Source organism: Eretmochelys imbricata, chromosome 4, assembly GCF_965152235.1.
Source record: "Eretmochelys imbricata isolate rEreImb1 chromosome 4, rEreImb1.hap1, whole genome shotgun sequence".
NCBI lineage: Eukaryota > Metazoa > Chordata > Testudines > Cheloniidae > Eretmochelys > Eretmochelys imbricata.
Window position 1 is genome coordinate 144,427,886 of NC_135575.1, and position 139,165 is coordinate 144,567,050.

At 57.2% G+C, this 139,165-nt stretch overlaps 4 protein-coding genes across 11 annotated transcripts in view; 3 read left to right on the forward strand and 1 right to left on the reverse strand.

The window, feature by feature from the left end:
- The first annotated feature begins 28,372 nt into the window (after positions 1-28,372).
- Positions 28,373-80,274, forward strand: CPXM1 (carboxypeptidase X, M14 family member 1). The gene is made up of 14 exons (XM_077814733.1): positions 28,373-28,595; positions 30,795-30,902; positions 35,894-36,003; positions 36,611-36,750; positions 36,957-37,041; positions 59,725-59,875; positions 61,089-61,177; positions 61,312-61,435; positions 61,982-62,178; positions 63,058-63,237; positions 64,025-64,322; positions 74,897-75,036; positions 77,557-77,659; positions 80,012-80,274. Exons 1-14 carry the CDS (start codon positions 28,373-28,375, stop codon positions 80,272-80,274), a joined length of 2,211 nt encoding a protein of 736 aa, XP_077670859.1.
- Positions 80,275-87,650: 7,376 nt separating this feature from the next.
- LOC144264360 (putative N-acetyltransferase camello) lies at positions 87,651-98,230 on the forward strand. Its single transcript, XM_077816087.1, has 3 exons — positions 87,651-87,695; positions 96,559-97,205; positions 98,083-98,230. Exons 2-3 carry the CDS (start codon positions 96,565-96,567, stop codon positions 98,204-98,206), a joined length of 765 nt encoding a protein of 254 aa, XP_077672213.1. The 5' UTR covers positions 87,651-87,695; positions 96,559-96,564; the 3' UTR covers positions 98,207-98,230.
- A 21,061-nt stretch (positions 98,231-119,291) lies between these two features.
- LOC144264361 (N-acetyltransferase 8B-like) lies at positions 119,292-127,952 on the forward strand. 6 transcript variants are annotated; one of them, XM_077816088.1, is made up of 3 exons: positions 119,292-119,606; positions 124,129-124,329; positions 124,952-127,952. In XM_077816088.1, the coding sequence occupies exon 3, from the start codon at positions 124,974-124,976 to the stop codon at positions 125,643-125,645; it is 672 nt and encodes a 223-aa protein (XP_077672214.1). In that variant the 5' UTR covers positions 119,292-119,606; positions 124,129-124,329; positions 124,952-124,973; the 3' UTR covers positions 125,646-127,952. The 6 variants fall into 6 exon arrangements, with proteins under 6 accessions (XP_077672214.1, XP_077672218.1, XP_077672215.1 ...); XM_077816092.1 differs by having other exon boundaries at positions 124,129-124,257; XM_077816089.1 differs by having other exon boundaries at positions 124,132-124,329.
- A 9,998-nt stretch (positions 127,953-137,950) lies between these two features.
- PCED1A (PC-esterase domain containing 1A) overlaps positions 137,951-139,165 on the reverse strand; it is a 17,694-nt gene continuing 16,479 nt past the window's right edge. For all 3 annotated transcript variants that reach the window (XM_077816097.1, XM_077816096.1, XM_077816095.1), the window contains one exon: positions 137,951-138,376. In XM_077816097.1, coding sequence (XP_077672223.1) covers positions 138,150-138,376 — 227 coding nt within the window. In that variant the 3' untranslated portion in view covers positions 137,951-138,149. The remainder of the gene's footprint in view (positions 138,377-139,165) is intronic.

The window sequence follows — 139,165 nt, forward strand, 5'->3', positions numbered from 1 at the left end:
ACCACGAATCCCTGGGTGTCCCCATCCCCGCTGTCCAGCCCGTGCACAAGAGCGAACGTAAAGCCCCCGAGCCACGTCTCTCTCTGCAGCTGTATTGATCCAGGGCTTCGCCGGGCGTTCACCGGCCAGGCGGGGGGGAGTGGGGGAGCAGGACCCGCAGCCTCGGGAAGCCGGCGTCGAGGAGCGAGGCTGCTAACACGGACATGGAGAAGACCAGCAAGGCTGGGACCACGTGGCTGAAGGTGACGAGCGCGTCCGACAGCACCGGGACCATGGGGCCGAAGAAGAGGAGCGCAGCCCGGGACTGGATGGTGGCTTCAAGGATCCCGGCGCATGACAGGCACTGCCCGAGCGCCAGGAAGAGCGTGATCTGCACGAGCCGGTGGAGAGTGGAGCTGGCGTCCACCCCAGCGCCCCACCTCCTAGACGTGGAGCGGGCTGCAGCATCTCCTGCGACGTCGGGGCGCTCGCCCTGCCAGGGGACAGGAGACACCGTGTGTGGGGGAGAAGGGGATGTGCTGCTCCCCTCTTCACCGGGCCAGGAGACGGTGCCCCTTCCTCTAGCCAGAGGGACCCCTGCTGCCCTGCCTCCTGCTGCAGCTCACTCCGCCTGGGGCCCAATGCATCCACCGCGAGCAGGTGATGGGGCAGCTTGCGGCAATGCACCCACGAGCAGCAATGCGCCCGTGCAAGGCCATCCCTGCAGCTGGCAAGATGCAGCCTGGACCGAGCCCCTCAGCAGTGTCCTTTATGGCACCTCCCAGCCCCCACGGTGCCTCTGGCTCCACAGAGCCTGGTCTGGAGCAGCCCGGGATGAGAGGACAGAGGTCTGTGGGGAAGGGGAGAGGCTAAAGTTCCCAGGGAGGGGGGAGTGGGTGCAGGATCCCTGGGGAGGAGCAGTGCAGGGGCGGGATGGGTGCAGGATTCCTGGGGGCTGGGGTGAGAGAGTGCAGAGGGGACACATGCAGGATCCCATAGAGATGGGGGTAGGATCCTGGTAGGGGGGCAGTGCAGAGGGGGATGGGGGGGCAGAGGGGATGGGTGCAGGATCCCGGGGTGGGGGGCAGAGGGGATGGTGCAGGATCGGAGGGGGGCGGTGCAGGGGGGGTGGGTGCAGGATCCCCAAGGGGGTGATGCAGGATCAGAGGCGGGCGGTGCAGGGGGGGATGGGTGCAGGATCCCGGGGTGGGGATGGGGGGATGGTGCAGGATCGGAGGGGGGCGGTGCAGGGGGGGATGGGTGCAGGATCCCAGGGGAGGCAGAGGGGATGGTGCAGGAGTCTCCCCAGGAGGAGAGAGGAGGTGTGAGGACAGGTGTCCCAGGAAACAGTTCCCAACTCACCGCTGGAGAGTAATGTCTGAGCTCCCCGCTCCCCCTGGGCACCGGGCCCCCCAGGCACGTGCTGGGACTGGCCTCCACTAACTCCAGGCCTGCCTCCCTTCGCTGGCCTCCCCGAGCCTGCCTGGGCCACCAAACGGCCCTCGGACGGGACCCAGCCTCGCTCTGCGGCTGGCCTGCCCGGGCCCCACGCAGGAGCTTCCCCCGGGGAAGCCCCCGCCCTGCCCTGGGGCTCTGACCCAGCAGACCCCCATTGTGACGCAGCCGAGGTCATAAAGCCGGCTGGCCGGGTAACCACCCTGCGGAGAAGCCAGCGCCCCGGGGCAGGCTTGGTGCCGCCAGGTCAGCCTGTGTGACGGGCAGCTGGGGAAGAGGGTCTCTCTGGGGGCGCTCCTGTCTCCCCAGCACAGCCCCGAGGCGAGCACCAGGGCAGGGTGGGCAGCGTCGGGGGGGCCTGCTCCAAAGCCGAGAGCAGGGATGGGGTGCCGGGCTCGGGCTGGTGATCCCTGCGCCCAAAGGGAACAACCCTCCTGGAACGATTTCTCCAGCGGGGGCTGGTCCGCGGGCCGCAGCTCGGAGGAGATGCTTCACTGGGTGACGTGGAGCTGGGTGCGTGGCTGGGGGCACAAAAGGGGCTGGATGGGGGTCGAGGCAGCTGAGCTATGGGGAAAGCGCCTGTTGCTGACTGGTGGGTGCTTTGGAAGAGGGGGGTGTGTGTCGGGGGGGCTCTGCCAGTTTGGGGGGGCTATTGTCAGCATATTTGTACACTTCTTTCATATTCTAGTGTCCCCCATTGGTATCTCAGCGGGCGGGGGGAGCCTCAGAGGAGGGGGCAGAGAGCGGGGGGCAGAGAGGAGCGGGCAGGGGGCACCTCCGGGGAAGAGGCCGAGTGGGGCTCAGAGGGGAGGAGGGCAAGCGGGGGTAGGGCCACAGGGCAGAGTGGGGGGGAGCCATGGTCTGGGCCCCGGTGCCCCCCCCCCGCTCTTCTAGGGAACTGACAGTGCTCCCCCCTCCCCAAACGCAAGCGTCATGCACCCCCTACGACTGTGGCTCGTGGGTGCTGAGCAACCCCGATTTTTTCTCAGTGGGTGCGGGAGCCCTGGGGAGTCGGCGCCTAGGCCTGGACACGGGGGACAGCAAGCGGGGGGCTGCCTGCCCTGAACAGAGCTGGCCCGTCTCCTGTATTCCCTAGTAACAGGGGTCCCCCTGCCCTGCCCTGCCCTGCCCTGCCCAGGGAACTCTTCGGAGATGGGGTGAGAAGGGCCCCATGTGCCCCTCCCTCTCCCACAGCCTCCGGCCCGGGCACCCAGGAGAGAAATAAAGAAGCCAAGCCGCACAAACGGGGAGACTCTGTATTCGGCCCATCCCCTCCGCAGCTGCGGGCGGGGTCAGCCAGGACCCAGACCAGGGGCAGGATGAAGACGAGGGGACAGACGACGAGGCCAGTGCGAATCAGGAAGTAAACGGCCACCAGCGAACCCAGCACGTCCGGGATGCCCCGCAGACACTGGAGGACGTCCCCCGGGAGAAGCCCCTTGTCTCGGGGCCGCTCGCCCGCCCTGCGCCCCGCGCTTGCGTCTGGCTGGTGCTTCTCCTCAGACGCTGGGCTCCCCCTGCCAGGAACAGAGCAGAGAAGCCGGGGTGAGGTGCCCAGCGTGGGAGGGGACAGGAGCCCTGTCGGGGGAACACAGCCGTGCCAGTCCTAGCCCCACAGAGAGAACAGGCACAGGGGGTCAGGGACTCGCCCCAGGCCCTCCAGGGGTCAGTGGCAGAGCGGGGATTAGAACCCAGGTCTCCAGAGCCCCATGCTGTGCGCTCACCATTACACAGACCCTCCTTCCTCTCCCTAGACATCTGTGCTCATCAGCTTCTCCCTCACGAATCTGTCAGCAACCACATATGAACTGATCAAAAAGAGGAAAAGATCCCCTGGCGCACATATCCCCCAAGGTCAGGGCTGGGACAGATCCTCAGCCGGCGTAGATCAAGGTAGCTCCACTGACATCAACAGAGCAACCCCAAATGACACCAGCTAGGGGTCTGGCCCCATTGACTCCTGTGGAGTGGGGCTGATTCATACCAGCAGGGGATCTGGCTGACAGTATTCCATTTGTTGAAAATCCTGCAGCAGTGAGTTCCACTGGTCTCTGCCAGCTCTGTGTGGGTCTGTATTTCCCTCCCTTTGTGTTAAATGTACCTGCTGTGAATTTCCAGGAAGAAGAAGCTCAAGGGCAGGACCAGGAAGAGGCAGGAGAAGGTGGCTGCAGCCTGAAAGAGGACGTGGAGAGCTGCCAGGAGCAGCAGGGTGTCCAGGACCCACTCAGTGCTGGCAAGGGCGTCTGCAGGGGGGAGACTCCCCCCGTCAGAGGGACCCTTCCCTGCTCCTTGGGCCAGGCTGGGCTGGGGAGCCTTCTCCCGAAGCATCTCTCTGTCGCTGCGAGGAAGAAAGATGGAGTTGAGTGAGACCTCGGTGGACAGGACATGTGACCATCCCAAGCCAAGGGCTTCAGCCAGTGCCCGCAGGGCCGGTGAAAGCTCAGCACTGTCCGGCTCTGGCCCAGACAGAGCCGTGATGGGAAGGTGCCAGCCCTGGAAGCTGCAGTCCCCTGCTTATCCCAGCCACAGGTGTACAGGTTCCCCCTGCCAGCGTGCCTCGAGGCTGGGCCCGGAGGGACCCCTGGGTGAGAGGGGTGTTCCGGTTCTGCAGGCTCCTTGGTCTCTCTGCTGAGGCTGCCGGGGGGAGCGGGGTTCTGTGTCCAGCACCCTCCGCGCCACGCAGCATCAGGCAGGAGCAAACCGGCCTCCAGCCGGCTCCCGAGCGCTGCCCAACTCACCGGAGCCGGGACCCGCCGCCTCTCGGCCAGGCACGCGCGGCTCTGCCTTGGCTCACGTCACTCGCTGGGCGCCCGCAGCTGGGCCTGGTGGGCAGGGCTGGCACCCCTGGGTCCCGCCAGCCGGCCAGGGAGCACTCAGCCTGGCAGCGCTCTCGCTGGGTGCCAGATGCCTGCTCCTGATGTCACAAACGGGGCCGGCTGGGTAATTTGCATACAAGAAAAGCCACTGCCCTGCTGGCCGACCATGGGCCGGTCACTTGGCTGCTCTGTGCCTCAGTTTCCCCCACCCTAGAATGGGGATGATGATCCTGCCATTTGTGAAGCGCTTTGTGAGCTCTGCGGCTGATAAGTGCAAGGTCTTGGGACAAGCATTAACCGTCCTGTGAGACTCAGTCAACACACAGCTTCCCACGGGGAACTAGCTTTCCTCAGGAGAATTCATCCCTGCACCCTGTCTGGGCTCCCTCCCTCGCACCCTGGCCGCAATGACCCCGTGGGTGCAGAATCGCCTTAACTCCTCCCAGCCCTGCGGCTGTCCTGCATGGTCCCCCGGCTGCCCCCTGCACAGCCCCATGGTGAAAAGGGGGAACCGGCAGCTGTGAACCGGGCCCTGTGCTGCCTGCCTGGAGGAGCTCTAGGATGCCTTGGGTTAGACTAGCACGGCAATCGCACAGCAAGGAACAAACCTGCCGGGGTAGCTGGGCCTCTCACATACTCCCCATCGCCCTCTGCCCAAACCTGGTTCTCCCGCTTCCAAATGTCACTGTCTGGCTGCTCCCCGAGAAGGGGGTGTCACGGAGTCCCTGGGCGATGCTCTGGAACTGCTCCCTGCGAAGCCAGTCAGGACTCTGGGGCAGTCGCCTTTCTGTGAGAAGCCTGTCTGCAGGACACCCAGCTTCCACCTTCCTGGGTCTGACCTCGGAGCATTCAGCATCCTCTGCCCCTCCGTGCGCTTCCCACAGCCAGTCCGCCCGGGCAGGGTCCTGGGGAAGCCAGAGGGTCCTGCCCCCCAACTCCGCAGTCAGCCGTGACTCTCAGCCAGCCAGTAAAACAGAAGGTTTATTAGACGACAGGAACATGGTCTAATACAGAGCTTGTAGGTGCAGAGAACCGGACCCCTCAGCTGGGTCCATTTTGGGGGGCAGTGAGCCAGACAACCCCGTCTGCCCTTCACTCCATGTCCCCAGCCAGCCTCAAACTGAAACTCCCTCAGCCCCTCCTCCTCTGGGCTTTGTCCCTTTCCCGGGCCAGGAGGGCACCTGATTCCTTTGTTCTCCAACCCTTTAGCACTCACTTTGCAGGGGGGAAGGGCCCAGGCCACCAGTTGCCAGGAAACAGGGTGTAGGCCATTCTCTGTGTCCAGATCCCTGGAAACACCTGCCCTCTAGGGCTCTGCAATGATCATACACCCTTATCGCACCACCTAGATACTTAAGAACTGCCTAGGGGAAACTGAGGCACCCCCACACTATTCAGAGGAAACATTAAGAACAGTCCCGCTTCGTCACACCTGCCAGGCCCGGAGGGGCCAGGGCTCTGACCTGGCACAAATTAAGCACTGGAGCGAGAGATTTGCTCCAGGTCACACCACACTGGGATAGAGCCCAGGAGTCTCGGCCCGCATCACACAGTCGGTGCCAGGGCACAGGGAGTGTCTTGAGGCCTGTGTGGGGTGTTGCGGCCCCAGGGAATCAGCAGGGTGTCACAGAGTCCCCGGGCGATGCTCTGGAACTGCTCCCCATGAAGCCAGTCAGGACTCTGGGGCAGTCACCTTTCTGTGAGCAGCCTGTCTGCAAGACACACAGCTCACCCAGCTCACACCTTCCTGGATCTGACCTCGGAGCATTCAGCCTCCTCTGCCCCTCCGTGCGCTTCCCACAGCGAGTCCGCCCAGCCAGGGTCCTGCCCCCAAGCCAGAGGGTCCTGCCCCCAACTCTGCAGTCAGACGTGACTCTCAGCCAGCCAGTAAAACAGAAGGTTTATTAGACGACAGGAACATGGTCTAAAACAGAGCTTGCAGGTGCAGAGAACGGGACCCCTCAGCTGGGTCCATTTTGGGGGCAGTGAGCCAGACAACCACGTCTGCACTTCACTCCATGTCCCAGCCAGCCCCAAACTGAAACTCCCTCCAGCCCCCCACCTCTGGGCTTTGTTCCTTTCCTGGGCCAGGAGGTCACCTGATTCCTTTGTTCTCCAGCCCTTTAGCTCTCACCTTGCAGGGGGGAAGGGCCCAGGCCATCAGTGGCCAGGAAACAGGGTGTCGGCCATTCTCTGTGTCCAGACCCCTGCACACACCTGCCCTCTAGGGCTCTGCAACAATCATACACCCTTACCCCACCCCCTAGAGACTTAAGAACTGCCTAGGGGAAACTGAGGCACCGCCACACTGTTCAGAGGAAACATTAAGAACAGTCCCACTTTGTCACACAGGGCCCACGCGGGAGCAATCAAGGGGCCACCCTTGGAGCCAGAGATGCTGCCCGGAGACCACATGGAATGAAATGAGGGTCGCCTCTGCGGGCGCAGAGGGCATGGGAAGCTCTCTGGAGCCATGGGGGCTACACAGAGGAGGGGGAGAACAGCGCAGGGGGGCAATGGGATCTGCAAGCGGGGTGTGGGAGAGAGCTAGGCCTGGGGGAGGATGCAGCAGGGGCTGCCCAGCTTGGGGGAGAGCTGAGGGCCACCCAATGCCTGGGGATGAGCCCAGCCCCACTGTTCAGGGGGGTTTCTGGGGAATTCCTCCCACGAACCCCTATCCCACCCTTCCCGTACTCCCAGGCTGGCAATCAGACCTCCCAGACCACCAGCGGCAGGGCTCTGTATTAAGCTACTGATGCCTCCCCAGCCTCAGGCAGGCTCCTCGAAGAGGGCGATGAGGGGCAGGATGAGCAGGAGGTAGAAGAAGAAGAGGGCTCCGCGGTACAGGAAGTAGAGCACAGCCAGGCACACCACGGCGTCCAGGACTGTCTCAAATTCCCCGAAGAGGTCCATTGGCTGCCTGCCCTCGGCACAGGGACCCGCTGCTGGACTCAGCTTCTCCAGAGCCGGCCCTGCGCAGGGAGAGAGGGGAGGGGCCCGCACTGAAGAACGGGGCAGACACGGAACGGAGTCTGCGGTGAAGGCAGGCCGAGAAACGCCGATTCCTGCCTTGCCATGTGCATCGTTCTGTGCGGGGGCAGGGCAGCAGCTCTCATGCTCCAGAGGGCTGGTCACTGCCGTGGTCAGGAAGGGATTTCCCCTCCTCCCCACCTTGGGTCTTTCTTCTGCCTCTGAAGCATCCAGAAGCAGGATGTTCTCGGCCAGCCGAGGTACAGCGGGAGGAGGGATGCCAGGCTGAGGTGGAATCCAGTCGGGCAGGAGACGGGAGATGAGGCCAGGAGGCCGTTGGTCTGCCGTGGTCAGGCAGGAGATGGGATGCCAGGCTAGACACAGCAGGGCTCTGACTGGCCATTGCAAATGGCAAGTTGCTAACAGCACCTTTGGGGCTCGTAGCTGTCTGGGATCCAGGCCTGGTTCGTGGGCCCGAGGGCAGCAGGTGCTGGCTTGTGTCCGACTGGGGCTCAGAGCAGCTGGAGGAGTGTTAGCATCGAGCTCGACAGACCCCTTCCCATCCCTGGTTCGGAAAGCCGGGGCGCCGGCTGCGGGCTGGGCGGCAGCTCGAGCGGGGAGCAGGCTGGGTACCAGGCAGGCTGCGCGAGCCATGGGGTGCTGTGCCCACGGGTGCTGTGCCCACGGGCGCTGTGTCCACGGGGTGCTATGCCCATGGGTGCTGTGCCCACGGGGTGCTGTGCCCATGGGGTGCTATGCCCATGGGTGCTGTAGCCACGGGGTGCTGTTCCCACAGGGTGTTGTAGCCACGGGGTGCTGTGCCCACGGGGTGCTGTGCCCATGGGGTGCTGTGCCCACGGGGTGCTATGCCCACAGGTGCTGTGCCCATGGGGTGCTATGCCCATGGGTGCTGTGCCCACGGGTGCTGTAGCCACGGGTGCTGTGCCCACGGGCGTTGTGCCCACGGGTGCTGTAGCCACGGGGTGCTGTGCCCACAGGGTGCTGTAGCCACGGGGTGCTGTGCCCACGGGTGCTGTGCCCATGGGTGCTGTAGCCACGGGGTGCTGTGCCCACGGGTGCTGTAGCCACGGGTGCTGTGCCCACGGGCGCTGTGCCCACGGGGTGCTGTGCCCACGGGGTGCTGTAGCCACGGGGTGCTGTGCCCATGGGTGCTGTAGCCACGGGTGCTGTAGCCACGGGGTGCTGTGCCCACGGGTGCTGTGCCCACGGGTGCTTGCCCACGGGCAGCGGTGGAAGCACGCTGGAAGCCAGGCTGGAGGCACCGGGGGAGGGAGCAGCCCCACGCTGACCCAGTTGGAGCGATGAGTTGTGAGTCTTTCCTCTCTCTGATCCTGAGTCCCAGCTCCCCACCTCCACCCTCACTGCTCCCCCCACCCCTCCACGCCCTGCTGCCCCAGAAGGCACCCTGCTCCCACCCCACAGCCTCCGAACCAGCTTCTGTTGGCTACAGCCTGCAAACTGCGCTCCAGAGAACTTCTTCCCCCTTGAACCCGCTCCTGGGCCTGCCTCCACTCCCCTTCCACCAGGCCCCAGGGTTCAAACCCTGAACCTCTGAGCTTGTCTTTCTGCCTCCTCCCTCCCAGCCACCTTACCTCAGCCTGCGCCTCCCAGGCCGATATGGATAGTACAGACCGGGCTGAACCTCCCCAGACTCCTGCCCTTGCCTGGCGCGCCGGCCCTCGGTGGGTCTCTCCCAGCACTGTTCGTTATCCCATCCCGCGGGGCCGTGTCAGGACATGCCGAGCCAGGGACACCAGCCGCGCTAGCCACAAGGCTGAATTTGCAGGGAGGGGGACCCAGGCTCTGGTCTGTTCAGCCCGGGGCCTCTCTGCTGAGGCTGCCCACAGTCGGCTGGACAGTGCCAGCCGTGCGGCAGAGCTGGTGCAGATGCCCGTCCACAGGGAGCCGGGCTAAGACCCACCATCCTCATTTCACGCAGGGCCACCTGACCTCCACGAACACGGCCGCTGGCCCGGGCCACCTGGGCAACGTTACCTGCCCTGCACTTACTTTCCCCTCTCGTCAGGGCTCCCCTGGGTGCCTGGTCCGGCGGGCTGGAAACGCCCCATTCAGCTCCCCTGCCGGCTCCTGTCCCCACCTGCCCCGGAGCTTGTCTGCCCCACGAGGCAGCTGCTACCCCTGGCCACGCTGGCTGCTTCTGATGTCATAAACTGCCCTGGCTGGTTCAGGGGAAGTCCAGCCCAGTGCGGGGTTGGGTCACTTCAACTTCACACGTCCCAAGGCAAGAGGCGGCTTCCCAGGGGTGGGTGGGAGCTAGATCAGGTCCGTGAAGGAGGTGGATGTGCTGTGGGCAAGTGGGGGGGGGCAGGGGGCTGTAGGTCGGGAGTCAGAGGAAACAGCAGAGTTGCGGGGGGGGAAGGGAGGCGGGCAGGGCTGGGATAGCAGGGGGCTGTGGGTCGGGAGTGAGGGGCACCAGCAAACTGCCTGGCATGGCCCTGCCCATGCTCCACCCTCAAGCCCCCTCCTGCAGTTCTCTGCCCTGGCTCCTCTCCTGTGGGGGAGGGAAGACAAGGGGGGGGAGAGCCAGGGCCTCAGGCACAAGGGGAGGGCCGGGGGACAGGTCATCGGCCGCCTATGCACAGGAGAGAGAGCCCCGGGGGGGTTGGAGCTGCCCAAAGCTGGGCCCTGCCGAGCAGAAGGCTCGGGGGGGGGCGGGGGGGATGGAGGAAAAGGGGGTGTAACGATGCTGGTTCTGGCGGGACCCAACTGAGAGTGCCAGTTCAGGACAAATTGCTTAAACCAAGGCTGGGGTTTCTGTGCACCCCAAGTCAAACCCAACCAGCCAGACAGAGAGGACTTTGGTCTCACCCCACTGGCTAACCAGAAGTCACACAAGCAATTCCCTTAGACACCCCAGTTTCCCAGTATCCCCACCAGTGCCCCTCGTTATGGGGACAGATGGTTATGAAAACCAAATACCCCAGTAAAAGAAAAAAGGTTCCCTCAACCCCAAAGGACCAAGCCCCAGACCCAGGTCAATATACAAATCAGATCTTGCCCACAAATCATGCTGTTGCCAATCCTTTAGAATCTAAAATTTAAAGGTTTATTCATAATTCATAAAAGGAAAAAGAGAGAGATGAGAGCTAGAACTGGTTAAATGGAATCAATGACACACAGTCATGGCCAAGTTCTTGGTTCAGGCTTGCAGCCTGTGACAAAGTGGGACTGTTCTTAATGTTTCCTCTGAACAGTGTGGCGGTGCCTCAGTTTCCCCTAGGCAGTTCTTAAGTCTCTAGGTGGTGGGGTAAGGGTGTATGATCATTGCAGAGCCCTAGAGGGCAGGTGTGTGCAGGGGTCTGGACACAGAGAATGGCCGACACCCTGTTTCCTGGCAACTGATGGCCTGGGCCCTTCCCCCCTGCAAGGTGAGAGCTAAAGGGCTGGAGAACAAAGGAATCCGGTGACCTCCTGGCCCGGGAAAGGGACAAAGCCCAGAGGTGGGGGGCTGGAGAGAGTTTCAGTTTGGGGCTGGCTGGGACATGGAGTGAAGTGCAGACGTGGTTGTCTGGCTCACTGCCCCCAAAATGGACCCAGCTGAGGGGTCCCGTTCTCTGCATCTGCAAGCTCTGTTTTAGACCATGTTCCTGTCGTCTAATAAACCTCTGTTTTACTGGCTGGCTGAGAGTCACGTCTGACTACGAAGTTGGGGGGCAGGACCCTCTGGCTTCCCCAGGAGCCCCACCTGAGCAGACTCGCTGTGGGAAGCGCACGGAGGGGCAGAGAATGCTCCGAGGTCAGACCCAGGAAGGTGAAAGCCAGGTGAGCTGTGTGTCCTGCAGACAGGCTGCTCACAGGAAGGCGACTGCCCCAGAGTCCTGACTGGCTTCATGGGGAGCAGTTTCAGAGCATCACCCAGGGACTTGTCACAGAGTCCCTGGGCGATGCTCTGAAACTGCTCCCCATGAAGCCAGTCAGGACTCTGGGGCAGTCTCCTTTCTGTGAGCAGCCTGTCTTCAGGACACAAAGCTCAGACAGCTTCCACCTTCCTGGGTCTGACCTCGGAGCATTCAGCATCCTCTCCCCCTCTGTGCGCTTCCCACAGTGAGTCCGCCCAGGCGGGGTCCTGGGGAAGCCAGAGGGTCCTGTCCCCCAGCTTCGCAGTCAGACGTGACTCTCAGCCAGCCAGTAAAACAGAGGTTTATTAGACGACAGGAACATGGTCTAAAACAGAGCTTGCAGATGCAGAGAACGGGACCCCTCAGCTGGGTCCATTTTGGGGGCAGTGAGCCAGACAACCACGTCTGCACTTCACTCCATATCCCAGCCAGCCCCAAACTGAAACTCCCTCCAGCCCTGCCCTGCTCTGGGCTTTGTCCCTTTCCCGGGCCAGGAGGTCACCGGATTCCTTTGTTCTCCAGCCCTTTAGCTCTCACCTTGCAGGGGCGAAGGGCCCAGGCCATCAGTTGCCAGGAAACAGGGTGTCGGCCATTCTCTGTGTCCAGACCCCTGCACACACCTGCCCTCTAGGGCTCTGCAACGACCAGACACCCTTACCCCACCACCTAGAGACTTAAGAATTGCCTAGGGGAAACTGAGGCAACCCCACACTATTCAGGGGAAACATTAAGAACAGTCCCACTTCATCACACAGCCGTGATGGAATAAACGGCAGGTTCAAATCCCGTCTTTGGAGAACATCCCCAGCTGGGATGGGTCTTTCAGTCCTTGGGTCAAAGCTTCCATGTAGCAAAGTCCCTCCAGAGGTAAGAAGCAGGGTTGAAGACCAGATGGAGGAGCTGCCACAGCTTTTTATAGTCTCTTGCCATGTGGTGTCTCTTTCTTTGTCCCAAAGACAAGCTGCCCATCCCATGGCCTGGAAACACCTCAGATTTCTGTCCCTAGGCAGGTCCCTGCACACCTGGCTGAGTCCCCAGGCGTGTCTGCCTTCTCTCAATGGGTCAGTTGTGTCGCTGATGGTCCTTAACGGGCCACCCACCAGGCTAGGCAGAGCGGACACCCACTTGTCTGGGGTGTCCCCCAGAATCACAGCACAAGTTTGAACTACAGACATTACAGAGCCAATGTTCATAAATTCAACTACAAAAATGATACCCACATACAGACAGCATAATCCTAACCAGCAAACCATCACCTTGTCTGAGACACCTTATTTGACCCCTTTTATATAAGATTTGCTGCCACTACAGGACCTTGGTTGCAACGATGATCTATACGGTCCCAGGTTATGTCAATAACATCATGGGGGCGATTCAGCCAGGGCAGGGGAAGCCAAGGCAGGAGGGCTGGTGCTGGAGTCGCAGGGGCAGGACTCGCAGGCAGGGAGGTCTGGGAGCACAGCACTGCAGGAGGGGAGCTGTCTGAGGGTAGGAAGAGGCCAGGAACAGGGGACAGGTCCCCAGGGGAAGGCCCCAGGGCAGGGTGGGTCTTGCAGGCAGGGTCCAGGGCAGTGGAACGCTTCAGGGAGCTCTCTGGCGGGAGACCTGACACGGGGCCGTGGTAGAAGAGGCATGAGAGTGGTGACTCTCCATGGGGTGGCCTGGACAGTCGGGCCCCGGGAGAAAGGCAAAGGAACTGGGCAAAGAGTGCTGGTGGGCTCTGGGGCGGGGGATTTGGAGGAGGTGTCCTTGGAGAGAGGGATGGGGAACTGCTGCACTGGGCGTATGGAGAATGGTTTTACTGCAAGGGTTTGGGGAACTGCTGCCCAGGGGATATGAATAATCTAAGCCCAGAGGCAGGGTGTGTACTGGGCACTGAAAGAAAATTTTCCTTTCACAGGCAGACAAATAGAGAAACTGAGGCTTGGTGCACCTGCAGGGGCTGCCCCACAACACACCCTTTAGCTTCTCTTGGTTAAGCTAAACAGATGGAGCTCCGTGAGTCTATCACAACAAGGCAGGTTTCTAATCCTTTCATCTTTCTCCTCTGACCCCTCTCCAGTTTATCCACATCCTTCCTGAATTGCAGGCTCAGAACTAGACGCAGCGTTCCAGCAATGGTCGCACCAGTGCCAGATACAGAGGTAAGATCACCTCTCTGCTCCTACCCGAGAGTCCCCTGTTCATGCAGCCCAGGATCCCATTATCCCTTTGACCTCAGCATCGCACTGGGAGCTCCTGTTCCACTGATTACCCACCACAACCCCAAAACTTTTTCAGAGTTGCTGCTTCCCAGGAGAGAGTCCCCCGTCCTGTAAGTCCAGCCTGCGGTCTTTGTTCCCAGACATACACCTCTATGCTTGGCCCTATTAAAACACATACAGTTTGCGTGTGCTCAGTTTACCAAGTGATTCAGATCGCTCTGTGTTGGTGATGTGTCCTCTGCATTATTTACCACTCCCCCGATCTTTGTGTTTGCAGGTGTGATTTTTGTTTTCTTCCATAAAAATGCCAAATAGAGCCCAGAACCAATCCCTGAGGGCCCCCACTAGAAACACACTTGATGAAGAGTCCCTGTTTTGAGACCTATCAGTTAGCCAGTTTTTAATCCATTTAATTTGTACCGTGTTAATTTTGCGTCATTCTAGCTTTTTAATCAAAATGTCGTTGCGGTACCAAGTCAAACGCCATACAGATGTCTACAAATAGCACATCCACACTGTTACCTTTATCAACCAAATGTGAAATCTTGTCTAAAAGAAATACCCAGTTAGTTTGACAGGATCTATTTGCCATAAACCCATGTGGGTTGGCATTCATTGTATTACATTCCTTTAACTCTTTATTGACAGACTCCTGTACCAGCTGGTCCATCACTTTGGCCAGGGTTGATCTCAGGCTGACAGGCCTATAATTACCCGGCTCCTCCTGTTTCCCCTTTTTAAAGCTGGGCCCAACAGGAGCTATCTGCCAGTCTCTGGAACTTCCCCGGAGATTCCAGAGTTATTAAGAATTCACATCAACCATCCAGGAAGCTCCTGGCAGAGCTGGGTGTGGGGAGCTTGGGGCCAGGGTAGCAGGGCCACGTGATAGCTCCTGAAGCAAAGCCCCTTCCTCAGTTGCTCATTCTGAGCTTCCCTCCGCGAATGGCGCGGCTGCTTTAGACTAGATCCCATTAATGCTACATGTCCTAGGAAGGCCCCCCTAGGGTCCAGGAAGGGGCAGCTAGAAATGAGTGAGCACAGAACAATCCCAGCGGGCTCAGGTACACTTTGAGGGCCTGCTGATGACTACAAACATCCAGTGCCCCTGAGCTCAAGAGACAGGAATAAGCACAGCTCCTGACCCCAGAGAGGCACAGGACTGAACTCCTGGAGTAAAGACATCCCCTTGGGGAGAGAGAGACTCCATCTTTCTCCTTCACCTCAGCAGACAAGGGAAACCAGCACCTCCTACTTCTGACAGAGACAGTCAGCGGGGCTGGGCAAGTAATAATTGGTGGGAGAAACCATCTTAAACAAGGACCGCACCTGGCTAGAGTCCATTCTAGATTTTTCGATGCCTGTTTTCACTTCTCTTTGCTTGTCGCCATCTCTGTCTTCATCTCCTTCACTTGGCATTGCTTAGCCATGTCCTGTTGTTAATCAACTTGTTTTATTTTAGTCTAACGCAGCCCCATGCTGGGTTTGAACTGAAGTGATTGTTAACTCCAGTTAACATGGCAAGCTGCTGGGTATTGACTCTTTTAAAGGAGCAAACAGACCTTGTTGTGTCTCTGAGAGGTCCAGGAGACTTCAGGCCAGATGGTTTGGGGGAAATTCAGGACGGGGGGTGTGCTGAAGTCCCCGGACACAGCTCTGACTAGCTGAATCCCGTCTACATGGAGATCTGTACATGTTCTCCCAGACTCCATCAAGTTCTTCCACCTTCTCGCTGGCCCACCGTGGCTGCCACATTGCAGCTGAGAAGGCTATCGGTCTGTGGTCCTTTGATCACATACACTCCGACTGCAAAGCGTTTGTCTCTGTAAGTTGTTTCTGTGGGGAACCGGCCCATGCCATTCAGAAGCAACCCCGACAGACACGCCACTTCCGGATGTTCTAAGTTACATTGGGACGCCTGGCCCATGTATCTAAAGGACACTAAAGAAGTGACAAGAGACTACTTTGCAGTGCGTGGGCAATTGAGTCAAATGGACGCATGATTAAAGGGGATTACATTGTAATTCCAAGCGGAATGAGAGGAGAAATCCTAAACCTCATGCATGAAGGACATCAAGGATTAACGAAATGCCACGAATGGGCCAACCAGTCAGTGTGGGGGCCAGGCATCAGCAAGGATGTAAAGAATAAAATATTGAGAGTATCGCAGAACTAACAGACCAACACAACGCAAAGAACCTTTCACAACAGCACCTCTACCAGCCAGACTTTGGAAGAGACGAGCTGCAGATTTATGTGACTTCAGAGAACATCATGACCTGGTTCTTGTGGACTATTTTCCTTGAAATATTGAAATAATGTACTTGAAAGACACAACATGGTGCAGTGTTATTGAGAAACTGAAGTGCACTTTTGCACACTTTGGTATTCCAGGACAACTAGTGACGGACGATGGCTCTCAATTCACTGCAGCAGAATTTAAGTCATTCCAAATGAAATATGACTTTGATCATATTCCTAACAACCCACATTACCCAAAAGCGAATGGGGAGGCTGAGAGAGCTGTACAGACAGTCAAGAAAATCCTACAGCAGGAAGACCCATTTCTTGCTCTTCCGGGATACAGATCATCACTAAAACAGCTACTGGATACAGTCCAGCACAGCTCCTTATGAGAAGACAACTCAGAACGGCTGTTCCAACTTCTACTCTCCAAAGAGGCCAGACATCCCTAAGGGCAGGTCTACACTACAGACTTACATCAGTATAACTACGTCTCCTGGGGGGTGAAAAATCCACCCCGAGGGACTTCGCTCTACCAGCTTCACCCCCGACCCCCACCCCCCAGCAGTGCTATGTTGGCAGGAGAGCTTCGCCCTTCGGCAGGGCTGCTGTCTCTCAGGGAGTTGGGAGAGCTTCTCCCGTCAGTGCAGAGCATCTCCGTTAAAGCACTAAGTGTAGACCTGCCCTCGGAGAGAGAACGGCCCGGCCGGGAACCTTACTGCGTGATCCAGGCCACAGCGGGGAGTTCAGCAGACACCACCGACATCTGCAGCTTGTTCCTCAGAAAGAACAATCAACGGAGCAAACTCTGCAGGTGGCCGCTGCTGGACAAGAAGACGAAGGCGCAAGGATTCCAAAGCGACCACAGCAGGTAATGGGCAGCCAGGTGGCCAAGTTGTCACGCGTTTGGGTCGTGTGATTAGCAAACCAGGACGACTCCGAGACACTGAACAGACGGTCACGGGCTGAACTTCGCAGCCCGCCTGACAGTGTGAATCCGGTGAACTGGAAGGGGGAGACCTGATGGAATGTTAAACTGTATCACACAGTTCAGCCACTAGGTGGCGCCATGCAACCCACATCTTGTCTACACACATACAGCAGCCCTACCTGGCCAGGCGTTAGAGGAGCTTGTGGAAACGCGCCTGGTGTGTATGTCTCTGGGGAGGGCGCTCTGGAGCCAGCCCGTCTCTGGTACAACTCACAAGAGCCTGATGTGCTGGCAGCAGCCCTGCCACCCACCGTGTACAGAGCCATTCTCGTGCTCTTACTGCTTGGGTTGCGGCCACGCCCGGGTGCCCCCCCCCGGAGGGAGGTGCTCGGTGCTGTACCTATGTGGAGTGAGAACCAGGCCCTGCCCTGAAGAGACGACGAGGCAAAAGGTGGGGAAAGGCAGGCGTCTTCGTCCCATTTTACAGATGGGGAATTGAGGCTCATCAGAGTGTGATACAGTGACTGTACGGCACCGAGTCCGTCGGGTGTCGGACATCAGGGGACTGTATGGCACCCGGTCCATCAGGTGTCAGAGACCTGGGGACAGTACGGCACCGAGTCCGTCGGGTGTCGGAGATCAGGGGACTGTATGGCACCCGGTCCATCAGGTGTCAGAGACCTGGGGACTGTACGGCACCGAGTCCGTCGGGTGTCGGAGATCAGGGGACTGTATGGCACCCGGTCCATCAGGTGTCAGAGACCTGGGGACTGTACGGCACCGAGTCCGTCGGGTGTCGGACATCAGGGGACTGTATGGCACCCGGTCCATCAGGTGTCAGAGACCTGGGGACTGTACGGCACCGAGTCCGTCGGGTGTCGGACATCAGGGGACTGTATGGCACCCGGTCCATCAGGTGTCAGAGACCTGGGGACTGTACGGCACCGAGTCCGTCGGGTGTCGGACATCAGGGGACTGTATGGCACCCGGTCCATCAGGTGTCAGAGACCTGGGGACTGTACGGCACCGAGTCCGTCGGGTGTCGGAGATCAGGGGACTGTATGGCACCCGGTCCATCAGGTGTCAGAGACCTGGGGACTGTACGGCACTGGGTTAACTAAGAGTTATATTTACCAATGGAATACCAAGTTTCAAAGAAGGAGAATACAATAAAATAAATAAAGTATAAAATAGTTTACGGGTCATCCCCAATCCAGCAGTAGTCCTGCACTGCAGAGTGGCTGGTGTCTTGAAGCACTGAGGTGTGTGCAGGTAAAGTTTTCTACACAGTAGGTTACCTAATGACACTACATATCACGCTGGGCAGTGCACCATACACACGGCGCACACCCAGCTCCCTACACTACACCGAACAGAACCGGGTCTTTCTTTGTGATTCAGAACCCTCCAGGGCCTTGCAGGGCCTCGGGATCCACGTCAATTATCATCGCAGATGTAGCAGGTGGAGGAGATTGGGCTGAATCCGTACTGACCCGATGACACACCCTGGGAGCTGCTTTTTTCCATAAATCCCTGATAGCAGCTTCCTGACTTGTCTTCCGCCTCTTTGGCATAAAAGCGGAGTGCAGAATGTGCAATTGCACGACCTCCTGGGCAGTGGGCCGGTCCCGGTCACTAGACTGAAGATTTGTATTGGGAGAGGCCAGAAATGCCAGGTAATAGAGTTTTCGGGTTGATACCGTGCCGGATAACACAGCTTTTAGTGTACCTAGTTTAACCACCCCAGCACCCAGGGGAGCCAGGCTGCTCCCAGCATGTTGGGCAGTGGGACCTTGGCGTGATCTGGCACCCGGCCTGCCAGCGTCATGCTGCTCACCCGCACAATGTGGCCATTTGCCCTCGGGAAAGGCTGGGGGAGGGGGATCTCAGAAAGGCCCCACAGGTTCCATCAAACCCCTATTCTAATGGTGTCAGATCCCCAGGTCCCGTTGTTCCTGATGCTGTGATAGGTGTGGGTGTGTGCGGGGTGGGGGGTGACGTACATCCCCCCCTTCCCAGGAACGTGCAGATGCCAGCTGGTGCTGCCCATCCCTCCGCAAGCCAAGAGCTCTTTGCCCTGCCCGCCTGGTGCCGGTTGCACAGCGGCTCCACTCAGGGCCCCGGCGCGGGGTCAGCACTCTGGCAGCGCGGCTGCTGATCCTCTGTCGCCCCTGGACAGACACGGCCACCGATCCGAGAACCCTAGAACATCAGGGTTGGAAGGGACCTCAGGAAGTCATCTAGTCCCACCCCCTGCTCAAAGCAGGACCAATCCCCAATTAAATCATCCCAGCCAGGGCTTTCTCAAGCCTGACCTTAAAAACTTCTAAGGAAGGAGATTCCACCACCTCCCTAGGTAACGCATTCCAGTGCTTCACCACCCTCCTGGTGAAAAAGTTTTTCCTAATATCCAATCTAAACCTCCCCCACTGCAACTTGAGACCATTACTCCTCGTTCTGTCATCTGCCACCACTGAGAACAGTCTAGATCCATCCTCTTTGGAACCCCCTTTCAGGTAGTTGAAAGCAGCTATCAAATCTCCCCTCATTCTTCTCTTCCGTAGACTAAACAATCCCAGTTCCCTCAGCCTCTTCATATAAGTCATGTGTTTCAGTCCCCGAATCATTTTTGTTGCCCTCCGCTGGATGCTTTCCAATTTTTCCACATCCTTCTTGTAGTGTGGGGCCCAAAACTGGACACAGTACTCCAGATGAGGCCTCACCAATGTCGAATAGAGGGGAACGATCACGTCCCTCGATCTGCTGGCTATGCCCCTACTTATACAGCCCAAAATGCCATTGGCCTTCTTGGCAACAAGGGCATACTGCTGACTCATATCCAGCGTCTTGTCCACTGTCACCCCTAGGTCCTTTTCTGCAGAACTGCTGCCCAGCCTTTCGGTCCCTAGTCTGTAGCGGTGCATGGGATTCTTCCGTCCTAAGTGCAGGACTCTGCACTTGTCCTTGTTGAACCTCATCAGATTTCTTTTGGCCCAATCCTCCCATTTGTCTAGGTCCCTCTGTATCCTATCCCTGCCCTCCAGCGTATCTACCTCTCCTCCCAGTTTAGTGTCATCTGCAAATTTGTTGAGGGTGCAGTCCACACCATCTTCCAGATCATTTATGAAGATATTGAACAAAACCGGCCCCAGGACCAACCCCTGGGGCACTCCACTTGATACCGGCTGCCAACTGGACATGGAGCCGTTGATCACTACCCGTTGAGCCCAACAATCTAGCCAGCTTTCTATCCACCTTATAGTCCATTCATCCAGCCCATACTTCTTTAACTTGCTGGCAAGAATACTGTGGGAGAGCGTGTCAAAAGCTTTGCTAAAGTCAAGGAACACACGTCCACTGCTTTCCCTTCATCCACAGAGCCAGTTATCTCATCATAGAAGGCAATTAGATTAGTCAGGTATGACCTGCCCTTGGTGAATCCAGGCTGACTGTTCCTGATCACTTTCCTCTCCTCTAAGTGCTTCAGAATTGATTCCCTGAGGACCAATGCGGCTCCGGGCCCTGTGCAGAAGAGAGCTGAAGTGGCGGCGGGTTTGGGCAGGAGCCATGTGGCCATCGGGCTGCCACCAGTGTTTGCCTTGGAAAGGAGCCCGCAGCCTCAGCCGTGCCTTGAGGCTCCACAGCCGTGGGGAACTGGGGCCTGGCCAAAGGAACCAGCAGCCTTGCTCAGATGGGTCCTGCAGGGGTTAAGGGGGCCGGGGCCAAGCTGTGGGGCAGCCCCGACAGCCAGGCCAGTGCCAGCATGCCAGGCAGGGGGCCACAACCTGGGTGGTTTAACGTGAGGCTGGTCTCGGTTCAGTGGCAAAGCAGCCAGCAGATGGGGGTGCTGTGGATGGGAACCCCCGCGCTCCATGGGCCAGAGGGGAGCTCCACTCCTGCCCCAGAGAGCCCCAAGAAGGGCAGAGAGAGTGGCCAAGGGGGGAGGAGCTTGGGGGGCCCTGCTGCTGCTCTGCCGGTGACAGCCCTTAGATATTCCACAGCCTCCCTCCTCTGCCCTGCGCCCCACACATGGGCTGCCCCTCCTGTCCGGGATGGCACCACCTCCTGCCTTCTCCCAAACCAAGGACACTGGCCAAGCCTGATGGGATAACCCCCACCCCCGATCTGAGCGCCAGTGTCCACGGGGCAATCTCCCCATGCTGCCATTTCCCCACGGACACTGGCCTGTCTCCCTCGGGGGCTGCGAGGGCTCTCTACATGCCAAGGCCTAGAGAAGTACTTTCCAGGGGGCAGCTGCAGCCAGCAGGAAGATACAAAGCACTGGCTAGCGGGTATGTGTGTGTATCCCACACGTCTCCTGGGTTACATGTGCACCTCTGGCCAGGATATAATAAGAATTGGTCAGCTGTGTATCAAAGGCCCTATACTGTTAACAGCTGGTGGGGATTCTCCTTTAGATCAAATGCAAGGGCCCTGGGCTTTAGAAGGAAGAATTAGGTGCTGTCCCTGCTGCCGCTGAGAAGTTCATGCCCTGTGGTGCAGCCAAGTGCCGGCTGTGGCATCCGGGAGGCCAGAGATTAATGGAAGAGCCGCATGCCACAGCCTGGCTCTCCACACGTCAGGCCTCTGCGTCTTCGCCAGGTTTAATCCAGACCCAGCAAGTTCGGACACAGCAGCCCCTTGGAAGGAGCAATCCCCACGGCAGCGTCCTGGAACCCAGCGCTGCACAAACGGGGGTTGCTGCCCAGCAGCAGAAGGAACCCCGATGCTGCTCCTTTAAGGACAATTCCCTGCCCAGCTGGCTGCAGGAAGGGGCGCGGGAAGTGGCTCAAGCTGCACAGATACGTCCTGAGCTTGAATCTCTTCCCAGCGCTTTGGGGCGATGAATAAAAGCTCTGGCTGTGCTGAGTCAGGATCAGCCAAACCACCGGAGGCTCAGAGCCGCATGCGCTGGCCTTGGATGCTGCCCTAGGGAGCCAAGTCCTGAGCCAACAGCCCCCAAAAGCCCCGACTCCAGCTTGGCTCCACCAACAACCAAGAGCCCTCGAGCTCCCCCACTCCTCTGCTCCAGGGGTGAACAGTGGCTGGAGCGAGGCTAGCCAGCAAAGCCATGCCAATCCCCTGGCCTGACCTCATCCACCTTAGCCTTGTTCTCACCCGCTGGGAAACTGCCCCTGCCGTTCCTGGCACTCCAGGAGAGCCCAGGCTGAGCCGTGAGGATTAGCAAACCAGAGAGAACAAAATCTGCTATCAGCTGGGAAGTTAAAGGGACACCATCAAAGGCTCCTTTGCCAGCCCTGTCCAGTCTACAAACTCGGCCAGCCATCTCCCAAGACTGAGCGCTTGCTCAGGATTTCTAGCCTCCCTTGTGCCAACTGGAGTGGTGATAACCACTGGCCTCTGGTTGGGGGAGTTTCCCCTGGAGTCCTCTAGATGCTGCTAGAGCTGACTGGCTGGTGTTTCTGTGCCCCACTGCCCTCTACTGGGTGGAAAGGGGGCTGCCCAACTGTGTGGCCTAGCACCCATACTGTAATAGTTAGAGATTCTCCCTATCCAAGGCAGTTGGGGCAAGCAAAGCAGGATGCCCTGAATGCTGCTGCTGGTATTTTCAGTAGCCAACCTGAGTCATCTTGGGGCATGTCTGAAAGGCTCCCTCCGGGCTGGGCTGCTCCACAGACTCCTGCCCATGAGGAGACGCCCCCCAGGGACTGAGCACACGCACCCTGCACAGCTCGGGGGGAGCAGCTGCCCACGCCCGGCTCCCCCGCCTGGGCGAGCGGCTCTCCCAGGTGGGAACAGCGCCCAGGGCGAGACAGGCAGTACGCTCAGTCCTCTCTGCCTCCCGTCTCCCTGAGCAGCGCAGGACCTCCCTGCCACATTGGCACAGACCCTCCTCTGCTCTCCTGGGTTCTGGGCTCAGCCTCTCTGGAGAGGGGCAGAGACACTCGGCCCAAAAGACCCCTCCCTCCTCCCTGAGTCCAGGCGTAAGCCCCAGCTCTGGGTACCACCAGAGGGCAGCACGGCCCTGAAACAGCTCCGGGGAGAGAGAGGAGAGAACTCCTATAACTGAGAGGGCGAGGGCTAGTGTGTGTGTGTGTATGTACGTCATCGCCATCACCTGGAGGGAATCAGAACTGTTTGGCTGTGTGTCATGAACCCCATACTGCTAACCTTGGACGGAGATTCTCCTGTAGCTCAGTCTCTGGGGCCGGTGCTTTCGCAGCAGGAGCAAGTGCGCTCTGCCCCTGCCAAGCTCCCAGTGCCTGTGGGCTACAGCCAGCGCCCGGGCAGTATGTCAGTCGCGTGGCAGCCAGTGAAGGACAGGCACCTGCGCTGGCCAGCAGGATTGTGTCTGACAATGTGAGTGTGTGACACCCGCACACTCAGGGGGTGATGCTGTCCAGGGGGAGGGGGAGTGCTGCTGTGGGCCCCCCACCCATGCCGTTGATGTGTACGTGGTTGGGGCCTGCCGGGGCTCTGCAGGGTAGAACTGGAAAGTGAGGGCTCTGTGAGACCCTTTGCATAGGCTGGAAGGCCAGAAAGGGCCATCGGATCATCTGTCTGACCTCCCGCATGACTGGCCAGAGAATCCAACCAGCTACCCCAGCGTGGAGCCTAGGAACTCACGTCTGCCTAGGGCAAACTGCCTGGAGCCCGGTGGTTTCAGGGTCTCAGCCATTTGTCAGCCCCAGCTGGTTGTGACCCTTGTCCACCCTGTGGGCCCTGCTGGGAATAAAGGGAGTGCTCAGAGTGGCTCCCACTGCTCTCGTGAGGCGCAGGCGAGGCCCCGGGGCTGGCAAATGCAGCCCTGTCTCCTGCGTGTCAATTCCAGCTTGCAAGGGTCTTGCGTGGCCTGGGGCGGTGCATGGCCTGAGGGCGCCTGCTCCACTCGGGTGTCTGGAGCCTCTCAGGCTTTGGCCTGGAGCTGTTCTGCCTGCCCCAGGGCTGCTCTCATCCCCCAGAACTGAGGGCTGGAATGCAGAGCCCTGCGGGCCTCAGCCCCCCACACCCACGATTTGCCAAGCCTTTGAGCTCGGGGCTGTAACGTGCATTAAAATGCAGGCAAAGGGCTGGTTAAAAGCTGCTGTCCCTGCTGGACCCAGCTGCCCCGGCTCAGGAGCAGGGCTTGCATTTCCTGTCCCCTCTGCTTTGCTCTCTAACAGAGAGCCTCGTGGCTGGCTGGGGCTGGGTCACTTATGTGTGCAGCGCCCAGCACCAAAGGCCCCGCCCCTCCCATGTCAATCAAGACTAACAACACGGGAATGACGTTCAATCACTAACCGCTCAGGCGAGATTCAAACCCGTGACCCAGCCATGAACAGCTTCATCCCCCACCAGGGAACTTTGAACGGGTCCTACTTGCACACCCTGGGAGTCCCGCTTCCCTCTAACAGGGTGTCCGAGAGCCCTGCTTCGGCAGCTGGTGCCACGCTGCGCACGCCACAGATGCTGCTCCTTGCTTACATCAGTGCTCTCAAATCCTCTCTTTTCTGGGAAATAGAGTCACCTTGGACTTCAGGGTACGGCCGTCCTCGCTGTGCGTGCTCAGGACGTCACAGTACAAATGGGCTCAGCTAGAGCTCGGATCCTTCTCTTCCAAAAGCATAGGACCTTACTAACGGAGGGAATCTTCATTAATGATTAGCCATACAGAGCATATGACACACAGATTAGCCGTTCTGATTCTGACCAACAGAGGGACACAAAGTGTCACATATATACGCTAGCAAGTTCACATTCTGGATGGCTTTCCCCCAGCTCTTGGCCCTCATTGTCTGTGCAGGGACTAGGAAACACCTAAAAAAATGAAATCATTGAAATAAAATGAAAATTGAGCTCGCAAGGGCCTATTGCGGGGGTGGGGGTGGGCGGGGGCTGAGGTCATCCTAGGCTAGTCGGAGCTCCAGGAACAGAATTGCTAGGATATTTCTGAGGCGCTCTGCTGGGGTTCAGTATTTCAAGTGACAAAGCCAGTGTTCAAGGAGCCAAAGGCAGTCTCCATTGCCATCCCGTGGAAAGGGAAAACCAGAGTCATTCTGGAGGGGTTAAGGCACGTGCAAGAGGGGGGGAAATCTGGAGCGCAGTTACATAAGGAGTGTGTGTGTTTTTGCTGCAAAGGGGAGGAAAAAAAACAGGAAAAGCCCATGGAGAGAAATTCCTGCATTTCTTATCCAGTCACTTGGCTTGGGGAGATGGATCTGTAACACCTTCCTGCCCAAACGTATCGCGCCTGCCTTCAGACAAGGGCTCGAAGAACTTTCCCAGTGTGAATGTGGCCGCTTGGCTTCGTTGCATGAGGCACAGGCCTTGCTAGCTTCACTTGCTAGCCCTGCGAGCTCAACCGCTGCATGCTCAGAGGTGCTGAGCACCCCTGGCGCCAGCTGGAGTTCTGGGTGCTCAGCAGGTTGAAATGCAGAGGGAGAGGATGGGGTTGAGGTGAAGGCACTGGGCGGGACCTGGACATCTGCCTTCAATCCCTGCTGTACCGCCGACCCTCTGTGCCATAGCTCCCCGCCTGTACAATGGGTGCAACAATCACCCTGGGCCATCGCTTTAGACCGTGAGGTCTCTGGGGCAGGGGCTGCCCTCAGCGTGTATGCCTGCAGGGCCCTGCCCGTGAATCGTGACTCCCACCAGCCGGGAGGGGCAGGGCTGGATTCACAGCTCTTGGGTCTAGTGTCCTTAAGGCGTTCTGGTCACTGTCAAGGAGTGAGTGGGCTGAGCTCTGGGACTGCTGGGGGTTCTGGGTAGGTGGTTCCAGGCTTTTGGAGAGACCTTCCCGAACGTGCACGATCGTTTCAGGGCGGTCGGATGATCGCTCTGCACAGGACTTGGTGCTCAGTGCTGATGCAGGCTGGTTCACCACCCTGGCTAGCTCCTCGGGGCAGGACACGTCCGCTTCAGTGGAGGCTGCTAGGCAGGTTCTCTCGGCCTGTAATCCAGCCTCAGCATAGCTTGGCGGGATCCATTCGGTTTCATCCTATGTTTAGCAGTCGTCGTTTTCTGCCATCGGCGCTCGAGTTTCTAGCCCCTTTCTCCATCCGGCTCTGGGAGTTGGGAACCTCGGAGATGTGGGCGATGGGGAGGGAGGGGCTGTTGGGGCCAGCGTGCACACGGGAGAAGCTATCGTACAGTGATGGTGATTCGCCAAATTCTCAACTCCTCGTCCTGGGGGGAGGGGAGGTGCTGTCCCACGGGTCTCTCATTGCAGCTGGGAGAGCTCTGGCCATGCCTTAGTGAGGGGATGGTGAGCACAGGGCAGTGGCTGGGCAGTGATGTCCTCAACACTGACAGCTGGACCGCAGAGCAGGGCCCAGGTGTGACCGGCTGGGTGGGCTGAAGCAGAGACGACCTGCAAGAGTCCACAGGAGGGGAGCCAGGAGAGGAGTTCTGGGGCTGAGTGTTGAAATCTCCAAGGATGGCCAGTCTGGGGTGTTTCCCAGCCATCCCTTCTATCCCTTCCCCTCCAGCCTGTCCCTGCCCTGCCTATTCCCCAGCCCAGGCTCCTCGTCCCAATCCCAGTCTCCCCTCCTGGGGTGTCTTTTGGGGTCCTATGATCCTGTCTGGCCCAGGAGTGTCGTGAGGTTATTCCCATCTCCCAGCCACTGCCGCGTTGTCAGTATTATAGATACGAGCACTTTGGGGGAGACCACCACGGACGTGTCTGCACCGCTCTTCTCTGAACCCGCTCCAGGTTATCAACATCCTTCTTGATCACATCAGGGCCAAATACAGCAGGAAAATCACCTCTCGACTCCTACTCGAGATTCTTCCAGGTCATTGATAAACATGTTAAATAGCCTAGGGCCGAGAACCAATTCCTGGGGGACCCCACTGGAAATATAACCCCCCCCACCACCACCATCACAATTCCCCATTTACTGTTACATTTTGAGACCTATCATAGAATCATAGACTATCAGAGTTGGAAGGGCCCTCGGTCAGCCAGCTTTTAATCCATTTCATGTGTTCCATGGTAATTTTATATTGGTCTCGGTTTTTACTCAAAATGCCGTATGGTACCAAGTCAAACGCCTTACAGCAGTCTAAGTGTATTATGCCAGTGCTGTTACTTTTATCAGCCAAACTCGGTACCTTTTTTTGATGCGATTACAAATTAGTTTGACAGCATCTATTTTTCATAAACCCATGTTGACTGGCATTAACTCCCTTACCCTCCTTTAATTCTTTATTAATCAAGTCCCATATCAGCTGCTCCATTATTTTGCACAGAATCATTGTCAGGCTAACAGGCCTATAATTACTCTGGTCATCCCTTGTACGCTTTTTAAAAATTGGCACAACATTAGCTTTAGTCCAGTCTTCTGAAACTTCCCCAGTGCTCCAAGACTTGATGAAAAGCAACATTAATGGTCCAGCAAGGTCCTCAGCCAGCTCTTTTAAAACTCTTGGACTTGTTGGTTTAACATGTCAGAATTTAGCAGCTGCTGTTTAATGTCCTCCAGAGATACTAGTGGAATAGAAAGAGTATTAACACCATATGAGGAGACTGCCTCATCTGTTTTTTCCCCAAATACAGAATAGAAATATTTCTTGAGTACTTCTCCCTTTTCTGCATTAATATTGATAGTTCTGCCATTTCCATCTAGTAATAGACCAATACCATTGTCAGGATTCTTTTTGTTCTTAATATATTTAAAGAACTTATTGTCCTTAACTCTGCTGGTCACAGATTTGTCCTTGTGTCCCTTGGCTTCCCTTATCAATGTTCTTCAGTTCCTAACTTCTGATTTATATTCATTACTATCAACTTCCCCTTTCTTCCACTAGTTATATATATATATATATATTGCATTTCCCCTCTATACCAGGCTGGCTTTTTAACCAGTATAACCTCCAGTCTTGATTTTGGCTTTTGGGGCATCCAGTAAGGTGTTCTTAAAAGATTGCCAATTTTCATTCACATTATTCTGGAACCGAGACAGAGCCTGCCAGGCTGATTTCTGTCCTCAGTCACACTGGTGCAGGCTTCACTGAAGGTCCCATATTAATAGTGATACTTCACTGTCAGTGTTGCACAGCCTCAGAGGTGTGCATGGGGCTGTGAGGCACGTGCACCCCGTGGGGCATATTGAGAGCCAGCAGGGTCCCCTCCCGCAGGACTTTCATTCCAACACTGGTTTAGCACCTTCCATCCAAGAAGCCCAAAGCGCCTCCCAAGCACTAGCTGATTAACACCCTCTCCTAGGACTAGGAGGCAGAGGAGGAAGGTTGGCCCAGGGGCTTGGGCACAGGCCTGGGTGTCCCTGGTTCCTCTGCAACTGCCCCCTGACGCGGCCTTGGGCAAGTCACATAGACTCAGGTCCTTAGGAGTATTGAGGGGCGTAAAGCCCATTGATCCAAAGTCTGTCTGGCCTCTGTTCCTGTCTGTCCAATGCGGATAACAGCCCTGCCCTGCTGCCAGGCTCTGAGGAGGAGAAACGCGTTAATGAGTCGCTGTGGCAAGGGGGATCTTGGCGGAGGGGGAAGCCCCATTTTACAGACGAGGAAACTGAGGCTCAGAGCTGTGAAATGACTGGCCCAAAGCCATGGCGGGGGGCGGGGGCTGGCAGGGCCAGGTGGCAGGACTAGAAGGCAGGTCCCCTGGCACCTTTTCAGGGGGGGCAGCAAAGGCCCGTAGACTCCTGGCCAGAGCCGGCGCCCGATGCCAGTGGCCTAGGAATGACTGTGGGGCCGGTCTCTGGCCTGTGCCATCCAGGGGGTCAGCCGCCGCCGCCGCCCCCGCCCCTCTCCAGCCGGGAGCCAGGCGCTTTTGGCGGGCCCCGCTACTCCGCGCAATGCGGTAGCTGTGTGGCGCCCGCCCGGGGGGCCGGGGGAGGGACCAGCCGCGGGGCGGGCAGAGCGCGCGGAGCCGGAGCAGCGCGCCCCGCGCCCCCGTCCGCTGCGCCCCGCCTGGCCCCTGCGCCCCTCGCCATGCTGGCGCTGCCCCTGCTGCTGCTCCTGGCCCTCGCCCCCGCAGCCCGCCTGCCCGGCGCGCTCGGGGCCCCTGGCCGCGCCACCCTCCGCCCGGGCGGCGAGCGGGAGGTGACGGCGGCCCCCGCAGCGCCGAGCACCCCGGCGCAGCTGGAGGAGCCCGTCTCCAAGGGCGAGGGCAAGAGGCTGCGGCTGGCAGAGGAGAAGGCAGCGGGTGGTGAAGGTAGGGGCTGCAGCCCCTGGCGGCGGGGGCTGGGCGCTTGGGGGAGGGGGATCGGGGTGGGTCGGGTCCTTTCTGGTGTTTCCTCTTCTGCGCTCCAGCCTTCCGCTGTGCGTGGTTGGGTCTCCCGTGGCCGTGCGGGGTCCGTGCGCTGTGCGGCGCCCCTTCTCTGCTCGGGGGTGGTGCGGGTCCTTGGCAGAGGTGCGCTCCGCTTGGCCTGGCTTCCCCGTGGGGCTCTCGGTGGCCGTGTTGGGGCATGGGGCGTCCTGGGGGCTCTGCTCGGGCCTGGCTGGCAGCGTGTTTTCTTTTCCGGGCGGGCGGGGGGCGAGGCGTCCTGTCCTGGGGGGGCGAGGCGTCCTGTCCGGGGGGGGCGAGGCATTCCTGATTGCGGAGCTTCGGCTTGCCGCTTGCTTTCCTGTGCGCTCTGTCGGGGGTGGTGGGTGGTGCGGGCCGGTGTGTTGGGTGTGCTCTGTCGGGTGTGTTGGGTGTGCTCTGTCGGGTGTGTTGGGTGTGCTCTGTCGGGGGTGGTGGGTGGTGCGGGCCGGTGTGTTGGGTGTGCTCTGTCGGGGGTGGTGGGTGGTGCGGGCCGGTGTGTTGGGTGTGCTCTGTCGGGGGTGGTGGGTGATGCGGGCCGGTGTGTTGGGTGTGCTCTGTCGGGTGTGTTGTGTGCGCTCTGTCAGGGGTGGTGGGTGGTGCGGGCCGGTGTGTTGGGTGTGCTCTGTCGGGGGTGGTGGGTGGTGCCGGCCGGTGTGTTGGGTGTGCTCTGTCGGGGGTGGTGGGTGGTGCGGGCCGGTGTGTTGGGTGTGCTCTGTCGGGGGTGTTGGGTGCGTTCTGTCGGGTGTGTTGTGTGTGCTCTGTCGGGTGTGGTGGGTGGTGCCGGCCGGTGTGTTGGGTGCTGGTTGTGCGGCACTGAGGGCGGGAGATCTCTCCCTGCACACCATCCCCCCGGGGTGGCCAGCTTGGGGCACCGGATGCTTCCCTCGCACATCTTTGCAGTAACACACAAGCTGTGCGAAGTTGCTGAGTTGCAAACAGGCTGCTCTGAGCTGTCTCGGGGCTGGGGGCTCGCTCCGCTGCTGGGAACTGCGGGCGGGGATCCTTCCCCTGAGTCTCCCAGATCCCCTCACGGTATTTCTTCCCTTCGCTTTGCCTGCCGAGGGGACTGGTGCGCCGGGCTGCTCTCCCCTTGGCTCTCCCCCAAACTGCTCGCTGGGTGCCAGCTGGCCTGTTCCACGCTTCGCCAGCAGCTTTCTGCTGAGCAGTCGAAGCGGGAGGCCGTGACCGGCAGATCTTGGCCCTGGGTGATGGACAGGACGCCCCCGAGCCTGGTTGCTCCCAGATCCCACCACCCGCAGCAAAGCCAGGCCTCTCGACTCCAGCGGGAGCTGGGTTTGGCCCAGGGGGTGGAGGAGCGACCATGGGCTCTCTGAGCCGGGGGCCCAGGGAGAGGAGTCGGGGAATGGAGCAGGCTAGAACCCATCCACACACGCTAGCCCCAGCCCTCCCCTCCACTGCCAGGCTCCTCCGTGCCAAGCGGGGGGAACTAGCAAGCTGGCTTTGAAGTCTGGGACCAGGGGAACCCCCACGATCCAACAGCCCTGGCTGCCTCCCTGCTCTGCCACAAACTTACTGACAAACTCACTAGGGCGCCCGGGCACCAGCCGCCTTCGTGAGACGGGGCCGAGCGGCTCCAGTCAGTGTCCCAGGCCCGGCACGGGTGGCCCCTCGTGGGCTCCTCTGGCTGCAGCTGCTGGAGCCGGAAGAACCGCGTTCTGGCCCGGCTGCGGCTGTGGGCTCCCAGCAGCCAGGACGTGCAGCACAGAGACGGCAGAGGAACTGCTTGGGGCACTGTCGGAGTCCCAGTGGACGGGACCCGCAGGGAGCGACCTCGGGGCCGCTCCCGCACGGCTGGGCCCCTTGCTCTCTGGGGTGGTGCTGGGGCTGAGCTCTGGGGCAGCAGGAAACACTGGTCCCCGGTTGTTCACGGCGGAGCCTCGATCTCTCGGGTTAGAGGGAGCAGCACAATCCTCACGGCCACCCTCCTCCACGGCAGGCCTGGCGGCCGGCAGTGCCCTGAATCGCAGCCCCCGTGTCCCCCGGCCCGGCTGCTCGGTCTGGAGCTCGCTGCTGCGCTGCCCGTTCCGGGCGCCCCCTCCCCGAGGAGGAGCGGGGTGACCGTGTGTCTGGTTTGTCTTTCTCCAGCCAGGGGCACCGCGGAAAAATCTGTGCGGGTTAAAGTAGTAAAGAAAAAAGTCTTGAAGAAGAAACCCAAGGCTTCGGCCCAGGGAGCAGCCACCGAGCAGCAGCCACGTACGTACTTCCCCCGTCTCTGGTCACTGACCCGCAGCCCGGGTACCCCCTCTGAGCCCCATGCCGCGCTCCCAGGCTGCAGAAAGCAATTCCGGCCACTCCACACGGTTCCACTTGGCCAGCACCGGTCTCTTCTCCGGCTCCCGCGTGGCCACAGCACACACAGTCGAGGGCCTGCGTCCTATGCGGCACGTCAGTTCTACGCAGCAGAGACCCCGGAGTCCTGCGGCTCCGCCTGCCCCCGCCTGCCCCCGCCCCACCATAGCCGGCCTGTCCAAGGGAACCCTGGTGGGGTTGGGGCTGATGCCAAATTCATAGAATCATAGAATCATAGAATATCAGGGTTGGAAGGGACCCCTGAAGGTCATCTAGTCCAACCCCCTGCTCGAAGCAGGACCAATTCCCAGTTAAATCATCCCAGCCAGGGCTTTGTCAAGCCTGACCTTAAAAACCTCTAAGGAAGGAGATTCCACCACCTCCCTAGGTAACGCATTCCAGTGTTTCACCACCCTCTTAGTGAAAAAGTTTTTCCTAATATCCAACCTAAACCTCCCCCACTGCAACTTGTAATTCCATTTACTATATGCTGCCCCCTGACCCCGGTACATTGCCAGCGCCCTGCCCCGGAGCCCGACGCTTACCTGCCTTGCAGAGATGGGCAGGGCCAGCGGGGGCTTGGAAGTGGCGTTGTCCCCTGCTCAGGTTTTCCCGGGAGTGTCCCTTGTCCTGGGAAGTCTGTCGGGAGGCTGCGTACACATGGCCGGCTGTCTCGGGAGCTGCCCGGATGGCCTAGTGGTTTTGTACCCTAACCCTAACGTTGTCCGGCTTGGGAGGCAGATGACACTGTGATTGGTGTCGGCTCCTTCCTTCTCCCTGTGGGGCGAGGTGACTTTCCATTGTGGGGGAGTGGGGCTGGATTCTTAATCCCCCCCACACCCCAGCAAACCTTGTCAGCAGCCCTGGGCATCCCCACGGGGACTGCCACGGGCTCACATACACATGGAAACGTACCCACCCCCTGCCCCGTGCACTGACAAACATCCTCATGCACGTGCCCCCCCCCCGTATCCCCCACTCACGCACTGGCATGTGCTCACGCCCCCACGCGTCCACTCCCCCACAAGCTCCCACATGCACATACAGCTACCCCCTGGGTGCCCCCGAGGCAGAGCCTCGGAACCTTTCCACAGAAGGAGCCAGCCTTCCCAGGGCCAGCCCGGGCTCCCGCGGGTTATTCTTGGAAAGCTGGCGCTTTGTTGTTTTTCCTCTGGCTTTTGAGGTTTCAGGCAGCACCGAGGAGCGTTTCCTGCCCAGCTGCAGTGCAGCTGGGTGGAGCGTTGGCAGGAGCCCGCTGCTCACTGGGACGGCCTCGTGAGGCAGGGCGCCCGCTCTCTACAGCCCCTGAGGGGCTAGCCTGGGGAGATTTCCAGGGAACGTCTAGTGTAGGGAGCAAAGCCTGGCCAGGAGCCTTTGGCAGCATCCCAGCAGGAGACGCCGAGTCTGGGGCGCTAGTCTGGGGCCGGGCACGTCTGCGAGTGGCACAGAGCAAGAACTGCGTGGTTTCCTGCATCACCGCGGGAGCTGATCGCTAGCAGGGGGCTGGAGGACATTCCTCCGCAGGGTGCGGTGGGGAACCAGTGTCCCTGGGCTGTGGGGATTGTGCTTCCCTGGGAACCAGCCAGAGAGATGGGCAGGTTTGGGAGGAGAGTGGGACACTGGAGGAGACAAGGGGTCTGTGGGCTGTTCTGCCTGGCAGGAAGGGGGTACTGGGGGTTGCCAGGTTTTCGACTTGAATGCGCGGTCGAAAAGAGATGCTGGCAGCTCCGATCAGCACTGCTGACCAGACCATTAAAAGTCCAGTAGGTGGCACAGCGGGGCTAAGGCAGGTTCCCTGACTGCCCTGGCTCCGTGTGGCTCCCGGAAGCAGCGGCATGGCCCCTCTCTGGCTCCTAGATGTAGGGGCAGCCAGGGGGCTCCGCACACTGCTCCCACCCCAAGTGCTAGCTCTGCAGCTCCCATTGGCCAGGAAACGCAGCCAATGAGAGCTGTGGGGGTGGCACCCGCGAACGGGACAGCATGCAGAGCCTCCTGGCCATGTCTCTGCGTAGGAGCCAGACGGAGGACATGCTGCTGCTTCGGGGAGCTGCTTGAGGTAAGCACCACCCAGAGCCTGCACCCCAAACCCTCTCCTGAACCCCAACCCTCTGCCCCAGCCCTGATCCCCCTCCCGCTTCTGTACCGCTCAGTCCCAGCCCAGAGCCCGCTCCTGCACCCTAAATCCCTCATCCCCGGCCCCACCCCAGAGCCCACACCCCCAGCCGATGCTCTCACCCCCTCCCGCACCCCTGCCCCAGCCCAGTGAAAATGAGCGAGTGAGTGAGGGTGGGGGAGAGCAAGCGACAGAGGGAGGGGGGATGGAGTGAGTGGGGGCAGAGCCACGGAGAGGCACTGCCCAGAGACGTCAGGGCGCTGGTGGGTGCCCCGGGCTGGGTGCTGAGGGCAGGAGCTCCTGGCGTCCATGTGGCCTAGTGGCCGTTACTGACCTCGCTCGTATCCAAAACGATGGACTCAGCCAGATGCTGTCCCTGCCTTGGCGGCTCCAAAGCCCTGGTCCGGAGGACGCGGGGGGGCGGCTTCCAAGCAGCAGGAGTCGCACTGGGAGCGGCGTGACTGGTCCCCAGGGGGGTTTCAGCTCCACGAAAGCACTCGGGGGCCAGGCAGAGCCGAGCCACGTCCCTGGGCCCTGCCGCTCTCGAAGCTAAGGGAGGGTCCATGGGCACGAGGCGGGGAACCAGCCTGCGTCCCTGGCAGGGGAGCTGAACCGCAGGGCGGGCTCGCTCTGTAGGTGTGCGAGCGTGGCCGGGGAGCAGAGAAGATGAGATCGCGGCCCCTGCAGAGAGGGCGCCGTGGCTGGGAGGAAGAGGAAGCCGAAGGCTTGGCCACAGGCTGCTGGGACTCCAGCTCGGGCATTCCCAGGAGAAGCGGGGCTCGGGGGCTGGGGCGGGCTGCAGAGGCTGGAGGGAGGCTGCCCACCCCGCAGCGGGTCGGAGAAGCTCAGTTCCCTGGGCTGACCCCTGCGTCTCCACACGTGCCCAGGGCGGCAGGGTGCTGGGCCCAGGCAGGGCAGCCCCAGGGGGGCATTGGCCCTGCACAGCTGCGGGGGAGGGAGGGTGTATGACCCCGCTGGGCAAAGACCTCGTGAGAGCCACTCGCAGCCTGTGGTTGGCCCGGCGCGGCTCTCCCCTCGCGGGGCCCGCTGGCTCCCCTGCTTGGGCTGCAGCACTAGTGGGGAGGCGGAGGGATTTGTGTCCAAGTCACCCTGCGGGATCCCCTCTCTTCCCAGCATCTCCAAGGCACCCTCAGTGAGTCTGGGTGCCAGGGGAGTTCCCAGGACTTCCCCTTTTGCCCCCCTGCCCCCTGACCAGAGGGGGCGCCGCAGAGCAGAGCAGTTACCTGCCTTCCCCGCAGGGCCAAGCCCAGCCTGCAGCGTGAGGTTCCACAGGGGAACAGCTGCGACCGGCCTGGCCCCATCCCCCACACAGACCCCCTGGGATCGCGCCAGCTGAGGCGGGATATGATGCGTCTTTGACTCATGCTCACAGGCTGTGGTTGTGGTTTCAGCAGCCCCTGGCGTTCTCTGGTATCCGCTGGCCTGATCTCCGGCAGCACTTGTGCCTCCAGCCGCGTGTTCGGGCTCCAGGCTGGGGCTGAGTGCGCCGCGCTCTGCCTGGGGGCGGGAGCGGGGATGTGTGCAAAGCTAGACACCACCGGAGCTGGCTCTGGGCCCTCGCCGGGGGAGAACTGAAACAGGCTGGCCTGGCGGCTGTGTGCAGCCCCCCGTAGGCAGGGGATCCCCTCGGACTTTGTGCACGGTGTAACGATAAACAATCCCCGTTCCTAGCCTAACACGCTGTTCTGGGTGCTGCCAGCAGCGGTGCCCGCACTCCACCCAGCCGTGAAGTGCTGCAGCCACCTCTGGGGCGGGGGAGCACAGCCGCTGTTTAATAGGCAGAGTAGCCCTGCAGTAATGCAGGCCAGGCAGCAAGGAGGAATGCCGGATGCGGTTTAAACTGCTGGGGGAATCTCAGGAGAGCCGAACGTAACCGGCCAGGCTGGAATTGGCTGGAACGCTGGTGTTAGCCCTGAATCGTTGGCAACAGCCCGTGATCCGGGCGTTTCAGTGTGTCCCTGCACGGCCGGCTCCAGTACTGAAGCCGCTCTTCTCTGGCTCTGGGGGTAGATGCGTGAGCCCCTGGGCTGCTGCTGATGGTGGCCTGCAGCCTCTGGGACAGCCAAGACATGAGGTCTCCAAGCGAGCAGTCCAGTGCCCCGTAGCAGCAAGCTGGGCCCTGGGCTCTGTATCGGCCCAGAGGAAGAGCTCATCAAACACGCGGAAACCGAGTAAAGGGAAACAGGAGGAAATACTTCCCTCTCTCAGGCTGCAGGGTAACCCCCCTCACTTAGCACTTACCCCGAGACCCAGGACGGCACTGGAGAATAGGCCTCAGGGGATACCCTTACCACCCGGGTCTAGGGGCCAGCACAAGGACAGGGAGCTAGGAGTCCGGAGCTCTGCCCCGCAGCCACGTCTGGGGGAATTTTCAGTCAGTGCCGTGTGTGGGCTCTGGAGATTAAAGGCTCTGAGCAGCGTTCACTGGGGCCCAGGTGCTGCGAAGCGCAGAGGCGGCAGGGTCCAGCCAGATTTGGTACTGGCTGTCACCCAGACCATGGCACCCTGGACATCACATCCCACTCAGCACCAGCCAATGAGAGAAGGAGAGAGATTGTCCCCGACACCCCAGGGTGCCCAGCTTGCTGGTCTGCCCCCAGGTGGGATCTCCCCATTGTTCAGGGGGTGGGATTCCAGTGGGGAGCAGCTCCTGGCCCGGACTCCCTCTCCTCCTTGGAGTTGCACCAAGGATGCCTTTGGCCCCTCTGGCTTTTCTTTAGCCTGACTTTGTCTTTCCTTTACCCCTTCGGCTTCCCACCAGAATGTCCCCCGCTGGGGCTGGAGTCTCTGAGGGTGTCGGACTTCCAGCTACGAGCCTCCAGCATCAAGCGCTACGGACTGGGTGCCCACCGGGGACGCCTCAATATACAGGTGTGCTGTGCCGTGCGCTGGGCGGGGGGACCTTTCATTCAGAGCGAGGCCTCTCCCAGCCCACATGGCAGTTACCTGGCCACCAGCTGGGCTTCGTCTCCCTCCAGGGGCTCTGGGGTGCCATCCTGACACCTCCAAAGGGAACGGCTCCTGGCTGACAGGCTGCAGCCCCAGCCCCCTCACCTAACTCCCCCACAACAGGGTCACCCCATCCGTCCCCCGCACTAACCTCTTCACTACGCCGTCTTCCATGGGAGGGCGAGACACCTCCTGCAGCAGCTGGTTAAAGAGGGTCCTACTGAGCATTGCCCCCCCCAGTAGGGGGCGCTGCCATAAGGTACCCGAAATGTACATAACGACATGGCAGCCCACGGCGCCTTTCCATTTTGTTCAGAACCAGCGAATGGGGCCCGTTTTTGCAGGGGGGGGGGGATAGGGTTATCTGTTCGCAGCAGCACTCGCTATCTGTCCGGCGCTCTCCAAACACTTGGGAGGGACAGTCCCTGCCGCAAGGCGTCCAGCTCCCTGGGGCGCTGGCATGGGTACTCCCAGCACACACCTTCGGGTACTCCCGCCGCTCTCTCTGTCCCTCCCCTCCCTGCCACAGTCTGGGATTCACGACGGTGACTTCTACGACGGAGGCTGGTGTGCTGGCCACGAGGACCGGGACCAGTGGCTGGAGATCGATGCCCGGCGGCCGACCCGCTTCACCGGCGTCATCACGCAGGGGCTGAACTCCATCTGGACGTAAGCAGCGAATGCAGGGGCGGAGAGGGCGCAGGGTGATGGATCCGTGGCCCCAGCCGCTGGCTGGGTCATCGAGCCCGTTATCGTGGTATCTAGGCTCTGGGACGGCTCTTGTGGGGCTATCGGGGAAGGGGGCCAGGGTCCCTCTAAACCCCTCAATGCTGGTGACTCTGACCCTACTGCTCATTTTCTCTCTCCCCACGTAGGTACGACTGGGTGACCTCCTACAAAGTCCAGTTCAGTAACGACACGCACGCCTGGCAGCCAAGCCGGAACGGGACGGAGGAGGCGGTGAGTGGGAGCGCTGGTGCCGAGCCCTGCATGGGGCGGCCCAGCCCTGGGGCATCGCGGGGACGGGAGGCTGGTGGGTCAGGCGGCCAGGGCGACGGGCCAGCACCGAGGCGGATGGGCTCTTTTACAGCCGGTGGTTGTGGGTGGCAGGGCCTGCCTGGGCCTCGAGGACTTAGGGACAGAGGTGCGGGGTCAGATCCTCCGGATTTCGCTGAGCGATGCGCAGCCCCCCACGGCAGGGGCTGGGCACTGGGCGCTTTAAGGCACCTTTGCTGCCCTGGAGCCTGGGGTCAGGCTGTGCCAGCCCAGACCCCCAGCCTGAGGGCGGCTCTCGCTCACGTCAGGGGCCTTTCCCCCAGCAGCAGGAGCCATGACAGCCCCCCAGTGGGACCAGACCCCTCCCTGCTCCCCGCAGCCCTCTCCCGGTGCCAGCCAGTCCGCGGAGGGTTAATAGAGCTGTGTGGGCTGGACTGGCTTTGTAGCGCATCCTGTGCGGGGGGCTCCCCCCCCCCCGCACCCCAGCATCAGCTGGGCTCCATCCTCCGCCCAAAGAGCTTCTGTATGCGTGGGGGAATGGCCAGAGCCCCAGGCAGCTCAGCTTCCCCTGGCAGCCCCCAGCCACCGGGCACAATCCCACCCCTCCCGGGCTGGAGGGGGCGTGCGTGTGTCCACATGTGTAAATAAATCAGTGCAGTGCGTGTGTGAATACATGCTCTGTGTGTGTGTGTGTGTGAATAAGTGCAGTGTGTGTGTAAATAAATTAGTGCAGAGTGTGTGGGTGAATACATGCTGTGTGCGTGTGGAGATAAATCAGTGCGGCGTGTATAAATGCGTGCTCTGTGTGCGTGTGTAGATAAATCAGTGCGGCCTGTATAAATGCGTGCTCTGTGTGTGTGTGTAGATAAATCAGTGCGGCGTGTATAAATGCGTGCTCTGTGTGTGTGTAGATAAATCAGTGCGGCGTGTATAAATGCGTGCTCTGTGTGTGTGTAGATAAATCAGTGCAGCGTGTATAAATGCGTGCTCTGTGCGTGTGTAGATAAATCAGTGCGGCGTGTATAAATGCGTGCTCTGTGTGTGTGTGGAGATAAATCAGTGCGGCGTGTATAAATGCGTGCTCTGTGTGTGTGTGGAGATAAATCAGTGCGGCGTGTATAAATGCGTGCTCTGTGTGTGTGTGGAGATAAATCAGTGCGGCGTGTATAAATGCGTGCTCTGTGTGTGTAGATAAATCAGTGCGGCGTGTATAAATGCGTGCTCTGTGTGTGTAGATAAATCAGTGCAGCGTGTATAAATGCGTGCTCTCTGTGTGTGTGTAGATAAATCAGTGCGGCGTGTATAAATACGTGCTCTGTGTGCGTGTGTAAATCAGTGCGGCGTGTATAAATGCGTGCTCTGTGCGTGTGTAGATAAATCAGTGCGGCGTGTATAAATGCGTGCTCTGTGTGTGTGTAGATAAATCAGTGCAGCGTGTATAAATGCGTGCTCTGCGTGTGTAGATAAATCAGTGCAGCGTGTATAAATGCGTGCTCTGTGCGTGTAGATAAATCAGTGCAGCGTGTATAAATGCGTGCTCTGTGTGCGTGTGTAGATAAATCAGTGCGGCGTGTATAAATGCGTGCTCTGTGTGTGTAAATCAGTGCGGCGTGTATAAATGCGTGCTCTGTGTGTGTGTAGATAAATCAGTGCGGCGTGTATAAATGCGTGCTCTGTGTGCGTGTAGATAAATCAGTGCGGCGTGTATAAATGCGTGCTCTGTGTGTGTGGAGATAAATCAGTGCGGCGTGTATAAATGCGTGCTCTGTGTGTGTAGATAAATCAGTGCAGCGTGTATAAATGCGTGCTCTGCGTGTGTAGATAAATCAGTGCAGCGTGTATAAATGCGTGCTCTGTGCGTGTGTAGATAAATCAGTGCAGCGTGTATAAATGCGTGCTCTGTGTGCGTGTGTAGATAAATCAGTGCGGCGTGTATAAATGCGTGCTCTGTGTGTGTAAATCAGTGCGGCGTGTATAAATGCGTGCTCTGTGTGTGTGTAGATAAATCAGTGCGGCGTGTATAAATGCGTGCTCTGTGTGCGTGTAGATAAATCAGTGCGGCGTGTATAAATGCGTGCTCTGTGTGTGTGGAGATAAATCAGTGCGGCGTGTATAAATGCGTGCTCTGTGTGTGTGGAGATAAATCACTGCGGCGTGTATAAATGCGTGCTCTGTGTGTGTGGAGATAAATCAGTGCAGCGTGTATAAATGCGTGCTCTGTGTGTGTGTAGATAAATCAGTGCGGCGTGTATAAATGCGTGCTCTGTGTGTGTAGATAAATCAGTGCGGCGTGTATAAATGCGTGCTCTGTGTGTGTGTGGAGATAAATCAGTACGGCGTGTGTAAATGCGTGCTCTGTGTGTGTGGAGATAAATCAGTGCGGCGTGTATAAATGCGTGCTCTGTGTGCGTGTGTAGATAAATCAGTGCGGCGTGTATAAATGCGTGCTCTGTGTGTGTGTAGATAAATCAGTGCGGCGTGTATAAATGCGTGCTCTGTGTGCGTGTAGATAAATCAGTGCGGCGTGTATAAATGCGTGCTCTGTGTGTGTGGAGATAAATCAGTGCGGCGTGTATAAATGCGTGCTCTGTGTGTGTGGAGATAAATCAGTGCGGCGTGTATAAATGCGTGCTCTGTGTGTGTGGAGATAAATCAGTGCAGCGTGTATAAATGCGTGCTCTGTGTGTGTGGAGATAAATCAGTGCGGCGTGTATAAATGCGTGCTCTGTGTGCGTGTAGATAAATCAGTGCGGCGTGTATAAATGCGTGCTCTGTGTGTGTAGATAAATCAGTGCAGCGTGTATAAATGCGTGCTCTGTGTGTGTGTAGATAAATCAGTGCGGTGTGTATAAATGCGTGCTCTGTGTGTGTGGAGATAAATCAGTGCGGCGTGTATAAATGCGTGCTCTGTGCGTGTGTAGATAAATCAGTGCGGCGTGTATAAATGCGTGCTCTGTGTGTGTAAATCAGTGCGGCGTGTATAAATGCGTGCTCTGTGTGCGTGTAGATAAATCAGTGCGGCGTGTATAAATGCGTGCTCTGTGCGTGTAGATAAATCAGTGCAGCGTGTATAAATGCGTGCTCTGTGCGTGTGTAGATAAATCAGTGCGGCGTGTATAAATGCGTGCTCTGTGCGTGTAGATAAATCAGTGCAGCGTGTATAAATGCGTGCTCTGTGTGTGCGTGTAGATAAATCAGTGCGGCGTGTATAAATGCGTGCTCTGTGCGTGTGTAGATAAATCAGTGCAGCGTGTATAAATACGTGCTCTGTGCGTGTGTAGATAAATCAGTGCGGCGTGTATAAATGCGTGCTCTGTGTGTGTGGAGATAAATCAGTGCGGCGTGTATAAATGCGTGCTCTGTGTGTGTAGATAAATCAGTGCAGCGTGTATAAATGCGTGCTCTGTGCGTGTGTAGATAAATCAGTGCGGCGTGTATAAATGCGTGCTCTGTGTGTGTGGAGATAAATCAGTGCGGCGTGTATAAATGCGTGCTCTGTGCGTGTAGATAAATCAGTGCAGCGTGTATAAATGCGTGCTCTGTGCGTGTGTAGATAAATCAGTGCGGCGTGTATAAATGCGTGCTCTGTGTGTGTGGAGGTAAATCAGTGCGGCGTGTATAAATGCGTGCTCTGTGTGTGTAGATAAATCAGTGCAGCGTGTATAAATGCGTGCTCTGTGCGTGTGTAGATAAATCAGTGCGGCGTGTATAAATGCGTGCTCTGTGTGTGTAAATCAGTGCGGCGTGTATAAATGCGTGCTCTGTGTGCGTGTAGATAAATCAGTGCGGCGTGTATAAATGCGTGCTCTGTGTGTGTAAATCAGTGCGGCGTGTATAAATGCGTGCTCTGTGCGTGTAGATAAATCAGTGCAGCGTGTATAAATGCGTGCTCTGTGCGTGTGTAGATAAATCAGTGCGGCGTGTATAAATGCGTGCTCTGTGCGTGTGTAGATAAATCAGTGCAGCGTGTATAAATGCGTGCTCTGTGCGTGTGTAGATAAATCAGTGCGGCGTGTATAAATACGTGCTCTGTGTGTGTAGATAAATCAGTGCGGCGTGTATAAATGCGTGCTCTGTGTGTGGAGATAAATCACTGCGGCGTGTATAAATGCGTGCTCTGTGTGTGTGTAGATAAATCAGTGCAGCGTGTATAAATGCGTGCTCTGTGCGTGTGTAGATAAATCAGTGCGGCGTGTATAAATGCGTGCTCTGTGCGTGTGTAGATAAATCAGTGCGGCGTGTATAAATGCGTGCTCTGTGCGTGTGTAGATAAATCAGTGCGGCGTGTATAAATACGTGCTCTGTGTGTGTAGATAAATCAGTGCGGCGTGTATAAATGCGTGCTCTGTGTGTGGAGATAAATCAGTGCGGCGTGTATAAATGAGTGCTCTGTGTGTGTAGATAAATCAGTGCGGCGTGTATAAATGCGTGCTCTGTGTGTGTGGAGATAAATCAGTGCGGCGTGTATAAATGCGTGCTCTGTGTGTGTGGAGATAAATCAGTGCAGCGTGTATAAATGCGTGCTCTGTGTGTGTGGAGATAAATCAGTGCGGCGTGTATAAATGCGTGCTCTGTGTGCGTGTAGATAAATCAGTGCGGCGTGTATAAATGCGTGCTCTGTGTGTGTAGATAAATCAGTGCAGCGTGTATAAATGCGTGCTCTGTGCGTGTGTAGATAAATCAGTGCGGCGTGTATAAATGCGTGCTCTGTGTGTGTAAATCAGTGCGGCGTGTATAAATGCGTGCTCTGTGTGCGTGTAGATAAATCAGTGCGGCGTGTATAAATGCGTGCTCTGTGCGTGTAGATAAATCAGTGCAGCGTGTATAAATGCGTGTTCTGTGCGTGTGTAGATAAATCAGTGCGGCGTGTATAAATGCGTGCTCTGTGCGTGTAGATAAATCAGTGCAGCGTGTATAAATGCGTGCTCTGTGCGTGTGTAGATAAATCAGTGCGGCGTGTATAAATGCGTGCTCTGTGTGTGTGGAGATAAATCAGTGCGGCGTGTATAAATGCGTGCTCTGTGTGTGTAGATAAATCAGTGCAGCGTGTATAAATGCGTGCTCTGTGCGTGTGTAGATAAATCAGTGCGGCGTGTATAAATGCGTGCTCTGTGTGTGTGGAGATAAATCAGTGCGGCGTGTATAAATGCGTGCTCTGTGCGTGTAGATAAATCAGTGCAGCGTGTATAAATGCGTGCTCTGTGCGTGTGTAGATAAATCAGTGCGGCGTGTATAAATGCGTGCTCTGTGTGTGTGTAGATAAATCAGTGCGGCGTGTATAAATGCGTGCTCTGTGTGTGTAGATAAATCAGTGCAGCGTGTATAAATGCGTGCTCTGTGCGTGTGTAGATAAATCAGTGCGGCGTGTATAAATGCGTGCTCTGTGTGTGTAAATCAGTGCGGCGTGTATAAATGCGTGCTCTGTGTGCGTGTAGATAAATCAGTGCGGCGTGTATAAATGCGTGCTCTGTGTGTGTAAATCAGTGCGGCGTGTATAAATGCGTGCTCTGTGCGTGTAGATAAATCAGTGCAGCGTGTATAAATGCGTGCTCTGTGCGTGTGTAGATAAATCAGTGCGGCGTGTATAAATGCGTGCTCTGTGCGTGTGTAGATAAATCAGTGCGGCGTGTATAAATACGTGCTCTGTGTGTGTAGATAAATCAGTGCGGCGTGTATAAATGCGTGCTCTGTGTGTGGAGATAAATCACTGCGGCGTGTATAAATGCGTGCTCTGTGTGTGTGTAGATAAATCAGTGCAGCGTGTATAAATGCGTGCTCTGTGCGTGTGTAGATAAATCAGTGCGGCGTGTATAAATGCGTGCTCTGTGCGTGTGTAGATAAATCAGTGCGGCGTGTATAAATGCGTGCTCTGTGCGTGTGTAGATAAATCAGTGCGGCGTGTATAAATACGTGCTCTGTGTGTGTAGATAAATCAGTGCGGCGTGTATAAATGCGTGCTCTGTGTGTGGAGATAAATCACTGCGGCGTGTATAAATGCGTGCTCTGTGTGTGTGTAGATAAATCAGTGCAGCGTGTATAAATGCGTGCTCTGTGCGTGTGTAGATAAATCAGTGCGGCGTGTATAAATACGTGCTCTGTGTGTGTAGATAAATCAGTGCGGCGTGTATAAATGCGTGCTCTGTGTGTGGAGATAAATCACTGCGGCGTGTATAAATGCGTGCTCTGTGTGTGTGTAGATAAATCAGTGCGGCGTGTATAAATGCGTGCTCTGTGCGTGTGTAGATAAATCAGTGCGGCGTGTATAAATGCGTGCTCTGTGTGTGTGTAGATAAATCAGTGCGGCGTGTATAAATACGTGCTCTGTGTGTGTAGATAAATCAGTGCGGCGTGTATAAATGCGTGCTCTGTGTGTGGAGATAAATCACTGCGGCGTGTATAAATGCGTGCTCTGTGTGTGTGGAGATAAATCAGTGCAGCGTGTATAAATGCGTGCTCTGTGTGTGTGTAGATAAATCAGTGCGGCGTGTATAAATGCGTGCTCTGTGTGTGTGTGTATATAAATCAGTGCGGCGTGTATAAATGCGTGCTCTGTGTGTGTGTAGATAAATCAGTGCGGCGTGTATAAATGCGTGCTCTGTGTGTGTGTAGATAAATCAGTGCGGCGTGTATAAATGCGTGCTCTGTGTGTGTGTAGATAAATCAGTGCGGCGTGTATAAATACGTGCTCTGTGTGTGTAGATAAATCAGTGCGGCGTGTATAAATGCGTGCTCTGTGTGTGGAGATAAATCACTGCGGCGTGTATAAATGCGTGCTCTGTGTGCGTGTAGATAAATCAGTGCAGCGTGTATAAATGCGTGCTCTGTGTGCGTGTAGATAAATCAGTGCGGCGTGTATAAATGCGTGCTCTGTGTGTGTGTGTAGATAAATCAGTGCGGCGTGTATAAATACGTGCTCTGTGTGCGTGTGTAAATCAGTGCGGCGTGTATAAATGCGTGCTCTGTGTGTGTGTAGATAAATCAGTGCGGCGTGTATAAATGCGTGCTCTGTGTGTGTGTGTAAATCAGTGCGGCGTGTATAAATACGTGCTCTGTGTGCGTGTGTAAATCAGTGCAGCGTGTATAAATGCGTGCTCTGTGCGTGTAGATAAATCAGTGCGGCGTGTATAAATGCGTGCTCTGTGCGTGTGTAAATCAGTGTGGCGTGTATAAATGCGTGCTCTGTGTGTGTGTAGATAAATCAGTGCGGCGTGTATAAATGCGTGCTCTGTGTGCGTGTGTAAATCAGTGCGGCGTGTATAAATGCGTGCTCTGTGTGTGTAGATAAATCAGTGCGGCGTGTATAAATGCGTGCTCTGTGTGTGTGTGTAAATCACTGCGGCGTGTATAAATACGTGCTCTGTGTGCGTGTGTAAATCAGTGCGGCGTGTATAAATGCGTGCTCTGTGTGTGTGTAGATAAATCAGTGCGGCGTGTATAAATGCGTGCTCTGTGTGTGTGTAGATAAATCAGTGCGGCGTGTATAAATGCGTGCTCTGTGTGTGTGTGTGTAAATCAGTGCGGCGTGTATAAATGCGTGCTCTGTGTGTGCGTGTGTAGATAAATCAGTGCGGCGTGTATAAATGCGTGCTCTGTGTGTGTGTGTGTAGATAAATCAGTGCGGCGTGTATAAATGCGTGCTCTGTGTGTGTAAATCAGTGCGGCGTGTATAAATGCGTGCTCTGTGCGTGTGTAGATAAATCAGTGCGGCGTGTATAAATGCGTGCTCTGTGTGTGTAGATAAATCAGTGCGGCGTGTATAAATGCGTGCTCTGTGCGTGTAGATAAATCAGTGCGGCGTGTATAAATGCGTGCTCTGTGTGCGTGTGTAAATCAGTGCAGCGTGTATAAATGCGTGCTCTGTGTGTGTAGATAAATCAGTGCGGCGTGTATAAATGCGTGCTCTGTGTGTGTGTGTATATAAATCAGTGCGGCGTGTATAAATACGTGCTCTGTGTGCGTGTGTAAATCAGTGCGGCGTGTATAAATGCGTGCTCTGTGTGTGTGTAGATAAATCAGTGCGGCGTGTATAAATGCGTGCTCTGTGCGTGTGTAGATAAATCAGTGCGGCGTGTATAAATGCGTGCTCTGTGTGTGTAGATAAATCAGTGCGGCGTGTATAAATGCGTGCTCTGTGCGTGTAGATAAATCAGTGCGGCGTGTATAAATGCGTGCTCTGTGTGTGTGTGTAGATAAATCAGTGCGGCGTGTATAAATGCGTGCTCTGTGTGTGTAGATAAATCAGTGCGGCGTGTATAAATGCGTGCTCTGTGTGTGTAGATAAATCAGTGCGGCGTGTATAAATGCGTGCTCTGTGTGTGTGTGGAGATAAATCAGTGCGGCGTGTGTAAATGCGTGCTCTGTGTGTGTGTGGAGATAAATCAGTGCGGCGTGTATAAATGCGTGCTCTGTGTGTGTGGAGATAAATCAGTGCGGTGTGTATAAATGCGTGCTCTGTGTGTGTGTAGATAAATCAGTGCGGCGTGTATAAATGCGTGCTCTGTGCGTGTGTAGATAAATCAGTACGGCGTGTATAAATGCGTGCTCTGTGCGTGTAGATAAATCAGTGCGGCGTGTATAAATGCGTGCTCTGTGTGTGTGTAGATAAATCAGTGCGGCGTGTATAAATGCGTGCTCTGTGTGTGTGGAGATAAATCAGTGCGGCGTGTATAAATGCGTGCTCTGTGCGTGTAGATAAATCAGTGCGGCGTGTATAAATGCGTGCTCTGTGTGTGTAGATAAATCAGTGCGGCGTGTATAAATGCGTGCTCTGTGTGTGTAGATAAATCAGTGCGGCGTGTATAAATGTGTGCTCTGTGTGTGTGGAGATAAATCAGTGCGGCGTGTATAAATGCGTGCTCTGTGTGCGTGTAGATAAATCAGTGCGGCGTGTATAAATGCGTGCTCTGTGTGTGTAGATAAATCAGTGCGGCGTGTATAAATGTGTGCTCTGTGTGCGTGTAGATAAATCAGTGCGGCGTGTATAAATGCGTGCTCTGTGTGTGTAGATAAATCAGTGCGGCGTGTATAAATGCGTGCTCTGTGTGCGTGTAGATAAATCAGTGCAGCGTGTATAAATGCGTGCTCTGTGTGCGTGTGTAAATCAGTGCGGCGTGTATAAATGCGTGCTCTGTGTGTGTGTAGATAAATCAGTGCGGCGTGTATAAATGCGTGCTCTGTGTGTGTGTGGAGATAAATCAGTGCGGCGTGTATAAATGCGTGCTCTGTGTGTGTGTGGAGATAAATCAGTGCAGCGTGTATAAATGCGTGCTCTGTGTGCGTGTGTAAATCAGTGCGGCGTGTATAAATGTGTGCTCTGTGTGTGCGTGTGTAAATCAGTGCAGCGTGTATAAATGCGTGCTCTGTGTGTGTGTAGATAAATCAGTGCGGCGTGTATAACTGCGTGCTCTGTGTGTGTGTGTAGATAAATCAGTGCGGCGTGTATAAATGCGTGCTCTGTGTGTGTGGAGATAAATCAGTGCGGCGTGTATAAATACGTGCTCTGTGTGTGTGTAGATAAATCAGTGCGGCGTGTATAAATGCGTGCTCTGTGTGTGTGTGGAGATAAATCAGTGCAGCGTGTATAAATGCGTGCTCTGTGTGTGTGGAGATAAATCAGTGCGGCGTGTATAAATGTGTGCTCTGTGTGTGCGTGTGTAAATCAGTGCGGCGTGTATAAATGCGTGCTCTGTGTGTGTAGATAAATCAGTGCGGCGTGTATAAATGCGTGCTCTGTGTGTGTGTAGATAAATCAGTGCGGCGTGTATAAATGCGTGCTCTGCGTGTGTAGATAAATCAGTGCAGCGTGTATAAATGCGTGCTCTGTGTGTGTGTAGATAAATCAGTGCAGCGTGTATAAATGCGTGCTCTGTGTGTGTGTAGATAAATCAGTGCGGCGTGTATAAATGCGTGCTCTGTGTGTGTAGATAAATCAGTGCGGCGTGTATAAATGCATGCTCTGTGTGTGTGTAGATAAATCAGTGCGGCGTGTATAAATGCGTGCTCTGCGTGTGTAGATAAATCAGTGCGGCGTGTATAAATGCGTGCTCTGTGCGTGTGTAGATAAATCAGTGCAGCGTGTATAAATGCGTGCTCTGTGTGTGTAGATAAATCAGTGCGGCGTGTATAAATGCGTGCTCTGTGTGCGTGTGTAAATCAGTGCGGCGTGTATAAATGCGTGCTCTGTGTGTGTGTAGATAAATCAGTGCGGCGTGTATAAATGCGTGCTCTGCGTGTGTAGATAAATCAGTGCAGCGTGTATAAATGCGTGCTCTGTGTGTGTGTAGATAAATCAGTGCGGCGTGTATAAATGCGTGCTCTGTGTGTGCGTGTGTAAATCAGTGCAGCGTGTATAAATACGTGCTCTGTGTGTGTGGAGATAAATCAGTGCGGCGTGTATAAATGCGTGCTCTGTGCGTGTAGATAAATCAGTGCGGCGTGTATAAATGCGTGCTCTGTGCGTGTAGATAAATCAGTGCAGCGTGTATAAATGCGTGCTCTGTGCGTGTAGATAAATCAGTGCAGCGTGTATAAATGCGTGCTCTGTGCGTGTAGATAAATCAGTGCGGCGTGTATAAATGCGTGCTCTGTGTGTGTAGATAAATCAGTGCAGCGTGTATAAATGCGTGCTCTGTGCGTGTAGATAAATCAGTGCAGCGTGTATAAATGCGTGCTCTGTGCGTGTAGATAAATCAGTGCGGCGTGTATAAATGCGTGCTCTGTGCGTGTAGATAAATCAGTGCGGCGTGTATAAATGCGTGCTCTGTGTGTGTAGATAAATCAGTGCAGCGTGTATAAATGCGTGCTCTGTGTGTGGAGATAAATCAGTGCGGCGTGTATAAATGCGTGCTCTGTGTGTGTGTAGATAAATCAGTGCAGCGTGTATAAATGCGTGCTCTGTGTGTGTGTAGATAAATCAGTGCAGCGTGTATAAATGCGTGCTCTGTGCGTGTAGATAAATCAGTGCGGCGTGTATAAATGCGTGCTCTGTGCGTGTGTAGATAAATCAGTGCGGCGTGTATAAATGCGTGCTCTGTGCGTGTAGATAAATCAGTGCGGCGTGTATAAATGCGTGCTCTGTGCGTGTAGATAAATCAGTGCGGCGTGTATAAATGCGTGCTCTGTGCGTGTGTAGATAAATCAGTGCGGCGTGTATAAATACGTGCTCTGTGCGTGTGTAGATAAATCAGTGCGGCGTGTATAAATACGTGCTCTGTGTGTGTGTAGATAAATCAGTGCGGCGTGTATAAATACGTGCTCTGTGCGTGTGTAGATAAATCAGTGCGGCGTCTATAAATGCGTGCTCTGTGTGCGTGTGTAGATAAATCAGTGCGGCGTGTATAAATGCGTGCTCTGTGTGCGTGTGTAGATAAATCAGTGCGGCGTGTATAAATGCGTGCTCTGTGTGTGTGTGTAAATCAGTGCGGCGTGTATAAATACGTGCTCTGTGTGCGTGTGTAAATCAGTGCGGCGTGTATAAATGCGTGCTCTGTGTGTGTGTAGATAAATCAGTGCGGCGTGTATAAATGCGTGCTCTGTGTGTGTGTGTAAATCAGTGCGGCGTGTATAAATACGTGCTCTGTGTGCGTGTGTAAATCAGTGCAGCGTGTATAAATGCGTGCTCTGTGCGTGTAGATAAATCAGTGCGGCGTCTATAAATGCGTGCTCTGTGTGTGTGTAGATAAATCAGTGCGGCGTGTATAAATACGTGCTCTGTGTGCGTGTGTAAATCAGTGCAGCGTGTATAAATGCGTGCTCTGTGTGCGTGTAGATAAATCAGTGCGGCGTGTATAAATGCGTGCTCTGTGCGTGTAGATAAATCAGTGCGGCCTGTATAAATGCGTGCTCTGTGTGTGTGTAGATAAATCAGTGCGGCGTGTATAAATGCGTGCTCTGTGTGTGTGTGTAAATCAGTGCGGCGTGTATAAATACGTGCTCTGTGTGCGTGTGTAAATCAGTGCGGCGTGTATAAATGCGTGCTCTGTGTGTGTGTAGATAAATCAGTGCGGCGTGTATAAATGCGTGCTCTGTGTGTGTGTGTAAATCAGTGCGGCGTGTATAAATACGTGCTCTGTGTGCGTGTGTAAATCAGTGCAGCGTGTATAAATGCGTGCTCTGTGCGTGTAGATAAATCAGTGCGGCGTCTATAAATGCGTGCTCTGTGTGTGTGTAGATAAATCAGTGCGGCGTGTATAAATACGTGCTCTGTGTGCGTGTGTAAATCAGTGCAGCGTGTATAAATGCGTGCTCTGTGTGCGTGTAGATAAATCAGTGCGGCGTGTATAAATGCGTGCTCTGTGCGTGTAGATAAATCAGTGCGGCCTGTATAAATGCGTGCTCTGTGTGTGTGTAGATAAATCAGTGCGGCGTGTATAAATGCGTGCTCTGTGCGTGTAGATAAATCAGTGCAGCGTGTATAAATGCGTGCTCTGTGTGTGTGGAGATAAATCAGTGCGGCGTGTATAAATGCGTGCTCTGTGTGCGTGGAGATAAATCAGTACGGCGTGTATAAATGCGTGCTCTGTGTGTGTGTAGATAAATCAGTGCGGCGTGTATAAATGCGTGCTCTGTGCGTGTGTAGATAAATCAGTGCGGCGTGTATAAATGCGTGCTCTGTGTGTGGAGATAAATCAGTGCGGCGTGTATAAATGCGTGCTCTGTGTGTGTGGAGATAAATCAGTGCAGCGTGTATAAATGCGTGCTCTGTGTGCGTGTGTAAATCAGTGCGGCGTGTATAAATGCGTGCTCTGTGTGCGTGTAGATAAATCAGTGCGGCGCGTATAAATGCGTGCTCTGTGTGTGTGGAGATAAATCAGTGCGGCGTGTATAAATGCGTGCTCTGTGCGTGTGTAGATAAATCAGTGCGGCGTGTATAAATGCGTGCTCTGCGTGTGTAGATAAATCAGTGCGGCGTGTATAAATGCGTGCTCTGTGTGTGTGTGTGTAGATAAATCAGTGCGGCGTGTATAAATGCGTGCTCTGTGCGTGTGTAGATAAATCAGTGCGGCGTGTATAAATGCGTGCTCTGTGTGTGTGTGTGTAGATAAATCAGTGCGGCGTGTATAAATGCGTGCTCTGTGCGTGTGTAGATAAATCAGTGCGGCGTGTATAAATGCGTGCTCTGTGTGTGTGTGTGTAGATAAATCAGTGCGGCGTGTATAAATGCGTGCTCTGTGTGTGTGTGTGTAGATAAATCAGTGCGGCGTGTATAAATGCGTGCTCTGTGCGTGTGTAGATAAATCAGTGCGGCGTGTATAAATGCGTGCTCTGTGTGTGTGTGTGTAGATAAATCAGTGCGGCGCGTATAAATGCGTGCTCTGTGTGTGTGGAGATAAATCAGTGCGGCGTGTATAAATGCGTGCTCTGTGTGTGTGGAGATAAATCAGTGCAGCGTGTATAAATGCGTGCTCTGTGTGCGTGTGTAAATCAGTGCGGCGTGTATAAATGCGTGCTCTGTGCGTGTGTAGATAAATCAGTGCGGCGTGTATAAATGCGTGCTCTGTGTGTGTGTGTGTAGATAAATCAGTGCGGCGTGTATAAATGCGTGCTCTGTGCGTGTGTAGATAAATCAGTGCGGCGTGTATAAATGCGTGCTCTGCGTGTGTAGATAAATCAGTGCGGCGTGTATAAATGCGTGCTCTGTGTGTGTGTGTGTAGATAAATCAGTGCGGCGTGTATAAATGCGTGCTCTGTGCGTGTGTAGATAAATCAGTGCGGCGTGTATAAATGCGTGCTCTGTGTGTGTGTGTGTAGATAAATCAGTGCGGCGTGTATAAATGCGTGCTCTGTGCGTGTGTAGATAAATCAGTGCGGCGTGTATAAATGCGTGCTCTGTGTGTGTGTGTGTAGATAAATCAGTGCGGCGTGTATAAATGCGTGCTCTGTGCGTGTGTAGATAAATCAGTGCGGCGTGTATAAATGCGTGCTCTGCGTGTGTAGATAAATCAGTGCGGCGTGTATAAATGCGTGCTCTGCGTGTGTAGATAAATCAGTGCGGCGTGTATAAATGCGTGCTCTGTGTGTGTGTGTGTAGATAAATCAGTGCGGCGTGTATAAATGTGTGCTCTGTGTGTGTAGATAAATCAGTGCAGCGTGTATAAATGCGTGCTCTGTGTGCGTGTGTAAATCAGTGCAGCGTGTATAAATGCGTGCTCTGTGTGTGTAGATAAATCAGTGCGGCGTGTATAAATGCGTGCTCTGTGTGTGTGTAGATAAATCAGTGCGGCGTGTATAAATGCGTGCTCTGTGTGTGTAGATAAATCAGTGCGGCGTGTATAAATGCGTGCTCTGTGTGTGTGGAGATAAATCAGTGCGGCGTGTATAAATGCGTGCTCTGTGTGTGTAGATAAATCAGTGCGGCGTGTATAAATGCGTGCTCTGTGTGTGTGGAGATAAATCAGTGCAGCGTGTATAAATGCGTGCTCTGTGTGTGTAGATAAATCAGTGCGGCGTGTATAAATGCGTGCTCTGTGTGTGTGGAGATAAATCAGTGCAGCGTGTATAAATACGTGCTCTGTGTGTGTAGATAAATCAGTGCGGCGTGTATAAATGCGCGCTCTGTGTGCGTGTGTAAATCAGTGCAGCGTGTATAAATGCGTGCTCTGTGTGTGTGTAGATAAATCAGTGCGGCGTGTATAAATGCGTGCTCTGTGTGCGTGTGTAGATAAATCAGTGCGGCGTGTATAAATGCGTGCTCTGTGCGTGTGTAGATAAATCAGTGCGGCGTGTATAAATGCGTGCTCTGTGTGTGTAGATAAATCAATGCGGCGTGTATAAATGCGTGCTCTGTGTGTGTGTGTAAATCAGTGCAGCGTGTATAAATACGTGCTCTGTGTGTGTGTGTAAATCAGTGCAGCGTGTATAAATGCGTGCTCTGTGCGTGTGTAGATAAATCAGTGCGGCGTGTATAAATGCGTGCTCTGTGCGTGTAGATAAATCAGTGCGGCGTGTATAAATGCGTGCTCTGTGTGTGTGTAGATAAATCAGTGCGGCGTCTATAAATGCGTGCTCTGTGCGTGTGTAGATAAATCAGTGCGGCGTGTATAAATGCGTGCTCTGTGTGTGTGGAGATAAATCAGTGCGGCGTGTATAAATGCGTGCTCTGTGTGTGTGGAGATAAATCACTGCGGCGTGTATAAATGCGTGCTCTGTGTGTGTGTAGATAAATCAGTGCAGCGTGTATAAATGCGTGCTCTGTGTGTGTGTAGATAAATCAGTGCAGCGTGTATAAATGCGTGCTCTGTGTGTGTAGATAAATCAGTGCGGCGTGTATAAATGCGTGCTCTGTGTGCGTGTGTAGATAAATCAGTGCAGCGTGTATAAATGCGTGCTCTGTGTGTGTGTAGATAAATCAGTGCAGCGTGTATAAATGCGTGCTCTGTGTGTGTAGATAAATCAGTGCGGCGTGTATAAATGCGTGCTCTGTGTGCGTGTAGATAAATCAGTGCGGCGTGTATAAATGCGTGCTCTGTGTGTGTGTAGATAAATCAGTGCAGCGTGTATAAATGCGTGCTCTGTGTGTGTGTGGAGATAAATCAGTGCAGCGTGTATAAATGCGTGCTCTGTGTGTGTGTGGAGATAAATCAGTGCGGCGTGTATAAATGCGTGCTCTGTGTGTGTGTAGATAAATCAGTGCAGCGTGTATAAATGCGTGCTCTGTGTGTGTGTGTAGATAAATCAGTGCGGCGTGTATAAATACGTGCTCTGTGTGTGTGTAGATAAATCAGTGCGGCGTGTATAAATGCGTGCTCTGTGTGTGTAGATAAATCAGTGCGGCGTGTATAAATGCGTGCTCTGTGTGTGTGGAGATAAATCAGTGCGGCGTGTATAAATGCGTGCTCTGTGTGTGTAAATCAGTGCGGCGTGTATAAATGCGTGCTCTGTGTGTGTAGATAAATCAGTGCGGCGTGTATAAATGCGTGCTCTGTGTGTGTGTAGATAAATCAGTGCAGCGTGTATAAATGCGTGCTCTGTGTGCGTGTGTAAATCAGTGCGGCGTGTATAAATGCGTGCTCTGCGTGTGTAGATAAATCAGTGCGGCGTGTATAAATGCGTGCTCTGCGTCTGTGTAGATAAATCAGTGCGGCGTGTATAAATGCGTGCTCTGTGTGTGTAGATAAATCAGTGCGGCGTGTATAAATGCGTGCTCTGTGTGTGTGTGTGTAGATAAATCAGTGCGGCGTGTATAAATGCGTGCTCTGTGTGTGTGCGTGTAGATAAATCAGTGCGGCGTGTATAAACGCGTGCTCTATGTGTGTAGATAAATCAGTGCGGCGTGTATAAATGCGTGCTCTGTGTGTGTAGATAAATCAGTGCGGCGTGTATAAATGCGTGCTCTGTCCGTGTGGATATAAATCAGTGCGGCGTGTATAAATGCGTGCTCTGTGTGTGTGTGGAGATAAATCAGTGCGGCGTGTATAAATACGTGCTCTGTGTGTGTGTAGATAAATCAGTGCAGCGTGTATAAATGCGTGCTCTGTGTGTGTGTGTAGATAAATCAGTGCAGCGTGTATAAATGCGTGCTCTGTGTGTGTGTGTGTAGATAAATCAGTGCGGCGTGTATAAATGCGTGCTCTGTGTGTGTGGAGATAAATCAGTGCGGCGTGTATAAATGCGTGCTCTGTGCGTGTGTAGATAAATCAGTGCAGCGTTTATAAATGCGTGCTCTGTGTGCGTGTGTAAATCAGTGCAGCGTGTATAAGTGCGTGCTCTGTGTGTGTGTGTAAATCAGTGCAGCGTGTATAAATGCGTGCTCTGTGTGTGTGTGTAAATCAGTGCAGCGTGTATAAGTGCGTGCTCTGTGTGTGTGTGTAAATCAGTGCGGCGTGTATAAATACGTGCTCTGTGTGCGTGTGTAAATCAGTGCGGTGTGTATAAATGCGTGCTCTGTGTGTGTGCAGATAAATCAGTGCAGCGTGTATAAATGCGTGCTCTGTGTCTGTGTGTGTAAATCAGTGCGGCGTGTATAAATACGTGCTCTGTGTGCGTGTGTAAATCAGTGCGGCGTGTATAAATGCGTGCTCTGTGTGTGTGTAGATAAATCAGTGCAGCGTGTATAAATGCTTGCTCTGTGTGCGTGTAGATAAATCAGTGCGGCGTGTATAAATGCGTGCTCTGTGTGTGTGTGTGTAAATCAGTGCGGCGTGTATAAATGCGTGCTCTGTGTGTGTGTGTAGATAAATCAGTGCGGCGTGTATAAATGCGTGCTCTGTGTGTGTGTAGATAAATCAGTGCGGCGTGTATAAATGCGTGCTCTGTGTGTGTGTGTAGATAAATCAGTGCGGCGTGTATAAATGCGTGCTCTGTGTGTGTGTGTAAATCAGTGCGGCGTGTATAAATGCGTGCTCTGTGTGTGTAGATAAATCAGTGCGGCGTGTATAAATGCGTGCTCTGTGTGTGTGGAGATAAATCAGTACGGCGTGTATAAATGCGTGCTCTGTGTGTGTGGAGATAAATCAGTGCAGCGTGTATAAATGCGTGCTCTGTGTGCGTGTAGATAAATCAGTGCGGCGTGTATAAATGCGTGCTCTGTGTGTGTGTAGATAAATCAGTGCGGCGTGTATAAATGCGTGCTCTGTGTGCGTGTAGATAAATCAGTGCGGCGTGTATAAATGCGTGCTCTGTGTGTGTGTAGATAAATCAGTGCGGCGTGTATAAATGCGTGCTCTGTGTGTGTGGAGGTAAATCAGTGCGGCGTGTATAAATGCGTGCTCTGTGTGTGTAGATAAATCAGTGCAGCGTGTATAAATGCGTGCTCTGTGTGTGTGGAGATAAATCAGTGCGGCGTGTATAAATGCGTGCTCTGTGTGCGTGTAGATAAATCAGTGCGGCGTGTATAAATGCGTGCTCTGTGTGTGTGTAGATAAATCAGTGCGGCGTGTATAAATGCGTGCTCTGTGTGTGTGGAGATAAATCAGTACGGCGTGTATAAATGCGTGCTCTGTGTGTGTGGAGATAAATCAGTGCAGCGTGTATAAATGCGTGCTCTGTGCGTGTGTAGATAAATCAGTGCGGCGTGTATAAATGCGTGCTCTGTGTGTGTAGATAAATCAGTGCGGCGTGTATAAATGCGTGCTCTGTGTGTGCGTGTAGATAAATCAGTGCGGCGTGTATAAATGCGTGCTCTGTGCGTGGAGATAAATCAGTGTGGCGTGTATAAATGCGTGCTCTGTGTGTGTGTAGATAAATCAGTGCGGCGTGTATAAATGCGTGCTCTGTGTGTGCGTGTAGATAAATCAGTGCGGCGTGTATAAATGCGTGCTCTGTGCGTGTAGATAAATCAGTGCAGCGTGTATAAATGCGTGCTCTGTGTGTGTGGAGATAAATCAGTACGGCGTGTATAAATGCGTGCTCTGTGTGTGTGGAGATAAATCAGTGCAGCGTGTATAAATACGTGCTCTGTGTGTGTGTAGATAAATCAGTACGGCGTGTATAAATGCGTGCTCTGTGTGTGTGTAGATAAATCAGTGCGGCGTGTATAAATGCGTGCTCTGTGCGTGTGTAGATAAATCAGTGCAGCGTGTATAAATGCGTGCTCTGTGTGTGTGGAGATAAATCAGTACGGCGTGTATAAATGCGTGCTCTGTGTGTGTGGAGATAAATCAGTGCAGCGTGTATAAATGCGTGCTCTGTGCGTGTGTAGATAAATCAGTGCGGCGTGTATAAATGCGTGCTCTGTGTGTGTAGATAAGTCAGTGCGGCGTGTATAAATGCGTGCTCTGTGTGTGCGTGTAGATAAATCAGTGCAGCGTGTATAAATGCGTGCTCTGTGTGTGTAGATAAATCAGTGCGGCGTGTATAAATACGTGCTCTGTGTGTGTAGATAAATCAGTGCGGCCTGTATAAATGCGTGCTCTGTGTGTGTGTGTAGATAAATCAGTGCGGCGTGTATAAATGCGTGCTCTGTGTGTGTAGATAAATCAGTGCGGCGTGTATAAATGCGTGCTCTGTGTGTGTAGATAAATCAGTGCGGTGTGTATAAATGCGTGCTCTGTGTGTGTGTGGAGATAAATCAGTGCAGCGTGTATAAATGCGTGCTCTGTGTGTGTAGATAAATCAGTGCGGCGTGTATAAATACGTGCTCTGTGTGTGTGTAGATAAATCAGTGCGGCGTGTATAAATGCGTGCTCTGTGTGTGTGTGTAGATAAATCAGTGCAGCGTGTATAAATGCGTGCTCTGTGTGCGTGTAGATAAATCAGTGCGGCGTGTATAAATGCGTGCTCTGTGTGTGCGTGTAGATAAATCAGTGCAGCGTGTATAAATGCGTGCTCTGTGTGTGTAGATAAATCAGTGCGGCGTGTATAAATACGTGCTCTGTGCGTGTAGATAAATCAGTGCAGCGTGTATAAATGCGTGCTCTGTGTGCGTGTAGATAAATCAGTGCGGCGTGTATAAATGCGTGCTCTGTGTGTGTAGATAAATCAGTGCGGCGTGTATAAATGCGTGCTCTGTGTGTGTAGATAAATCAGTGCGGTGTGTATAAATGCGTGCTCTGTGTGTGTGTGGAGATAAATCAGTGCAGCGTGTATAAATGCGTGCTCTGTGTGTGTAGATAAATCAGTGCGGCGTGTATAAATACGTGCTCTGTGTGTGTGTAGATAAATCAGTGCGGCGTGTATAAATGCGTGCTCTGTGTGTGTGTGTAGATAAATCAGTGCAGCGTGTATAAATACGTGCTCTGTGTGCGTGTAGATAAATCAGTGCGGCGTGTATAAATGCGTGCTCTGTGTGTGCGTGTGTGAATCAGTGCGGCGTGTATAAATGCGTGCTCTGTGCGTGTGTAGATAAATCAGTGCGGCGTGTATAAATGCGTGCTCTGTGTGTGTAGATAAATCAGTGCGGCGTCTATAAATGCGTGCTCTGTGTGTGTAGATAAATCAGTGCGGCGTGTATAAATACGTGCTCTGTGTGTGTGGAGATAAATCAGTGCGGCGTGTATAAATGAGTGCTCTGTGTGTGTAGATAAATCAGTGCGGCGTGTATAAATACGTGCTCTGTGTGTGTGGAGATAAATCAGTGCAGCGTGTATAAATGCGTGCTCTGTGTGTGTGTGTAGATAAATCAGTGCGGCGTGTATAAATGCGTGCTCTGTGTGTGTGGAGATAAATCAGTGCGGCGTGTATAAATGCGTGCTCTGTGTGTGTGTGTAGATAAATCAGTGCAGCGTGTATAAATACGTGCTCTGTGTGTGTAGATAAATCAGTGCGGCGTGTATAAATACGTGCTCTGTGTGTGTGGAGATAAATCAGTGCGGCGTGTATAAATGAGTGCTCTGTGTGTGTGTGTGGAGATAAATCAGTGCGGTGTGTATAAATGCGTGCTCTGTGTGTGTGTGTAGATAAATCAGTGCGGCGTGTATAAATGCGTGCTCTGTGTGTGTGTGTAGATAAATCAGTGCGGCGTGTATAAATGCGTGCTCTGTGTGCGTGTGTAAATCAGTGCGGCGTGTATAAATGTGTGCTCTGTGTGTGTGTAGATAAATCAGTGCGGCGTGTATAAATGCGTGCTCTGTGTGTGTGGAGATAAATCAGTGCGGCGTGTATAAATGTGTGCTCTGTGTGTGCGTGTGTAAATCAGTGCAGCGTGTATAAATGCGTGCTCTGTGTGTGTGTAGATAAATCAGTGCGGCGTGTATAAATGCGTGCTCTGTGTGTGTAGATAAATCAGTGCGGCGTGTATAAATGCGTGCTCTGTGTGCGTGTGTAAATCAGTGCAGCGTGTATAAATGCGTGCTCTGTGTGTGTGTAGATAAATCAGTGCAGCGTGTATAAATGCGTGCTCTGTGTGTGTGTGGAGATAAATCAGTGCGGCGTGTATAAATGCGTGCTCTGTGCGTGTGTAGATAAATCAGTGCAGCGTGTATAAATGCGTGCTCTGTGTGTGTAGATAAATCAGTGCGGCGTGTATAAATGCGTGCTCTGTGTGTGTGTGGAGATAAATCAGTGCGGCGTGTATAAATGCGTGCTCTGTGTGTGTGTGGAGATAAATCAGTGCGGCGTGTATAAATGCGTGCTCTGTGCGTGTGTAGATAAATCAGTGCAGCGTGTATAAATGCGTGCTCTGTGTGTGTAGATAAATCAGTGCGGCGTGTATAAATGCGTGCTCTGTGTGTGTGTAGATAAATCAGTGCGGTGTGTATAAATGCGTGCTCTGTGTGTGTGTAGATAAATCAGTGCGGTGTGTATAAATGCGTGCTCTGTGTGTGGAGATAAATCAGTGCGGCGTGTATAAATGCGTGCTCTGTTTGCGTGTGTAAATCAGTGCGGTGTGTATAAATGCGTGCTCTGTGTGTGTGGAGGTAAATCAGTGCGGTGTGTATAAATGCGTGCTCTGTGTGTGTGTAGATAAATCAGTGCAGCGTGTATAAATGCGTGCTCTGTGTGTGTGTGTAAATCAGTGCGGCGTGTATAAATGCGTGGTCTGTGCGTGTGGAGATAAATCAGTGCGGCGTGTATAAATGCGTGCTCTGTGTGTGTAGATAAATCAGTGCGGCGTGTATAAATGCGTGCTCTGTTTGCGTGTGTAAATCAGTGCGGCGTGTATAAATGCGTGCTCTGTGTGTGTGTAGATAAATCAGTGCGGCGTGTATAAATGCGTGCTCTGTGCGTGTGTAGATAAATCAGTGCAGTGTATGTGTGTGTCCGCACTATAGAATTAGCTCTGCTCTGACCTCTCCCTGCCCCTCCTGCCTACTCTTTTGGGAAAGAAATGAGTTCATAAGCAGGCAGAAGGCGATCAGCCTGAGGGAGGGGGGGGAGGAACCGGCAGCTCCCAGCCCCCTCAGCACTGGGGGAGAGGCGGGTCCAGCCTGGCTCCTCCCGACAGGGAGCCTGGGCCCGCTGGGGAGGGCAGTGGGGGTGGGCTAGTGGCCGGGCGGTGAGCGGGTCTCTGTGGAGGGAGTCCCACGCGGCACTCTGCGTCTCTCTCCCTGGGGAGCTCTGAGCTGGCACGGGCGCCAGCGGGCGCCTAGAGTCCCGTTGTCACGGGGCAGAGCAGCTGTTGGTTTCCCTGGGGTTTGGCACGTCCCTGTGGCACAAGCCTGGGTCTGGGAGCCTTCCTCCCTGTGCCAGGTTCCAGCCTCACGCAGGCAGCTCAGGTCTGTTTCTCATCAAGGGTTGAATGGGAGCCAGGGGGAGCGGGCGGGGGCTGGGTCGGACGTAACCCTTTGGGTTCTGATCCCGGGCCCACTGAGCTGCCAACTGGGCAATGCGGACGCTGGACCCAGCCACTGCTGCTCCAGTGCCAGGAGACACGGGGCGGCTCTCGCTGCCTGGCAATCCAAAAGCCCCAGAGTCCCGGGAGCCTGGGAGAATCTCGGCTTGTGTTTGAAGGAGGACTCACCATCCCAGCCCCCGCCCCGGGAGGAGGGCTGGGCGTGTGGCCTGAAAAGCGCCCCGGGCAATGGTGGCAGTAGGCCGCAAGGCTGCCCTGCTCAGCGGTGGGACGCGGGTGGGAGGTCAGTGTCTCCAAGGGCAGGGGGCAGCATGGGGGAGCCCTGCTCCTGCTGCTGGGGGCGTGCAGGGCTGCAGGCCCCGGGCCTGGCACGCCAGCCCCTGTCACCTCCCCCAGAAGGACGAGTATTTATAGCAGGGATAAGAATGAGCCTCGCAAGCAGCCGAAGGCCGGTGCCGTGTCCGTCTGTCTGTCTCTAGGTGTTCCTGGGGAACAAGGACCCCGAGACGCCCGTGCTCAATGCACTCCCCACCCCGGTGGTGGCACGCTACATCCGCATCAACCCCCAGACCTGGTTTGAGAACGGCACCATCTGCCTGAGGGCGGAGATCCTGGGCTGCCCCTTGCCAGGTAGGACGCGCTGCTGGCATGGGCTTGTCCCTGGGCTCTCCCTCCGAGGGGCCGTCTGGCCAGGCCTGGCCGTCTTCCCCTTCGTTCTCTTGTGTGGCATCGAGCCGGGGCCCTTCGCTCTCAGTCCCTCCTGCCTGTCTCCTCCGCAACCCTCTGTCGTGCTAGCAGCCCCAGGTCCCCGGGCGGGGCTGGGACAGCGAGCACAAGCCCCGAATGGTCTGGGACGTGGCTGTCCGAGAAATGCCCCTCACGCAATAGCCCTGCCTGGTCGTGCACAGCAACACAGGAACTGCTGGGCCAGATGAGACCCGCCGTCCTTTTAACCCAGGCTCTGGTAGTGGCCTGTACCAGCTGCTTGAGAGAGTCCCTGAGTGATGGGATAACCTGCCGATGGCAACGTTCCCTCCTGACCACCCACCCACCACCTGACCACCTCGGCCAGGCCAAGCCCTGAAGCATGAACGTTTCTGTCCCTGCCAGCGTGCTCGGGTATTTTTAAGTATTCACTGGTATAATTCTGGGTCGTCTTGTTCTCCTGGAGGTGCTGGCCATGCCCTGTAGTTCAGGGTGAGCTTTGCACTCAAAGCAGGGATATAGCCTCTCTGTTATGTAGGGGAAGGACTGTGTATCCCCCATGCCGGGCAGCCCAGACCCTGAGCCCGGCACGCACGGCCTGAGGTGTTACACATGGATCCGTGAATTCAGGTATGAACAAAAATTAATTCTGCAAATGGGCCCTTTAAGAAACTCAGCCCGCGGCATCAGACAAGTTTTGTCCTGTTGACATCAGCTCAGGTATTGGCTGTTTACACACAGAGTGGCTGAGAGGTGGATCTGGAGCAAGAGATCGATTCGTACCCAACTTCTTTTTTTGCCGTTATTCGCCGTAAGGGGGAGTTTCTCCGTCGGCAGTGGCTGCAGAATCTTCGTTAGCGACGCTCGGGGAGAACTGCCCTCTTTCCCAAACGGCGGCCGCCTCCCCTCGTTCTAAACGGGCCACAAGCCGACCTCAGCGAAGGGCCTTCTCAGGCCGGAAAGAGGCCGTGGGCTGCCCTTGGCCAAGGTGGCTGCTGCGTTCATCCAGCTGCTGAGGGCAGCCTCGCCTGGCCCCAGCTGGGGAGAATGGGGGCCGGCGGCCTGCGAGCGAACCCGGGAGCGCTTGGTGCCAAGGCCTGGCGCTGGCCCCGAATTTCACGCCCATCTCTCCCTGCAGACCCCAACAACATCTACTCCTGGGAGAACGACCCGGTGCCGACCGACAAGCTGGACTTCAGGCATCACAACTACAAGGAGATGAGAAAGGTACGTTCCCTTCGCTCCCGGCCTCCCGTCCCTCGCGGTTCCCGCTGCCGGCAGGGAAGGCAGGCACGCGTCCGACAGCTGCCTCCCGCCAGCCCCTGGCAGGAGAAGCTAGCCGTGCCCCTTGCCCTTCACAGCTGATGAAGAAGGTGAACGAGGAGTGCCCCAACATCACCCGGGTCTACAGCATCGGCAAGAGCTACCAGGGCCTGAAGATGTACGTGATGGAGATCTCGGACAACCCCGGGCAGCACGAGCTGGGTGAGTCCCCACAGCACGGGGCAGAGAGGGGAGACGCCGCCAGCACCGCTTCCCGGACGCACCCCGGCGCGGCGGACGGAGAGTGGGAGCTCGGTTTGCTGCCCCTCGTGCCACGCACAGAGAGTCGGGGGGACGTCCATCTGCACCCCTGTTCTGCTGCCCCCACGAGGCTGCCTGGCTGAACTCCAACCCGAGCCGGGGCGCCCCCCCGGGTCTGCCCCCAGGCGCCACCCCCCTCCCCAGGACCAGGTCCTCCCCCTGGGTCTGCCCCCGGATGCCACCCCCCCAGAGCCAGGGCGTCCCCCTGGGTCTGCCCCCGGACGCTGTCTGCACCTGAGGCTCTGGGGGGCCCTGGTCCCCAGCTGGCCCAGCACGGGGCTGTTCCTGGGGCCAATCTCTGCTTCGCTTCCCCCGGGAGCCTGGCACGCGGGGGGATTTCCCCGGGGAGCGGGTGGGGGTTGGCCGCGCTCTCAGCCTGTTGCCCGGCGGGCGGGCGGGCGGGCGGGCAGCGGGCTCCGTGGGCAGCTGGCTGCGTGTCGCCGGCAGGGGAGCCGGAGTTCCGCTACGTGGCGGGGATGCACGGGAACGAGGTGCTGGGCCGCGAGCTCCTGCTCAACCTGATGCAGTACCTGTGCGGCGAGTTCACCCGGGGCAACCCCCGCGTCGTCCGGCTGGTGAGCGAGACCCGCATCCACCTGCTGCCCTCCATGAACCCCGACGGCTACGAGACCGCCTACAAGCTGGTAGGGCCCGCGGGGGCCCGCGCCGAGGGGAGGGTAGCTGTGGGCCCGGGGGGACCCGTGGGCATCGCCTCACCGCCACTCAGGGGCCCCTGCGGACGCAGGGCGGCCCCACTGACGGGCTCAGGGGAACCGGCACGGCGTGACAGCCGCACCGGGCACCGGCCGGCTTGGCTCCGAGAGGGGAGACCTGGGAATCCCGGCCTGGCGGAGAGGCTGGGCCCCTCTCTGCACCCCGCTGATGCAGGGCCGGGAGGGTGCTGAATGCCCGCACCCTCCGCTCCGGGGAAGCCAGCAGGAGGCGCTCTCAGCGCGCCTGGACGGCAGTGTTCAGTGCTGCTGGCAGGTGCTGGTAGGGCAGAGGCCTGGCCCAGGCGGGAACGCGGGCAGGCTGTCGGGAGGTCTCCCGGAGCGAGGCAGCTGAGCTGCGTGTGCCTGCAGGGGCCCGGCGGGGAGCAGGGAGTGGGCCTGGCGGGCTCTAGGGGGACGGCCACACGAACGGTGCTAGGGGCTGGCCGTGGAGAGCCTCGGCTGCGGGCAGGGAGGGCGATGGGGATCCCGGGGCATTGGCCTCGTCGCACGCTCTCCCAATGCAGACGCACAGGGAGGACGGGGGGAGCCAGACGGGATGGGGGCAGACGATGGGGAGTGAGGAGGCCGGAAGGGGGTGCGAGGGCCCCTCTGGCCGGTGTGGGCTGGGCTGTCCGGGAGGGAGGGAGGCAGACGGGTGGGAGGGAAGGGCCATGGCAGGCCAGAGGATGTCACGGTGGCCCAGCCATTATTGGGGGTCTCTGATCTGTGGGGGGCTCTGAGCCCCACCTGCTCTGAATGCGCTCTGGAGAGTGGGAGCCCTGCTCTCCTGCCGTCCCTCCCTCCACACAGGGCTCGGAGCTGGCGGGCTGGGCCATGGGCCGCTGGACCTACGAAGGCATCGACCTCAACCACAACTTCGCCGACCTCAACACGGCCCTGTGGGACGCCGAAGACAATGAGCTGGTTCCTCACAAGTTCCCCAACCACTATCTCCCCATCCCGGAGTACTACACCTTCGCCAACGCCACGGTGAGCCCCGCCGGCCCCACGGTGCGGGACGGGGACACGGGGGGGGGAACGGGGAACCAGCGTGGGGATGGGGGTGGTGCGGGGGACATAGGGGGCAGGGGGTGCTGTAGGGGGCAGGGGACGCTGTGAGTGCTGTGGGTTGCGGGGACAGGGTGATGTGGAAACAGGGGTGCTGTGGGGTGCAGGGGGTGCTGTGGGGTACGGGGACATGGGGGCGCTGTGGGGTGCAGGGGGCGCTGTGGGGTGCGGAGATAGGGTGGTGCGGGGACAAGGGGAGCTGTGGGACATACGGGATGCTCTGGGGTGCGGGAGGCAGGGGGTGCTCTGGGGTGCGGGGGACATAGGGGAGATGTGGGGTGCAGGGGTGGATGGGGCTGGGAGATCTGGGGATTCTCCTTGGTGTAAGGCAAAGAGTGGGGGGCGGGGGCTGGGGTGACCGATGTGAACCAGGGTCTTCTGGGCCTGCTGCCCAGCGGGTCTCACATGCAAGCAGTGGGAGTGGGACAATGCAGGCCCTGAGGGGGAGCCAGGGGTTCATGCCAGGGGCCTGCAGACACCATGGCCACCCTGCATTGCCCTTCCCCTCCTGCAGCCCTTCACCCCAGGGCGAAGCGGGTGCGAGATGCTGCCAGGGCGGAACGGCAGCACCTCGCATGGGAGCCAGTCCTAGCCGAGGGCCTGCGAGTCAGGCCGCATGCTTCACGCTCCATCCCTGACCTCAGCGCCCGGGGGCACTTGTCCCCACGCTGCCCCCAGTGCTCTGAGGCCGAGGCCTGTCCCTGCCCAGGTGGCCCCGGAGACCCGTGCCGTCATCGACTGGATGCAGAAGTACCCCTTCGTGCTGAGCGCCAACCTGCACGGGGGCGAGCTGGTGGTGACCTACCCCTACGACATGACCCGCACCTACTGGAAGGCCCAGGAGCTGACGCCCACGCCCGACGACGCCGTCTTCCGCTGGCTCGCCACCGTCTATGCCTCCACCAACCTGGCCATGGTGGACGACGATCGCCGCCCCTGCCACTACGAGGACTTCGCCAGGGAGGGCAACATCATCAACGGCGCCAACTGGCACACGGTGCCGGGAAGTAGGTGGCCCTGCTCCAGAGCCCGAGGGGGAAGGGCTGTTCGATCCCCTGGGGCAGGGAGGTCCTGGCAGCCCATGTGCCCTGCGCTGGACAGGGCGTGGGGTCTCTGTGTTGGACCCCATCATGTCCCGAGGCCCACGTGCTGGGAGTGATCCCGGCTGTGCCCGTTCCTAAACGTGGGCGCTGCCCGGGGCACCGGCGGGCACTAGGGAGCGCCTCACTGTGTTTGGGAACGGAGCTCCTTGGCTCAGGATGCAGACAAGCCTTGCCCAACAGCCCTCTGGCCAGACCCACCTGAAAGCTTCTGCCCCTGCGTCCATTGCTCAGGAGTGACCCTGCAGACGGGCCTGTCGCTGCCGCGTGACCCTACAATAACAAACCAGGCCGCGGGGCCTGTCGCTGCCCCATGACCCTACGATGATAAACCAGGGCGTGGGGCCGGTCGCTGCCCCGTGACCCTACGATAACAAACCAGGCCGCGGGGCCTGTCGCTGCCCCGTGACCCTACAGTAACAAACCAGGGCGCGGGGCCTGTCGCTGCCCCGTGACCCTACGATAACAAACCAGGGTGCGGGGCCGGTCGCTGCCCCGTGACCTTACGATAACAAACCAGGGCGCGGGGCCTGTCGCTGCCCCATGACCCTACGATAACAAACCAGGGCGCGGGGCCGGTCGCTGCCGCGTGACCCTACAGTAACAAACCAGGGCGCGGGGCCTGTCGCTGCCCCGTGACCCTACGATAACAAACCAGGGCGTGGGGCCGGTCGCTGCCCCGTGACCCTACGATAACAAACCAGGGCGCGGGGCCTGTCGCTGCCCCGTGACCCTACAATAACAAACCAGGGCGCGGGGCCTGTCGCTGCCCCGTGACCCTACGATAACAAACCAGGGCGCGGGGCCTGTCGCTGCCCCGTGACCCTACGATAACAAACCAGGGCGTGGGGCCGGTCGCTGCCCCGTGACCCTACGATAACAAACCAGGGCGCGGGGCCGGTCGCTGCCCCGTGACCCTACAATAACAAACCAGGCCGCGGGGCCTGTCGCTGCCCCGTGACCCTACGATAACAAACCAGGGTGCGGGGCCGGTCGCTGCCCCGTGACCTTACGATAACAAACCAGGGCGCGGGGCCTGTCGCTGCCCCATGACCCTACGATAACAAACCAGGGCGCGGGGCCGGTCGCTGCCGCGTGACCCTACAGTAACAAACCAGGGCGCGGGGCCTGTCGCTGCCCCGTGACCCTACGATAACAAACCAGGGCGTGGGGCCGGTCGCTGCCCCGTGACCCTACGATAACAAACCAGGGCGCGGGGCCTGTCGCTGCCCCGTGACCCTACAATAACAAACCAGGGCGCGGGGCCTGTCGCTGCCCCGTGACCCTACGATAACAAACCAGGGCGTGGGGCCGGTCGCTGCCCCGTGACCCTACGATAACAAACCAGGGCGCGGGGCCGGTCGCTGCCCCGTGACCCTACAATAACAAACCAGGCCGCGGGGCCTGTCGCTGCCCCATGACCCTACGATAACAAACCAGGGCGCGGGGCCTGTCGCTGCCCCGTGACCCTACAGTAACAAACCAGGGCGCGGGGCCTGTCGCTGACGCGTGACCCTACGATAACAAACCAGGGCGCGGGGCCTGTCGCTGCCCCGTGACCCTACGATAACAAACCAGGGCGCGGGGCCTGTCGCTGCCCCGTGACCCTACGATAACAAACCAGGGCGCAGGGCCTGTCGCTGCCCCGTGACCCTACAATAACAAACCAGGGCGCGGGGCCGGTCGCTGCCCCGTGACCCTACGATAACAAACCAGCGCGCGGGGCCTGTCGCTGCCCCGTGACCCTACGATAACAAACCAGGGCGCGGGGCCTGTCGCTGCCCCGTGACCCTACGATAACAAACCAGGGCGCGGGGCCTGTCGCTGACGCGTGACCCTACGATAACAAACCAGGGTGCGGGGCCGGTCGCTGCCCCGTGACCCTACGATAACAAACCAGGGCGCGGGGCCGGTCGCTGCCCCGTGACCCTACAGTAACAAACCAGGGCGCGGGGCCGGTCGCTGACGCGTGACCCTACGATAACAAACCAGGGCGCGGGGCCTGTCGCTGCCCCGTGACCCTACGATAACAAACCAGGGCGCGGGGCCTGTCGCTGACGCGTGACCCTACGATAACAAACCAGGGTGCGGGGCCGGTCGCTGCCCCGTGACCCTACGATAACAAACCAGGGCGCGGGGCCGGTCGCTGCCCCGTGACCCTACAGTAACAAACCAGGGCGCGGGGCCTGTCGCTGCCCCGTGACCCTACAATAACAAACCAGGGCGCGGGGCCGGTCGCTGACGCGTGACCCTACGATAACAAACCAGGGCGCGGGGCCTGTCGCTGACGCGTGACCCTACGATAACAAACCAGGGCGCGGGGCCTGTCGCTGACGCGTGACCCTACGATAACAAACCAGGGTGCGGGGCCGGTCGCTGCCCCGTGACCCTACGATAACAAACCAGGGCGCGGGGCCGGTCGCTGCCCCGTGACCCTACAATAACAAACCAGCGCGCGGGGCCTGTCGCTGCCCCGTGACCCTACGATAACAAACCAGGGCGCGGGGCCTGTCGCTGACGCGTGACCCTACGATAACAAACCAGGGCGCGGGGCCTGTCGCTGACGCGTGACCCTACGATAACAAACCAGCGCGCGGGGCCTGTCGCTGCCCCGTGACCCTACGATAACAAACCAGCGCGCGGGGCCTGTCGCTGCCCCGTGACCCTACGATAACAAACCAGCGCGCGGGGCCTGTCGCTGACGCGTGACCCTACAATAACAAACCAGCGCGCGGGGCCTGTCGCTGACGCGTGACCCTACAATAACAAACCAGCGCGCGGGGCCTGTCGCTGACGCGTGACCCTACAATAACAAACCAGCGCTTGGGGCCTGTCGCTGCCCCGTGACCCTACGATAACAAACCAGGGCGCGGGGCCGGTCGCTGCCCCGTGACCCTACAGTAACAAACCAGCGCGCGGGGCCTGTCGCTGACGCGTGACCCTACAATAACAAACCAGCGCGCGGGGCCTGTCGCTGACGCGTGACCCTACAATAACAAACCAGCGCTCGGGGCCTGTCGCTGCCCCGTGACCCTACGATAACAAACCAGGGCGCGGGGCCTGTCGCTGCCCCGTGACCCTACGATAACAAACCAGCGCGCGGGGCCTGTCGCTGACGCGTGACCCTACGATAACAAACCAGGGCGCGGGGCCTGTCGCTGACGCGTGACCCTACGATAACAAACCAGGGCGCGGGGCCTGTCGCTGCCCCGTGACCCTACGATAACAAACCAGCGCGCGGGGCCGGTCGCTGCCCCGTGACCCTACGATAACAAACCAGGGCGCGGGGCCTGTCGCTGCCCCGTGACCCTACGATAACAAACCAGGGCGCGGGGCCTGTCGCTGACGCGTGACCCTACGATAACAAACCAGGGCGCGGGGCCTGTCGCTGACGCGTGACCCTACGATAACAAACCAGGGCGCGGGGCCGGTCGCTGCCCCGTGACCCTACGATAACAAACCAGGGCGCGGGGCCGGTCGCTGCCCCGTGACCCTACGATAACAAACCAGGGCGCGGGGCCTGTCGCTGACGCGTGACCCTACGATAACAAACCAGGGCGCGGGGCCTGTCGCTGACGCGTGACCCTACGATAACAAACCAGGGTGCGGGGCCGGTCGCTGCCCCGTGACCCTACGATAACAAACCAGGGCGCGGGGCCGGTCGCTGCCCCGTGACCCTACAATAACAAACCAGCGCGCGGGGCCTGTCGCTGCCCCGTGACCCTACGATAACAAACCAGGGCGCGGGGCCTGTCGCTGACGCGTGACCCTACGATAACAAACCAGGGCGCGGGGCCTGTCGCTGACGCGTGACCCTACGATAACAAACCAGCGCGCGGGGCCTGTCGCTGCCCCGTGACCCTACGATAACAAACCAGCGCGCGGGGCCTGTCGCTGCCCCGTGACCCTACGATAACAAACCAGCGCGCGGGGCCTGTCGCTGACGCGTGACCCTACAATAACAAACCAGCGCGCGGGGCCTGTCGCTGACGCGTGACCCTACAATAACAAACCAGCGCGCGGGGCCTGTCGCTGACGCGTGACCCTACAATAACAAACCAGCGCTTGGGGCCTGTCGCTGCCCCGTGACCCTACGATAACAAACCAGGGCGCGGGGCCGGTCGCTGCCCCGTGACCCTACAGTAACAAACCAGCGCGCGGGGCCTGTCGCTGACGCGTGACCCTACAATAACAAACCAGCGCGCGGGGCCTGTCGCTGACGCGTGACCCTACAATAACAAACCAGCGCTCGGGGCCTGTCGCTGCCCCGTGACCCTACGATAACAAACCAGGGCGCGGGGCCTGTCGCTGCCCCGTGACCCTACGATAACAAACCAGCGCGCGGGGCCTGTCGCTGACGCGTGACCCTACGATAACAAACCAGGGCGCGGGGCCTGTCGCTGACGCGTGACCCTACGATAACAAACCAGGGCGCGGGGCCTGTCGCTGCCCCGTGACCCTACGATAACAAACCAGCGCGCGGGGCCGGTCGCTGCCCCGTGACCCTACGATAACAAACCAGGGCGCGGGGCCTGTCGCTGCCCCGTGACCCTACGATAACAAACCAGGGCGCGGGGCCTGTCGCTGACGCGTGACCCTACGATAACAAACCAGGGCGCGGGGCCTGTCGCTGACGCGTGACCCTACGATAACAAACCAGGGCGCGGGGCCGGTCGCTGCCCCGTGACCCTACGATAACAAACCAGGGCGCGGGGCCGGTCGCTGCCCCGTGACCCTACGATAACAAACCAGGGCGCGGGGCCTGTCGCTGCCCCGTGACCCTACGATAACAAACCAGGGCGCGGGGCCTGTCGCTGACGCGTGACCCTACGATAACAAACCAGGGCGCGGGGCCGGTCGCTGCCCCGTGACCCTACGATAACAAACCAGGGCGCGGGGCCGGTCGCTGCCCCGTGACCCTACAGTAACAAACCAGGGCGCGGGGCCGGTCGCTGCCCCGTGACCCTACAATAACAAACCAGGGCGCGGGGCCTGTCGCTGCCCCGTGACCCTACGATAACAAACCAGCGCTCGGGGCCTGTCGCTGCCCCGTGACCCTACGATAACAAACCAGGGCGCGGGGCCGGTCGCTGCCCCGTGACCCTACGATAACTAACCAGGGCGCGGGGCCGGTCGCTGCCCCGTGACCCTACAATAACAAACCAGGGCGCGGGGCCTGTCGCTGCCCCGTGACCCTACAATAACAAACCAGCGCGCGGGGCCTGTCGCTGCCCCGTGACCCTATGATAACAAACCAGGGCGCGGGGCCTGTCGCTGCCCCGTGACCCTACGATAACAAACCAGGGCGCGGGGCCTGTCGCTGCCCCGTGACCCTACGATAACAAACCAGGGCGCGGGGCCTGTCGCTGCCCGTGACCCTACGATAACAAACCAGGGCGTGGGGCCGGTCGCTGCCCCGTGACCCTACAATAACAAACCAGCGCGCGGGGCCTGTCGCTGACGCGTGACCCTACGATAACAAACCAGGGCGCGGGGCCTGTCGCTGACGCGTGACCCTACGATAACAAACCAGGGCGCGGGGCCTGTCGCTGACGCGTGACCCTACGATAACAAACCAGGGCGCGGGGCCTGTCGCTGCCCCGTGACCCTACGATAACAAACCAGGGCGCGGGGCCTGTCGCTGACGCGTGACCCTACAATAACAAACCAGGGCGCGGGGCCGGTCGCTGCCCCGTGACCCTACGATAACTAACCAGGGCGCGGGGCCGGTCGCTGCCCCGTGACCCTACGATAACAAACCAGGGCGCGGGGCCGGTCGCTGCCCCGTGACCCTACGATAACAAACCAGGGCGCGGGGCCTGTCGCTGCCCCGTGACCCTACGATAACAAACCAGGGCGCGGGGCCTGTCGCTGCCCCGTGACCCTACGATAACAAACCAGGGCGCGGGGCCTGTCGCTGCCCCGTGACCCTACGATAACAAACCAGGCCGCGGGGCCTGTCGCTGCCCCGTGACCCTACGATAACAAACCAGGCCGCGGGGCCTGTCGCTGCCCCGTGACCCTACGATAACAAACCAGGGCGCGGGGCCTGTCGCTGCCCCGTGACCCTACAATAACAAACCAGGGCGCGGGGCCGGTCGCTGCCCCGTGACCCTACGATAACAAACCAGCGCGCGGGGCCTGTCGCTGCCCCGTGACCCTACAGTAACAAACCAGGGCGCGGGGCCTGTCGCTGACGCGTGACCCTACGATAACAAACCAGGGCGCGGGGCCGGTCGCTGCCCCGTGACCCTACAATAACAAACCAGGGCGCGGGGCCTGTCGCTGCCCCGTGACCCTACGATAACAAACCAGGGCGCGGGGCCTGTCGCTGCCCCGTGACCCTACAATAACAAACCAGGGCGCGGGGCCTGTCGCTGCCCCGTGACCCTACAATAACAAACCAGGGCGCGGGGCCTGTCGCTGCCCCGTGACCCTACGATAACAAACCAGCGCGCGGGGCCGGTCGCTGCCCCGTGACCCTACAATAACAAACCAGGCCGCGGGGCCTGTCGCTGCCCCATGACCCTACGATAACAAACCAGGGCGCGGGGCCTGTCGCTGCCCCGTGACCCTACGATAACAAACCAGGGCGCGGGGCCGGTCGCTGCCCCGTGACCCTACGATAACAAACCAGGGCGCGGGGCCTGTCGCTGCCCGTGACCCTACGATAACAAACCAGCGCGCGGGGCCTGTTGCTGCCCCGTGACCCTACGATAACAAACCAGGGCGCGGGGCCGGTCGCTGCCCCGTGACCCTACGATAACAAACCAGGGCGCGGGGCCGGTCGCTGCCCCGTGACCCTACGATAACTAACCAGGGCGCGGGGCCGGTCGCTGCCCCGTGACCCTACGATAACAAACCAGGGCGCGGGGCCTGTCGCTGCCCCGTGACCCTACGATAACAAACCAGGGCGCGGGGCCGGTCGCTGCCCCGTGACCCTACGATAACAAACCAGGGCGCGGGGCCGGTCGCTGCCCCGTGACCCTACGATAACAAACCAGGGCGCGGGGCCGGTCGCTGCCCCGTGACCCTACGATAACTAACCAGGGCGCGGGGCCGGTCGCTGCCCCGTGACCCTACGATAACAAACCAGGGCGCGGGGCCGGTCGCTGCCCCGTGACCCTACGATAACTAACCAGGGCGCGGGGCCGGTCGCTGCCCCGTGACCCTACGATAACAAACCAGGGCGCGGGGCCTGTCGCTGCCCCGTGACCCTACGATAACAAACCAGGGCGCGGGGCCTGTCGCTGCCCCGTGACCCTACAATAACAAACCAGCGCTCGGGGCCTGTCGCTGCCCCGTGACCCTACAATAACAAACCAGGGCCCGGGGCCTGTCGCTGCCCGTGACCCTACAATAACAAACCAGCGCGCGGGGCCTGTCGCTGACGCGTGACCCTACAATAACAAACCAGCGCGCGGGGCCTGTCGCTGACGCGTGACCCTACGATAACAAACCAGGGCGCGGGGCCGGTCGCTGACGCGTGACCCTACGATAACAAACCAGGGCGCGGGGCCGGTCGCTGCCCCGTGACCCTACGATAACAAACCAGGGCGCGGGGCCTGTCGCTGCCCCGTGACCCTACAATAACAAACCAGCGCGCGGGGCCGGTCGCTGCCCCGTGACCCTACGATAACAAACCAGGGCGCGGGGCCGGTCGCTGCCCCGTGACCCTACGATAACAAACCAGGGCGCGGGGCCGGTCGCTGCCCCGTGACCCTACGATAACTAACCAGGGCGCGGGGCCGGTCGCTGCCCCGTGACCCTACGATAACAAATCAGGGCGCGGGGCCGGTCGCTGCCCCGTGACCCTACGATAACTAACCAGGGCGCGGGGCCGGTCGCTGCCCCGTGACCCTACGATAACAAACCAGGGCGCGGGGCCTGTCGCTGCCCCGTGACCCTACGATAACAAACCAGGGCGCGGGGCCTGTCGCTGCCCCGTGACCCTACAATAACAAACCAGCGCTCGGGGCCTGTCGCTGCCCCGTGACCCTACAATAACAAACCAGGGCCCGGGGCCTGTCGCTGCCCGTGACCCTACAATAACAAACCAGCGCGCGGGGCCTGTCGCTGACGCGTGACCCTACAATAACAAACCAGCGCGCGGGGCCTGTCGCTGACGCGTGACCCTACGATAACAAACCAGGGCGCGGGGCCGGTCGCTGACGCGTGACCCTACGATAACAAACCAGGGCGCGGGGCCGGTCGCTGCCCGTGACCCTACGATAACAAACCAGGGCGCGGGGCCTGTCGCTGCCCCGTGACCCTACAATAACAAACCAGCGCGCGGGGCCGGTCGCTGCCCCGTGACCCTACGATAACAAACCAGGGCGCGGGGCCTGTCGCTGCCCCGTGACCCTACGATAACAAACCAGCGCGCGGGGCCTGTCGCTGCCGCATGACCCTACGATAACAAACCAGGGCGCGGGGCCTGTCGCTGCCGCATGACCCTACGATAACAAACCAGGGCGCGGGGCCTGTCGCTGCCCCGTGACCCTACAATAAAAAACCAGCGCTCGGGGCCTGTCACTGCCCCGTGACCCTACGATAACAAACCAGGGCGCGGGGCCGGTCGCTGCCCGGTGACCCTACGATAACAAACCAGCGCTCGGGGCCTGTTGCTGCCCCGTGACCGTACGATAACAAACCAGGGCGCGGGGCCGGTCGCTGCCCGGTGACCCTACGATAACAAACCAGGGCGCGGGGCCGGTCGCTGCCCCGTGACCCTACGATAACAAACCAGCGCTCGGGGCCTGTTGCTGCCCCGTGACCGTACGATAACAAACCAGGGCGCGGGGCCTGTCGCTGCCCCGTGACCGTACGATAACAAACCAGGGCGCGGGGCCGGTCGCTGCCCCGTGACCCTACGATAACTAACCAGGGCGCGGGGCCTGTCGCTGCCCCGTGACCCTACAATAACAAACCAGGGCGCGGGGCCTGTCGCTGCCCCGTGACCCTACAGTAACAAACCAGGGCGTGGGGCCTGTCGCTGCCCCGTGACCCTACAGTAACAAACCAGGGCGCGGGGCCTGTCGCTGCCCCGTGACCCTACGATAACAAACTAGGGCGCGGGGCCGGTCGCTGCCCCGTGACCCTACGATAACAAACCAGGGCGCGGGGCCTGTCGCTGCCCCGTGACCCTACAGTAACAAACCAGGGCGTGGGGCCTGTCGCTGCCCCGTGACCCTACAGTAACAAACCAGGGCGCGGGGCCTGTCGCTGCCCCGTGACCCTACGCTAACAAACCAGGGCGCGGGACCCGTCGCTGCCCCGTGACCCTACAATAACAAACCAGGGCGCGGGGCCGGTCGCTGCCCCGTGACCCTACAATAACAAACCAGGGCGCGGGACCCGTCGCTGCCCCGTGACCCTACGATAACAAACCAGGGCGCGGGGCCGGTCGCTGCCCCGTGACCCTACGATAACAAACCAGGGCGCGGGGCCGGTCGCTGACGAGTGACCCTACGATAACAAACCAGGGCGCGGGGCCTGTCGCTGACGAGTGACCCTACGATAACAAACCAGCGCTCGGGGCCTGTCGCTGCCCCGTGACCCTACAATAACAAACCAGCGCTTGGGGCCTGTCGCTGCCCCGTGACCCTACGATAACAAACCAGTGCACGGGGCCTGTCGCTGACGAGTGACCCTACAATAACAAACCAGGGCGCGGGGCCTGTCGCTGCCCCGTGACCCTACAGTAACAAACCAGGGCGCAGGGCCTGTCGCTGCCCCGTGACCCTACGATAACAAACCAGGGCGCGGGGCCTGTCGCTGCCCGGTGACCCTACAATAACAAACCAGGGTGCGGGGCCGGTCGCTGCCCCGTGACCGTACGATAACAAACCAGGGCGCGGGACCCGTCGCTGCCCCGTGACCCTACGATAACAAACCAGGGCGCGGGACCCGTCGCTGCCCCGTGACCCTACGATAACAAACCAGGGCGCGGGGCCGGTCGCTGCCCCGTGACCCTACGATAACAAACCAGGGCGCGGGGCCGGTCGCTGCCCCGTGACCCTACGATAACAAACCAGCGCGCGGGGCCTGTCGCTGCCCCGTGACCCTACGATAACAAACCAGGGCGCGGGGCCGGTCGCTGCCCCGTGACCCTACGATAACAAACCAGGGCGCGGGGCCTGTCGCTGCCCCGTGACCCTACGATAACAAACCAGGGCGCGGGGCCGGTCGCTGCCCCGTGACCCTACAATAACAAACCAGGGCACGGGGCCAATCGCTGCCCCGTGACCCTACAATAACAAACCAGGGCACGGGGCCAATCGCTGCCCCGTGACCCTACAGTAACAAACCAGGGCGCGGGGCCTGTCGCTGCCCCGTGACCCTACAATAACAAACCAGGGCGCAGGGCCCAACCTCCTGTTGTTGTGTTTACCATTCCAAGTGCAGGCTGCCGTAAGGAGCTCAGCTTCCTTCTCTGGCGTGGCTCCAGATCGCCCCCCTGTGCTCGTCTCCCTGTGCAGGTATGAACGACTTCAGCTACCTGCACACGAACTGCTTTGAGGTCACTGTCGAGCTGTCCTGCGACAAATTCCCGCACGAGTCCGAGCTGCCCAGGGAGTGGGAGAACAACAAGGAGTCTCTGCTGGTCTTCATGGAGCAGGTGCGTGTCCGGGCCTAAGGCCGGTGCTCCGGGGCCAGGGCAGACCCGGAGCCTTGCCTGGCTCTTGGACGTGGGTATCTAGGGCAGCGCCTCCTGGAGCTTCTCCGCAGAGGTCACGTGGCCCTGTGGAAGCTGGGCAAGGCCCCAGGAGCGTCTGCTCCCGCCAAGGCAGGTTCTGGCTGGTGTTGGTACTGGGGCTGAACCCATCACGGCGCCAAGGCTGGAGAGAGACAGCGCAGCACTTAGCCGCCTGGGAGGGAGGGAGGGAGGGAGGGAGACACAGTGGTTAGAGTATGGAACTGGGTGTCACTCAGGACAAAACTCAACCCCCTACCCCTTGAGCTAAAGGGGAATCACCATTAGCTGATAGCAGTGTAGGGGCAATGACACACAGAGTAATTCTGAATCCAGGCAGTAGAGCACACAGTGCCCAGGGCTTGATAACAATTTTTTAAAGGCTAGTCAGAAGATCATGGAAGATAAAGATGTGAGAAACGTTAGCAATTAGCTCCCAGAGTTCCCAGACGCAGGGCACAGCAGATATTAATGACCTCACACGGCTATACACGGGGTCCATCCCTTCCAGAGGCGGGACAGCCCCAGAAGCATGGCGGTTCGGTTTGTAGCTGAAATGCACTCTGGACAGAGCTACAAAAATACCATCTTGGGGCCTGCCACCAGCAGCTCTGGGTTCCTCCGGCAGATGTGATCAGAGTACCAAGGAACGGCATAAAGCAGCTGGGACGGGCAAGCCCCCTCCCGACCACGCCAAACAGCCTTGGCAGTGCCTTCAGGGGAGCATGAAGAGACAGTGGGCAGAGCACCTGGCCATGCCAAGCACTGTGCGGCAGGGGCTGCTGGGAGGACAGAGCTAAGAAGGGAAGAATGGGGTTGGGTTAAAGGCCAAGACCCCTGGGCTGTATTCCCTGCCGTGCTGCAGCCTTGGGGCCTGCTCTCCTACCCCCTTGCACTGGTATAGCACCCGCACCTGGGCAACGCAGGAGAACAGGCATCCGTGGTACCTCCTGCTTTATTTATAACACACACAAAAATCCCAAATTCTGCAAATGGTCGTAACTGATCTACAGAGCCACTTGTCGCCATTGCATCACCCCGCCTGCCGGGCTCTGGCAAACAGCTCCTCTCTCCAGCCCAAAGTCCTGCTTTCAGGATAGAAATTCTCTAGCCACACAGTGGTGCGAAAAGGTCTTATCCGTTTGCCACCTGTCAATGACATTGAGGCCAGGGGGCTCCCAGACAATAAATAGTGATATCCGCCTTCTGGGGAGTCAGCGGGGGGAGCGACGCCTTCCTAAGGGATGTTCGACCTTGTCTACACTGGGACTTTCACCCCCGCCCGTGCGGCAGCCTGCGTGCATTGCCGAGTGTAGACGCTGCTTGTACTGGTGCCGTGTGATTTGCACCTGTTCAGTTTAGCCTCGTTCAAACTACCCCAGTGGCTCAAATCCCAGGGTAGACGAGGCCTGACACCTTCCCCGCGTCCCCAGATTCACTGAGCACACATTGGACATACACACGCCCAGTAAACCAGCAGCTGCTGGTGGCTGCAGAGGTCACCGTGGTGCAGTGATTCGCCGCGGGGACTAGCCTGTAATTGGGGCTAGCTCTCCATGCCAGCTCGGGCCCTTGAGCAGAGTGTGCCAGGCAGGCAGGGGTCCCAGCCTTGGCTCTTCTCTCACCAGTGTGGGCAGCCCACACATTTCACACCCTTCTCCTACAGGGGCTTGTACAGGCCATGTAACGGGGCGGCTTGTTAATCTCTGGGCTCTCAGCAGCTGATGCCCCCGGGGCTCAGCGCTGGGCAGCTCCGAGAATGGCAAAGGGTAGGGAGTCCTAGGGCAGCGAGGGTGGCCAGCAGCTGAAAGCACTGCTCTCTGGGGAGAGACTGTAAACTTGCCCTGTCTAGCTGGGCTCCGCGCACACGGACAGGAGAGCCGCTGGGTGACGACTGAAACAGCCACCGGAGCTGTTACGAGAGGCTGTGTGGAGCTGTGGGGTGAGCTCAGGATGCCTGGGTTCTAACCCTGTCTCTGCCACTGGCTCACTGCATGGCCTTGGGCGAACTGCACCTCCTCCGGAACCGGGGGATGCTGACGCTGAACTATCTCCCTGGGGTTCATCCGTGAGAGCAGTGTGACTGGATGAGGGGGAAACCCCTGGGAGGAGGGGAGGTGTTGGGGCCTGCTGGGGCAATGAGCAGTGATGGAGCAAAGGGAGATCCAGGATCCCCGCCGGGGCATTCGGCTGCGGGACAGCCGCCCCAGCCCAGGGGCACAAACCCCAGCACTCTGGATGTTTAACCCAGGACAGGACAAACTGCAGGGAGCCGCCCAGCAGATGGCATGCAGACGGTGATGCCCCAAAACCCCGGGCTGGGGGGCAGGCTCGCGCTCCCCGCTGTACCGAGGGGGCCCAGGGAGGGGCAGTGCCTTGTGGACCGTGTGCTCTGTTGGCCCCGGGAGCCCCCTCTGAGCTGTGCTCTGTCCTGTGTTTGTCCAGGTCCGCCGGGGCATTAAAGGGGTCGTTCGGGACAAGGACACCGAGCAGGGCATTGCGGACGCCATCGTTTCCGTGGACGGCATCAACCACGACGTCAGAACAGGTATTGTAGGCACCACAGGACGATCGACCCGGCCTGTTAGTCCCAGTGACGCCCCTCAGGCTGCGGCCGGAGCAGAATACGGCCTCTGGGCTGCGGGGGCAGAGGGACGGGGGGCGGTGGGTGGTGCCACCCCAGCTGTATGTCACTGGGAGACCAGTGAGCCGGGCAGTGCTAGGCTCTACTGGACAGCTGTGGGGAGACATTCGGGGAGCAGGTCCGGGGAGGTGGGTCCATGGGGGGGGCGGGTCCATAGCCCGCATTAAGGGAGCGGCCCCGGGAGCAGGCGTCTGCATAACCTGCGCTCGTACAAGGTGGCACTCTAGCCCTTCTAGTGGCCGGACCAGCCAGCGGTCTGCGGGTGAAGTCCTCACTCCATGGAATCAGTGGGAAAGCTCCCCTGGCTTCAGTGGGGCCAGGGATTCCTGCTCCGAGTGCGCTGCTGGCTTTGAGCTGGTGGAGCTGGGTCGAGGCTCATGCCTTCAGAGACGCAGGTCCTGGGGTCAGTCCCACTGATGACCCACCCAGGGATGTCCCTGTGATGGGTTCGGTCTCAGAGACCCTCTTGGGACTGTCACCTGACGTGCTGGAATAACCTCTGAGCCAGTTTTCCCTGCCAGCTTGGGACTCCAGAACCCTGCCTTGTTGAGCCAGACGCACTAGCCTGCTGCAACCCAGACCCAGCTCTCGTCCACGCCCCCAAAGCTGCAGACTTTAACCAAAACCTGCTCAGCAGGTCACCTGTCTCCAGGACCTGGACACCCAGTTCCCAGGGGGATCCAAACCCCAAATAAATCCATTTTATAAAGCTTATACATGGTAAACTCATAAATTGTCCACCCTCTATAACACTGATAGAGAGATATACACAGCTGTTTGCTCCCCCAGGTATTAATCACTTACTCTGGGTTCATTAGTAAACAAAAGTGATTTTATTAAGTATAAAAAGTGGGATTTATGTGGTTTCAAGTAATTACCGACAGAACAAAGTAAATTACCAAGCAAAATAAATCAAAACACGCAAGTCTAAGCCTAATACATTTAAGAAACTGCATACAGGTAAATCTCACCCACAGAGATGTTCCAATCAGCTTCTTTCACAGGCTAAAAGAAAAGGAGGACTTGTGGCAGCTTAGAAACTAACATAAGCATGAGCTCAAATAAATTTGTTAGTCTCTAAGGTGCCACAAGTCCTCCTTTTCTTTTTGCGGCTACAGACTAACACGGCTGCTACTCTGAAACCTTTCACAGGCTAGACTCCTTCCTAGTCTGGGCCCAATCCTTTCCCCTAGTACAGCCCTTGTTAGTTCCAGCTCATGTGGTAACTAGGGGATTTCTCGTGACTGTCGCCCCCTTTGTTCTGTTCCACCCCCCTTTTATACTTTGGCATAAGGCAGGAATCCTTTGTCTTTCTCGGGGTTCGCAGCTTTCCTTCTAAATGGAAAACCACCAGGTTTCAGATGGATTCCAGTATCATGTGACTTGTTTACATGTCCCATGAGACTTCATTACTCACTGGCTGGCACCCCCCCCCATATACAGGAAGGCTTACAAATAAACAGAGCCATTTACAACCAATTGTTCTAGTTAATAGGAGCCATCAAGATCCTAAGCCACCAGTAATGGCCCACACTTTGCATAATTACAATAGGACTTCAGAGTAATACTTCATATTTCTAGCTTCAGATACAAGAATGATGCATACCTACAGATAGGATGACCACACTTAGTAGATGATAAGCTTTGTAATAGGTTTCAGTGTGGTAGCCATGTTAGTCTGTATCAGCAAAACGTGGAGTCCTTGTGGCACCTTAGAGACGAACAAATTTATTTGGGCAGAAGAGACTTTTTGTATGCAGCATATTCCAGTTACATCATATTTACACTTACAAACATATTTCCATAAAACCTATGGAGTGCAGTGTCACAGTCCCGATGAACTAAATCGGTGTGAGGAGCTCAGCCCAGGGGGAATGGGGGATGACCATGGCCAGTGTCGGACGGACCTAGAGCCCCAGGGTGGGAAGAAGCTGGGGGATGGGCTCTGGGTGGATATAAATAGCGGGAATGGGGTGAAATCAGGGAAAGGGAGATGGATGCTGACAATCATGGACCAGCCCCAGCAGTGGGAGCTGGGCCATGGGACCAGTCACCCCAGCCCCGGACAGCACTCAGGGGAGCAGCCTGGCGTTGGCCCTGGGGAGGGCAGGGCCAAGGCCTTGTCTACACAGGGCTGCTAGTCGCTGAGATGGCCCCTCTGCAGACTAGGGTTCAGCAGAGACAGGCCCTAGCAGACCCAGCCCTGACCCGGCTGACCCTCACCCCTCCCCCTGGCCTTATTGTCACCCCCTGCAGCTTTCGACGGCGACTACTGGCGCCTGCTGAACCCGGGCGAGTATGAGGTCACCGCCGCGGCCGAAGGCTACCACCCCGTCACCAGGACGTGCCGCGTCTCCTACGAGGACAACCCCACCCTCTGCGACTTCCGGCTCACCAAGACGCCCAAGCAGCGGCTGCGTGAGATCCTGGCCAGGGGGGGCAAGATCCCCAAGGACCTGATCCTGCGGCTCCGGCAGCTGCGGCTCCGCAAGCTGAGGGCCCAGCGCCAGGCCCAGTGAACGGGAGGGGGATGAGGGGACTGTGTGGGGACGTAGAAGAGGGATGTGCTCTGTTCGGCTCGCGCTCCCTCCCCCACGCTCTCTAGTCTAGCGGCTTCTTGCTCCTCTGTGTTGTTTCGCTTCTGAGCTCTGGGTCTGACTCATGCACGTGAATCTGTAGCGGGGTGTGACTGCCGGCCCAGGGAGAACGTGGTCCTGGGGGAACCAAACGCCCGCCTTCCTGCCGCCGCACTGGCTTTGACGGGGAAAGGCGGGCACGTCACTTAGCAGTGTCCTCGTGGGGCCTGTCCCTTCCCACCCCCTGCCCTGCCCTGCCCGCAGCGCTTGGCTCTGTTCCTTGGCATTCCAGCCCAAGACTCTGCTGCTGAGCACCCAGCTGCTCTCAGTTCAGGGGGAGGGGTGCCTGGGCGGGGTAAGAAGACAGCGGAAATCAGTGGCACAAACAAAGCTGCAGGCGTGTTCCCTAGGGCAAAGGCAGAGGACAGACACCCCGGACGGGCTTTGCCAGCAGAAGAGGACTTTGTAACACCTCAAAGAGCAGCTTTCCCCCAGGATGGTCTCAGCACGGCTGCTGTCATCTTAGCCAGACCAGGGAGACCCCTGTTTAGTGGGTCGAGCCGTTGCCTAAGGATCATGCAGGTCCCGGTCCAGCCACCCAATAGAGGCATCTGCCAACTGGTTCGGTTCCGCTCTGCCTGGCCACCACTTGGCAAATCCCCCAGGAGGAACCCTCTGGTGAAGGCTACCTAGAGGCAGCAGTAACCACAAGGCATTTGGACAGCAGGCCCCGGGGCGTGCAGAAGGAAGGGGAAGGAATGTGAGCCAGTCCTGTGAGCTGGGTGCAGGCTGAGGGCCACGGCTGTCCTCTCCCGACTGCCATGGACAAGGAAGGATCTTGTCCTCTCTCGACCTGCATGTGGTGAGGTCAGAAGAGGGGGAAATCACCCAAGGGAGTTCAGTCGGCTGTACTGGCTTAATTTAAACCAGTTAATCCGTTTCTTTGGGGGATTACTGACACCTGGGTGGCAGTTGCTGGGCTAACAAAGCAATTGGCTTGGTAGTTGAGGGGATAGACGGCTGCGTGGATATATCTGCTGTTAGCCGACAAAGCATTCTGTTATGCAGTGTAAGGGAGGAATAACACACATAGTGAAAGGGGAACGGACTGGGGTGTGTTTGTGGTCGAGATCAAGAAACAGGCCAGGCAGTGCGGCGTACTGGGTAGCAAGGGAGGCTCCCTGTGGCGATCCCCAAGAGCAGTGTTTGGCCCCCTGAAATGCCCGAAGTGGTGTCTATGCGAGTCTCCCGGAGCGTGAGCAGGCAGCTGCCACTGATTCCTCGAAACATGCAGAGAGTCTGCATCTGAGACTACAGGCGGGCCCTAAAAATAGCTCCTGGCTCACAATGGGCATGACACAAGCAGGACTTCGATTGCCTGGCACAGGGTCTGGCTGGGCAGGAATCCAGGGCAAACATACATCAGTCAGTCAGTACCAACCATGGCAAGGTGTGCGCTGGCTGGACTCCCAGATCCCTTGGGTGCAGTCCGGGATAACCTTGTTCCTCCCCATTGGTAATGACAGCACAGTTCCCAAGGACTCTCGAGGCTGTTTTCTTCCCTGTAGATAGCCAGCACCTGCTGGTTTGGCGTGCCATCGTCTGACTTCACCAGACCATGGGAGACATCTGGGGGAGCCAATTCCTGGCCAGAGGGGTGGCACCCTCACTGAAACCACCACCTTTGGCATCAATTGTCTCCCCGTTGGCAGTCTCCTTAGGGCCAACACAAGAGATACCAGCAGTCTTCTCAGCTGCGAGGCCCCCCTCCAGGGCAGGGCAGAAGCATGTTAAGGGGACACAGGTCAGGATTTCGTATTCACTCCAGTTTTGCCCGGGCATTACAATTAAAAGGCTGATACTAAAGGGCTAGCTGGCACCTCGTACGAGCCACGAACCAGATCCTAGGCAGAGATGATTCCACTTGGTGCAGCAAATGGTTCCTGTAGCTTCCTTTCCCCTCGGCCTCCGTTGTCAGGGGTACTTGTGTGAATGCGGTTCCGCCCCTCGGTGACTCCAGGGATGACTTCAGCCTCAGATCTTTGTTCTCCTAGAACCCCAGGTGAAGTCACACTCCTCTGCATGAGATGTCACAATCGTTTCCTTGGCAATGGCGTGTGAGGTCACAGCCAGCGGCTGTGACTGTGCCAAACAGACGGGCTCCCAGCGTCCGCCGCATCCGCCAGGAGCTATGGGTGGGTCTCAGCCCCACTCTGGGTCAGGCCCCCAGCGAACAGAGGAGAGTGTCCAGGGATAGCCGCTGCCGAGGGCGTGCAAGCATTATTCAGAGCTTCCAGCTCGTCTGCGTGTTTTCAGACAGCCCGAGGGAGGCTGCAACATCCCTGTGTGTGAGCCCAGGGCTAGTGGGCGCTTCGTTCTGCCGGCGGGACCTGGCTGGAACCTGGCGTGTAAATAGCATTGGAGCAATGGCTCGCGGCTCCGACCTAACGGGGGCGGCAGGAAAGGGACCACTGCTCGGGTGGGCACTCAGACTCAGCATGAGCAGCTGATGAGTTACAGAGACAGTGCTGGCATTCGATGTCCTTGCGAGCCAAGTGACATCCTCAGGAGCAATAAACCTTTGCTGTTTTACCTTCCAGAGCGAGTGGGCAGTGGGTTATTTTCTCTCCATTTATTGCATTATTAATTCAGCGGGGGGCAGAGCCTGGGTGTGTGCAAAGCCCCTTGCATGGGCCGCTCACAGCAGGGCTGGGGCCTGGAGCAGTGGCATGGGGCAGCCCTGTGGGGCGGGGAACGGGCAGGAGTGGGTGTGATGAAGCGGGACTGTTCTTAATGTTTCCTCTGAATAGTGTGGGGGTGCCTCAGTTTCCCCTAGGCAGTTCTTAAGTATCTAGGGGATGGGGTAAGGGTGTATGATCATTGCAGAGCCCTAGAGGGCAGGTGTGCGCAGGGGTCTGGACACAGAGAATGGCCAACACCCTGTTTCCTGGCCACTGATGGCCTGGCCCTTCCCCCCTGCGAGGTGAGAGCTAAAGGGTTGGAGAACAAAGGAATCCGGTGACCTCCTGGCCCGGGAAAGGGACAAAGCCCAGAGAAGGAGGGGCTGGAGGGAGTTTCAGTTTGGGGCTGGCTGGGACATGGAGTGAAGGGCAGACGGGGTTGTCTGGCTCACTGCCCCCAAAAGGGACTCAGCTGAGGGGTCCTGTTCTCTGCACCTACAAGCTTGGTTTTAGACCATGTTCCTGTCGTCTAATAAACTTTCTGTTTTACTGGCTGGCTGAGAGTCACGTCTGACTGCGAAGTTGGGGGGCAGGACCCTCTGGCTGCCCCAGGACCCCACCCGGGCGGACTGGCTGTGGGAAGCGCATGGAGGGGCGGAGGAGGCTGAATGCTCCGAGGTCAGACCCGGGAAGGTGGAAGCCGGGGGAGCTGTGTGTCCTGCAGACAGGCTGCTCCCCGAGAGGAGACTGCCCCAGAGTCTGGCCTGGCTCGGTAGGGAGCCGTTCCGGAGCCTGGCGCTGGGACAGGGGGTCACCCCACGGGCACCCTCCCTGCCCCCCCCCCCCGTGACTGACATCTTTGGTGACAGGTTTCAGAGTAACAGCCGTGTTAGTCTGTATTCGCAAAAAGAAAAGGAGTACTTGTGGCACCTTAGAGACTAACCAATTTATTTGAGCATGAGCTTTCGTGAGCTACAGCTCACTTCATCAGATGCATACTGTGGAAACTGCAGCAGACTTTATATATACACAGAGAATATGAAACAATACCTCCTCCCACCCCACTGTCCTGCTGGTAATAGCTTATCTAAAGTAATCGTCAGGTTAGGCCATTTCCAGCACAAATCCAGGTTTTCTCACCCTCCACCCCCCCACACAAATTCACTCTCCTGCTGGTGATAGCCCATCCAAAGTGACAACTCTTTACACAATGTGCATGATAATGAAGTTAGGCCATTTCCTGCACAAATCCAGGTTCTCTCACTCCCTCACCCCCCTCCAAAAACCCACCCCCATACACACACAAACTCACTCTCCTGCTGGTAATAGCTCGTCCAAACTGACCACTCTCCAAGTTTAAATCCAAGTTAAACCAGAACATCTGGGGGGGGGGGTAGGAAAAAACAAGAGGAAATAGGCTACCTTGCATAATGACTTAGCCACTCCCAGTCTCTATTTAAGCCTAAATTAATAGTATCCAATTTGCAAATGAATTCCAATTCAGCAGTTTCTCGCTGGAGTCTAGATTTGAAGTTTTTTTGTTTTAAGATAGCGACCTTCATGTCTGTGATTGCGTGACCAGAGAGATTGAAGTGTTCTCCGACTGGTTTATGAATGTTATAATTCTTGACATCTGATTTGTGTCCATTTATTCTTTTACGTAGAGACTATACTCTCAGCCCAGCAGAAGCAGCTGTTCTATCTCGGGGCCTCTCCTTCTGCCCCTCCACCCCCATGAACATGATACAGTTCTGTGGTGACCTAGAATCCTATTTTCGACGTCTCCGACTCAAGGAATATTTCCAAAATACCTCTGAACAACATACTAATCCACAGAGGTCTCCCTACCAACACTACAGAAAGAAGGATTCTAGGTGGACTCCTCCTGAAGGTCGAAACAGCAGACTGGACTTCTACATAGAGTGCTTCCGCCGACGTGCACGGGCTGAAATTGTGGAAAAGCAGCATCACTTGCCCCATAACCTCAGCCATGCGGAACACAATGCCATCCACAGCCTCAGAAACAACTCTGACATCATAATCAAAAAGGCTGATAAAGGAGGTGCTGTTGTCATCATGAATAGGTCGGAATATGAACAAGAGGCTGCTCGGCAGCTCTCCAACACGAGTTTCTACAAGCCATTACCCTATGATCCCACTGAGAGTTACCAAAAGCAACTACAGCATATGCTCAAAAAACTTCCTGAAAAAGCACAAGATCAAATCCGCACAGACACACCCCTGGAACCCCGACCTGGGATATTCTATCTACTACCCAAGATCCATAAACCTGGAACTCCTGGGTGCCCCATCATTTCAGGCATTGGCACCCTGACAGCAGGATTGTCTGGCTATGTAGACTCCCTCCTCAGGCCCTACGCTACCAGCACTCCCAGCTACCTTCGAGACACCACTGACTTCCTGAGGAAACTTCAATCCATCTGTGATCTTCCTGATAACACCATCCTGGCCACTATGGATGTAGAAGCCCTCTACTCCAACATTCCACACAAAGATGGACTACAAGCCGTCAGGAACACTATCCCCGATAATGTCACGGCTAACCTGGTGGCTGAACTTTGTGACTTTGTCCTCACCCATAACTATTTCACATTTGGGGACAATGTATACCTTCAGATCAGCGGCACTGCTATGGGTACCCGCATGGCCCCACAGTATGCCAACATCTTTATGGCTGATTTAGAACAACGCTTCCTCAGCTCTCGTCCCCTAAAGCCCCTACTCTACTTGCGCTATATTGATGACATCTTCATCATCTGGACCCATGGAAAAGAAGCCCTTGAGGAATTCCACCATGATTTCAACAATTTCCATCCCACCACCAACCTCAGCCTGGTCCAGTCCACACAAGAGATACACTTCCTGGACACTACAGTGCTAATAAACAATGGTCACATAAACACCACCCTATACCGGAAACCTACTGACCGCTATTCCTACCTGCATGCCTCCAGCTTTCACCCTGACCACACCACACAATCCATCGTCTACAGCCAAGCTCTGCGATACAACCGCATTTGCTCCAACCCCTCAGACAGAGACAAACACCTACAAGATCTCTGTCAAGCTTTCTTACAACTACAATACCCACCTGCGGAAGTGAAGAAACAGATTGATAGAGCCAGAAGAGTTCCCAGAAGTTACCTACTACAGGAAAGGCCTAACAAAGAAAATAACAGAACGCCACTAGCCGTCACCTTCAGCCCCCAACTAAAACCCCTCCAACGCATTATTAAGGATCTACAACCTATCCTAAAGGATGACCCAACACTCTCACAAATCTTGGGAGACAGGCCAGTCCTTGCCTACAGACAGCCCCGCAACCTGAAGCAAATACTCACCAACAACCACATACCACACAACAGAACCACTAACCCAGGAACTTATCCTTGCAACAAAGCCCGTTGCCAATTGTGCCCACATATCTATTCAGGGGACACCATCACAGGGCCTAATAACATCAGCCACACTATCAGAGGCTCGTTCACCTGCACATCCACCAATGTGATTTATGCCATCATGTGCCAGCAATGCCCCTCTGCCATGTACATTGGTCAAACTGGACAGTCTCTACGTAAAAGAATAAATGGACACAAATCAGATGTCAAGGATTATAACATTCATAAACCAGTCGGAGAACACTTCAATCTCTCTGGTCACGCAATCACAGACATGAAGGTCGCTATCTTAAAACAAAAAAACTTCAAATCCAGACTCCAGCGAGAAACTGCTGAATTGGAATTCATTTGCAAATTGGATACTATTAATTTAGGCTTAAATAGAGACTGGGAGTGGCTAAGTCATTATGCAAGGTAGCCTATTTCCTCTTGTTTTTTCCTACCCCCCCCCCCCCAGATGTTCTGGTTTAACTTGGATTTAAACTTGGAGAGTGGTCAGTTTGGATGAGCTATTACCAGCAGGAGAGTGAGTCTGTGTGTGTATGGGGGTGGGTTTTTGGAGGGGGGTGAGGGAGTGAGAGAACCTGGATTTGTGCAGGAAATGGCCTAACTTCATTATCATGCACATTGTGTAAAGAGTTGTCACTTTGGATGGGCTATCACCAGCAGGAGAGTGAATTTGTGTGGGGGGGTGGAGGGTGAGAAAACCTGGATTTGTGCTGGAAATGGCCTAACCTGACGATTACTTTAGATAAGCTATTACCAGCAGGACAGTGGGGTGGGAGGAGGTATTGGTTCATATTCTCTGTGTATATATAAAGTCTGCTGCAGTTTCCACGGTATGCATCTGATGAAGTGAGCTATAGCTCAGGAAAGCTCAATCTTTGGTGAGTAGGCCACGCCCCTGGTTTTTGGCCCCGCCCAGCTAGGGGCGGGGTTAGCCAGGGGATTATGCTCCACCCCCTGGGGATCAGAGCCCATCCCCCTTCCCCAGCGTGAGGCCATGTGACAGTAGGCCCCGCCCCTCCGCGTAAGGCCCCGCCCCTCCGCCCTGTGTCCTGACCCCTCGGGCAAGGCCACGCCCCCGCGCCTGCCGCCCCCTCCTTGCCCAGCGCCACGGTAGCCGCCTATTGGCTAGCGAGAGTATGTGGGCGTGTCCTCAGAAGGAGCGCGTCCAATGAACAACTGCTCCGGGCGGTGTCACGCGGGTGCTCTGGGTGTCCCCGGAAGTGGCGTTGCCGAGCGAAGGCGCGCGGGGCGGGCGGTGAGTGGGGCCGGGCCGAGGCGCGAGTGGAGGCGGGGGTTGGGGGGGCTGGAGGGAAGGGGGCGGGGTGGAGGGTTGTAGGAGGGGGCCGAGGCGTTGGGGGGTGCACGGGGGGGCGAGGTGCGGGGATTGGGGGTGCATGGGGGGCCGGGTGGAGGCGGGGGTGCCGAGGTGTGGGGAGAGGCGGGGTTTGGGGGTGCATGGGGGGGCCAGGTAGAAGCAGGGGGGGCCGAGGCGTGGGGGGGCCGGGTAGAAGCAGGGGGGGCCGAGGCGTGGGGGGAGGCGGGGATTGGGGGTGCGCGGGGGGCTGGAGGGAAGGGTGCGGGGTGGAGGGTTGTAGGAGAGGGCCGAGGCATGGGAGGGGCGAGGGTTGGGGGGTGCACAGGGGGGCTGAGGTGCGGGGATTGGGGGTGCATGGGGGGGCCGGGTGGAGGCGGGGGTGCCGAGGCGTGGGGAGAGGCGGGGATTGGGGGTGCATGGGGGGGCTGGGTAGAAGCAGGGGGGGCTGAGGCATGGGGGGGCCGGGTGGAGGGGTGCACGGGGGGGCTGAGGCGTGAGGAGAGGCGGGGTTTGGGGGTGCGCGGGGGGCTGGAGGGAAGGGTGCGGGGTGGAGGGTTGTAGGAGAGGGCCGAGGCATGGGAGGGGCGAGGGTTGGGGGGTGCACAGGGGGGCTGAGGTGCGGGGATTGGGGGTGCATGGGGGGGCCGGGTGGAGGCGGGGGTGCCGAGGCGTGGGGAGAGGCGGGGATTTGGGGTGCATGGGGGGGCTGGGTAGAAGCAGGGGGGGCTGAGGCATGGGGGGGCTGGGTGGAGGGGTGCATGGGGGGGCTGAGGTGTGGGGAGAGGCGGGGTTTGGGGGTGCGCGGGGGGCTGGAGGGGAGGGTTGCAGGGTGGAGGGTTGTAGGAGGGGGCTGAGGCACTGGGGGACGAGGGTTGGGGGTTGCACGGGGGGGCCGAGGTGCAAGGATTGGGGGTGCATGGGGGGGCTGGCTGGAGGGTTGCCGGGGAGGCGGGGGTTGGGGGTTGCATGGGGGGGCCGGGTGGAGGCGGGGATTGGGGGTGCATGGGGGGGGCTGGGTAGAAGCAGGGGGGGCTGAGGCATGGGGGGGCTGGGTGGAGGGGTGCATGGGGGGGCTGAGATGTGGGGAGAGGTGGGGTTTGGGGGTGCGCGGGGGGCTGGAGGGGAGGGTTGCAGGGTGGAGGGTTGTAGGAGGGGGCTGAGGCACTGGGGGACGAGGGTTGGGGGTTGCACGGGGGGGCCGAGGTGCAAGGATTGGGGGTGCATGGGGGGGCTGGCTGGAGGGTTGCCGGGGAGGCGGGGGTTGGGGGTTGCATGGGGGGGCCGGGTGGAGGTGGGGGGTGCCGAGGCACGGGGCGGCTGGGTGGAGGGGTGCATGGGGGGCGAGGCGTGGGGGGAGGTAGGGGTTGGGGGTGTGCGGTGGGGGCTGGAGGGAAGGGTTGTAGGGGGGGCCGAGGCACGGGGGGGCTGTGTGGAGGGGTGCAAGGGGGGGCCAAGGTGTGGGGGGAGGCGGGGTGCACAGGGAGGTTCGGGGGGCTGAGGTGCGGGGGGTGCATGTAGGGGGGGCTGGGACCTGGGGGCTCCGGGGCCGGAACTGAGGCTTCCAAACCCACTTGGGGAGAAGAGAAACATCCGCCCCCCTGCCCCGAATCCCCTCGGTCTGGAGCCGCAGTCAGCACCCCCCCAGTCACAGGGGCACCCCTGGGGCACATTGCCCGTAGCGCCGCCTGCCCTGCCCACCTCCCCCTGCGCACCCCCCTTCGTGGGCGAGCGGTGCCTGGCAGCGACTGCCCCCTTGGTGCAGCGGGTGCCCTTCAGCCAGTGGCTCACCCCAGCTGGGGTCCTGATCCCAGGACGCTGCAGGCTCCTGTAATGTCCTGTCCTGGGGCTTGAGGTGTCCCGCAGCTCCAGGGGCTTGGCAGGGCCTGCGGGTGCCCAGGTTCCCGTCACGGGGTGTGACCATACCACCTTGCTAGGGCGCTGCCAACAGCCAGCCCTGACCCACGCTGGGACCCCGCGTGGAGCCGCCTGTCAGTGTGGGGGCGACTCTCCCCACAGCCGCAAAGGCAGCAGAGTTGCAGATGGTGGCGATGTTGCACGTGTGCGCTCTGAGCCACCGGGGACGGCATTGCCAACTCTGGGGGTGCGTGTTCCCTGCGCTCCTGCCCCTCGGCAGTAGAGCGGGCGACAGCCCAGCAGCTAATCGCTCCGGGGCTAAATTCATTCTCTCTTCTGTAGCGCACACAAGCATGCCAGGCGCTGCACAGAAAACGGGCAACGGTTCCTGGGCTGAAGAGCGGCCCAGCTGAGGCGCTGAGCCAGGGCTGGGGTCAGCTTTGCAGACCTTTGTGGGTCTGACTGAGGTCACTGGACCTCTGCATCGGTTCATGGGTCTGATTGGGGCCTAAATGCTGTGGGATCCTTCCCTTTCAATTGTAACCGCTTCCTTAATATTGCATTAGCAAGGGGGCTGCTTATTTGCATTTAACTGCTTTTTTTTAACAAGGTGGGGAAAGAGAGCAATTAACTGATCCCCATTAGAATAAGATGCTCACTGAGGTGAGTAAATGAAGTTTCAGGGCAGGTGGGATTGGCACATGGGTGCTGAGCACCCTGGAGATCTTCTGGTCAATTAAATGTGCCGCCCAGGGTGCAGCTCCATACAGCTTCTCCCGAGCATGTGGAGATTATTTTGAATCTCCTGTATTTTTGAATCTCAGCCGATTTTTCCCAGCCTGAGTTGTGGCTGTACTCCAGAATGAACCCCTGTTATGTGCCAAGTGTCAGAGTCCAGCTCTTGCTTATCTGGGTGGAAAATCACTGTCGGCTTTGTACAGTGTGAGGGAAGGAATGTGTGTTCAGCGGGAGCAGCGCTGCTGAAACTTTCCAACACTCCCCCTCTTGGCTGAGCTCGGGCATGGAGACCCCGAGGAAGTCAGTCACGTGTGAGTGAAATCCAGAGGTACGGGGTTTCCTACTTGGGGAGGTCTTGCAACCTTAACTGTGATACTTGCAAACTCCCATCGTAAGGACAGGTTTCAGAGTAACAGCCGTGTTAGTCTGTATTCGCAAAAAGAACAGGAGGACTTGTGGCACCTTAGAGACTAACCAGTTTATTTGAGCATAAGCTTCCGTGAGCTACAGCTCACTTCATCAGATGCATACTGTGGAAAGCATAGAAGATCTTTTATACACACAAAGCATGAAAAAATTGGTGTTTACCACTACAAAAGGTTTTCTCTCCCCCACCCCACTCTCCTGTTGGTAATAGCTTATCTACAGTGATCACTCTCCTTACAATGTGTATGATAATCAAGTTGGGCCATTTCCAGCACAAATCCAGGTTCTTCCCCCCCCCTACACAAACCCACTCTCCTGTTGGTAATAGCTTATCTCCACAGAGACCTCCCTACCAACACTACAAAAAGAAGGATTCTAGGTGGACTCCTCCCGAAGGTCAAAACAACAGACTGGACTTCTACATAGAGTGCTTCCGCCGACGTGCATGGGCTGAAATTGTGGAAAAGCAGCATCACTTGCCCCACAGTCTCAGCCGTGCAGAACACAATGCCATCCACAGCCTCAGAAACAACTCTGACATCATAATCTAAAAGGCTGACAAAGGAAGTGCTGTTGTCATCATGAATAGGTCGGAATATGAACAAGAGGCTGCTCGGCAGCTCTCCAACACCACTTTCTACAAGCCATTACCCTCTGATCCCACTGAGAGTTACCAAAAGAAACTACAGCATTTGCTCAAGAAACTCCCTGAAAAAGCACAAGATCAAATCCGCACAGACACACCCCTGGAACCCCGACCTGGGATATTCTATCTGCTACCCAAGATCCATAAACCTGGAAATCCTGGACGCCCTATCATCTCAGGCATTGGCACCCTGACAGCAGGATTTTCTGGCTATGTATACTCCCTCCTCAGGCCCTATGCTACCAGCACTCCCAGCTACCTTCGAGACACCACTGACTTCCTGAGGAAACTTCAATCCATCGGTGATCTTCCTGATAACACCATCCTGGCCACTATGGATGTAGAAGCCCTCTACACGAGCATTCCACACAAAGATGGACTACAAGCCGTCAGGAACACTATCCCCAGTAATGTCACGGCAAACCTGGAGGCTGAACTTTGTGACTTTGTCCTCACCCATAACTATTTCACATTTGGGGACAATGTACACCTTCAAATCAGCGGCACTGCTATGGGTACCCGCATGGCCCTACAGTATGCCAACATTTTTATGGCTGACTTAGAACAATGCTTCCTCGGCTCTTGTCCCCTAATGTCCCTACTCTACTTGCGCTATATTGATGACATCTTCATCATCTGGACCCATGGAAAAGAAGCCCTTGAGGAATTCCACCATGATTTCAACAATTTCCATCCCACCATCAACCTCAGCCTGGTCCAGTCCACACAAGAGATCCACTTCCTGGACACTACAGTGCTAATGAACGGTGGTCACACAAACATCACTCTATACCGGAAACCTACTGACCGCTATTCCTACCTACATGCCTCCAGCTTTCACCCTGACCACACCACACGATCCATCGTCTACAGCCAAGCTCTGCGATACAACCGCATTTGCTCCAACCCCTCAGACAGAGACAAACGCCTACAAGATCTCTATCAAGCATTCTTACAACTACAATACCCACCTGCTGAAGTGAATTGTAACCGCTTCCTTAATATTGCATTAGCAAGGGGGCTGCTTATTTGCATTTAGCTGCTTTTTTTTAACAAGGTGGGGAAAGAGAGCAATTAACTGATCCCCATTAGAATAAGATGCTCACTGAGGTGAGTAAATGAAGTTTCAGGGCAGGCGGGATTGACAGAGCCAGAAGAGTACCCAGAAGTCACCTACTACAGGACAGGCCCAACAAAGAAAACAACAGAACGCCACTAGCAGTCACCTTCAGCCCCCAACTAAAACCCCTCCAGCTCGTTATTAAGGATCTACAACCTATCCTGAAGGACGACCCAACACTCACAAATCTTGGGAGACCGGCCAGTCCTCGCTTACAGACAGCCCCCCAACCTGAAGCAAATACTCACCAGCAACCACATACCACACAACAGAACGACTAACCCAGGAACCTATCCTTGCAGCAAAGCCCGTTGCCAACTGTGTCCACATATCTATTCCCAGGGGACACCATCACAGGGCCTAATCACATCAGCCACACTATCAGAGGCTCTTTCACCTGCACATCCACCAATGTGATCTATGCCATCATGTGCCAGCAATGCCCCTCTGCCATGCACATTGGTCAAACTGGACAGTCTCTACGTAAAAGAGTAAATGGACACAAATCAGATGTCAAGAATTATAACATTCATAAACCAGTCGGAGAACACTTCAATCTCTCTGGTCACGCGATTACAGACATGAAAGTTGCAATATCACAATAAAAAACTTCAAATCCAGACTCCAGTGAGAAACTGCTGATTTGGAATTCATTTGCAAATTGGATACAATTAACTTAGGCTTGAATAGAGCCTGGGAGTGGCTAAGTCATTATGCAAGGTAACCTATTTCCCCTTGTCCCCGTCCCCCCACCACCACCACCACGTTCTTGTTAAACCCTGGATCTGTGCTGGAAATGGCCCACCTTGATTATCATACACATTGTAAGGAGAGTGATCACTTTAGATAAGCTATTACCAGCAGAAGAGTGGGGTGGGGGGAGAGATTGTAGTAAACACCCATTTTTTTATGCTTTGTGTGTATAAAAGATCTTCTATGCTTTCCACGGTATGCATCTGATGAAGTGAGCTGTAGCTCACGGAAGCTTATGATCAAATAAATTGGTTAGTCTCTAAGGTGCCCCAAGTCCTCCTTTTCTTTTTCCCATCATAAGAATGCAGGTTTGAGCCTGGCTTATGTTCTGTTTTTAGGCATTAATAGAGCACTGGTCGCTGCCCCACCTAGGCCCCTGCAGTGGGGATGGAGCTCTAGCTGATCAGGTGGGGGTTTGTTTTGCTGTGATGGGAGGGAAGGAGCCTTCTGGAATCTCTCCCTTCCCTTCTCCCCTTCCCAGGCTTTGTTCTCTGGCTCTGTGTTGTGGCTGTACTCTCCTCTCTCCCAAGGTGACCCAACCTGCTCTGTCCTGAGCCTCTCCCAGAGGGCAGCTGTCACTCGAACCATGGGAGCTGCTAATATAAACCTCATTGCACCTGCAGCACATTCAGCCCTGGGGCAAACCTAGAGAGCAAAGGATGACCTCAGGTCCTAGAGACTGTGGATCCCCATTGGGATCACACTGTCTGTAGCCCACGTGGGTGTTCTGGAGTAGGAAGCTTTAGTCCAGGGGTAGTCAATAGGCAGATCGCTCATTGGCTTATCTTCCCCCCCCCCCCGGCCCTCGAGATCACTGTCCCCCACTCTTTCTGGGGGCAGAGTGAGAGTTTGTGTCTTGTCACTTTCAGGGAATTTCTTTCTGTATCAGGGTCATGCTGTGTCTGTTTGTGTCCCAGCCCCATGTGAGAGGGGAGGAACTGTAGCTCCAATCCATTGCCTTTCCCAGCTCAGATACCAGTCAGGGGCATAACAGGTAAAACTAAAAGCTATTCCGTTACTGGTAGCACAGAAACCTGCCCTCAGTGAGAGCTTCATCTTGCACCAGTCACGTCCATGGGAGTTTTTCCATTGACTTTGAAGGGAGACGGATCAGAGTAGGGTGCTGTGAAACGTTCTGTTTTGACAGGACTGTGACCACATCTGAATAAATGGTGGCAGATCAGATTTGATGCAGTTAGCTTAGATGATTTGGATCTTGTGCCTGGAGTTGGGATGAGCCTGGGATTTAATAGATATGTAGCAGATAAAATAATGTCCTAAAGGAAAATAAAATAGAAATATAATAAATAACAGGGAACAATAAAGGAAAACATTTGAACTAGTAGAAAGTTTTTTGAGCAAAGGTTTTTAATTGAAAAGTGGGCTTCTCTGGAAAGTGAAAAAAGTGAAAGTTGATTTTTTTTCAACTTTGCGATTTTTTTTCAAAATGTTATAAACATTAATAATGGGGTTATGAAAAATGTTTGTTTGAGAACCCCAGTTTTCATTACATGAAAATATTAATGTGCTGTGTTTTGATTTTAAAACAATCACAAAATTAGCAAGAAATTGTTCGATTTCAGAGCTGGTAAAGTGGAGACAACTTCTGTTTTTTTTCACCAGTTTTGTTTTTAAATTGTCAACCAACTCTTGATCAAATAAAGTAGCAAAAAACCCAAATAAAATAATAATGTGGAAATAATATAATAAAATTACAATAAAAAGAATAATGGAGTATAATCGTGATACAATAATATCACGCAAAGTATATTAAATAAAGGCCTGATCCTGAATATGCTTTTTGCCTTGGGCCCCAATCCTGCAAAGACTTCTGCACATGCTTAACTTTACTGTCATGAAATCAAGGGGACTTCGTGGTCGTAAAGTTGAGCACAAAAATGTTTGTAAAATTGGGTGCTAATTTAATAATGTTGGCCGTAATCCTGCAAAGATGAAAGCATATGCTTTGTTTATACGCTCTGAATAGTCCCATTGCTTCAGGGAAGCTACCCCCAGTGTGTAAAGTTGATCACACGTGTGCATCTTAGCAGCATGAGGGCTGTTGTCTATCCTAGCTCCCCTTCCTTCAGAATTACCTAGCTTCACCGTTCTCTCAACTGCATTTCTCCCCACGCCCCTTCTTCAGCCCTTTGAAGCCTTGTCCTGTGACGGTAGCAGAGGAGCACAGCAGTTGGTAGTTGCGATCAGGAGTGTCAATGTCATCAAGAACTGACCATATCCCACCGTGTACAGCACCCTACCAGGTTGAATGTATTCCCTCCAGATTGACCAGACAAAATCCCTCACCGTACAGTACTTTGACCCCGACGGGTTGGGTTTTATTTTTCATGTAATGCTCTAAAACTCAAGCCATAGCCCCGGGCTGTATTACACAGCCCTGAATGTGTTTGTTGAACAGGGGCGCTCGCAGTGTGGAACGGGTTTCTCTGGAGTCTGGACCTTGCCTAGACCATGACCAAGAAATGTGGGCAATGACACGCATGAATTGCCGACCCCTGCTGTAGTGTGTGCGAACGTCGGCAGGGACGGGGGCTGCTGGGGGGGCTGAAAAGGAGGCTGCGGACTGGGGTGGAGCCGAGCCGGTGTCCTGTGTCCCTGTCTCTGCTCCCTTGCTGTCTTCTGCCACTGTCTCTTTCTCTTTGGCCCGTTCACCTCAACTCTGCCTCAGCTTCCCCATCTGTGAGGCGGAGCGATCGTTCCCTGCCTCTGAGGCTGTGGGGCACTTGGGCACTGTGCTGATGGGTGTCAGAGGGAAGCCTGGAAGTAGGTAGTGCAGTGATATGGCACCGGACTGGGAATCGCCCCCAGGGATCTCGTCCTGCTCCTGACTCTGACCTGCAGTGTGACCTTGAATGAGTCACTTCCCAGCCTTGGGTCTCTTTCCCTCCTGCCCTGAGTCTGTTTAGACTGTCTGCACTTTGGGACTCTCGTAATGTAGGTCCATACACAGCGTTTAGCAGTGTGAGGCCCTGATGATCTCAGATGGGGCTCTAGGAGCTACCAGGATGCTACCAATAAATAGTTACACCCACTAATGCTCGCAGCCCCTCTGAGGGAGAGGGGAGTACACGAACCTTTCTTCTAGATGGGGAAACTGAGGCACGAGAGAGTGGAAATGACTTGCCTGAGGCCAGAGAGGGAGCTCATGGCCTGCAGACCTGTGCTCTTTGCTCTGCTACGGCTCTGCTGACCCATGGCCTGTTGCTCTCTGCCTTGTGCTGAGCTTCTCTCCCCTCTCTCTCCAGGGCGCCATGGTGGACTATCGGATCCGCGAGTACAGAGACGAGGACTACGAGGCGGTGCGCGAGATGTTTGCCACTGGGATGAGCGAGTATGTCCCTGCCCTGTGTGTGCATGTGCTAAAGCAGCCCTGGGTGATCCTGGTACTGGCCTGCACCTTCTGTGTCCTGCTCACCAGCTCCAAGTCCCTCCTGCTGCCCATCCTGGCCGTCACACTGCTACTGGCTATGGGGCGGCAGCTGCTCGGCTACTTCTGGACCATGTATATCGAGCACTGCTTAAAGGAGGACCTGCTAGACATCAGGACGACCTACATGGGTAGCAAGGGCTCCTGCTTCTGGGTGGCAGAAGCGGATGAGTGTGTGGTGGGCACCGTGGCTGCCAGGCCATCTGACCATCAGAAGGGGGAGCTGATGCTGAAGCGGATGTCGGTGCGGAAGGACTACCGGGGGCTGGGCATCGCCAAAGCACTGTGCCAGGCGGTGATCTGCTTCGCCCAACAGCGGGGCTGCAGCGCTGTGGTGCTGAACACCCTGATGGTGCAGGACGAGGCCCGCCTGATGTACGAGCGCGTGGGCTTTGAGAAGTACCGTGACGATGTGCTGCCAACCGTCTACGGGAGACTGGCCAACGTCACCATCTCCAAGTACAGGTACGGCGTCCCCCAGAGGAGCTGACGTGGTAGCAGACTCCGTGCTGCTGCCGAGGGCTGGAACCAGTATCTCCTCCTCTTCCCTTGCCCCGGAGCACACAGGGCGCAGAGGGTGAGATGCAGCTGGCTGGTCACCTTGCGAAGCGCTGGCCTGAACGAAGTGGTGTCTCGCTCTTACTGTCCTATGCTCCCGATGTCTGATTGCTCTGTGCAGTGGGGAAGAGCCAACCGGATCCGCTTTGGGCCTGTTGCTGGCCGCCTTCTTGAGGCTCAGACGGTGTGTTTTCCAGGGAGCTGGCCTGACGGACCCCACTGACATTGTCCCGCTGCCCCCAGCCTTGTCTGCATCAAGGGCTGGGAGCTGGGCGGCTGGAGCTGGGCCAGGTGCATTTGAGGCCTTTTCAGTATATTGCCTTGATGCAGCAGCTCAGACGGTTCCTCAGGTTGAGCACGGTGGTCTCTTGTAGTCTGCGTGCACAGGAAACTCAGCGGGGAGGTTTCCATGCCCATCACAGGGATGGGATGAGACTGGGGGGTGGGTCGTGGTGAGATGCTGGTAAATCACTGGTTCAAACCCGGGTCACATGGGTGAATTCAATGCCATTCCCACGTGCGTTGCATTCTTTCAGTGGCCTTTGAAGAGAGTGAGTGGTCTCAGGGTGGCGGTGGGATGTCTGGCCCCATTACACCTGGATCCAACTAGATGGGGTGTCGTTGTCAGCGTCAGAAGCGCTAGACTGAGTGGACCGTGGGGACTGAAGTCCCCTCCTGTTTGGAGGAACCTCTTTGTAAGCAAAACCTATCTCCATCCCTGTCCATCCAGCCCTTCTTCCCAGCATCTAGAAATCTGAACAGGCCTTTGTGTCGTTCTCCCCAGCAGGCTGCCTGCGGGCTGGTGTCCCTCCGTCCGTCGCTCAGCTGAGCGTGCTGCTCTGGGAGCCCCAGCTCTGGGCCAGCGCTGCGTTGCTTTGCTGTTGGTGTTGTGGAACTTTGGTGAATAAAGAAATTGCTAGATCGCTTTCTGATGCAAGCGTCTTTCTTCTGCGCCCTGGTACCAGTGCCTTCTCCGCCTTGGGTAAAGCGTACGAAGAGCCCAGAGAGTGGACACGTCTTGTATCGGGTTGTTTGTGCGAGGTGTAACGCCACAATGAGTGGCAACAGGGTGAATAGCACATCCCCTTCTTGTAGGACATAAACAAGAGAACAGCCACTGTTGTGGAAAGGCAACACAATTATATCTGCTTGGGAAAGTATTTCCTCTCAGTGTGCTGTTAGCCTGTGGAACTCATTGCCACTAGATACATGCAGCTGGTCAGACTGAATGGTCAGAACGCTCCCTTCTGGCCTTAGAGTCTCCCTAGGAAGCTCCGAATATCATTGAGGCCACAGGCTCATCAGGGATCAAAAAGGGATTGGCCCCTTAGGGATAAGGAGAACAGCCAGTGTGAAATTATATATCACTAGCTGCTGGGACTGAGGGAAACTTCCCCATTACTGCTACAGCAGGAAACCCCAGATGCAGCGGGTTTGGAGTTGCCTGAGATGCAACTTGTGCATGTTTCACGCAGCCCCAAAGTCCCCTCCCCACAACCAGCTATGGGCACAGTCAATCCTACTGGTCCTGCCAGGCTTTCAGCCCCTGGTGCAAGACTCTCCCGCAACTCATGTGACCCATGTGCTGGGAATTTCTCTGTCTAACTCTTCTGTTTTTTTTTCCCCCCGATCTTTCCCTCTTCTCTGGCACTGGTGTTTTCTGCCCTTGTGTTACCCAGGGGGGCAGACATTTCTCCTGTCCCTCCCAAGAGGAGCGTACCTAGCTCTGTAGTGCAGAGCTGTCCTTCATCATTCCTGCTGCCCCTCTCCTCCTGTCACCCTCTGTCTTTATTTTCGAGGTGAAGGTTGCTTGACTTTACAAGTTTCAGAGTAAGATCCCAGATTGCCACCCTGCAGAGGAATGTCTGCTCCAACCAGCTCTCTGGAGACGGCAGCCTCTGCTCGACAGAAGCAGTGAGCTAGATTTCAATAGCCAGTGGGGCAGGAAGCAGGAGAGTTACGCCAGCCCTGCAAATCTGGGCATGAGACGCTAAGGTGCAGCTCGGTTGCTTGAGTAGAGCACTAGCGTTTTCGCACAGCTGGGTGGCTACGTCCTTGGGTGCGATGATACAAATGCCAAAGGGAACCGATCCGGCTAGCTCATGGCGGCGTGTGGGATTGCAGTCGCAACTTGCTCCTCACAGAGCTGCCTCTTTCTGATACCAGGGTGAAGTTAAGGGGCAGAGCTCTCACCTCTGGCCGGGGGAAGTATCCGCTCCCTGCGCCTGCTAGGGACTGCGCTCTAGCACCCGAGCTGGGAGTTGGACTTGGAAATTGAGCGTGTCCGTTCTAGCCCAGTGCAAATGCTTAGCCCCTGCAGGGTGAGCCGCTGCCCTCCGGCAGCCTCACTCCACAGGAGGGACGTGGGGCAGGGTCTCTGCACAGCCACGCTCCCTCTTCTTGCTGTGCACAGACTTGCTGCCAAGCTGCCCTCACGTTGCCAGGACGGCTGGAGGAACTGCGGGTTGTGCCTTGCCCTGCTGTCGCGCTCACAAGCAAACAGGTTTGCAGAGAGGGAGCAAGGTTTGCCCGGCTGTTCCACCTTGTGGCCACACGGGTCCCTTTTGGGGTGGGGGAGCAGCCATCCTCTTGGCACAGTGCCCGGGCCCCCCTAGGTATTGTGTGTCGGCCTTCGGGCTGGCAGGAAGCAGCCAGCACCAGGGGCTCTGTTTGTTCCCCCTTTCCCTGAGCAGCAGCCTGTCCCACCCACGGGCACAGAGGGCAATGTGCCTGGGTGGGCTGGACGGCAGCATGGGACTGCTGTGGGGGGTGGGGTTCCTATCCAGTGTCCCCCGCAGGGCAGTTCTTCAAGGTCCAGCTCAGCCCCCTCGGCTCTGGTCCCTGGCACCAGCAGCAGAAAAGCCACCTGCAGGATTTTCTCCCCACTCCAGCCGCTGGCGGGGGTCATGAGACGACAAAAACATTGCGCAAGTGGCCAATTTTCACTCAGCCAAACTGACCTCTGTGGGCTATGACTGTCAGTGGGGCTGGAGCCAGCCGGATGGCCTGTGGTCTGCCTGCAGGGGGAGGGAGGTGGCCACATCCCACTGATGGTAATGGACTGAAACCTGGCCCCTGGCAACATGGCTGCCAGCCTGTGGTTCGGGGCTGGGCAGGGCACATGACTGGCACTGTGAGGAGCAGTGGAGAATGGGGGGAAAAGGGCTGGGGCCAGTGCCCTACTCCCACATGTCCCGTCCACATCCCCCATCGAGGGGTCGCACGGGCCCAGCCCACTTCCCCCAGGGCCCCCCATGCCTGAGGACACTGCTCAGATCCAGAGCCTCCTCTCCCAGGTGAGCCATTTCCCCCGGGGCCCAGGCTCTGCGGAGACCAAGCCAAGGGCCCCCCCGAGGGAAAGGCGGGCGAGGCTGGGGAGCAGGGGGTGACAAAACCCAGGACTCAATGTCCCGGGAAGATGTGCAGATTTCCCTGGCCAGCAACTTCCAAAGAGGACCAATTGTGGGAAAACCAGGGCAGGGGGTGTGAGCAGCCGGGGATGAGGGTGCAGGAGGAAGTGGGGGGCGGGGGGGAGCAGATGTGGGGGGGCAGGAGGGAGGCTGAGGGAGAACAGAGGACAGTGTTGGGTAGAGGAAGACAGGATTGGCTGGATGCTTCCCCAGCCGGGGGGCCGCAGGGGGGGAGGGGAGCGCCCTGCCCCAGCCGGGGGGGCCCGTGTTGCAGCACTGCCAGCTCTCCCAAATGGCTGTGGGCGTGGTGGAGGTCCTGGTTTTTCAGGGCAGGCCGAGCCACATGCCGCAGCCTCGGGGCTGGGGAACGGCCCTGCCCTGCCCTGCCCTGCCCGCCTGTGCGGCCCCAGAGCAGTGAGGGGCCAGGCGCAGTGGAGGGGGAATTGGGGGAAAAGCCGCTGGGAGTCCAGACCCATCAAGGCTTCCTTCCTCCTGCTGCCTTGGGCCTTCTCCGCTCTGTGGGACCCGGTCGGGGGGCAGTGAGCCTGGGCAGGGGGAGCGGATGCCGGCTGATACCAGGCCGTGGGTGGCAGTTCCCCCACGCTGGGGATGGGACCTGGCGTCTCTCCGAGAGTCGTGCAGCGCCGGGTGCGTGCGAGGGTCCCTGCTCAGCCGCCCGTCTTCAGCCGTGCGGCATCGCAGAGTTAAACACGAGCTGAAACCCTGCCTGGATGCTGACGCAGCCCCACCGCTCCTGCGGCCCGGGGATCTGCCTCGGGCCTCTGGGTCTCCTGACGCCGGCAATCAGCAGCCTGGGCCCGTCCAGAGCCTGCATTCGGGGGCGGCTTTGTGCCGTACGCGGGGGCTTCCGGCCGGGGGAGCCCTCTGGTTCCTGGCACTCCCAGGCGTCTCCAAGCCAGCAGTGCCGGGTTTCTAAGGGCTCTAGTGGCTCCATGGAGCCGGGCCCAGGCCTGCTCCGCTTGCCCTGCACCCCAAGACGCCGCTGGCTCCCCCCACCCACCGCTTGCTCCTCTCGGCCTGCCCGCCAGCTCCTCTCCACCCCCTGGCCCCAACCCCTGCTCCTCAGCCCCCTGGCCGTACCCCAGGGCACCCCCGGAGCTGAGCTGCCTGGCACTGGTGCAGAAGCCTGGCCAGTCTCAGCCAGGGGTGTGTGTGGGGGCCTTGGCTGGGCCCCTCCAGGCAAGTGCGTCTTGAGGGACCCCGGGTGGGGCAGGTCCTGGCCTGGCTGATCACACCAGTCCTGAGGGGCCGGAGCGATTCCCAGCCCCGGGACCAGCCCTGGCTACGCTGCCGGCTCAGCCCGGCAGACACAGTCGCCTCCCAGCAGGGCCGGCGAGTGCGGCCAGGAGGCAGGGCGTGGGGGAGTGGGTCCCTTGGGGGTCTGGGCGGGTGCTGGGCTGTGAGGGGGCGGGGAGGGTCTGTGTGTGTCGGGGCACTAGGGAGTGGGGGTTCTGTGGGGGGTGCTGGGCTGTGAGGGGGCAGGGAGGATCTGTGTGTGTCGGGGCACTTGGGAGTGGGGGGTCTGGGCGGGTGCTGGGCTGTGAGGGGGCGGGGAGGGTCTGTGTCTGTGGGGGCACTAGGGAGTGGGGGTTCTGTGGGGGGTGCCGGGCTGTGAGGGGGCGGGGAGGGTCTGTGTCTGTTGGGGCATTAGGGAGTGGGGGGTCTGGGCGGGTGCTGGGCTGTGAGGGGGTGGGGAGGGTCTGTGTGTGTCAGGGCTCTAGGGAGTGGGGGGTCTGGGTGGATACTGGGCTGTGAGGGGGCGGGGGGGGTCTGTGTGTGTCGGGGCTCTAGGGAGTGGGGAGTCTGGGCGGATGCTGGGCTGTGAGGGGGCGGGGAGGGTCTGTGTGTGTCGGGGCACTAGGGAGTGGGGGGTCTGTGGGGGGTGCTGGGTTGTGAGGGGGCGGGAGGGTCTGTGTCTGTGGGGGCACTAGGGAGTGGGGGTTCTGTGGGGGGTGCTGGGCTGTGAGGGAGCGGGGAGGATCTGTGTGTGTCGGGGCTCTAGGGCGTGGGGGGTCTGGGCAGGTGCTGGGCTGTGAGGGGGCGGGGAGGGTCTGTGTGTGTGGGGGGTCTGGGCGGGTCCTGGGCTGTGAGGAGGTGAGGAGGGTCTGTGTGTGTCGGGGCTCTAGGGAGTGGGGGGTCTGGGCGGGTGCTGGGCTGTGAGGGGGTGGGGAGGGTCTGTGGGGGGGGTCTGGGCGGGTCCTGGGCTGTGAGGGGGCGGGGAGGGTCTGTGTGTGTCGGGGCACTAAGGAATGGAGGTTCTGTGGGGGGTGCTGGGCTGTTGTGGTGGGGCTGTGGGCAGGGATGGTTTTGTGCAGGGTGCTGTGCATCTGTGGGTGGGTCTGGGCAGGTGCTGGGCATAGTGGGTCAGGGGGGCTCTGGCCGTAGGGAGTCGGGAGGTGTTGGACGGTGGGGGGGGGAGGACTGCATCTGGCAATTGCTGGTTTGTAAATAGTGCCCTCGCACTGGGCAGAGCAGGGCCGCCCCTGCCATGCCCCTTTGCCTCTGGCTGCCCCTTGCTCTGGGGACTGACCTCCCCGCGCCTGGCTCCATGGGGGCCCACAAACATGTTTGCCGCCAGGCCCACAAGGTTCATCCGGCCCTGCAAGCCAGATTTTGTCCTGGATCGTTCCCTGCAAGCGTGACCCTGCTCTGGGCAGGGGAGACCAGCCGGCATGTGGAACGCTGGGCCCCCAGGGCCCTGTGTGCCCTCGCATGCCGGGCCGGAGAGCTGCACCCTTCTGAGCAATGTAGACGGACACGTTGTCTGGGCTGGGGGTTAGCAGCTGGCGGCCGGGGAGCTGCCTCACTTCATGCCCCAGCTGAGCTGCTCGGGTGCAATCGAGGTTTTCTCTGCCCACACGTCGGGGGTTCACCCGTGCAGCTACGCTGGCGAGCGGCTACCACTGAAGAACGGACCAGGCTGAGTTCTGTGGTGAGAATGAAGCTGCTCTGTTCCGGTGACCACATTTCCCAAAAGGAAAACGGGTCACCCCCAGCCGCTCGCCCACGCCCCTCCCCTCCTCGCGGGAACCCTGCCTCCCCCCTGCACAGGTCACCCTAGCTCTGTTCCTCTGTTACATCTCTCTGACGGCCTGTGACCAGCACCCACCTTAGGGCTCATCTCCCCGTCCGGTCACTCTTGAGGCTTGCCAAAGTATCCTGCCCTACTCACCCCGTGATGCCCTGCAGCTGGGCTGATTTGGGATTGTTTTCTGTTGGAGCCGTGGGGAGACAATGCTCACCCATGGCCTCTTTGCTCCTTCCTTTCCCTGGGTGGGGGTTGCTTTGTTTGGTGTTGGGAGCTTTGCTTGTATCATTTCCTGTGAAAGACACTTTCCCAAGAGCTGGGGCTCTGTGCTTGAGAGGAAGGGTGAGAAAAAGTTTTATTGTGGATGTAAATCAAGCAGGGTTAGATTAACCCTTGTTTCACCAGCATGGGCAGTTATTCCAGACAGTCCATGTCCCATCAAAGCTGGGCACGCTCTGAGAGGCCACCAGCATGCAGGGTAAACCTACAGTTACAGAACTAAAGTCTGGTTACAGAAATCTATATATCTGTGTTGTAAAGAAAGGCCCTGACTAGCAAGTAGAAGGAAGGCCTTGAAAATAAGAAGTGCTGAGGCCTGAAGGAATGAAGTAGGGAGGATGTCTGGTTCAGAGAATAACTAATGAGATAAGGGGAAGGCCTCTGACTGAGAGGGGTGACTGCAGATGGTTTTAAAACAATCAAAGAGAGTCTGTCTTACAGTGAGCTCACACAGCCCGTCCCCAGCCCACACACCAGTGTTAAATGTGGGTGAACCCAGGTGCAATGGGAAATGTGTTGGACAGATAGAAGCAGGGGAGGAAAGGCCTTGGGGAGAAAGGCGGTCGTAAATCTTGTCTGGATGAAGACTGGAAATAAGGGTGAACTGTCTCCAATTGGTTTTTAGCCTAAGTCAGTGATTGGCAATGATGTCCTTTGTTTGTTAAAGGGGATAAGATGTGAACTCTGAAAGGGGTCATTGCTAATCCCTGCCTGACCACCTCAGTGGATCTCAGCTCCCCCGGGTTTAGCCCATTTGTAAGTACAGTATCTTGATCCAATGCCTAAGCATGCTTTGTTACTGTTTGGCTGTAGTAAATTGCTTGTCAGGCTTTTTAGGCATGTTTAGAGCAATTGTCTACGTGCCATTTGGCCTTTGGAGTCAGTACAGGAATTTATGGTTAAATTGGTGGGCTGTGCTTTCCCATATTAATGTAAGCAGTATCAGGCTGAGCTCCACCCTGACATCTGGTGGTGAGATGTGGCAAGTTGTGGAAAAGAACTTCAGGGGCCGATCTCATTTGCATAGGCACACCCACCCCGCCTAGAATGAGGCCATAGCTGCCCAAATGGTCACTTTGGCTTCTGTGGGATCCCCAGTGTCTCTGTTATTGGGGCGGGAAGAATAAATTGTTATTACCCTGATTATGGGAACCGTGCTTGGAACTGTACGTGGCCTTTTGTTATGATGGAGGGACTCACCATCAACTGAGTAGCACTCGCTAGGCAAGGGTCATGGGTTCCAAAACTCTGTGAACTGAGAGAGGCTTGAGACAGGTATTAGTACCTGATGGTGTGGGCCCCTCTGTGAGGGCCTGAAGCACCAATGGCACCTCTGTCTCTCTCCACTGTGGAATGTCAGAGCTAATTTTGGGTCTATTAAGAGTCTTGCTACAGGTACTGTGCTGCATTCACTTTGGCCTTAGGGTGCACCAGCACTAAGGCTCCCAGTACTATGAGCTGGAATCACTGAGCGCTGTGTCAAGCAGTGGGGAGCTGGAAGATCTAGAGTGCAGCGGTGCTGTTCGTGGATAGGCTGGTGGAGTGTTCAGTGAGACAGCGGGCTGTGCAGAGCAGAGCTGTTTGTGAGACAGCAGACTGTTCGTGAGTCGCAGAGCGGAGCCGGTCGTGAGACAGCAGAGTGTTTGTGAGACGGCAAGGCGGGCTGTGCAGAGCGGAGCCGGTCGTGAGACGGCGGAGTGTTCGTGAGACGGCGAGGCGGGCTGTGCAGAGCGGAGCCGGTCGTGAGACGGCGAGGCGAGCTGTGCAGAGCGGAGCTGGTCGTGAGACGGCGAGGCGAGCTGTGCAGAGCGGAGCCGGTCGCGAGACAGTGGAGCAGAACAAAGCCCTGTGGGGTAGTCAGCTTCAGGACATGTAAGGTGCCCCCTTGCCTCTTGCCCCCACACACAGGTACATTTTTAGCCAGACTGGGGAGTACCACTCTGCAGATGAACTTTTGAACTCTGGGGCTGGACTTTTTGGACTTTGGGTGATTTGTGGATTGCTGGACTCAAGAGACGTTTGGGTTCTGGGACTCAAGAACCCCAGGGAAAGGATGTGGCCCAATTTGCTGGGGTGGGTCTTTGCTCATGGTTTGGTTAATGAACACTAGTTGTGGTGTTTCCCCAATTTAATGCTGATGTCGTTTACCTCATGTTATTAAAGATTCTCTACTACACCAAGACTCCGTGCTTGCGAGAGGGGAAGTATTGCCTCCTTGAGGCGCCCAGGGGGTGTGTAAGATTTTCCCAGGTCACTGGGTGGGGGCTCGAGCCAGTTTTGCATTTGCTTTGATGAGAGGGAACCCCTGTGCACTGAACCCGGCCCTTGCTGCTATCAACTTGGCCTGGCAGAAGGGTTACATTTTTGGGGGCTCGTCCGGGATAAGACTGGGTCAGTACCCCTCGCAAGCACATCTTAGGTGAGTCATTACATTGGGAAAACCCAGAATCTGGTTGTTGTTGTTTTGATCTGTTATATTTGGGAAAGAAATTACAGTTTGTATAATGGCCCTACACTTGCTAGAGGATTGGTGCAGGGGGATGAATATTAACCCTAGGAACTGTCTCCTGGTGACCGGGGTGGCAGAGACGTTCGATGAAGGCTCAATAGAGCCTACCTTAAGGGCATCCACTGGGTACCTGAGTAAGTGTAAAATGCATGGGCGCAGGTTTGTGAGGGAGGACGGAGATTTTGCTGTACTGTGTGAGCTGCCGTCGGCTGTGGACCCTCTACAGGTTCCAGGCACGATAGCAGTGGAAGATGGTGAGTGGAAGGTAATAACTTCTGGGAGCCAGCCCTCACCAGCCTCTGCCTCTGAAGTGGAGTTTTTAAAGAAAATGTCGGCCTTTTTGGGGAAAGAGGGGAAGACCTTGGCTGATACGCTGGGTCTGTTGGGCCTTGACCCAGGAGTCCCACCCCGGGAGGCTGCTCCATCACCTGATGAGTGGGTGAAGGCTTTGGGGCAAGCATTAGAGAAGGTTGTGCCACCCCACCCTGAGTCAAGCCCCTATCGTAAACTGAGGTTGTTTTCTGGGGGTCCCACCCCAATACCTGGGGAGGAAGCATTTGAACCCTGGCTGGAACACATCACTGAAATGCTGCAGGAGTGGGCAGTACCTGATGCTGAAAAGAGAAGGCGACTAGTAGAGTGCCTCAGGGGGCCAGCCCTAGATGTGATTCGCACCCTGAAGCTCAGTAACCCTGGGGTCAAGGTAAAGGACTGCCTAGAGGCCCTTGATCATGCCTTTGGGAGAACCGAGGTCTCAGAGGATGTTTATTGCAAGTTCCTCAATGCCAGGCAACAAAAGGGAGAGAAAGTTTCTGCCTATATACAGAGGTTGGAGAAATTATTACAGAGAGCCTTCATGAGGGGAGCAGTAGCGGTTGAGCAAATGGACCGGACTAGATTGGCTCAGATTGTGAGGGGAATTCAATATCAGAACCCAATCCTTCTCCACCTTCGATTAAGGGAGCGCCAAGATAATCCACCGGGTTACTCTCGGCTGATAAAAGAGGTCCAAGAGGAGGAAGAGAGGCAGGCAGCTGGTGAGGTTTGGAAGGTTCAGCCACACCAGGCAACTGCCACAACATCCATACGAATGCCCAAGGCATTGATGGTGAATCCTCAAGAGGAACTTACCCAACGAGTGCAGGTCCTGACACAGAAAGTGGCTGAACTAGAGAATGCCATCGATTCAGCAAAGACTTCAGGGTACAATGAACCCCCCGTTACCACGGTCCAGAAGACTACATTTAGAATCTCTGCCCCACCCCGGCAACACGGGAAAGGGCAATCCTTCTTCTGCTACCGGTGTGGCCAGGGTGGGCACATTGCTGCCAGGTGTCAGAATGCAGAGAATCCCCCGCTAGTAAACCAAAAGCTGAGGATCACCTGGGGAAAGTCGGGAAACGGCCCCAGAGCCTGGGAAGGGAGCCACCTAGGCCTGCAGGGTTTGGAGGCTCCCCTACGAAGAACCATGCCACCCGAATCCCACCAGGATTGATTGGACCTCGAGCAGAGGTCGCTGTAAAGGTTGAAGGGACAGAATGTAGAGCAGTGCTTGACACGGGATCCCAAGTGACTATCATATTCCAGTCTTTCTACCAGCAGATGCTTACACATCTACCTATACAGCCCTTGACAGGGCTTGGCCTGTGTGGCCTCAGCATGGATGAATGCCTGTATCGGGGGTATGTCATTGTACACCTGGAATTCCCAGAAGAGATCGCTGGGGTAAGACAGGAGGTGGACACTGCAGCTTTAATATGCCCTGACCCTAAAGGTGTCTCTGATGTCTCTGTGCTAATAGGGACCAACTCCAGCCTCTTCAAGGTACTTGCAGATTACTGCAGACAGCGAGCAGGGGACCAATACCTGAATACCTTGGTGATACACACACATTGTGCCGCAGCCTACAGAAAAATTGAGGACACAAAAAGAGTGATGCCTGATTTGCCAGTGGGAGCACTGAGGTATGCAGGCCCGGTCCCCTTAGTGGTGCCTGCAATGACAGAAAAGGAGGTGATTGTCATGAGTACCTGCCTGAAAGGCAGTAAGAGAACATTAGCAGTGGTAGATCAGCCAACGAGGGAGGGCTCCCTGAAGGAGGGCTGGTTCTTAGTGGAGTCATAACCCTACCTGCTGAAGCCCAGGAAGAGGTGACTATACTGATTGCTAATGAAACGAGTCGTGAAGTTGTTGTGAAGCAAGGACAAAAGATAGCAGACCTCTTTGAGCCCGAGTCAATTGTAAAACCCCAGTGTGAAACTCAAGTTCCAACGATAGACCCAGCAAAGTTTGACTTTGGAGATTCACCAGTGTCCAAGGAGTGGAAAAATCACCTGAGGAAGAAACTTTGTGAAAGATCCAAGGTGTTCTTACTGCATGAGTGGGATGTGGGATGTGCAAAAGGGTTTTATCAGTTCGAACACATGCCCCAAGAGACTTCTGGAGCACCTGCCACCTTTCAACGTCTTATGGAGAAAGTTGTGGGAGACATGAATTTACTGCAAGTGTTAGTTTATTTGGATGACCTAACTGTGTTTGGAAAAACCTTAGAGGAGCATGAAGAAAGACTTCTTAAAGTGCTTGATAGGTTGGAGGATTATGGTCTGAAGCTTTCAGTTGACAAATGCCAGTTCTGCAGAACCTCAGTGAAGTATGTGGGTCACATCGTGTCCCAAGAGGGTGTGAGCACTGATCCTGATAAAATAGAAGCACTCACTACATGGCCACGTCCAAGTAACTACAGAGAACTCAAGACCTTTCTTGGATTTAGTGGCTACTACCGCAGGTTTGTGAAAAACTGTGCTACGATTGTAAAGCCTCTGAATGATCTTACCAGGGGACATCAGTCCAGCAAGAACAAATCTAAGACCAAGAATAAGGGGAGGTCCCCAAAGCCCCCTGTGCAGAGACACTATGGCCCCTTTGAACCATTTGGGCCACAGTGGGATGAGAGATGTGAAAGGGCTTTTCGAGAAATCATTACTTGCCTAACTCATGCTCCAGTCCTAGTTTTTGCTGACCCAAGCAAACAATTTATCCTGCATACTGATGCCAGTTTGGAGGGTCTGGGAGCAGTCCTGTACCAGGAAGTGGAAGGCAAACGTAAACCTGTAGCCTTTGCCAGCTGAGAATTGTCTAATAGTAAAACTCGCTATCCCACCCACAAGCTGGAATTCTTGGCCTTGAAATGGGCCATCACTGAGAAATTTCGAGACTACTTGTATAGTGCTCAGTTCCAGGTGTGGACAGACAACAATCCACTGGCTTTGTGTGTTAACAAGTGCTAAGCTGGATGCTACAGGGCAGATATGGGTGGCCGCCTTGGCTAGCTATGAGTTCAGCATTCAGTACCGATCGGGGAAAAGCAATGTAGATGCAGATGCGTTGTCCAGGCATCCGCAGGCTCCAAAAGTTGCTGTGATACCCACAGATGGAGTGAGAGCTATTTGCAGTGTGAGTCGCCGAGAGCCAGAGGCCCGTGAGAGCCTTCAGGGATGTGTTGCAGAAGCTTTGGGCTTGCCCCCTGAATGCATGCCTTCTGCTTCAGTGAACTCTATTGCATTGGACCAATCTCCTTTGCCCATGCTCAATGCGGCTGACTGGCAAGAAGCCCAGCGGCAAGATATTGACATTCGTGATACACTACTTGCCAAAAGGGAGGGGCGAAGCCCAGCTGCGGTTGTCCCACCTAACCCGGAGGGTGAACTACTATTGAGAGAATGGACCAAACGAAAACTGATTCAGGGAGTGCTACACCAAATGACCACTGACCCTTTACAAAAACAACGAGCACAGCTAGTACTGCCAAAAGAGTACAGAGCCCTGGCCATGAGGGCCCTGCATGATGACTTTGGGCATTTAGGGATGGAGAGGACCCTGGAACTTATGTGTAGTAGGTTCTATTGGCCCCGAATGGCTGAAGATGTTCGCAGGAAATGTGAGACTTGCGCTTGATGTGTTCAAAGGAAAACTCTGCCCACAGGGGCTGCATATCTCAAGAACATCACCAGCAACAAACCTTTGGAATTGATATGCATTGATTTCTTGTCTGTAGAGGTAGACAAGAGGAATGCTGGGAACATTCTAGTAGTGACTGACCATTTTACACGGTATGCACAGGCATATCCCACACGTGATCAGAGGGCCACCACCGTCGCTCGAGTATTGTGGGACAAATATTTCTCAGTCTATGGATTCCCGGCTCGGATACACTCTGATCAGGGGCGGGATTTTGAGAGTCACCTTCTGAAGGAGGTGCTGAAGATAGCAGGAATTAAAAAGTCTAGGACAACGCCTTATCACCCACAAGGTGATCCTCAGCGAGAGAGGTTCAACCGAACCCTATTAGATATGTTGGGAACTTTGCGACCAGAGCAGAAGGCAACCTGGAGCCAGCACGTTGCATTTCTGGTGCATGCCTACAATGCCACAAAGAACGACGCTACGGGAGTCACCCCATATCTCTTGAAGTTTGGGCGAGAACCAAGATTACCCATAGATTTGTGCTTTGGTGTATCAGAGGATGGAGATAGCTATGAAACTCATCAGCAATATGTATCCCGACTAAGAGAAAAGCTGCGGGATGCTTATCACTTAGCTACCGCTGCGGCTCGGAAGAACGCAGACTGCAAAAAACATCGATATGATGCTAAAGTGCGTTCGCAGGAGCTCCAGCCGGGGGACAGAGTCCTGCTGCGAAATTTGGGTATTGCTGGCAAACACAAGACAGCTGACAGATGGAAGGCAATACCTTACCTGGTGATGGAAAAGCTGGGAGATCTGCCGGTCTACAAGATCAAACTTGAAGACGGTCCAGGACAAATAAAGACAGTGTATAGAAACCTTTTGCTCCCTGTGGGGGAATTGGTAAGCACCCCTTATGAGATGGGCTACGACAGGGCAGCCGGGCAGAACAGAAGTGCTAGACCAAAGCTGCCATCCAACACAGACAGTGGGCCCCCTGCAGCTAACTTACCCCTATTCTGCACATCTGAGAGTGAGTCTGAGGAGGAAGACACAACCCTGGTGTATCCTGGGATGGAGACAAGATTTCAGTCTCAATCAGCTGAACCAAACGAGAGTTCTCCTTCTTCCGCCCTAAACCCCATGACGGAATTATTTAGGCCCCTTTCTGACACCCCTGTGCCGCTGATGAGACCCCCGTGTGATGACACACACAGGTTATTGGACAGTGGGGACAGACAGGTAGAGGATGTCCTGGGCACCTTGGACCCTCCAGCATTAAAACTATGAGTGCAGGGGCCTACGCCAGTAGCCAAGGGACCCTCAAAGAAAGACTTTCCATCTGTCAATCAAGAGGACGTTCCCCCTACCTCGGCAACAGAGATTCTCAATAGACGAGACAGGGTGAAAAGACCAGTAAAACGGTTAACTTATGATGCATCTGGGGTGACTAGTGAGGAGCCAATACATTTAGCACACAGGCTTGTGGAAGCTAAAGTGGACTTCCTGAGGCCCTTTGGAGGAAACCAATGAGTTGGTATAAAGGGAGTGTGATTTGTCGGGACGACAAAGTCTCGGCTGGGGGGAGGATGTAAACAGAGTCAGGATGAGCTCCACCCTGACATCTGGTGGTGAGATGTGGCAAGTTGTGGAAAAGAACTTCAGGGGCCGATCTCATTTGCATAGGCACACCCACCCCGCCTAGAATGAGGCCATAGCTGCCCAAATGGTCACTTTGGCTTCTGTGGGATCCCCAGTGTCTCTGTTATTGGGGCGGGAAGAATAAATTGTTATTACCCTGATTATGGGAACCGTGCTTGGAACTGTACTTGGCCTTTTGTTATGATGGAGGGACTCACCATCAACTGAGTAGCACTCGCTAGGCAAGGGACATGGGTTCCAAAACTCTGTGAATTCAGAGAGAGGCTTGAGACAGGTATTAGTACCTGAGGGTGTGGGTCCCTTTGTGAGGGCCTGAAACGCCAATTGCACCTCTGTCTCTCTCCACTGTGGAATGTCAGAGCTAATTTTGGGTCTATTAAGAGTCTTGCTACAGGTACTGTGCTGCATTCACTTTGGCCTTAGGGTGCACCAGCACTAAGGCTCCCAGTACTATGAGCTGGAATCACTGAGCGCTGTGTCAAGCAGTGGGGAGCCGGAAGATCTAGAGTGCAGCGGTGCTGTTTGTGGATAGGCTGGTGGAGTGTTTGTGAGACGGTGAACTGAGCAGAGCGGAGCCATTCATGAGACAGCAGAGCGTTCGTGAGACGGCGAGGCGAGCTGTGCAGAGCGGAGCTGTTTGTTAGATGGCGGAGCGGAGCCCTGTGGGGCAATCATCTTCAGGACATGTAAGGTGCCCCTTACTTCTTTCCCCCACACACAGGCACATTTTAGCCAGACTGGGGAGTACCACTCTGCAGATGAACTTTTGAACTCTGGGGCTGGACTTTTTGGACTTTGGGTGATTTGTGGATTGCTGGACTCAAGAGACGTTTGGGTTCTGGGACTCAAGAACCCCAGGGAAAGGATGTGGCCCAATTTGCTGGGGTGGGTCTTTGCTCATGGTTTGGTTAATGAACACTAGTTGTGGTGTTTCCCCAATTTAATGCTGATGTCGTTTACCTCATGTTATTAAAGATTCTCTGCTACACCGAGACTCCGTGCTTGCGAGAGGGGAAGTATTGCCTCTTTGAGGCGCCCAGGGGTGTGTAAGATTTTCCCAGGTCACTGGGTGGGGGCTCGAGCCAGTTTTGCATTTGCTTTGATGAGAGGGAGCCCCTGTGCACTGAACCCAGCCCTTGCTGCTATCAACTTGGCCTGGCAGAAGGGTTACATTAATATGAACAATTTCAAATAATAATTCCAACACTGCACTGCAGAGCTCATAGTGCCGCTGTGTCGGTTAGGGGATGACTTTTTTTGGCCCCCAGCGCTCGACCAGCAGACACCCTAGGATAGCTGCTGTCGTATCAGCAAAACAGTCCTTTTCCTGGTGTAGCTGATGACCAGGTCCCCGAGCAAAGGTTCATCCGAATGTTCCATTAACTGTCCCGATGTCCCTAGAGCATTAAAACCCAGCCACAGGGAAGCTGGCCACTGCCTAGGAAGAGCGGCAGAAGCAGCATGTGTTCACAGAACATTTGCAAACGATGCATTTTGACTTCATGGCTGCGGAGTTACTCTCCACCCGCCAGGCGACCCCCATGTCCAGTCGCGCCCGCCTGGCTGGGATCCCCCCAACACCATGTCCTTGTGAACAGAAAAGGAGGCAAAAACCATTTGGCGCTTCATCTGCTGTCAATCGCTGGCCCAGCTCCGAGCACTTCTTAGGCCCCACTTGGGCATCCCACCGATGTTCAGGAGCCCCTTCTCCTGGGACTTCTAGCGAATGCACCCACCTAGGGTTAGGGGCCTGTCCAGGTTCCTTCCCCACTCTGAACTCTAGGGTACAGATGTGGGGACCTGCATAAAAGACCCCCTAAGCTTATTCTTACCAGCTTAGGTTCAAAACTTCCCCAAGGTACAAACTTTGCCTTGTCCTTGAACCCTCTGTTGCCACCACCAAGCATGTTAAACAAAGAACAGGGAAAGAGCCCACTTGGAGACGTCTTCCCCCAAAATATCCCCCAGCCCAACACCCCCTTTCCTGGGGAAGGCTTGATAAGAATCCTCACCAGTTGGTACAGGTGAACACAGACCCAAACCCTTGGATCTCAAGAACAATGAAAAAGCAATCAGGTTCTTAAAAGAAGAATTTTAATTGAAGAAAAAGTAAAAGAATCACCTCTGTAAAATCAGGATGGTAAATACCTTACAGGGTAATCAGATTCAAAACAGAGAGAATCCCTCTAGGCTAAACCTTAGGTTACAAAAAGACACAAAAACAGGAATACACATTCCCTCCAGCACAGCATTTTACCAGCCATTAAACAAAAGGAAATCTAACACATTTGTAGCTAGATTTCTTACTAACTTAACAGAGTTTCTGAGACTGCATTCCTGATCTGTTCCTGGCAAAAGCATCACCCAGACAAACAGACACTTTCAAATCTGGAGGGCAGGGAAGAAAGGATCTTGTCTCCTCATTGGTCATTTTGGTCAGGTGCCAGCGAGGGTATCCTAGCTTCTTAACCCTTTACAGGTGAAAGGGTTTTGCCTCTGGCCAGGAAGGATCTTATAGCACTGTGGACAGAAAGGTGGTTACCCTTCCCTTTAGATTTATGACGGAGCCCCTTCACCCCTGCCCCTGGTTCTTGTCACGCAGGCAGCAAGCAGTGGACCAGAAGTCCGAAGTGCAGGCAATGCCATGGTTATTGGGGCTAGTTTGAAGCAAGTATATCCATAGCTCCGACGCTGCAGAGCCTTTCCCCCTTCCCAGCTCCGACGCCGCAGAGCCCGCGTCCCCGCGTCCCCCTTCCCAGCTCCGACGCTGCAGAGCCCGCGTCCCCCTTCCCAGCTCCGACGCCGCAGAGCCCGCGTCCCCGCATCCCCCTTCCCAGCTCCGACGCCGCAGAGCCCGCGTCCCCGCATCCCCCTTCCCAGCTCCGACGCCGCAGAGCCCGCGTCCCCGCATCCCCCTTCCCAGCTCCGACGCCGCAGAGCCCGCGTCCCCGCATCCCCCTTCCCAGCTCCGACGCCGCAGAGCCCACGTCCCCCTTGCCAGCTCCGACGCCGCAGAGCCCGCGTCCCCGCGTCCCCCTTGCCAGCTCCGACGCCGCAGAGCCCGCGTCCCCGCATCCCCCTTCCCAGCTCCGACGCCGCAGAGCCCGCGTCCCCGCATCCCCCTTGCCAGCTCCGACGCCGCAGAGCCTGCGTCCCCGCATCCCCCTTGCCAGCTCCGACGCCGCAGAGCCTGCGTCCCCGCATCCCCCTTGCCAGCTCCGACGCCGCAGAGCCTGCGTCCCCGCATCCCCCTTCCCAGCTCCGACGCCGCAGAGCCTGCGTCCCCGCATCCCCCTTCCCAGCTCCGACGCCGCAGAGCCCGCATCCCCCTTCCCAGCTCCGACGCCGCAGAGCCCGCGTCCCCCTTCCCAGCTCCGACACCGCAGAGCCCGCGTCCCCCTTCCCAGCTCAGACACTGCAGAGCCTGTGTCCCCGTGTCCCCCTTCCCAGCTCTGACGCTGCAGAGCCTCTCCCCGTGTCCCCCTTCCCAGCTCCAGTGCCGCAGAGCCCGTGTCCCCATTGCGGCATCAGAGCTGGAAGAGCCTGTGTTCCCGTGTCCCCCTTCCCAGTCTTTCCACAGTATGCATCCGATGCAGTGAGCTGTAGCTCACGAAAGCTTATGCTCAAATAAATTGTTTAGTCTCTAAGGTGCCACAAGTCCTCCTGTTCTTTTTGCGAATACAGACTAACACGGCTGTTACTCTGAAACCTTCCCAGTTCCAGCGCCACAGAGCCTGTGTCCCTGTGTCCCCGTTCCCAGCTCTGACACCACAGAGCCTATGTTCCCTTTCCCTATTCCCACTTCCGCCTTCTTAGTAGGCCCAAACGTATCTGCAGTACACGCCTCTTACAATGGATGTTCTTGTTCCGTTTTGTAGGGGTGTGAGTCTGGAGTCTTTGTCCCACCTCTTTTGTATCCCATGGGTGGGGTAAGGAGTGAGGTTCTGTTCTGGTCAGGGCCAGGCTTTCTTTGGCTTTTAATGTTTCTTATGCCTCCCCCGCCAACCCCCTTTGCCCCTCCTGAATGGTTGCTTGACCTTGGCTTGAGAGAGGAGCCAGGCAGCCTTTCAGTGTGTGCTGGTATATTACACTCCCACCATGCCCTGTAACACTTTTAACTCTATTCCTTATCTCTCTTCTCATTATACTAACAAACCCATCTGGCTGGGCAGAAGCTGGCTGGAGAAAAGCCAGTGGAGAGTCTTTGGGTTAAGTTTAGAGGTGAGAGCAACAAGGGTGATGTCGTGGTGGGCATGGGCTATAGACCCCCAGACCAGGGGGAGGAGGCAGATGAGACTTTCTTCGGACAACTAACAGAAGTTTCCAGATCACAGGCCCTGGTTCTCGTGAGGGACTTCAACCACCCTGACATCTGCTGGTAGAGCAATACAGTGGTGCCCAGACAACCCAGGAAGTTTTTGGAGAGTGTTGGAGTGCTGGAGGAACCAACTAGGGGCCATGCTCCTCTTGACCTGCTGCTTTCAAACAGGGGAGAATTGGTAGGGGAAGTAGAAGTGGGTGGCAACCTGGGCAGCAGTGACCATGAGATGGTCGAGTTCAGGATCCTGACGAAAGGAAGAAAGGAGAGCAGCAGAATACAGACCCTGGACTTCAGAAAAGCAGACTCTGACTCCCTGAGGGAACTGATGGGCAGGATCCCCTGGGAGGCTAATATGAGGGGGAAAGGAGTCCAGGAGAGCTGGCTGTATTTTAAAGAATCCTTATTGAGGGTGCAGGAACAAACCATCTTGATGTGCAGAAAGAATAGCAAATATGACAGGCGACCAGCTTGGCTTAACAGAGAAATCTTCAGTGATCTTAAACTCAAAAAGGAAGCTTACAAGAAGTGGAAACTTGGACAGATGACTAGGGAGGAGTATAAAAATATTGTTCAGGGATACAGGAGTGAAATCAGGAAGGCCAAGGCACAATTGGAGTTGCAGCTAGCAGGGGATGTGAAGGGTAACAAGAAGGGTTTCTACAGGTATGTTAGCAACAAGAAGAAGGTCAGGGAGAGTGTGGGCCCCTTACTGAATGGGGGAGGCAACCTAGTGACAGACGATGTGGAAAAAGCTGAAGTACTCAATGCTTTTTTTGCCATGGTCTTCACAGACGAGGTCAGCTCCTAGACTACTGCACTGGGCAGCACAGCATGGGGAGGAGGTGACCAGCCCTCTGTGGAGAAAGAAGTGGTTCGGGACTATTTAGAAAAGCTGGACGAGCACAAGTCCATGGGGCCGGATGCACTGCATCCGAGGGTGCTGAGGGAGTTGGCGGATGTGATTGCAGAGCCATTGGCCATTATCTTTGAAAATTTCCCGGATGATTGGAAAAAGGCTAATGTAGTGCCCATCTTTAAAATAGTGAAGAAGGAGAATCTGGGGAACTACAGACCGGTCAGCCTCACCTCAGTCCCTGAAAAAATCATAGTGCAGGTCCTCAAGGAATCCATTTTGAAGCACTTGGAGGAGAGGAAAGTGATCAGGAACAGTCAACAAGGATTCACCAAGGGCAAGTCATGCCTGACCAACCTGATTGCCTTCTATGATGAGATAATGGGCTCTGTGGATATGGGGAAAGCGGTGGACATGATATATCTGGACATTAGCAAAGCTTTTGATACGGTCTCCCACAGTATTCTTGTCAGCAAGTTAAAAAGGTATGGATTGGATGAATGGACTACAAGGTAGATAGAAAGCTGGCTAGATTGACGGGCTCAACAGGTAGTGATCAATGGCTCAATGTCTAGTTGGCAGCCGGTATCAAGCGGAGTGCCCCAGGATTCGGTCCTGGGGCCGGTTTTGTTCAACATCTTTATTAATGATCTGGAGGATGGTGTGGATTGCGCCCTCAGCAAGTTTGCGGATGACACTAAACTGGGAGGAGAGGTAGATATGCTGGAGGGTAGGGATGGGGTCCAGAGTGACATAAACAAATCGGAGGATTGGGCCAAAAAAAATCTGATGAGGTTCATCAAGGACAAGTGCAGAGTCCTGCACTTAGGACGGAAGAATCCCATGCACCGCTACAGGCTGGGGACCGAATGGCTCGGCAGCAGTTCTGCGGAAAAGGACCTAGGGGTGACAGTGGATGAGAAGCTGGAGATGAGTCAGCAGTGTGCCCTTGTTGCCAAGGAGGCTAACGGCGTATTGGGCTGTATTAGAAGGAGCATGGCCAGCAGATCGAGGGAAGTGATTATTCCCCTCTATTTGGCACTGTTGAGGCCACATCTGGAGTATTGTGTCCAGTTTTGGGCCCCCCCAGTACAGAAGGGATGTGGACAAATTGTAGAGAGTCCCACGGAGGGCAACAAAAATGATTAGGGGGCCGGGGCACATGACTTATGAGGAGAGGCTGAGGGAACTGGGATTGTTTAATCTGCGGAAGAGAAGAGTGAGGGGGGATTTGATAGCAGCCTTCAACTACCTGCAAGGGGGTTCCAAAGAGGATGGAGCTCGGCTGTTCTCAGTGGTAGCAGATGACAGAACAAGGAGTAATGGTCTCAAGTTGCCGTGGGGAGGTTTAGGTTGGATATTAGGAAACACTATTTCACTAGGAGGGTGGTGAAGCACTGAAATGGGTTATCTAGGGAGGTGGTGGAATCTCCATCCTTAGAAGTTTTTAAGGTCAGGCTTGACAAAGCCCTGGCTGGGATGATTTAGTTGGGGATTGGTCCTGCTTTGAGCAGGGGGTTGGACTAGATGACCTCCTGAGGTCCCTTCCAACCCTGATATTCTGTGATTCTATGAGAAGCAACAATCAGTGTCTTTGCTCACACGTATTAGTAAAGATATAAGAATATCAAAAGTCAAACCCAAAATTCTGTCCCAGGCCAACAAACAGGCCTATATACTAACACCTAACATCCCAGAACACCCTGCTCTGTTATGGGCTGATGGCACAGGAAGGCTGGCCCAGTGATTAGGGCCCTGGGCTAGGAGTCAGAAGAGCTGGGTTCCATTGCCTGCCTGTGTGAGTGAGGACAAGCCTCTCGGTGCCTGAGCCAGGGTAACAGCACTCCCCGAGCCCGCACAGGGGGCGGGTACATTACAGGCAGATCGACGGGGCAGCTGTGGGCCATGTCAGCGCCTCAGAGGACAGTCACACTGTGTGTTCTCCCTTCCCCAGGAAACACCGAGACCTTCCTGTGCCCTCCTTTCACTTTCGCTGCTTTACCCTCTGCAGAACCCTCTCCGCTGGCCTGAGGTGGGGGTGTGCGTGGGTGTCTGTGGGTGAGGTAAAGCAGTGGTTCTCAGCCAGGGGTACATGTTCCCCTGGGGGCACGCAGGGGTCTTCCAGGGGGGACATCAACTCATCTAGCGATTTGCCTGGTTTTACAGCAGGCCACATAAACAGCACTAGCGAAGTCAGGACAAACTCAACTTTCATAGCGACACTGACTTGTTTGTACTGCTCTACAGACTGTTCGCTGAAATGTAAGTACAAGAGCCGTATTCCGATTGATTTATAATTTCATAGTACAGATGAGAATGTCAGCCAGTGTTCAGTACTAGTGGGCAGGGACACTTTGGGATTTTTATGTCTGGTTTTGTAAGGAAGTAGTTTTAAGTGAGGTGAAACTTGGGGGGTACGCGAGACAAATCAGCCTCCTGAGAGGGGTACAGTGGTCTGGAAAGATTGAGAGCCGCTGAGATAAAGTATCACTGTCAGGCTTATTTTCAGGCCAGGGACCACCCATCCGGTTAGGACTTGCAGCAGCCAGCATAGGCGTGGGAAGTAGGGGTGTAAGGGGTCCTGCAGACCCTCAGGTTTTATGCAGGCCTCCACTCCCAGCCCCATGCCTGCCCCTAGTCTCGGCCCCCTTACCTGCGTCTGTGTCCCCCCTCCCGGAGACACTGCTTGGGGTGGGAGGGCAGGGAACAGACAGGGCTAAGCGGGGTGGGGGGGCCAGGTTAAAAGTTTGGGGACAGTTTTACTGGCTTCCAGCCCCCCAACTATAAAGTGTCCCTGCCCCACAGACAGCTCTGGCGTGGCCTGTAGCTTCTCCGCAGTAACCAACGCATCAGGGATGTCTCTCCTGCACAGCGCGGTACAGGGGGCTTCAGCTAGCCCAAGTGGGCTGCGAATAACGTGGGGCAGGTGTCATTGGCCTTTGCAGAGTGCTCATCCCCCCATCTCTGGGCAAGAGGGATGGGGGGGTGGAAGGGCTGTGGCTCCAGTTTTCTCACTTCCCCCACCCCAGTTCCACCTGCAACCAACACTATTAGTTGTGGGTGTGACCCCCTGCAGCGCCTGGACGCCCCCTTGTCCTGCACACACGCAGCGGGACAGTCTCTGCCCCCAGCAGCTCCCAGTCCAGCGAGAAGCCCCAGGCAAAGGGGAAACATGCCCAGGCAGGGAAGGGACCGAGCCGACGTCCTGCAACAGGTCAAGGGCAGAGCTGGGGTAGCCCCGATCTCCTGCATGCTAGCCCACCACCCCAGCCACTAGCCCACGCTGCCTGGCTGCGGCTGTCTGCTGCTGCGTGAAATAGCCTAGGCCTGACCCCTAGGGAACGTGCTTCGCCAGGCCGCTGGCAGGGGGCGGGAGGGTCGTGGTGTGAGCCCCTTCCAGAGATGGGGGCTCGCAGCCACAGAGCAGCTCGTTATGCTGCCATGCGTAGGCGACCCGACGCTGCTATAATCAGCCTCCACGCCCGGGAACCAGCCTGAGCCTCCGCCAGCAAGGACGGAAGCAGTTAGAGGGGTGGGCTCCGGAGTTGGGGGGGGGCGAGCAGCTTATTGCTCGAGTGAGGCTGTCGGGGGGAAGCTGACCTGCTGCAAAGGCCCCGCACTGTCCCCCCCGGCAGAGCTGCCTGTGTCAGGCTCTCTCTAAAGCCTGCTTTCCCTTGAAGCAGCCGGGGCCCTGCCAGCTGGCTGGATTCCCGGGGCGGGCGTGGCTCCATCTTGGCTCTGTGCAGCTAGCGGGTGTATCCTGGTTGCTCTGGAGCGCTTGGCTGGAAGTGGGGGGCTCCACGCCGGCTGGGAGGCGCCTGGCTGGGGTCTGTGCACAGGTGAGTCCTGCCTCTGGCCAAGCAGCTGGGAGGGGCTGGGGCACTGCGGGGTGTCGCTGCGCCCGGGGGTTGACAGGCCGCCGAGCGGTGGCTGGCCTGTGCCATGGTGCTAAGTGGCTGCTCGGGAGAGGAGCAGGCTTTGCTCCTGGCTGCAGCAGGGAGCGTTTCCTGCTCCGCTGCAAAAGCAGGAACTGAAACTGCCCCCAAGGCCGAGCTGGCCAGCCGCAGGCCCCACGCAGGGCATGGAGAGGGGACTGGCTGCCCAGGCCGCAGCTGCACGGAGCTTTGGAGCCCAGGGTGTTCAGAGAGCAGGGGAGAGAACCCAGGCGTCCTGCCCAGCCGGGCACAGAACAGGCGTGACCGGGTGAGCACTGACGGCTGCGCGCTCTCTCCTGCTGTGCAAAGAGCCTGGCCAGGCCTAACCGAGGGGATCCGGCCCCCGTCAGGCCCTCCCCTGTGCCGGTCTCGGAGCATTTCCCCTGGCGCTCAGCCCCGAGGGCAGCCGTCGAGCAGCAGGAGGGTCCTGTGGTTGGAGCCCGTGGCTGGGAGTCAGGCCATCCGGGGTCTCCCCAGGGAAGTGTTAGATCCACAGAGCTTCGCACCAAAGCGTGCAAGCCCCAGTGTGTAAAGGGAGGCACTGACCAACATGCCCCCGTCATCAGCAGTGCCAGGCTCCCGGATTAGTGCCAACCCACCAGCCTGCAGCTGCCTGCTGGCCTCCTCAGGGGGCTGGGGTTATGCCACGCACTCCGCCAACGAGGCTGGGGAGAATTTCCCGATTGTTAGTTGTGTAATCCTTCTGCCCGTCAGAGTTGGCAGCAACAAGGGTTCAGTATCTAGGGGATCTATTCCAAGAACACAATGCCAAACCGGCTTGAGCCCCCACCCAGTGACCTGGGACAAATATATACCACCCCCGCTGGGCGCCTCCAAGAGGCAATACTTCCCCTCTTGCAAGCACAGAGTCTGAGTGTAGCAAAAAGCCTTTTAATAACAGAGAGAAACAATGTGGCATTACGTTGGGGAAACACCACCAACAGGATTCATAACACAACCCATGAGTAAAAATCCCACCCCAAGCAAATTGGGGCATGTCCCTTGCGTTTGGTTCTTGAGTCCAGCAACCCAAATCACCCAAAGTCCCGCAACCCAAAAGTCTCTGTCCCTGGTCAGGGCAGCCCCAGAGTTCAAACGTTTATCGGCAGAGTTTTGGAACCCATGTCCCTTGCCTAGCAAGTGCTACTTAGTTGATGGCGAGTCCCTCTGTCATAAATATAAAGGGAAGGGTAAACCCCTTTGAAATCCCTCCTGGCCAGGGGAAAGCTCCTCTCACCTGTAAAGGGTTAAGAAGCTAAAGGTAACCTCGCTGGCACCTGACCAAAATGACCAATGAGGAGACAAGATACTTTCAAAAGCTGGGAGGAGGGAGAGAAACAAAGGGTCTGTGTCTGTCTGTATGCTGGGTCTTTGCCAGGGATAGACCAGGAATGGAGTCTTAGAACTTTTAGTAAGTAATCTAGCTAGGTATGTGTTAGATTATGATTTCTTTAAATGGCTGAGAAAAGAATTGTGCTGAATAGAATAACTATTTCTGTCTGTGTATCTTTTTTGTAACTTAAGGTTTTGCCTAGAGGGGTTCTCTATGTTTTTAATCTAATTACCCTGTAAGATATCTACCATCCTGATTTTACAGGGGGGATTTCTTTATTTCTATTTACTTCTATTTTCTATTAAAAGTCTTCTTGTAAAAAAAACTGAATGCTTTTTCATTGTTCTCAGATCCAAGGGTTTGGGTCTGTGGTCACCTATGCAAATTGGTGAGGCTTTTTATCCAACATTTCCCAGGAAAGGGGGGGTGCAAGTGTTGGGAGGATTGTTCATTGTTCTTAAGATCCAAGGGTCTGGGTCTGTAGTCACCTAGGCAAATTGGTGAGGCTTTTTACCAAACCTTGTCCAGGAAGTGGGGTGCAGGGTTTTGGGAAGTATTTTGGGGGGAAAGACGCGTCCAAACAGCTCTTCCCCAGTAACCAGTATTAGTTTGGTGGTGGTAGCGGCCAGTCCAAGGACAACGGGGGGGGAATATTTTGTACCTTGGGGAAGTTTTGACCTAAGCTGGTAAAGATAAGCTTAGGAGGTTTTTCATGCAGGTCCCCACATCTGTACCCTAGAGTTCAGAGTGGGGGAGGAACCTTGACACCCTCCATCATAACAAAGGCCAAGTACAGTTCCACTGTCCTTGATTCCCATAATCAGGGTAATAACAATTTATTCTTCTTGCCCCAATAACAGAGACACTGGGGATCCCACAGCCGCCAAAGTGAGCATTTGGGGCAGCTATGGGCTCATTCTAGGCGGGGTGGGTGTGCCTATGCAAATGAGATCGGCCCCTGAAGTTCTTTTCCACAACTTGCCACACCTCACCACCAGGTGTCAGGGTGGAGCTCAGCCTGGCTCTTACCGTTGTGATCACTGGCCGCATGCGGGGAGACAAATCAAACTGCCGGACGCACACTGTGGGGGCCTGGCGAAGTGTCTGTGCAGGGGGTTTATGGCCATTCGTGCCTTAAAATAATCCCCAAGCCGCCTGCCTGCCGTGGCGCACAGAGCTGGACGCCCTGAGGGCTGTTGGCCATGCCCAGGGAGGACGGGAGGCTGATAGTGGCAGGCAGGGTCAGCGAGTCCGGGCTCCAACCTCTTCCCTGCACAGACGATTCCACCCCTTCGTTCCTCTCTGTCCCGCTGACACCTGCCCCCTCTGCGGTCTCCCAACCCTTCCTGCTTCCCAGACTTCCCCTCCCAACCCAGGACTGGGCCCCCTGCCCTGCTCCTTGCCTGGGAAGGTGAAAGAGCAGAGGAGGAATAAGGAGTCCGGGAAGTGCCCCATGGAGTCAAGGAGCTTCCTGTGGGTTTGGTTCCAGCTGACGGTTATTGTCCTTTGTCCCCAGCAGCGTGGGGCAAAGTCCCCGATGCAGAGCGGCTCTCTTCTCCCCAAGTCCAGGAAGCCTCTTCCGCTCCCGAGTGTGAAATCTCCGGGGACTCGGGATCCAGGGATCTGCTCCCAACACTCCTGCAAGGTCAGCAGGTCTTCCTGAGCAGAGTGAGCCCAAAGGGCCGGCCGTGACCCCGCAGAGCTGCAACCCCGCTGGGTAGGTACCGCGCTGGGCAAGGGGACCGCTGCAGCGCGAGCTGCTCTGGGTGTGGATCTGGGGGAGCTGATCCACGGACACCTGCCGTCCCCTTCCAGGCGGGATCGCAGCCTGGTAGTCTGGGGAGCTGCTTGGAGCGCGGGGCAGGGAACCTCCACGGCCAGCCTGTCGTCAGCTAGGGCTGGCGTTTAAAGGGGCAGCGTCCGCCTAGTGAAGCCCCCTGCCCTGCCCCCCAGCCCCTCTGCCCTGAGCCCTGGGACCGATTGTCTCTCACAGGCAGGGACAAAGAGACAGATTGTCTCTCGCAGGGCAGGGCTGCGGGGAGGGGCTGATGGGTGGGTGCGGAGGCAGCTGGGAGGGGGATGGTGAGGTGGCAGGGCTGTGGGTGGGTGTTTGCCAGGAGTCAGTGAACGAGGGGGGAGCCCAGTGCACTTGGCTGGCGCATGAGGGAGCCTCATGCTCGTCCGAGCCCCTCGCTTTGTCCCTGGGCTGCTGCCACCTCCCCCCTCCTGGCTGGGATCTGTCAGGAGGAGCAGCGGGAAGCGGGGGGCACTGCGGGAAGTGGCCGGTGGATCAGCAAGGTCCCACCTGCTCCCCTGGCTTTAAACTCTGTCTGCCCTAGGGTGCCTGGGCTGTGCGGCCCCATGGCCCCGTACCGCATCCGGCAGTACGAGGACGGTGACTACGAGGCGGTGCGCGCCATGTTCGCCCGGGGGATTATGGAGCACGCACCTGCTGCGTACGTCCACACGCTGACCCGTCCCCAGGCCCAGCTGCTCTTCCTGGCCCTGTTCCTGGCGGTGCTCGCGGCCTCTGGGTCCCTCCTGGTCTCCCTCGTGGCTGTCCTGCTGGCTCTCGCCGGGAGCTGGTTTTTCATCCGGTCTCTGTGGACCGGTTACGTCCAGCAGTCTCTTCGCAGCGACCTCCTGGACATCCAAAGAAGCTACCTGGAGCCAGCAAACTCTTGTCTTTGGGTGGCAGAGGCTGAGGGGGCGGTGGTGGGCATGGTGGGGGCCATCCTGCCGGAGGACCCCTCGGAAAGGGGGTGCGCCCTGGAACTGAAGCGCATGTCCGTGGGGAGGGAGCACCGGGGCCGGGGCATCGCGAGGGCGCTCTGCAGGACGGTCATCCGCTTCACCCAGGAACGTGGGCACAGTGCGGTCGTGCTGTCCACCTCCATGGTTCAGGACTCGGCCCAGCAGCTGTATGAGAGCATGGGCTTCCGGAGGGTCTCAGAGAGGTCCCCATCCCGCCTCGCCAGCTTCCTGCACTTCTCCGTGTTTTATTACCGATACGAGATTCCTGGCTCTCGCTGAAGGCTCGGGGGTGGCTTGTTAATTAACTCCCAGCCAGTGGCTACTTTTTTACCTTTTTCGTTGAGAAATAAACTGAACTTGGAGGAAAAGTCTCGCACACATGACATGGTTCTTGTGCTGTCTTCAGATTATTGTTCTCCCAAGGCCTCCCTCTTCACCACAGCCACCTGGGTCCCGCTGGATCTGAGCTTCACCCCTGGAGCTGAGCCGGCCAGGATCAGCCTCACCCACATTTGCTCAGAGGTTCCTAGATGATCCCTGACCCCTAAAGAACCAGGCGACCCCGGCAAGGAAACCTCTGTGAAGGTTCATTTGAATTTTCACCCACTCTTCTTCGACAGGTTCATGTCTCATTCCCGTCATCCACAGAAATATCCAATCCTTGGATCTTGCCAATTCCTTGACCCCCCCACAACATCCAGTAGCAGTGAGTTCCACAGACTGGCTGTGTGTTGTGTGGAAAAGGTAATTTCTTTGCTAGGTGTGAAAGTAGAATGAATTATATTGAAAGTATAATTCATTAAAGAAATGCTACTTGAAGGGTTTGTTGAAATATAGTTGTCAGGAAGAGAAACATTAAGGAGTATGAGACAATGGGTCCTCAAACTAATTAACTTAGAGCTCCTACTGAGCTAGGAGATTGGTAAACGTTAGTATGCAAAAAGAAAAGGAGTACTTGTGGCACCTTAGAGACTAACCAATTTATTTGAGCATAAGCTTTCCTGAGTTACAGCTCACTTCATGTTAGTATGCAAATAAGATATGTATGTATATTTGTCAGTTTCTGCTTTCTTTTCTTTTTCTTTTGTCTCTTATGTTAAATTGGCTTTGGCTTAGCTGTATAAATAAGTTATCTTGAGCCTCAGAGAGGGGCTCACATCTGGGTGCATTAGCAAAGCGCTTTGCTAATAAACAGAGTGGTCTGACAAATTATGTGAGTCCTGAATCTGACTTTGACATAGGTTTACAATGTCCCACTTTCCCTTTCGTTGGCTGTCCCCTTGATGGTGGATCCTGAGACAAGGGGAACAGAAGCACGAGATCTTCCTTCTGTAGCCCATTCGTGCTTTTATTCCTGTGGAGCACGTCACCTTAGAAAGGAGATGGACAAGAGTGAACGAGCCCAGCTTCTTTGATCTCTTCATGGGAGAGTTTTTTCCTGGCCCTTGTTTGTCCCCGTTGCCCTCCTCTGAACCCACTAGTTCTGCGATGTCCTTTCGGAGACGGACCGTATCCGGATCGACCTCCTCTTTGGTGGCCCGTATAGGCCAGACACTTGGCAGCCCTGGGTGCACATGCTCATTGCTCTTCCTCCTCGCAGCCCAGAGTCCTCGGCACCTCTCCGACACCCTCACCGTTTCCAGGCAGCACGAGGTGTCTCGATTGCAGCAGCAGCCATGGCAGGAGATGAGCGAGGGGTGAACGCCCGCTTGGCCGGAGCACACAGCTCTGTCTGGGGGTTCGTGTCCTCGGCACTAAGAGGACAGCTGGGCGGCTGGTTCCCAGGGCAGTCGACCGAGAGGCGCTAGCTCTGATTCGAGCTAGCGGGCTAAAAATAGGCATGTGGCTGCAGCCGCTCAGGCTAGCCACCTGGGTACGTACCCAGGGGAGGGCACGTGAGACTGGACGTGGGCGGCTAGCCGGAGCTACGGGCTGTTCGGAGACAGATCTTCAGGCCTGTCTGCAAAGGCCTAGACTCTAAGAATTGAGGTGTATTCTTATCACTTGGCTAGTGATAGAGGTATAAAAGAAAGAATCAAAACCACTGTCTGCCAGTGTAAGGGCCTTCTCTTACTGTGACAGTCTGGGGCCCTGTGCTTAGGCTCAGGCCTTTGGCTAAGCAGCAGAGGCAGCCATAAGCTGGGAAGCGACCGGTCACCTCCTCACATTCCAAACTAGTCACATTGAAAGAAGGTGCTATTGGGCTGTTAGGATACAATCCTGTCCTGATAGTGCCTATCGCCTCCAGAGAAAGGGAAGTGCCTAGAAAATGTAAAAGGAAACTTAGTTTGATAGCATCCTGTCTGGCAAGAACTCACTTATCAATAGCTGGGATGTGAAATCCTCACTTCTGTATTGTTTTGTCATTATAGTTCCCACTTTGCCATTGTTTGTCTGTATAATCTCTGTCTGGTTCTGTGATTGTTCCTGTCTGCTGTATAATTAATTTTGCTGGGTGTAAACTAATTGAGGTGGTGGGATATAATTGGTTACATAATCATGTTACAATATGTTAGGATTGGTTAGTTAAATTTCAGGAAAATGATTAGTTAAGGTATAGCTAAGCAGAACTCAAGTTTTACTATATAATCTGTAGTCAATGAGGAAGTGACTGGGTGTGGGTGGGGGTGGGCATGTGGGTGTGTGAGATGGGAACAGGGAATGGGGGTAAGAAAATTGGAATCATGTTTTGCTAAAGGGGGAAATGGGAACAGGGAATGGGAGTAAGGAAGTTGGAATCATGTTTAGCTAAGGGTAGGAATGGGAACAGGGACACAGGCGTAAGGCTCTGTGGTGTCAGAGCTGGGAAGGAGGATACTAAGGAAGGAAACTGGAATCATGCTTGCTGGAAGTTCACCCCAATAAACATCGAATTGTTTGCACCTTTGGACTTCGGGTATTGTTGCTCTCTGTTCATGCGAGAAGGACCAGGGAAGTAAGTGGGTGAAGGAATAAGCCCTCTAACATGGGTCTCCCAGAGCGGCATGACCCCCATGAGGCCTGCGGCGCCCCCAGAGCCCAGCCCCACACCGCACGGGGCTGGGAGGTGCCAATCTGTTGGGGTCCTTGGCTGGGTGGTGCTGCCCAGGGGGAAAGCCCTGCACCCTTGTCACCAGCCAGCAGCCGGGATTCTGCAGCATCAGCTCCTCCCCGGCCATTCCCAGGGCAGGGACTCCTGCAACCGCTGAGCCAGACCCCAGGGGCTGATGGAGAGCAGGCCCCGCAGCGGGAGGAATGCCTGGTTTTAACCCTTCCCAGCGCGAGGCTGGGCGGTGCAGTGGTTAGGGCTCTGGCTTTGGACTGGGGCAACACCAGTGCTATGCCCTGCTGCACCCCAGCCTCCCTCGGTGCCCTTGGGCCAGTCACTTCGCCTCTCTGTGTCTCAGTCCCTGGCCTGGCTGGGGCGAGCGGCGGGGTGTGGGGACAGCTGTACTAAAGGGCGGGAGGTGCCCAGACCCCAGCCGAGGATCCCAGGCAGGGCCAGCCCCAAGCAGGCACCACCACCATGCCACAAGGGGCTGCCAAGGGAGGGCAAAGGCACTGGGATGGGGGTGGGGGTGTGGTGGGAACAGCCCAACCCCACCCTGGCTTTGAACCCTGCTTGTGTTTAGGGGGCTGGGGGGGCCCATCCCGCGGAAGGAGGGGGGGAGGGGCGCGCACGCCAGCTCCCTGTTTGCCCCCTGGTTTCAAGTCCCCCCTTCACTCCCCACTGAGCCAGCCGTGGCGGGCGTAGCCCCTTGAATCCTGCGCCCATAGCCAGCCCCCAGCCTCTCTCCAGAGCTGCCGTCACCCCAGGGCATGTTTACAAAGGTTAGAGCGGCTGAGTGCCTAACTCCCATTGACAGCGATGGGACGCACTGGGGTAAAGCAGAGCCCCGCCGGCCGCCTGTGCCCCGCTCATTGCTGTAGCAGCAGCCAGGGGCGCCCCTGCAGGTCCCTGGCCCCGCGCATGCTGCCAGGAGGCGGGTGAAGTGGCAGGACGTACCCTGCCCCCAGAGGCCCCCGGCCTCGTCTGATTCGGCCCGCAGCATCCAGTTCAATCCCCGCTTTCACTTACTTCACTTCACTTCACACCCTTCACCTCGGGCACCGTGGGGGGGCAGGGGCTCGCTCTGGTCAGAATTTCAGGGGCACAGGGATGGCTCTGGGCATAGCTTGCCCAGGCTTGCCGAGCCAGTGTGCAACCCGTAAATCGCGGCAGGCATTAGCAGAGCTGGGGGAGGGGGAGCCCTGGGCCAGGCTAGCAGGGGCTGCGGGTCGGGAGCGAGGGGCACCGGCAGAGCTGGGGGGAGCCCAGGGCTGGGCTAGCGGGGGCTGCGGGTCGGGAGCGAGGGGCACCGGCAGAGCTCGGGGGGGGGGCAGGGCCGGGCTAGCAGGGGCTGCGGGTCGGGAGCGAGGGGCACCGGCAGAGCAGTGTGGGGGAGCCCAGGGCTGGGCTAGCGGGGGCTGCGGGTCGGGAGCGAGGGGCACCGGCAGAGCAGTGTGGGGGAGCCCAGGGCTGGGCTAGCGGGGGCTGCGGGTCGGGAGCGAGGGGCACCGGCAGGGCTGCGGGGGGAGCCCAGGGCTGGGCTAGCGGGGGCTGCGGGTCGGGAGCGAGGGGCACCGGCAGGGCTGCGGGGGGAGCCCAGGGCTGGGCTAGCGGGGGCTGCGGGTCGGGAGCGAGGGGCACCGGCAGGGCTGCGGGGGGAGCCCAGGGCTGGGCTAGCGGGGGCTGCGGGTCGGGAGCGAGGGGCACCGGCAGGGCTGCGGGGGGAGCCCAGGGCTGGGCTAGCGGGGGCTGCGGGTCGGGAGCGAGGGGCACCGGCAGGGCTGCGGGGGGAGCCCAGGGCTGGGCTAGCGGGGGCTGCGGGTCGGGAGCGAGGGGCACCGGCAGGGCTGCGGGGGGAGCCCAGGGCTGGGCTAGCGGGGGCTGCGGGTCGGGAGCGAGGGGCACCGGCAGGGCTGCGGGGGGAGCCCAGGGCTGGGCTAGCGGGGGCTGCGGGTCGGGAGCGAGGGGCACCGGCAGGGCTGCGGGGGGAGCCCAGGGCTGGGCTAGCGGGGGCTGCGGGTCGGGAGCGAGGGGCACCGGCAGGGCTGCGGGGGGAGCCCAGGGCTGGGCTAGCGGGGGCTGCGGGTCGGGAGCGAGGGGCACCGGCAGGGCTGCGGGGGGAGCCCAGGGCTGGGCTAGCGGGGGCTGCGGGTCGGGAGCGAGGGGCACCGGCAGGGCTGCGGGGGGAGCCCAGGGCTGGGCTAGCGGGGGCTGCGGGTCGGGAGCGAGGGGCACCGGCAGGGCTGCGGGGGGAGCCCAGGGCTGGGCTAGCGGGGGCTGCGGGTCGGGAGCGAGGGGCACCGGCAGGGCTGCGGGGGGAGCCCAGGGCTGGGCTAGCGGGGGCTGCGGGTCGGGAGCGAGGGGCACCGGCAGGGCTGCGGGGGGAGCCCAGGGCTGGGCTAGCGGGGGCTGCGGGTCGGGAGCGAGGGGCACCGGCAGGGCTGCGGGGGGAGCCCAGGGCTGGGCTAGCGGGGGCTGCGGGTCGGGAGCGAGGGGCACCGGCAGGGCTGCGGGGGGAGCCCAGGGCTGGGCTAGCGGGGGCTGCGGGTCGGGAGCGAGGGGCATCGGCAGGGCTGCGGGGGGAGCCCAGGGCTGGGCTAGCGGGGGCTGCGGGTCGGGAGCGAGGGGCACCGGCAGAGCTCGGGGGGGGGCAGGGCTGGGCTAGCGGGGGCTGCGGGTCGGGAGCGAGGGGCACCGGCAGGGCTGCGGGGGGAGCCCAGGGCTGGGCTAGCGGGGGCTGCGGGTCGGGAGCGAGGGGCACCGGCATAGCTGGAGGGGGCAGGGCTGGGCTAGCGGGGGCTGCGGGTCGGGAGTGAGGGGCACTGGCAGGGCTGGGGGGGCTGCGGGTCGGGAGCGAGGGGCACCGGCAGAGCTGGAGGGGGCAGGGCTGGGCTAGCGGGGGCTGCGGGTCGGGAGCGAGGGGCACCGGCAGGGCTGTGGGGGGAGTCCAGGGCTGGGCTAGCGGGGGCTGCGGGTCGGGAGCGAGGGGCACTGGCAGGGCTGGGCTGGGCTAGCGGGGGCTGCGGGTCGGGAGCGAGGGGCACCGGCAGGGCTGTGGGGGGAGTCCAGGGCTGGGCTAGCGGGGGCTGCGGGTCGGGAGCGAGGGGCACCGGCAGGGCTGGGCTGGGCTAGCGGGGGCTGCGGGTCGGGAGCGAGGGGCACCGGCAGGGCTGTGGGGGGAGCCCAGGGCTGGGCTAGCGGGGGCTGCGGGTCGGGAGTGAGGGGCACCGGCAGGGCTGTGGGGGGAGTCCAGGGCTGGGCTAGCGGGGGCTGCGAGTCGGGAGTGAGGGGCACCGGCAGAGCTGGGGGGGGCAGGGCTGGGCTAGCGGGGGCTGCGGGTCGGGAGTGAGGGGCACCGGCAGGGCTGTGGGGGGAGTCCAGGGCTGGGCTAGCAGGGGCTGCGGGTCGGGAGCGAGGGGCACCGGCAGAGTTGTGGCATGGGGGCTGTTTCAGCACTTGCTCTCGCTCTCTCTCTCCATGGCTGTACCCTGGGCTCTTTGCTCCATGTGTCCTCAGTGCCAAGCTGCCAGAGGCACTGCCCAGGCCGGGCAGGAGACGAGCCAGGAGCCCGAGGAGCCAGGACCCCCCTTTCCTTGCACATCGTATTTCTCCTACTAGCTCAGCAGCGGAGCCCTCTCCGCTCGGTGATGCTGCACCAGCCCGGTCCAGCTCCCCTTCCCCAGGCCTTGGAAGCTGCCACCTGGCAGCAGAAGCCAGGCCCAGGCCGGGCGCCCATCTCCTTGTGCCCGGCTCCGCTGGCAGGTACAATGGGCGGCTTGTTGGGCCTATTGACACGGGGCCGTCGTGCTGGTCCGTACCTGGCTGCCGGTGGGTTGGCAGGACGCTGGGCTGGAGCTGTTTGCATTAGCAACGCTCGTGGAGCTGGGCACGGAGCGCCCACACAGGGCTGGGGTTCCCGCCCGCTCCGTTCGTGTTGGAGCCAGGCTGGGCCGCCTGCCACCCAATGACCGAGGCCCTCAGGCGGCAGAATGGGCAGGGGGGACCTTGCATTTCTGTTTGGATTAGTCAGCTAAGCTGTAAAGCAAACAGGGCTGCTTCCCCCTCCCCATGGCCCGGCCGCCAGCCCATCCTTCCCAGCCAGCTACTGGGGGCGTGGGACAGATGGAGGGGGGCTGGGGAGGGTCAGTGACTGGGTAGAAGCAGGGGTTGTAGGGAGGCTGCGGGCATGGGGGGAGGCTGCTCATTGAGTGGCAGGCTTGCTATAAGGGTCAGGTATTGGGAAGGGGGGTGCACACGTCGGGGGGCGAGGAGGGCTGGGCAGTGCCTAGGGGGAGGGGCAGGTCAGGGACCAGGCAAGCAGCTTGGAAAGGCCCTTGTTCCTTGAAGCAGGTTACAACAGGTGGGTGCCCCTCGTGCCAGGAACACACCATGGATTTGTGGCGTTGTTGAAAGCTTGTGTACCTGCCGCTCTTGGCGTGCATTGCGTAATACACGAAGACGTGCTCTGCGCTAAACTCGCCGAGGGAGAGACAAAGCTTCCAGCGGACAGCGCGGTGCAGACTGTTCCCTTCAGACGCGCTCGCCCCCTGCGTCAGCGTCCGGGTGGGGAACTTGTGGACCAAAGTGAAACAGAAGATGGAGACCGCGTCATGCCCACTGAAGTGCGCCGGTTATGCCCCGGTAAAGTTCTGGGCCAGTTCCTGGCACTTCTACCAGAAATCCAGCAGTTTCTCGCTCAGAAATCTCAAATGTACCCAAAGTTAGAAGATGAAAACTGGATTTTGGATGTGACTTTTCTCATTGCCATCACTAGTCACCTGAACGCGTTGAATGAGTCATTGCAGGGGGAAAATCACCTCCTGCCTGCACCAATTGCCAGTGTCAGAAAATGCATCTGCACTCGCAGTTAATGTCAACTCAGTTACCTCCATGTGACTACACGCACGGCCCGCATCTGAAACGAATGCTCGCCAGACACTGATCGAGGAACGGAGTCTGATCCGCCAGTTCACCCCAAGTGCTGGCTACACTGGCAGAGCATTTCGAGAGCCTCTTGTCTTCTCTGAGCGACCTGAAGCTCTGCCTCTCTGCGCCCTCCAGTCCACTTGCATTTGATCGGAGTGAACGGGGAGCGGTACGTCCGAGGCTTGGGGGTGATAAAAGGAAGTTTGAGGAGGAATTAATTCATGTCCATGCCCTGGACGAAGACGGAATTAACCAGCTAAAGAGGAAAGGTTTACGAGAACGATGGAGCAATACCCTGGTCTAGTTCTCCCTCATGCACTGCAAAGCTCATGTCAATCTTTGGCTCAACATACACATGGGAGCCGAATTTTTCTGCTACGGGCCGGACACATCAAATGCAAGAAGCGCAGCAGCCGAACGGCTGGAACCCTCGGTACCGCCTGGCGAAGCGTCTGCACGTCCCTTACGCCTCATCTCAGCAAGCGCGTGGAGGGCAGAGCCACCAGAAGTCACACCGAGCATGAGGTAGGTCAGCGTAAATATTTCTGGTTTTACTATTAGAAGTTGGTGACAGTTCTATGAACGATTAAGCATTTCGATAACTTGCTATGAAACATTCGGGCTCTATTAAATGTATTTAATCTTAGTCATGGGGTCATGGTTAGTGCACATGCCCAATTTCAATCTTGCGGCCCACTGAGATGAAGGAGGGCTACTCATGCAGCCCACGCACTAGCCTAGGTTGCCCATCACTGGGCCAGAGGGACCCGGAGCTGCCGTGACCTGGTGGTTCCTGGGAGGAGAGCCAGGGGAGCTCAGACTGACTTGTTTCCAGCCCCTCAGCTGAACAGAACCCGACTCTTCCAGCCTTCCTGACTGGCGCTGATTACGCCCTTCCTCCACCTGGCCCCTCCAGGCCTGCCCCACTTGCCTCACCAGCCCCGGCCGGGGGTGCATGGGCCGACAGGCCAGTCTCACTTTCCCAGGCTTGGTGCCAGAGGGACGGGGTAGCTGGCTGGAAAGGGCCCCAACCCTCACCCTGCAGGTACAAAGCACCTGTTCTCCCACCCTCACTCATTGCCACATGCAGCCGATTGAATTCGCACTTGCCCTTGGGCTGGAGCTCTGCACAAACCTCTCCCCCCGGCCCCCGCTTTAGTTCATGCAGCCTATCGGCTGCGCACACACGTGTGCCAGAGCCCCCTGCTGCACGTGCACGAGGACACTCGCAGGCCACAGCAAGCGTACGGGGGCCAGGCAGGAGTTGCTGGACAAAGGGCTCCTGTTCACGAGCCCCCACCAGGCCCAAGCAGCCTCGCCCAGGGTCAAAGGCTGAGTCTGGGCCGGTGTAAACCCCCTGCCGAAGCGGGAGAGAGCACTTGCGGCCAGTGATGGGGTGGGGGTAAGTCACGTCTGGGGCAGCGTTTCTAGATGCACCATTAGCCCACCACAGCCAGAAGCTTCTGGAATCGGGTGTGAGAGTTCTGGGTGCGCCCAACAGGGCCCCGTGACCAGACTCAGACTCCAGCAGGGCAAGCGGGCAGGGCAGGAGCTTTGCAAAAGGCCCCAGTGGGCTGGGAGAAGCCGAGCCCAGGAGCAGGAGCTTTCCCCAACGCTGAGCCTTTTACAACAGGGCTTTTTTTAAAAAAAACCACTTCTCTGTACTTAGCTGAGCGGTTGGTCAATCAGCAGGCTGGCTGGCTACCCGGGAGCTCAGCAGAGGGCGACGCTCTATGGATCCCAACAAGCAACGGGGAGGAAGATGTTCCTGTGACAGTCAAACTTTCTATTCACACAAAACCCAAGACTCCTGACCCCCCACCCCCACTCCCTCTGCCGCTCACTCTCCCCACCCTCGCTCACTCACTCATTTTCACTGGGCTGGCTCAAGGGGTTGGGATGTGGGAGGGGGTGAGGGCTCCGGCTGGGGGTGAGGGCCAGGGATGAGGGGTTTGGGGCGCAGGAGGGTGCTCCAGGCTGGCATCAAGGGGTTCAGAGGGTGGGAGGGGAAATCAGGGCTGGGGCAGGGGGTCGTGATGCGGGAGGAGGTCGGGGTGCAGTCTCCGAGCGACGCTTACCTCAGGCAGCTCCCGGAAGCAGCAGCATGTCCCCCCTCTGGCTCTTATGCAGAGGTGTGGCCAGGAGGTTCTGCGTGCTGCCTCGTCTGCAGCCACCGCCCCTGCAGCTCCCAACCAATGGGAGCTGCGGAGCTGGCACTTTGGGCACGAGCAGCACATGGAGTCCCCTGGCTGCCCCTACGCCTAGGAGCGGGACCATGCCGCTGCTTCCAGGAGCCGCGCGGAGCCAAGGCAGGTAGGGAGCCTGCCTTAGCCCTGCTGTGCTGCCGACTGGACTTTTAATGGCCTGGTCAGCAGCGCTGGCAACCCTACTCGGCCGATTGTAGAGATTTGGGGGTCAAAGACTAACTGAGACGCAGCTGGACCCACTAAGCTTTTGGGAACTCTACATTTCTTCTCACTGGGTTGCTGTAGGGACCGGCCTGTTTAGATTTCATGTTTTCTTTCTTGATGTATCACTGCAGATAATGGATGTAGCTCATAAAGTAGCCATGTTATGGTGTAAAAATGAAGTTATCTTGTTTCTTTGCCATAAGATTTTATAAAGTTGGTATTTAATTAAGTTCATTCCCTTCGTTCTTTGAGGACGTGGATGTGGGGAAGTTGGCCCTGTGCAATCCTTGCCAAAAATCCTGAGAGACAATTCCGGGGCTCCGGCCGCGTTTCTAGGGGAGTTGGGGGTTTTTAGGGACTGGAGAAGGGCAGTGAACTCTAGTCCACCCAAAGGTTACACCAGGCTCCCCCCTTGGGGCCGTGAAGTGCCCAGAAAGGAGCCCCGCTAATGCCTTCGTTATCATCCTGGATTCTTCCCATTCCCAGCAGCAGCCCCAGTGCTGGGGGCTGGAGGATGCAGGGGGGTTAGGCCACACACTGCCGGAGGAGCAGCCCCATAGCCCACCCCACGCACCCAGAGCCGAGGCAGCATGGAAAACTTCCTGCAAGTTTCAGCGTTGGAGCAGGGCCTGGCGGAGCTGAGCTCCAGCCGCGCTAGGGGCTGCAGAGACACAGCGGGAGGGTCGGGCCCATCTTGACAAGGCAGACACCAGCGGTGGTCAGGGGGTGACTTGCCCATGGCCCCAGCAGCTGAGAGGCAGAGCTGGGCCTAGAACCAGGGCCCCTGAGGCCAAGCCCCCAGCACCTCACCCTGGCTCAGCCCAGAGGTGGAAGGGCCATTGTGGGGCATGGAAGCGGAGCGGGATACCACAGCCCGTTCCGTCGTGAGCTTTGCAGCAGCTCTGCTGGCGGAGGGGGGCCAGCGGCCCTGTTAGGAGCTGGACCGAGGCCCACGCAGGCCTGCCGAGGGCCAAAGAGCCCTGCCAGGGCCCCTGGGGTGGGTCACCCTGAGCCTGGTTAAGGCGAAGGGCCATTCAGCCTCCCTCCTTGGCACATGGAGCCACCCCCAAGTTGTCAGCCAAGTCTTTGGCTGCGTGAGCTAACCGTGTAATTCCAGCAGCAGGGTGCAGTAGTAGGTTGTTATCTAATAGGCCAGCCACTGGTGGAAGGACAGAAGGACAGCCTCCACTAGTCAAAGCTTTATTAACAAGTCAACAAAACACACAAGAACACTTGCCTAGAACAGCATTTCCTGTTCAATAACCACTGTGCCAGCAGCAGGGCCCCCCCCGGGCCTGTGGGCAGATGGCCAGGAAGGGACTCAACTCACAGTTATGCTGGTGCAACCTGATCGGCTCAGTGCAGCTGAGCACAGGTCTGGGCCCGCTAGCTAGCAAGCCTGGCTGGGGCTAGAGGGTTTCAGTGCACTGAGCCACCACGGGCTCTGCCCTGCAGCCTGCCAGTGTCAAGCAACCTCAGAGCAGCAAGACCTGCCCACCCCTCAGGAAGGGGCACGGGGGATTATAGTGCAGACCCACCTCATGAAATAACATCCCACGGAGGGGGCTGAAAACAGATCAACGATTAAGGAACATGAGCTAGCCCTGAGAACCCCATGGAGAGCAGGCGAGGCCACCGGCCGGCTCACAGCCATGGCAGTCCGGGGCAGGAAGCCTGGCAGGGGCAACCCACTCCCTGCCCGCCCCATCTGGGCAGGTTTGTGACAGCAGCGGATGGGGATGGGGGAATTGGACTCAGTGCTGGGGAGAGACTTAGGCTGGACAGACAGACCGCCTGGGCGAGGCCCCAGCAGCCCCAGCCCCTTGGCAGACGGCTGGCATTCAGCACCTCCCCCAGGTGGCTGCCAATCCTCACCGGCTCCAGCACCTGGCAGGATGGGGCCCTCCGCTCCTCATGGGCCTGGCCTGCAGAGCGCTTCCGGGGCTGGGACGCTCTGTCTAGACCTGTTCCCAGTACCGTCACTGGGCACGGCGTGCCATGCTCCCTGAGCTGCCGGTCCACAGGGAGCCTCCAAGGAAGGGACCCAGCCCGGCCAGCTCTCGGGAAAGGAAACAACCCCCACCCTCCCCACCTGCATCCACCAGCTGGAGCCAGCCCGGCTGTGCCCAATAGCAGGGCGTTTGTCCTGAGCCAGAGCACCTGGCAGCTCACAGCCCCTTCTCGCCAGGCCCCCGCAGCCCTCTGCCCCCCACCCCAAATACTACACGTAATAACTCAGCCATCTGAGTGGTAGCTGCCTCCCGGCCAGGGCGCCCTCTGACGCCCAGGTGCATCATCGCGGCACGCACCTGCAGACAGGCAAGCCAGCCCTACCCGAGTCTGTTCAGAGCCGGAGCCGAGCGCTTGGCAGGGAGCCCCCCCGCCTGCAGGGAGACGCCCCAGCTCTGCCAGGGCCCCTCAGTAGCAACTGTAGTGGGGCCTGTTGTAGGGGGGCCCAGACCTCCACCTCACTGGCTGCCGCCTCATTATGAAGCCGTGGGAGCGCCCACCGTGGCCTCTCCTGGTCGGGCTCCGGGGGTGCGGAGGGAAGCTGGGTCCTGGGTTTCCTGAGAAGCCGGGGAAGGGCCCCGGGCCCGGAAGAGCGTGCGGTGCGCCCCAGGAAGCTTGAAAGCGGCTCGCAGGACCTAGGGCGAGAAGCAGGGTGTGGGGGGCGAGACGAGTCAATCCAGCAGGGTCTGGACAGGAACCAGGGGGGTGGGGGAGGACTCAGGGATCTGCATGAGGCCAATTCTCCAGAGCAATGGGCACCCAGATACACAGCCGCCCTCCTGTGCCCCCCCCCCACCCACCCACACACTGCCAGCAGCCACCGGCCCTCACACCGCCTGGACAGCTGGGCACCGGCAGCTTATCTGAACAGTGACACCAGCTCTGTGCCTTTGACAAATCTAACCCGCATTCCGCAGTCAAGTGTCCGGTGATGGGGCTCAGCCTGTCCCCGCGCCCGGGCCCCTCAGAGCAACGCCCCGCTGCAGCAAACCCTGACCAAATCGTCCCAGCAGCGGGATCACACGTGCAGGACGATCGTCCATGCTCCAGAAGCCGCCAGACTTAGGGTTCGGCTGCAGGTCTCCCAGGGCTTCACCGGCTGAAGCCGGGGCTGAAATGCAGCCAGCTCCTGGGTGCAGCACGGCGGGTGTTTGACGCCGTGGAACGAGGGCTCGGGCTGGCCAGAAAGGCTGCAGAACAAACACGGCTCGAGGGGGAAGGGGTCAGAAGAGTTACTCTTTCGGAGTTGGGCCAGGAGCCCAGGACAATTCTTGAAACCAGGTACGGGAGGTAATGTCCTTAATTGGACCAACTTCTGGTGGGGAGAGAGAGGAGCGTTGGACCTACACAGACAGGTCTGGGCCAGGTGCACAGAGGGTGGGACAGATTGGTTAAGGTCAGTAGTTAACATGTTTCAAGATGAA

Coding starts and splice junctions, on each gene's coding strand:
- LOC144264360 (XM_077816087.1), top strand. CDS start 96,565: ATGGTGGACTATCGGATCCGCGAGTACAGAGACGAGGACTACGAGGCG. Junction 97,206..98,082: donor GTCACCATCTCCAAGTACAG/GTACGGCGTCCC, acceptor CGTTCTCCCCAG/CAGGCTGCCTGCGGGCTGGT.
- CPXM1 (XM_077814733.1), top strand. CDS start 28,373: ATGCTGGCGCTGCCCCTGCTGCTGCTCCTGGCCCTCGCCCCCGCAGCC. Junction 37,042..59,724: donor GGAACGGGACGGAGGAGGCG/GTGAGTGGGAGC, acceptor GTCTGTCTCTAG/GTGTTCCTGGGGAACAAGGA. Junction 63,238..64,024: donor ACACCTTCGCCAACGCCACG/GTGAGCCCCGCC, acceptor GTCCCTGCCCAG/GTGGCCCCGGAGACCCGTGC.
- LOC144264361 (XM_077816088.1), top strand. CDS start 124,974: ATGGCCCCGTACCGCATCCGGCAGTACGAGGACGGTGACTACGAGGCG.